This window comes from Gymnogyps californianus, chromosome 1, assembly GCF_018139145.2.
Source record: "Gymnogyps californianus isolate 813 chromosome 1, ASM1813914v2, whole genome shotgun sequence".
NCBI lineage: Eukaryota > Metazoa > Chordata > Aves > Accipitriformes > Cathartidae > Gymnogyps > Gymnogyps californianus.
This window is the reverse complement of record NC_059471.1, coordinates 674,259-803,039: the sequence shown is the minus strand read 5'-3', so window position 1 is coordinate 803,039 and position 128,781 is coordinate 674,259. Positions and strand designations below refer to the sequence as shown.

Genomic DNA, 128,781 nt, shown 5'->3' with positions numbered 1-128,781 from the left:
GGTCCGAGCACCGGCCGGAGCAGGGGTTGTACTCCCCTCCTTGGGTAGATGAGGCTGATGCCAGCCAGCCACGTGGGCAGGTGCCGTGGTTTAACCCCAGCCGGCAGCTAAGCACCACGCAGCCGCTCGCTCACTCCCTGCTGATGGGATCAGGGAGAGAACCGGAAGGGTAAAAGTGAGAAAACTCGTGGGTTGAGATAAAGACAGTTTAATAGGTAAAGCAAAAGCCGCGTGCCCAAGCAAAGTAAACCAAGGAATTCATTCACCACTTCCCATCGGCAGGCAGGTGTTCAGCCATCGCCAGGAAAGCAGGGCTCCATCACGTGTAACGGTGACTTGGGAAGACAAACGCCATCACTCCGAACGTCCCCTTCTTCTTCTTCTTCCCCCAGCTTTATATGCTGAGCATGACGTCATATGGTATGGGATATCCCTTTGGTCAGTTGGGGTCAGCTGTCCCAGCTGTGTCCCCTCCCAACTTCTCGTTCACCCCCAGCCTCCTCGCTGGTGGGGTGGGGTGAGAAGCAGAAAAGGCCTTGACTCTGTGTAAGCTCAGCAGTAATGGAAACATCCCTGAATTATCAACCCTGTTTTCAGCACAAATCCAAAACATAGCCCCATACTAGCTACTGTGAAGAAAATTAACTCTACCCCAGCCAAAACCAGCAGAGCAGGTCACCCTTGGGCTGGAACGGCATCACTGCCAGCCTCTGGGCAAGCAGGTCTCTGTGCAGCTCCCTGGCTTTGCAAGCTGCTGCGTTCCTCGAGAGTCCGGGGTTTAACCATGTCACGGCTCCAGCTGCTCTCCAAACAGAGCAGGACGGGGGGTTCCAGCTGCAGAGACCCCAATGGACACTGCAGCAGCTAAGCCTTGGAGCGGCTCCCTCCTGCAGAGCCACTTGGTCTCCGAAAGCAGGGTAGGCCGTGCACCTCAACTCCAGCCCACAGCTCAGGGGCTTCTCAACATCCCAGACACGGGCTCCGGCCCCACCATCCACGGGCTGTGCTGGGCTCCCGCCAGACGGACACTGTCTGTCTGCACAGGGGGACCCAACTGCGCCCAGTGCCCAGAGGGGGTGTCACCGGTGCTGAGCGGGCAGAGGAACCGCAGCCCCAGCCCCGCCGGCTGCCACTGCTGCAGAGGCTTGCTGCCGGCTCCCGGGGCCTCATCCCTGCCGTATGGATCCGCCTAGAGCTGTTGGGTGCCCAGTGCTGCCCGGGGCCAGCTGCTGTCACCTTTGGCACTGGGCGGCCCCGAAGACTTAAAAAAGTTCATACTGGAAAGGCAGAGGGTTATGTTCATGACTGCAAGCTGGAAATAAAATTGCCAGCTGAGCATAAGGAAGAGTACAATAAAACCCAGCCTGTAGCTCAGCAGGCGTCCCTGGCTGTCTGTGGAGCTGGGCTCCGCCGCGGGAGATGGGCTGGCTGAGCTGTCGCAGCTGGGGCTCTGGCTGTCGCCCGGTGTGGGGCAGCGCGGTGGGATGGATGGGGCTGCCTGGCTGGTGGACCTGCAGTACAGTCCCAGCGTGGCACTCCTGGCTGGCGCACGTGGCGAGACCCAGAGGGGCCGCGGGCCCAGCCACATGCAGCACCTCTGCTGGGGATGGTCCCGGTGCCCCCACCAGCCAGTTCCTCCAGGCTGGCTTTGCCCCTCAGCGCTGGGCATGGTGGAGGCATGGCAGGCGCTCAGCCTTCGGCCATGGCCTTGCCCAGGCTGGACCCACGGACCCTCTGCACCTGACGTGCCCCGCGCCTCTTCCCGACCCTGCCCCTGCACCACCCCCAGGGTCCCCACTGTGCCCCGGGCTGACGGCAGTGAGGGATTTCACCCCTGCAGCACAGGGGCAGCAGGATGTGGCCCCCGGCGCAGGATGTCACGGAGCCGGTGCTGTCACTGGGAGTTGGGTTGTGTTTGGGTTAAAGCTACCAGCAGTTGTGGCCAGTGCCACCCCCAAGCACTGGGCCAGGGTCGCCATGGTGGGCCCCGTGTGCACCAGGACACAGGGTTTTTCCTTGAACGTCTTCGTTACAAATTACTGGTGGTAAAGCAAGTGCACACTTATGGTTATTCACTCATGGGCACGCAGATGGGTTGTTTTGAGGTGCTGCCAGGCCAGCTCTCACCAAACCACCCCAGAAGCAGGGGCAGCCAACGGGGAGTCTCTGGTCACGGGCGATCTGGGACTGGGATCGGCACCTCCCTGGCCGCCCCGGTGTTGTCCCAAAAATCAGGATTCTTTCACCCAGTGTGCAAAAAAAGCTGATTAACACACAGAGTTGAGATATTTGTTTATTTCCTGTCTGCGCAGAGATGGGTGCTAGGTGGTAACTCCACAAAGCTAGCACGCCTGGTTAACACATGGTAAAGCATTTTATACCTTTCGAGCAACAGTTATCAGTATTTTTACAGTTTCGCTTAGTTACTCTCGTTCCTATTGGTTCTCGCAAGTCTCATCCCCACTTAAAGTCGCAGTGTCCTCTTTTTTTACTGCGCGTGTTCTGTGAGGAAGGGGCTTCTGTTGGTAGGGGCTCTCCCTACCCGAGGGCGGGTTTTCTATTATGTTAATTAGGATAGTTCACTCACAGTTCAAGTAGTTCTTTGGTTGCCCCTGTGCTTATCTTGGCATTTCTTTACCCGGCTGACTTCTGGTGTCATCTTGTTTCTCTTCTCAAGGTCACGCCTCGTTAACTAAGTAGCATCCTTTGTTTTTGTTTCTCACGTATCTCCAACACCGGCACCGGCTGAGACATCTTCACCCTCCTCTCCCCGGGGCTGCGGCCTCGCCTGGGGCTGGCAGCCCAGCCCAGGGAGGCTGGTGACCCTGCTCACCGCACACCGGGACCCCCTGCCATGGCTGGGGGCTGGGGGGCTCGAGGGCTGCCACAGTGGAGCTGCTGCCGAGGGGCTCGGCGCCAGCATGGACCAGGGGCCGCAGCCCCGCATGTGGCCCAGACGTGGCCTCGCCAGCGCTTCCCCCCAGGCGCAGGAGTGGGGCCAGCGCAGAGCAGCCGTCGCTGCCGGGGTGCGGTGCTGCTGCGGAGCCCCTGCTGCGGTGCCGCCTGTTTGGGAACCGTTGGGCAGCGCAGGGCATGGCACGTCCCACCTTTGGCCAGCCCAGAGCTGTCATGGGCAAGAGACAGGCTCACATGAAAGCAGCACGCTTGCTTGTGGTGCAGCTAGTGTTTGGGTTTTGTGTTGCAGAGACTGGAAACATTTATACAACATAGAAATAAAAGAGCGTAAACTGGACATATGTTTGATGTGAGGCTCTAGTTCTGGCCACGATTAAGTAAACTTTGGTGCATTTGCTGAATTCTCAGTGACCCAGTATTGGTTTAACTTATCTCTTAGCACAGCGATGCAAAACCCGTGCTGGTGTCTGTCTCCTGCTGATCCTGCGTGCCGACGGCTGCTCCTGCCAGCTGCTGCACCCTGTGCTGGCACAGCCCATGGCTGCTTCGTGCCATAGCGCTGCTCCAAGTCAATCGGGGTCGGGAGAAGCTGCTGGGATGACTTTGTGTGACAATAGATGGATTTGACAAATAAAGAGGGAACTTGGGCCATTCGTTTTGCTTTGTTTATCGTCCCTTTCAAATACTCATAAGCTCTTGGCACGTACATCCTCTGCCCTTGTGTTTACCCACATGCGGCAGCCAGGGGAAGGGAAGGGAAGGGAAGGGAAGGGAAGGGAAGGGAAGGGAAGGGAAGGGAAGGGAAGGGAAGGGAAGGGAAGGGAAGGGAAGGGAAGGGAAGGGAAGGGAAGGGAAGGGAAGGGAAGGGACCTCTTCCTCTTTGGCATGTAGTTACCATGGATCTCCCATCTGCCACGTTTAACGGACTAAGCTGTTGCAGATGCTGAAAACTGAAGCCCATTGAAGGCTTGTCACGTAACAGCAGCCCGTCTGATATTTTTCCAGGGCCTTTCTTGCCGTACGTCCTGCTGCCGGCTTACGGCCCAAACTGACATTTGGTGCTTTCTTCCCTCTCCTGCAGCTGGACTCATGCCCTGTTCCTCAGACCCTTCCTCCGGGCATTGCCTCTGCTCCCTGGTAGGACCCTGCCCCATCTGCGCCATGCCCCAGCCCGGCTGCTGCCCCCGGTGCCGGCCAAGCCTTCCTTAGCTCATCTCCCAGACTGCACCTCTGACTACAGCTCTCTGTCCAAGGCCAGGCCGTGCTGTGAGCTGCTCCACAGACTTTTCCTCTTCTGCCATACCAGATGTAAAGCCCTGGGCATGTCTTTGTAGTTTTCCCTTGATTTCACTGTCCCCTGGTAGCCAGGGTGATGCTTTGCTCGGGACGGCAGCTCTGTTTGCCTCCTGGTCCACATCCCCTCAACACCCCCGTCAGCCCCCTGCACCCCCTCCCTCGCCCGCTGCTGCCCAGCTCCCTGCGCTCTGCGTCCGGCAGCCCCCAGTCCCACGCCTGCAGGTGGGAGGCTCGGGGCGCTCGGCAGCAGCTGGAGTGAGGAGCTGGGGAGGGATGGGGAGGACGAGGAGATGTGGCCTGGAGACCTCCGTAGCAGAGCACGGGGCCAGCCGTGCAGGGGCTGCTGAAGTGAGGCTCACTTCAGGGGCTGCCCCACCGCCTCGGCAGACCCCGCAGGTGGCTCCCTGGGAAGACGTTGTTTTCCCATCTGTGTGTCCTGTTCCCCCTCCCTTCTCTCTCTCTGGTCTTTCTCCTTGGCTGGCTGCGAGGTCTCCCACGTCGGGTGGGGAGGATGGTCTCCTCGTGGCGGCCGCCATGGGCATGGGAAGGGGCAGCTACCTCCTGACTTGCTCTCATCTCTTAAGAGCTCCTGGAACAGAGATTTAGTACAGCCCAGGGAGATGCTCTCCTTCGTGCAGCTGCGCTCTCCTGCCCAGGAGCCTTCCCTCCCATGTGGCATCAAGAGCTGCTGGAGAGATGGCAGGACCCGTGTGCTGGCTGCCGCTGTCCCCTAGAGCCCGATGACACGCAACGGCTGCTCAGAACAGCACCGTCTTGCCCTGGTCGAGCTCCTGCAATCCAGTTTTGCTGCCTACATGACACGGCTCTGATCTTCTGCCCGTGCCTGGGAGCTGGCAAGAGCCACAGGGCACCGGCAGGCACTGAACAGCCCCTGCTCCATGCACACATGCGGCGTCGCTCTCAGGTGTGGCCTTGGCTCCTCGACCCAGAGCAGCAGCCCCTTGCCCGGCTCCCCAGAGGGCAGACAGTGGGCAGGGGGACGTGACGGGGGAAGCAGGTAGGGATGGGACTGCACAAGGAGCTCAGCACCCTGAAGGGAGGGCAAGGAGAGCGCAGCCTGCTACGGAGCCGCAGGGATGATGTCCCCAAACACAGAGTCCTGGTGGGCTCCCATGATCACATTTTCTTCCAAACACCGCAGTTTGGACTGTGGTGTTCCCTTGAAAAGCTCCTCTACTGCACAGGGCTCTGGGAAAGGTAAAAATTGGGAGAGCAGATGACATTATCCTTTCTGCTTCTCTCTAAAGCTTTCAGAAGCCCTGAGGAAGAGGGCTCTGAGTAGAGATGGTCTCCTTTCTCCCTCCAGTTAAGTCCTCCATCAGCCCGGACCTTCTCCTCAGTGACAAGGAGCCAAGGAGCAGTACAGAGTCACCTGAGAACAATTTTCAAGTGCCGTCAGGTACAGACCCCAGCCTGGAGCAGAAGCCCCTGGCTGCTGCTGGCAGTGGGCAGGGCAGGAATACGAACCCTGTCCAAAATCCAGCTGAGACTTGCTCCCTCCCCATGCTCAGGGACCGACTCCCCCGGTGTGCAGCTGGAGCAGGCAGGCGATGCTGTTTGCAGGCTGTGCCATGCATACACTGATGCTCAGAGCTTAAAAAGCTGCCGCAGAGTGCGGCATCTGTGCAGGGGTGACTGCAACGGCTGCTCTCTGCTGCAGAAATGCCTGGGTCAGACTGCCTGTGTGGCCGGTCCTGGCAGGCAGGAGGTCTGGCAACCAAGGGCACAACTAGCCGTCACGTGCCCAGGGGGACTTGTACAGGCTGCCCAGGGCGGCCTGTTCTGGTACATGGGACGCCTGGCAAGGCCACCCTTAGATGGCAAATCCAGCTGTGCTGTGGCAGTGGCCAGCTGTGAGCAGTGCTGTCAGCCAGGTTCAGTCTTGCTGCCAGCAGGGAGCCGGGAATGGTCGCCGAAGCAGCCGCGCAACATATGCACGGGGTGCCTGGCAGAACATCTTCCTTGCCTTGGCAAGGGCCCTCGGCAAAGGCTGCCGAGGAGCCACAGGTACCGTGGAGAAAGGGGGCAGGCCCTTTGTTGGGAAGTGACCAAATAAAGAGCAGGAGCAGGGGAGAAGGGTCATTTTTCCCTGTGGAAGGAGATCACCAGGGGAGTCCCACAGAGACCCCCGTGGGGGCTGCTGCTGCTCAGCCTGTACATGAATGATCTGCATGCATGGTGGCAGAGAGCGAGGCGAGAAAGTCTGTTCACAGGACTGAGTCAACTAATGCAGCTAATCAAGCTCTGAGGAGCTGCAGCAGGACATCACAGTAGTGTGTGATACAGGGGCAGGACCAACTCAGTGTAAATAAATGGAAAGGGGCACCCATTTCACATTTTGCGTGTGAAATAATGAGTTCTGAGCTGACCACTGCTACTCAGGAGTTAGATCTCCAGGGGATGATAGCTATTTCTATGCAAATGGCAGTTCCGTGCTCAGGGGTGGTCAAAAAGCAAATCAAGTGCTAGGAAAAGGAACAAAGGCAGTAGTGGAGGACAAAACAGAACATCCTTATGGTCCCCTTCTCAAACTGGAAAAGGTCCAGAGAGTGGCAGCAAGGGTGGTCAAAGGGCTGGAGCAAGCGAGCAGGCTGTGCATCCTTGGTGGGAAAAGATGCTCGCTCCATTCCTGTACTGGATCCTGGTCTGACCAAGAGCGGTTGCTGAGTGGGGCAGCAGTTGCTCTTTCAGTCTGTCTCAGAATATGGCTTTAACAAAAACTGCTTTGCGCAACGCAAGTTATTTAGGTCTGTTGATTTCAAAGTGTTATGTTCTAACAAATGCTTAACATCCTTCTAAATTTCTTATCCTTCCTTGCTTGCCAAGAACCGACAGCTTCACAGTCGAAGAAACTGAAAAAAATCTCACAAGCTGCTTCTGTCTGAAAATTTCCTCCTGATTAAGTTTAATGCAGGCTCTCCTCAGCTGTGGGAAATGAACCTTTTTGCAATATCAGCTACGCCTGTTGCTGGCTATGGCTGTCCTCTGCTCGCTGGCGTGGAACGCAGTGGAGCACAGATGCTGGCCCCACAGCCACCTGGCAGTCAGGTAGTCTTGCTCAGAGATTTGTCTGCAGCACCTTTTGTGCTAAAATTCATGGATTAAAATGTTCCAGGCACTCCCATGATGATTTACTCTGGGCTACCTAGTGGCTCCAGCATCCGTCTCCCAAACTGAGTCCTCCCATTATGAGAGCTTTTCTCCTACATGTTGCAAGCTGATGTTCACAGCAAATACCCGGTTCTTGTCCTTGGAGAGCGCGGTCCCAAGACACCTCTGACAGAAGTGTGGTGCCGAGCTGTCGGCTGTAAAAGAAACGCTGGTGTCTTTAATAGCAATTACGTCATTGTCCTCACACACATGCACTTATTTTAATCCACGTTATTGCTCCTAATCAGATTATAGACAGAAAGTCTTGGCAGGCTTGTCTCTGTGCGTAAGCAGGTGAGTGTGAAGCCATGCACTGGGAGACTGATGCGAGAATCCTTGCTGTAACCTGACAGCTCAATGTCTGGCAGTGACAGAGGAAAAGACCCTCGGGGTATCTGTCATCTGTACAGGTTCCAGGCTTGCATGGAGCATCTCCAGGTGCCAGAAATTCCTCTTCCAGAGGGCTGCTCGTTTGCCTCCCCAGGCTAGCCAGTCCTGCTGTTCAGCGTTATTTTTCTTCTGGTTGCTTTTCTCCTCTGCTGCCCCAGCTCCCGCAGTCTGAGCCTCCCCAGACCGGAGTGGTTCCCACTGAAGCCAAGCTACATCTCCTGTGCTGTCCCCACCTGCGGCACAGCCAGTGTCACAGACACTGCCCGTGGCCTGACATCGTGCTGGGCAGCTTAGAGCCCCGCTGCCAAGACATGGCTACGAGGATCTCAGCGGTGTTGGATCTGATTCCTAGTGTGCCCCCAGTGCAGAATCAGCTCTGACACGTTATGTTGCAGTCAGGCACCTGCAAAGCTGTCAGCACAGGTCGTCTTTTCCCTGCTCATTGCGCTGCCCAGTGCTACACATCTCATGCCACTTTTGCCTGAGAGTAAAACCTTTTAGAGCCTCATTTATTGGTTGTTGTGTTACTGGAGATGTTTCTCTATCAGGATAGAAGTGCATAGACTGGGACTCTTACACAGAATGTAGCTTACCAGTTTTATGGATTGTTCATCATATGGATAACCAGGTGTTCTTCCACGAGGTGCTGAAGAGGGTTCCTAATTGCTTCCATATATAACAAAATATCTTCATAAGTGATCTGGATGATGGGATCAAGTATACTCTGATGAAGTTTGCTGATGATACCAAACTGAGTGGGGAAGCGGACACTTCGGAAGAGAGAACCACCCTTGCAGGAAGGCCTGGATAGGCTGGACGAGTGGGCTAACAAGAACCTTATGAAGTTCAACAAAGACAAGTGTAAGGTCTTGCATCTGGGAAAACATAATCCAGGAGTGCAGCACAGGCTGGGATCTAGCCGGCTGGGGAGCAGCTCTGTGGAAAGGGACCTGGGGGTCCTGGTGGCCAACAAGCTCAATATGAGTGAATAGTGTGCTGCTGCGGCAAAGAAAGCCAACAGGATGCTGGGTTGCATCAACAAGGGCATCACCAGCAGAGATAAAGAAGTCATTATCCCACTCTACTCAGCGCTTGTCAGGCCACATCTGGAATATTGTGTTCAGTTTTGGTCCCCACTGTACAAAAAAAGATGTGGGCAGGCTGGAGAGGGTCCAGAGAAGGGCCACAAAGATGACCAAAGGACTGGGAAGCCTGCCATATGAGGAAAGGCTGAGATAACTGGATTGTTCAGCCTTGAGAAAAGAAGGCTTAGGGGAGACCTTATCACCATGTTCCAGTATTTAAAGGGTGGCTACAAAGAAGATGGAGACTCCCTTTTTACCAGGAGTCACATGGAAAAGACAAGGGGTAATGGGTACAAGTTAGTCCTGGGGAGATTCCAACTGGACACAAGAGGAAAATTTTTCACAATGAGAACAATCAGCCATTGGAATAATTTCCCCAGGGAACTGGTGGATTCCCCAACATTGGACACTTTTAAGATTCAGCTGGACAGGGTGCTGGGCCATCTTGTCTAGACTGTGCTTTTGCCGAGAAAGGTTGGACCAGATGATCCTTGAGGTCCCTTCCAACCTGGTATTCTATGATTCCATGTTTCTATGAAAAAGAGGAGTCGGAGCCATTGCAGAGGTCTCTGACAAACTCCTCCACTGGGAGGAGCATTCTCCACTGGGAAAGATGTGTTTTGCCCATAAACAATGTCGCAGAAAATTCAAACAAGAACAATGGCATCTGCCTAGGCTTTCAAGAAGATAGCATATGTGTGGGACGAGAACTAAGATTCTTTTCTTGAACTCTATTCCTTCGTCACTGATGTTTTGCAGCTGTCTTTGAAAAGGCGAAATGATCCAGAACAGTTTAAAATAGGGGCCCTGGTGATTTATTTTATTTTGGGGAAATAATTTATCCTAAAGGCACGTGGGCAGATTTGTTTGGCCAACTGCTGCCAAATTGCTTACTGTAATGAGCAGGCTGAGGGCAGTGTACAGCAGCTGATGACACATCTTTGTGCACTGCAGCTTGCACAACTGCTTGAGGTTTTGTGCAGCTGATTAGTGCAACAGGAACTCACAAGCATAAGCAGACCCTCACGGCACAGCTGGTGATGGCTTATTATGGCAATTCTAAATTTGTGACCTACCCAGAGATGCCAGATCTCATCCTGCTGCGTGGACCGGTGGTTTTCTTGGCAAGGCTTTCTGCTCTGTTTCTTTCCTGTCCTCCAGATCGCAGCATGTCTCATTTCCCCAGGTTTTTGGCTCAGCATATCTTACGATAGCTGGTCACCCCTTTTGCACTGGATTTCACCTGGAAGCTACTTCCCCCCCCCCCCCCCCACCAGACTGCAAAATCCCCTGTCATACAGTGTGCACAGCTTATCCAGCTCCCAAACCTGGGAAAGAGAGAGAGCGTACCTCACTTGGTGAGATGCTAACCACCACCTGAGCAGCGCAGTTTGCTTGTCTGAGAGCAAACCACTATATTGCATACATGTGTAAACCTGTGAAAGGTAAAGCTGAGTCAAAGCCTACCTGCTGAAGCACCTGGCTCACTCCAGTCTTCCCTTCCCACAGCCCTACCTGCTTTTGCTGCCTGCAGCACTGCCCATGTCCAAGACTGCATGCCTGTAGTGCCGGACTGCCGTCATCCCCTTTGTATCGGCTGAAGGGTCTGGACCTTCCTCGTGTGGAGTTTTAACTGTCTGTACGTGCACCTTCACTGCATGTCTGGAGACAAGCACCACTGACTGCAGAATTTTACTGCACCAATGGCTATCATGTCATGCTCTAAACTCTCTTCTCCCTTTGCATTTATATTGTCTTAAAAGAAGTGGGGCACGCCCATTCCACTAAAGCACTTGTTCCTGTACTAGATGCTTTTTATATCCACTTTCTTCTCTCACCCCCCCATGCCTCATGAAGGGCCTCTTTTTATATTGTTGAAGGCCTGTATATAATGCGCACACACAGACATGGACACATACATTTACAGGCTTCTCTGTGTTTTTATAGACAGCTCTGCATTTTCTGAGAGTCAGCCATCATCTTTATTGTCCAGTCTGCCCTCCAACCTGACAGCTCATTGCTGAAGCACGAGCACAGAATCCCAGAATGGCTGTGGTTGGCGGGGGCCTCTGGAGATCATCCAGTCCAACCCCCTGCTCCAGCAGGCTCAGCCGGAGCTGGTTGCCCAGGACCATGACCAGTCGGGTTTTGAAAATCTTCATGGAGGAAGACTCCACAACCTCTCTGGGTAACCTGTGCCAGTGCTTGACAACCCTCGCAGTAAAAATGTTTTTTAAATGAAACTTCTTATATTTCTTTTTCTTCTTTTTTTTTTTTTCTGCCCATTGCCTCTTGTGCTTTCACTGGTTGCTACTAAGAAGAGTCTGTCTCTGTCTACTTTACACCCTCCCTTCAGGTATTTATACAAATAGATGCGAACACCTTGAGCGTTCTCTTCTCCAGGCTGAACATTCCCAGCTCTCTCAGCCTTTCCTCATAGGAGAGATGCTCCAGTCCCTTCATCATCTTCATCGCCCTTCACTGGACTCTCTCCAGTATGTCCATCTCTCTCCTGTACTGGGGAGCCCAGCACTGGACCCAGCACTCCAGCTGTGGCCTCACCAGTGCTGAGTAGAGGGGAAGGATCGCCTCCCTTGACCTGCCGGCAACACTCCTCCTGCTGCAGCCCAGGATACCATTCACCTTCTTTGCAGCAAGGGCACATTGCTGGCTCATCTTCAACTTGGTGTCCACCAGAACCCCCAGGTCCTTTTCTGCCAAGCTGCTTTCCAACTGGGTGGCCCCCAGCATATATTCTTGCATGAGGTTGTTCCTCCCCAGGTGCAGGACTTTGCACTTCCCCTTGTTGAACTTTTTGAGGTTCCTGTCGGCCCAATTCTCCAGCCTGTCGAGGTCCCTCTGGGTGGCAACATGACCCTCTGGCGTATCAGCCACTCCTCCCAGTTTTGTATCTACAAAAAATCACAGAGATTCTGGCAGTGGAGTTTCTTCAGTCTCTGCCACAATGCCAGCATCCTTCACTGGACAAACTGTCTGCTCCCAGGAAAATGTGACCTGGCCTTTTTGCAGCTCTGGTCTTGGTCATTCCTGCAGAGAGCTCAAAGCTGGAACCTCGAAGGTGTCACTGTAGAGAGGCACAAGTTAACCCCTGCAGTGTCCCCAGAGGCTCTGTGAGCCTGTACAGGTGTGCGCACACGGGTTTACGTGTGTCTGTGTATGTGCATGTGCACACACACGCTCCCTTTTACTGCCAGCAGAGCGATACAGGTAAAGCCCTGGCCATACCTACATCACTGCATTTCCAGATCTGTCAACAAGCTGTTTTACTCGCCCCTCACCCCAACCTACCGGCCCAAGTGCCCCTCACCCCCTCACAGCCCATGGTGTTCCATTCCACTCACGCTTTCTTTGAGTCGGTTTGCTGGTTTGTGCTAGCCGAGAGACCCGGGTGCTTTCTGCATTCCACAGGCACTAGGACGGTGTTTGTGTGAAATACTGAAAGGCTTTTGGGGGTGTGCTGGCGAGGTAGAACTTCTCTCCTGTCCCGGTTTTTCATTGGCCCTACAGAATCATGGATTGTTGGCTGGAAGGAACTGAGCAGAAAGGGCAAACTCTGGCTTTTTAAGGGTGGTGCACAGTGTGTACATGAAATGGTCTGATGGGTAGATTTTCTGGACAGTAGTGCTTTGCATAAAGGTACAGATGACTGCTGCACAGACACATCTGAAACAACAGCAGGTCCAGGTAGGCTTGCTCCGCACACCAGGCAGCCATATGTGGCTCGGTTCATACCCCACCAGCAGCTGCTATTGCAGAGGCATTGAGAAATGATGGGTGAAGCAAGCCTACCATCATCGTTTGCACGGAGGTTGGCCCAGCACATGCACCAGCAGGCTACCACTCAAATCGCTCAGGGGATGGTCTCACGGGATGGTCTAGGTGACACCAGGGCTGCTGGGGCCTGAGGGGTTCACCTTTCTCAATAGGGGAAAAGCATTTTCACTCAAGACTTGGAAGAACTTGAAACGAGGTTCAAAGGCAGGGAAGGGATAAAATCAGGCTTACTGGTGATAAGCTATGGGGGTGGCATGGCAGTGTTTGAGGGATGGTGTGCTCGTGAGGGCGTTCACTCTGCTCCATGATGCGCCGAGTACATTACTGCGTTGCTGCAGGTGGGTGGGGGATCATCGTGGGCCTCTGGTGGTACAGTCACCCGGGGCCATGGCACAACCCACCCCCGCACACCTTCCCTGCCTGGGCGAGAGGCAGGACCAACAGCCTGCACCCTGCAGTGCCCATGCACTGTCACCATCTTCTGCAAGACACCCTGGACCTGACGGTGCTCCTGCAGCACAGCCACAGCCAGGCGCTGAGCCAGCACACACGGCAGGGCACGGCAGGGCGTTCCTGGTGCCACGCACCGCACCATCACACACTGCCAACGGTGAGCCCCGAGCACTGACAGTGGCACTGCTCTCCTGGCCTGAGCCCACGCCTGCTGCAGGCTACCCCATGTAGTCTCACAGCTGCTTTCCCAGCTCCACCATCATGCAGCCGCACACAGCACGAACTGTGCCTTCAGGGGCTGGGAAGAACGGGCACAGGATGCTACAAACCAGCTGGACTGATGACAGTCCCTTCTTCTTTCAGGGTCAATTCTTCATGGACGCCATATTCTGGATGGAGACGCAGCAGCTGCGCAGAGCCTGGCTCAGCAGTGCCTGGACACTGCAGCCCAGCTCCTCTCTGAACCCCGGAGCCTCCTTATCCCTCTCTGGGGCTGCCTCAACACGGGTAAGAACAAGCACTTACCTAGGGAAGCTGGGCAGCACGTGTGTTTGGGGAAAGGGAAGGCTGGAAAAATGTATGTTCTAGCACCAACGGCCCTTCACGGCAGAGTGACAGTGAGCCATCCTCTGCAGGCTGGAGGGAAAACGCAGGCCACAGGCCTGCACCCGCCTGCCTCCAGCTCTGCCCGAGGACGAGGTGACTTCAGAGATCCAGACGTGCATCCAGCAGCTCCGCAGCCCAGCAGAGCCACCCTCCTCGAGTGGTCCAGGGCCTGCAGGAAGAGCTGCTGGCAGCCCAGAGCCACACCATGCTCTCCCATCTCCTCCGTTCCCAGCACGCCTGGCAGTCCCGCCAGGTCAGCCTGGTCAGCCAGCAAGCAGCCCCGAGGATTCTAGCAGAACAGGGCCTCACGCTGAGATCAGGGCTGCAGCAGGACCTACAGACACAAGGACAGGAGGCAGAAGCCATCTCCCACATGGACAACCTTGGCCCAAGCCCTGACCCTTGCATCAGCTCCTGCTGGAGGAGCGTTGAAGTTTCCTGGCTCCGCTGCACCAAGTGGAAAAGGTCCTCAGCTGCCTGCAGGATGGCCTGGAGGCGGGGAGGGCTGCCAGTCACCCTGCTGCTCTGCTGTCCCGTGAGCACTGCAGCAGGGACGCCTGCCACGGCTGTGGCTGTGCTGTACCCCGTAGGGCCACAGGTCCCAGGGAAGCGGCTGGAAGCGCTGCAGCCGCTGCCAGCCGGTATGCACCTGCCTAGGTGCAATGGCAGGGCAGCCTGTGCTGCCTTCCCACCTCTCCACCTTCCAGCACCCACACCACCTCCTGCTGGCACTGCTCCAGGGGGCAGCCCTGGCAGGTCACAAGAGCTGGGCCAGCAGACAGTGCTACGCTCCCCACAGACATACCTCTGGCTGCAGCAGAGCTCAGGCCCTGCCTCATCTCCCTGCAGTCCACTTCCAGGTACTGCCCAGCCAGCTGCTGCCTGCTGCACCATCTCTCGCTCTGCCCAGCCCTGCCTGCTTCCCTGTGGCTGGATCAGAGCAGTGCAGAAGAATGTCTGCTCACAGCAACTGCTCCCTCTCAGGCACAATATTGGGGCTACATCTTCCTAGGACAGCTTCGTGAGCCTACACGCCTGGCTAGCCATCAGGCTGTGCTACCTGTGGTACTGCCCTGCAAGATCTCCTCAGCACTGTGTGCTCAGTATCTCATGCACATGGCCAGCCTGCTACTGTGCCCAAAATAAAGAGGCTGGAGTCCACAGACTATGGGACTCCAGGCAGAGGGCATTCCACCAGACAAGGGCATGCGTGTGCAGGAAGAGAGAGCTGGTCTCCGAGGTCAGCGACTCCAAGGAAAGCCCATACCCTCCCTACTTCTGCCTGGCATCAAACGGTACGGGCTGCAGCCACCAACTGCTCCCCCAGAAGAGACAAGCTCCAGGAAGGGCAGGCTCAGGGAACAGCAGGGGTGGAGAATAAGGCCCCAGGTACAGAAATAAATCGATATATTAGTGTGTACAAAACATGCTGCTTCCTCTGTACAGTGCCCCAGCCGGGCGCAGGCCCCCCACAGGGAGTTCACACATATATAAATAAGGCCCAGACAGCTGCAAACAGTATTTACAGCCCGCGGGGGGCTAGCGCCTGCTCCGGGGCCAGCCCCACCAAGACCAGCTGCTACGCCCAGCCCGCGGGATCCTCCACCCCAGCCTGGACTGGCCAGGTTCATTTCAGGTCCACATCAAAGTCCAGCACCAGCAGCTTGGTCTCCTCCGTGCCATTGCGGCTGCCCACCGCACACACGAGCTTGGTGTTGGAGGCGCGGATGCGCCACACGACACCCCCACTGCCCCCACTCTCCAGTGCAACCAGGTTGCGCACAAACTCGCCCGTCTTGAGGTCCCAGAGCTTGACGGTACCATCATCTGAGCTGGTCACCACAAATTTGGAGCTGAACTGTAGGCAGGTCACGGCACTCTGGTGCTTGCTGGGCCCTGGAAGCAGAGGGTATCTGTTAGTCCTCCTGTGCTTCCACCTCCAAGCCCAGGCTCTTCCGAAGCACCCACTGCTGGGCAACATCTGCCCTGCCCTGCCACGACTGGCAGCTAGGAGCAACACGACCCCTCTCCAACACCCCTACTGAGTGGAGATGTTCCATCCTCCTGCACTCACCCTGCAGTGTTTGCAGGCACTGGCCCGTCTTGATGTCCCAGATCTTGACTGTGGAGTCAGCATTGCCAGATACAAGGATGTTGTCACGTAACTCCATGCCGCTCGTGAGCGACTGGTGCCCCATGAGGGTGTGTAGGCAGTTTCCACTCTCTACGTCCCACACTCGAATCGATGTGTCCAGAGAGCCACTCACGATATGTGTCCCATCAAACTGCCCAGAGAGACACAGATCAGCATGGCCTGCCCAGAAAGGGGAGGAGTGTCCTTGGCAGCCTAGTGTCAGAGACTTGGGGCATGGCAGATTAAGTGATGTGCTCACGTACCCTCTGACTAATCAGGGTGCACGTGTGTTTGGCAGCGTCTTCCCTCCAGGAAACAGACACGGTGTGTGTGTTCCCACAGTGCATGCGTGTGTGGGGGTCAGGGTGGAGAGGCAGAGTGTCTCACCTGCAGGGAACAGACATGGCCTGTGTGCCCCTGCAGCACGTGCATGGGGTGGGGAGACAGCCTCTTACTTGCAGGAACAGGCACGCTCGTGTCCCTGCAGCACATAAGCGAGAGGGAAGGGGGAGCCAGGGTATTACCTGCAAGGAGTAGACGCGGTTCGTGTGTCCCTGCAGTGTGTGAGTGCAGCTCTCACTCTCGGGGTCCCACACTTTCACTGTGTAGTCATATGCACCGCTCACCACCTTGTGCCCGTCGTACTGCACGCAGCGCACGGCAGCCACGTGCCCCATCAGCACATGCAGACATTGCCCAGTCTCGATGTCCCAGAGGCGCAGAGTGGCATCCCGTGAGCCACTCACAACCCTGCAGGCAAGGGTGCGCTTGGAGCCTGATTGTGTCGACTCTGGACCTCGCCCAAGTGAGATAACCCCGGACACACGAGCTTCCCCGAGGAGTAGCCCCAGCTTATCCTCCCCAGGGATACCTCTTCCCACACAGCATATTTCAGCTATAGATCAGCCCAAGCCCTGACCACCTCTGCACTTTCACCTGCCCTATATCCCACGCCACAGGCTGGCCCAGGCCCCTAATGCTTCTACACCTTCACCTGCCTCACTCCAGAGACCAGACCAAGCCCCGAATACCGTCACGCCCATACCTGTTCCCATGCAAGTGCATGCAGCGCACTGTGGACGTGTGTCCATACAGCGTGTGCACGCATTCGCCTGTGTCTGCATTCCACACTTTGAGTGTCCGGTCCGTGGAGCCGCTGATGACAATGCTGTCCCTCATCTGGGAAGACCACACACCCCCTGTGTGGCCAACCAGTGTCTGCACACACTGCAAAGAACAAGATGTGAGACACTGGTTTGGGAAAGGCCGAACAACACGGCAAAAGGGAAAAGCAAAGCGTAGGACTTCCTCTGGGCACGGGATCAGTAAGGCTCTTCAGTCAGCAATCCACCTCCCTGCAGACAGACTCAGGCCCCCACCACAGAGTCCTCTCTGTGATAATGATCACTTGCTATTCTAAACCCAGTCGAGTTTCTTGCCCTTCCTGGATCTCTAGGAGGGTAGTCCACACTTGCTGACTGCCAGTGAAAACACGTGGCCAACTCTTGCTCATTTGTTACTGCACCAACAGACTTGTAGCTTAAGACTGCTCTTCCCACTGCTCCTACAGCCACAGGATCCATCTCTCCAGCTCTCCCCAGCTACACTTTGCCAGAGACAAGATAAACCCACCTAAAAGGCCACTATGCCTCTCACACCTCCACCCATTCCTGCAGCAATGCAGAGGATCAGCATGACTCTGAGCATGCCAGCGGAGCAGCCCTACGAGGTGACTACAGACAATAGCTCACCTCCCCAGTGACAGCTGACCACACTTTGAGCGTGTTGTCATCTGAGCCACTGACTATCCGGTTGCCACAGAACTGCAGGCAGGTAATGACATGGTCATCGTGTCCCTTCAGCACCTGCATGGAGAACAACACGAGTAAGGAGGGAGATGAGGGCGGGTCAGAGCCCCGGAGCCTGCGGAACCTCGGGCCTCAAAAGCAGCCTTGAGAATGGAGGGGAAGCACTAAGTGCTGAGGGGAGAAAGAACCGATGAGTCCCTGTAATGCCTGCCACCTCCCTGCTGCTTCTCTGCGGGGCAGCAGCTACAGCAGGAGCCAGGGGGGCATTTGGTGGCTGCTGCTGGGGGACAGTGGGCTACCTGGGGACTCCAAAACATGGATGGGCCCTTGTGGCTATTAAAGCCGCACAAGCTATTGAGCTCAGAACTGTTGTTCTGTCCTAGATCAAAAACTGGTGGCCATCAGCCAGAGCACATTAGGACCACCAGCTCCGTTTTCCACATGGTGGAAGGCAGGCAGCGCACAAACAGCTGTGCACCAGCTGCCACCTCCCCAACACGGTGATGTGCGAAGAGGGCAGCAAAGGTGGGCAATGACCGAGCAACATCTGCAGGCGGACAGAGATCAGGCAGGTGAGGCAGGATCCCAGGGAATGAGGAGGCACATCAGGCAGACCTGGCCAAGCCACGGGGAGGGGGAGCATGAGGGCAAGCAGCAGCTCGGTGTGAAAACAAGCCCAGAGCTGCCCTTTGCAGGAAACATATTAAACTTCTCCTCAGCCAGGGGAATGTACAGGGCGGACGTCCCTGCGGGCAGCACCCTGGAGAGCTCTGCTCACGGGGGGCGCAGGGACCGGGCTGTCGGGGGTCTCAGGAAAGAGCCGCCTGGTGCCAGTTTGCTGCTGGGGGGTGCAGCCCCGGCAGTGACGGCACCGTGCAGAGCACTGCTGCTCGCCTCGGGTACCACCGAGGCAGGGGCTTGGAGAAGGGGCTGGGAACACCGGGGGCCTGGAAAAAGTCTCCGGAGGCGGAGAGCAGCAGGACTGAGACTGTGACCTGAGAGACTGAGGGAAGGGGTGGCTGGGGCTCAGCCCTCCCTGCCTCCTGGACAGGGATGAGGGGCAGACAGGGACCTTGGCAGGGAGAGAACACCCGAGTGTTCTGGAACCTTGTACCAGGGACAAGGCTTGGCTGAGCCCCAGAAGGGCTGTACCACTCCCTGGATGCCAAGGTTGGCTCCAGCCCTGCCACAGGTGCTCCGAGAAGGGGTGAAGGGATGGAACCCCCCTTCTCTGGGGTCCAGGGTGACCCTTTTTCTGCTGGCAGAACAGAGAGCACCCGGGGAGACCCGAGGCCGACCCCTAGGGTTTTGGAGTCGGGGATGTCAAGGATTCGAGGCTCGCTATACTCCAACTGAAAAGGAGATAGCAGCACATAAAGGGGTAGAACCCATTTGTATTGCTGGGGTGACAGGGGGATCCCAACAGCTAACTGTATTGGAGGCTGAAGTGAGCCTAACTGGGAATGAGTGGCAAAAACACCCCGTTGTGACTGGCCCAGAGGCTCCACGCATCCTTGGGATGCTGAAACTAACATGGCACCCCAGAAAGAATCGAGCCAGTTTGCAGAGGTGAAAGCCATCCAGCTGGCTCTGGACACTGCTGATCGAGGGCTGCACCTGACCACGGACACTATCGCACAGGTTATCCATGAATGCGGAACGTGCGCTGCAATCAAGCAAGCCAAGCGGTTAAAGCCTCTGTGGTACGGAGGAACTGCAGCCCTGTGCCACCCACTGTGGCAATCCCCGAGATCAGCTGTGCTGCCAGCCGGAGCACACGGGAAAGCTCCAAGCAAGCTGTGCTGTGGATCTGCTCTCTGCAGGCAGGGACAGGAGTTGCAGGAAGCTGGCAGGACGTACAGCTTCAAGGACCTTTAAATTCAAATGTTTCCAGGTGAATGCCTCTGGCCTGTGCCTCCTGAAGACAGGCCAGACTTGTGACTCTTTTCCCAAGGCACTTCTAAAATTCTTAGTGTTGTTCTCATCCTATTGGTCATGGATACTTCTCTGCTACTTCCTTCCTGTACCAGCTTCCTACACGTCAAAGCTCTGGAGTCTGGTTCTCAGCAAGGACTCCTGAAAACACCCACCTTGGGGGCTTTAAGCTCCCCGCTGCGCCAATTCATGTCGATTTTGTGCTGCCGCATGAAGGCAAATTTCCAGGGGCTGTACATGAATCCAGGGCTCAGCAGGCGCCGCTTCCGCAGGTTCAAGGGCTCCTCAATGCCTGCAGGAGGAAAACACAGCGGGATGCCTCATAGTACACAAGTGGTCCATGCCCTCACCCTCCTGGGGAGCTAGTGATGCACATCTGTGGGAGCTGTGGGCTACCCTGCTGCAGACCCCAGCCACAACATGCCACATGCCATATGGAGGAGGGGTCTTTACCTTCTTCGCGGCATTTCTCTCTCCAAAGCAGGTTATCTTCAGCCAAGACCCTCCAGTAGCGACAGGTCTGGGCAGCACGGAGCAGGTCCCGAGGCTCCAGGAATGAGAGGACATAGAGTGCCAGCTGCAGGAGTGGAAGCCGAGTCACAAGGGCACAGTGGGCTCCCATGGCTGGTAACTGGTGCACAGCACCAGGGCCAGCCTGTCCCTTGCCTCAACTCACCTCCTTGGGCAGCAGGGAAATGAAGTCTCTCTGGAACTGGGGTTCAATGACCTGCATCATGTACTTGATTTGGGAGGGCTCGCAGCGATCAATGAGCTCATCCAGAGCAAGCAGCTTCTCTGGGCCACTCCACCGCTGAGGAGAGGGACATCAGTCACGATGCCTGCACACATGGCAGGCCCTCACAGGCTCCCCTGTGGCTCTGTGCAGTGCCTATGCCCCGACCCCAACCCTAGCAGAGACCCCAGCCAGCATGGGCAAGACAGGCTAGCCGGGCCTCTGGAGCAGGCCAGGGCTTTGCTACCTAGATCCCAAGATAGAGAGGAGCCACAGAGATAGGGCTGGGAGCTCCATGAGTCACATAAGATGGAGCACAGGTGTTGTGCGATGGCGGACAAAGCAACACCACTCCAGGACGAAGGGGAGCAAGAGGGGGGCTAACACCACTTCTGTGCTCCTTTGCCCAAGGCAAAAACTCACTAAAAATCCACCGTGGGACCCAAATCCCTGCCTGTGGTGGGTTTCACGCAGACAGACTCCCTAGGGCTTGGCTCCCCTCCTGCCTGCCCGTCAAACCCAAAGCTTCTTGGTGCCCTCCGAGGTGAGCCCTTCGGCAAGGCTCCCGGGCCTACCTGGAAGGTGCGGAGCCAGTCCTGCAGCTCGGGAGGAGGGGCAACCGAGGGGATGCGGCGGCGCCGTGCCTGGCCTGCTTTGGCGTTGCGCAGGTCCCCAAAGGTGGTGGTGGGACTGGGCATGCAGGGACCCAGTGTCCTGGACCACAGCCAGGGAGAGACCAAAGCAAAGGTGAGACATGCCAGTGCTGCTCTGGGCCACGCTGTGCAAACAGTTCTCAGAACACAGGTCCCCATAAACCACCAGCTATGAGCCTCCCGCCAACCCAACCCCCTTCCCCGTCACTTCCACTGGGACCACAGCTACACGTGCAGTCCCCTTAGCCCAGCCTGCTCTACAGAATGGCAGAACCACAGACTGGTTGAGGCTGGAGGCACCTCCGGAGGTCGTCTGGTCCAACCCCCTGCTCAAGCAGGACCACCCCGATGGCTTTTGTGTCTCTCCAGGGATGGAGACTCCACAACCTCAGCAGGACACCTAGACGACTGAGGGATGGGACTGGTAGAAGGAGATCTTCCCACCCTCCAGGTCAACTCATTGCTCAGCATGCAGAGCACTCATCTTACCTGCTGTACTCAGAGCCCTTGCACAGCTTTTTACCGGGGGAAAGGGCCCTGCCATCCAGGCCGTTCTCCGACTTCCGCTTCATCTGCAAGGAGAAGGCAAGTTAAAGCAGGCTGGAGCAGAGCCCTCCGCGCACATTCTGGGTCACTGATTTTCTGCCTAAAGTGGCAGAGTAGGAGACCCAGCCTAGCACATCTTCCGAGCCCACGCTCACGTTGGGGACCTGCAGAGGGAAGCTGAAGGCCACCTGAGCTCTAGAGCTGGCAGAAGAGTTAACTTCTGGGGGAGAAATGGAACTTGGTCCTTCCAAGGGGACCATCAGACCTGATGGGGAAAAGTCAGCAAAACAGCTGCGCAGGGACAAAAACAGTGGCTGAGAAAACCTATTGGTACATCTGCTTGGCCCTCCTCTAGGCACAGTTCAACACGGAGCAGGCAGACCTGCAGCGTGAGCAGGACACTTGGCATGCTGAAGCCTCCTGGCAAACCAGCCCTACAGCCGGGCGCCAAAGCTGCCAAGCATACCCCGCTACACTTGACAGCTACAGGGAGAGCTGTGCTGGGATGTGTGGCAGACTGTACCCTGATGTGGTTGCATCAAAGGGAATTTACATCCTTCTAGCTCCGTACAAGAGGCGCAGGGTTAACAGGAAACGTGGGGAGAGCAGGGTGGCTACCAGACAGTGCTGGCAGCCACCAGGAGGTGAGCATGGGGCTCCCCCAACTCAGGTAGGAAGCTGGGGGCTCTTTCCCTCCAGCAACTGACCCAGGCACCAGCTGCAGCCCTGCGCTCAGGGCTGGCCAGGGCTTCTCACCACAATGCCCACACCCCACAGAAACCTCCCTGAGGCCTCTGCCTAACCCCCCCAGCAGACTTCTGCTGCCCCAATTCAGGCTCTGCACTGCGACGCAGGGACCCCAGCGCGGAGCGGTGGAGAGGGTGGCTCCACTGGGGATCGGCACGGCTGGGGACTGCCAGCAGCACTCAGACAGACTGGGACAGTGCCTCCTTCCCCCAGCCCTAACAGCCAGGCAGGCCGCTGACGACTTCCAAGCGCGATGTGCACTGCGGAGCTCCCAGCCCCGCCAGCACCCAGCTGACAGCCCCAAGCTCCCTGGCTGGCCTGCAGCACCCCAGCGTGTCCTGGGGGTCTGCAGCAGCAGTGACAGCCAGATACACACCCCACGCAGCAGGAGCTTGAAGTGCTATGGCAGCCCGTGGCCCACTCTGGCACCACCGCCATGGCAAGCAGTGGGTGCCTGTAGGCTCTGAGGCCACCAGCTACCGGAACGGGACCACAGGCAACGTGCCAGCATCAGCTCCTGCTGGGGAGCCACCAACCACATGGGCAGCCCCGCTCTTTGGGGTAAAGCCCTTGCCTGGGGCTGCGCTCCCAGCCAGGTTACCTTGGGCCGCACGTGACGGAGGAGGCCACCATCCTCTGTCCGCTGCAGGTAGTCTATCCAGCGCTCTCCAATGGTGTAATAGAAGTAGATGTTGCTGCCATCCTCCCCTTCCTCGCTGTAGCAGCTCCCCTCTTCCTCTTCCTCCTCCTCCTCCTCCTCCTGCTGCTCCCCGCAGACTGTGGAGCTGACTGGCTCCTGCGCCCCTTGCCCACTGGAGCCATCACCCTCTGGTCCTGACCCTGGACTCCCTTTTCCAGAGCGCTCCGGCTCCCAGGGGCCCGAGGCATCCTCCTCCTGAGCCACCACCTGCAATACAGGGAGAGGCAGGGTCAGGTCTGTCTGCTGCAGCTCCACACTCCAGCTCTCAGGGTGCCCTGAGGCCCAGGCTGGGAGACATGCTGGGGAGCCGAGAGGGCTGCCAGTCAGAGCAACAGCCCAAGGAATACATGGGCTTCCCTCTGCAGTATGAAACAGGGGGTGATGAGCTAAGCAGAGCCAAAGATGGGAAGAGGGGAGCAGACTACTGAGCTAAGGTGCTCTCTGGGGTCACGGGGGAGCTACAGCCAAGCACGATCTGAGACAGGTCACCTCCCAGCCCCACAGGGAAGCACAGCTGCAACGCGACCAAATTACGTGGCAGCCGGCAACTCTGCGACTGAGCAGAAAACACAAACACTGCAGGAGCATCAGTGGTGCTGAACAATACCAAACTTTGCAGCACCAGCTCCACCTCTGCACAGCGAGCCACCTCCCTGCCTGCAGCTGGGAACGGCCCTCTGCCCTTCGTTTGTCAAAGCAGGGAGCAGAGCTGCTGCACGCGTGAGCTGGCATGCCCAGGCAGGACCCCAGCCTCAGAAAGGAGGCACATGCTGCGTTTCAGCCTTCAGCACGGTGCGGAGGCCCCTTCGCCCTCCAGCCAATCTGACCAGGAGCAACGATTACTCGAGAGGTCGTGAGTAGTGTGTGCCCATCTAATGCCACCTGCACCCTTCCTCCCCAAAGAAAGCAGCACTGTGAATGACACCACAAAAAAAAAAAAAAAAAGGCAAAAAGCAGAAGCGTTCAGTAATTACTTGGAGGAAGCAGAACAACGCCCCTGTATCACATGGGAATGAGGAACTGTTTTCCAATACACCAATAAAACACCTCAATCAGCAGCCCAAGATAATTTCCACCTAAGGGTCCTAGAGAGTAGTACTGGAGATCACTGGCCCACAGCAATTATTTTTGGTAGATCTTGGAATACAGGAGAAACTGCAGAGACCAGGAGAGTGTGAAAGTTGTGCCAAAACTGAGGAAGGCAGGAGAAAAATGAGTCTTTACATAGCCTGACATCTCGCAATAGAGAGGCCGGTACAGGATTCAAAGAGTAAAAGATAAATGACAGCGACATGCTTTGTACCAGCTGATGAGACTTAATGAAAATAGCTCTTTTCAAATAAAATTGAGTTTATTCCTTTAAGTGTTACATTTGGTTAAAAAAGCAATTACGTAAATCACATCGATGAGACGTACTCATACGCTTCTAAGCGTTTGACCAGGGCACAAGGCTTCTGATGAAAACACTGGCACGCCACACCCTCTAAAGGGTTGTTGGATGAGATGGCTTAGATCAAGAAAGAGCCAGTGAACAGATCTCAAAAAGTAGCTGTTAATGGGAAACTGCAGATTTTCTGCTGACGGGCCTAGTGCAGGCCCATAAGGGGGTGTGTGTGTGGAAAACCACAGCAGTCAATATTTGTTTTATTCATAATATGGAAGTAGATAAAATCTTTTCTGATTACATTTTAAGACTGACGCTTGGGTAGGCAGCAAGGACAGGACAGTCACACAGCGTGATCTGCATCGCTTGGTAGGCTGGGCTCACCCAAGTTAAATGCATTTCAATACACCCAGAGGCAATGTTCTCCATCTAAAGACAGGGAGAGCAGTGCCAGCTAGGCACTAGGGACTGCGCATCCTGTAAAGCAATAACTGAAAAGGTTATTGACTGGTCACACTCAGCACAAGCTTCAGGCTCAAAAATCTGAACAGGGAAGAAGTGCAAGCAGGAAAGCAGTACTACCCCCTATGCAGGACTACACTTGAGTCCTGCAATACCCAATCCACATTTTTAAACAGAATGCTTAAAACGTAAAGATATTGCTCAGTCTCCTTCCCCAAATGATTCAAAGTCTGGAGAAAGTACTTTGTAAGAGAAGAAAAAAAATGGAGAAGTGATTTGGTCACAACACAAAAATACACCTGGGGAAGGAAAAATCCAGCTGCTTTACAGGGCTCCTACCAAGCATTGCAACGTTTATTGCAGTTAGGGCTGGGTTTATTTACATTTAGAAATTAGACCTCAGTGCACATGTGGTTAACTGCCTAGCCCTGGACAGATTCCCCAGATCAGAGGCAGACTGGGTCATCTCTTCACACCACCCAGTTAGACTGGACCCTGTTTGGCAGGTGGGCTTGGAACAGGGCCGGACTCTCGGGCAGAGGGGCAGCAGCCAGATGAAAAGGCATGACACAAGAGCCCATCTGGACGCACCTTTTCAGGAGGGAGCACTGAACACAGGTTTCTCAAACACTTCCTCTGGCGTCTAGAATTGTGGGTCACATCTAGGTCTTGGTCAGTAACAAACCCCGGACAGGGTTTTGTTATCAAAGCAGGACGATGCTCCTGGGGCAGTACGGGGGCAGAACAGTCGCCAACATCTCCCAGGCAGTAAAGCACCTTCCAAAACCATCCTCCCCTGCCCGCACAGCACGCTTGAGAGCTTGGCAGGGCAGAGCTGCTCTTAGGCGAGTGAGTTTCCTCAGCCCCGCAGATGGCACCGCAGGAAGATGCGCTGCTGAAGAAGTCCCCAGAGCCGAGCTGGGCGTATGCTGGCCCAAGCAGGCAGCGCGCGGGCCGCCGCTCTGCACAGACCAGGCGGACGACAGGGCAGAGAGCTTGGCAAGAGACACGGACTCTGGCCTCCTCGGCCGTCGGTCCAGGGGAAGAATCTCTCTCCACACCCAGTTCTGGCCTCCAGCAATGAACAATTAGTGGAACTTAACAAGTGTCTGCAGGAGACCTACGGATGGCTAGCTGCTCTGGGGCAGGGGAGGCAGCAGGAAGCCACAAGTGTCCTCTGGGGTCAGAGCATTGTTTCTGTCAGAGACGCTGGGGCAGACGCACCACAGCGGCCAGAGCAGCTCCCAGCAAGGCTCTGTGCTCAGGGGCCACTGCAGCCTCCGGCAGGACACCACAAAGTCAGCTGGGCCCGGCGTATCTCAGCCTCCCCGTCAGGATGCTCCCCAAAGCAAGCTGCCACCTTACAGGGAGATTGCGGACAGACTGCTTGGCTGTTTGAAAAGGTGCCGCATTCCTTGGGCCTCCCTGTTCCAGTGCCCAGAGTAGATGTGTCTCCTCCCCCATAAACCTCCTCTGTCCCTCTACCAGCTACCACCTCTCCCAGCGCGAGATCCCCCTCCCTAATTCCTGCACTGCAGGAGGGAGGATCACCTCCATACCAGGTAGGAAGGGGAACCCTACCTTTCTTTTCCTACCTGAGGCACAGGAGCTTTACTGTCCCCCTGCAGACCAGGGCTCACCCTCGCAGCTTCCTCACTGCTTGGCCTCCTCCTGCAAGTCATCCGCTGACTGTTCAGCTCCAAGATGCGGGTGGTGATGCCTTTGACATGGAGAAGATCATCGAGTGAGTTGAAGCCCTTCAGTTCCTGTGAGGAGAGAAGTAAGATTTGATATGGAGCTGAGAAACCCAAGGACCAGCCCCAAAGCAGGACCAAGCTTACTCACACCCTCCCCAGACAGGCTCTCTTTCCTGGCTGGTCCAGACCTACCAGCTTCATCTCACTTACAACCACCAGCTCCCTTTAGGCCTTCAGGGGAGAGAGGGTCAGGGTGCCACAGCAGGGCAATACCTTTGTACTGCAAGTCCTCACTACTGCTCCCATCCAAGGTAAGGGATGCCTTCTGCCCAAAACAGCCGTTCCCATGTAATCCCTCCCGTTTCCACAAATTTTCCCTGCCCTGAGCGACAACTGCAATGCCTGCAAGGAACAGGCAACAGCACCAGAGCTGCTACTAACAAGGGGAGTAGCGGCCCAAAAGCAGAGGCTAAAAGCTCAGAAAAGGGAATTGTGCCTTCCAGCTGACCAGTACCAAGACTGGTAGCAGTCCCTGGCCCACACAGTCAATCTCCCTTGCCTGCAGCTCCAGGGAATGGAAACAGACCCTGCCTCCTGCCAGGCACACGCAGTCACACACACGTGTGTGTGTCGGCAAGGCACCCACCATCCTGCAAAACACCAGGTCAAGTACTGCCCAGCTCTGCACTCAGAACCACGCATTACCACTGATCGTACCCACAGCCCGCACCGACTCCAAGCAGCTTCTGCCACAAGCCTGAAGGGCCTAAACCCAACAGGGACGGTCTGGCTGTTACCAGGGGGGCAGGATCCCAGGGTGGAAAGCATCCACCGTTTCCAGCTAACACAGACATCAGGGCCAAGGCAAGGTTCTGATCATCCTTTCAAATCGGTCATGCATCATTTTGAGGCACTTCTGGCGCTTCTCCCCAATAAACAGTTTTACCCAAAAGCACAGCTCTAGTGATAAACCCTATTTCTGTAAATCCATCCTCACCTGTTCTCATACCAGCAGTCCTTTTGTTTAAATGGCTCCTGCTCTTCCGCCTCCACGGTGTTTACATTCCTACTGTATTTATAGCTGGTGACCCTGCCCCTCTCAGCCTCCTCCTTTCCAGGCCAAAAAAAGTCAAGCTGTTCTAGTCTTGCCTTGTCAAGCCAGCCTCCCCTTTCCCCGATTTCTCCTGCCTCGCTCCTCAGCCTGCTTCAACACGGATGCTGTATTCCAGCTGTGATCTCGCCAGTTCTTCGCGGCATTAATGGTAAAAAGGTGGCGTTGATCTTTCTGTTTCTGCTAAAAGCGCCACGGCAGATACAGCCTAAGATCACACTTACCTTTTTCATGGCTGTGTCACACTGGTAGCTCAGTCATCCCGTGAGTGACTACGACACACAAGCTGTTCCCCTACTCTGTCATTTCCAAATGATAGAGCTAAACAGTCAATCAAGGAGGAGCGGCAGCATTTCCAGCCCATCGTGACCACACCAGACGAGCTTCTACCCCTTCCTGCTCCTGCCTGTTCCACCCAGGAACGCGTCCTTTTCTGCTCTTAGCATGCAACGTCATCTGCCACCAGCCCCTGAGGCTCTGCCCCAAATCCCAGAAACAAGGAAACTGCAGAACTGGGCTGGTCTGCCTGCAGAAGGGAAGAGCTCTCCCCAAGGAGAACGTTGACCCAGCCTGCGCCGGGAGGCACCCGTGCCAGGGAGGCAACTGCCCTCGCTCCGTGACAGCCCGCGGACCTCGACACCAGCAGCTCTTTACATGGCGTGTGAACAAAGGGCTCCCTCAGCCCCCTTCCCAGCGGCAGCCCGAGCAAGGCCCCCGCCGGCCCCAGACGCTGCGCCCAGAGGCAGCCAGCCCTGCGTCCTGGGGGACGGCGGCAAGGCCCGGGTACGGCCGCGGAAACCGAGGAAAACCAGCGCTGCTCTCCCGCGTTCGCGCAGCTGCCACCCGCCCCGACCCCGCCCCGGGGCTCCCGGGGACGGCAGGTCAGCGGAGGCGGCCGGTTGCCCCAGGGCCGGGCCGCGCAGTCCAGCCCGGCCTCGGGCAGGGCGGCTCCGCCCGGCGCCGGCACCTCCTGCCCGGCTCCGCTTCCCCGCTGCGCCCCGCGCCCCCCCCCCCCCCCCCCCCCCCCCCCCCCCCGCCCCGCACAGCCTCCCCCGCGACAGCTCCCCGCAGACCACCGGGCGACGCGCCCCGCGGGCCCCGCCGCCCCCGCCCGCCCGCAGCGCCGGGCCGCCCCGCCCGCACCTCTCTCTTCCGCACGATGCCGCGGGCGCGGCGGCGGCCGATGCCGCTGAGCGCGCCCTCGAGCTCGGCCACGCCGGCGCGGTTGATGTCCAGCTTCCCCCCGCCGGGGCCCGGGCCGCCCGGCCCCGACATCCCCCGGCAGGAAACGCCGCCGCCGCCGCCGCGCAGGCCCCGCGCGCACTGCGCAGGCGCCGCGGCGCCCCGCCCGCCGCCCCGCCCACTCCCCTCCCCCGGAACGCCGAGGCCGTACGGAAACAGCGGCTTTATTGGGCACTGCGCCTGCGCGGGGCGGGGCCGCCCGGCCCGGCCCCGCCCTCAGCGGCGCTTGTAGAGGCAGGGCCGCAGGCGCAGGCCGGGCGCGGGGCGGCGGCGAGGGGCCCGGTCTTGGCGAACTCGAGCAGGTGGAAGAAGGCGCTGGAGAGGTCCTGCGGCAGCGCCGCCTCAGCGCCCGCACCCCCCGCGGGGCCCCGGGCCCATCACCCCCTCCCCGACCCCGTGCCGCATCCCCAGCACCCCAAAGCCCGCACCACGTCCCAACCAGCTCCCGGACTCCAACGCCACCTCCCGCAGGCCCCGCGCCAGGTCCCCAGCGCGCCCTGGGTCCCCCCTACCCCATCCCAGACCCCAGCACCTCATCCCCTGCAGGCCCCAGGTCCCCCACGCCTCCTCCCAGACCCCAGCACCACAAGCCCTGCGTGCCCCGAGTCCCCCATCCCAGACCCCAGCACCACAAGCCCTGCGTGCCCCGAGTCCCCCATCCCAGACCCCAGCACCACGACCCCTGCGTGCCCCGAGTCCCCCATCCCAGACCCCAGCACCATGACCCCTGCTGTGCCCCAGGCCCCCCTAACCCCCATACCAGACCCCCACGGGCCCCAGGTCCCCCAGACCCCGTTCCAGACCCCAGCACTACAGCCCCCACGTCCCCTCAAACCTCCTCCCAGACCTCAGCACCACAGCCCCCACAGGCCCCCCCAGACCCTCATATGCTGGCACCACCCCCAGGCCTGCTCCCCACCGGCACCAGGCTGAGCCGTGCTGCCCTGCCCTGCTGCCAGAGCAGGAAGCACGGTCTCTGGCTGCCACGGACCGCAGGCTTCTTCTCAGGGCTCCCTGGTTGCACCCAGTAGACCCTGTGCACAGCACAGGGCACACCTGAGGACACACCTTGGAGATGCTTTTGAAGCCCAGCTGAGCCATAGCGTTCACGAAGGCTCGGATGTCCTCGAAGCGGCTGGCCACCTCAGCCACCATCAGGGTCCCCCTGCGGAACACCCCAGCCCTGAGCAGCGGTGGCGCAGGCACCTCCCAGGGCACAGCCCAGCGCCTCCGCTCCTCACTGCCCGCCCGAAGGCCAGCCCGCGCCTCCCAGCTCACCCTGATGCCTCCTGCCCCCTGGCACGCGCCTCTCTGCCTACCCCTGCTTCAGCACGCGGTTGGCCTCTTCCAGGATCTCCTGCAGGTTGGTGCCCATCAGCGCCAGGCAGAACACCGCAACGTCCACCGACTCGGCCGCCAAAGGCACCTGCCAGACACCAACCAGGACACCCTCCCCAGGAGGAGGAAGAGAAGGAGGAGGAGGATAGTGATGGGGCTAGGGCAGCCCTTCTGCGCTTTGCCGCTCCCCAGGCTCTTGGATTCAGCCGAGCATCTTCTCTAGGCAGCCCGCAGACGGAGGTGCCCCAGTTTTCCAAACAGACACATGCTCCCGCTTGCAAACAGCACCCTCAGGATCCCTGACCACCCTCTCCTGTCCCCCACAATCGCCACCCCAACCCGTGCCCCTGCAACCTGCCGGGCAGCGCACAGCCCACCCCACCAGCCCCCACCAACACACTGGTGGGCACGGTGCACATGTTGCCAACGCACCGCCATCCCCCCCTGCAGAGCTGCTGTCCCTCACCCCGTCCCCTCCGTGTGCCGCCCAGCCCCCCTACCTTGGCCATGTCGCAGACGGTGACCCGTGGGCTGAGAGGGACCAGGTCAAAGGAGTGAACCTTGTTCCTGATGCTGCTCGCAATCTTGCAGTCACCGCACCCAAAATCCGCCACCACCAGCGAGGCTGGCCTGGGGGGGGAGTGGGGGCTCAGAACGCCCCTTCCCCCTCGCCCCACCACCTCAGCAGGTCCCTGCAGCTCGGAGGCGGCCCTGGGCCCGGCTCTCCAGCGCTGCCCGGTTCTGCCTGCTCACCGCCGCCGCAGGTAGCGGATGATGCGATGCACGGGGTTCTCCGGCCAGCGCCCCACTTGCTGAGCGAAGCCGCGGTGGTAGATCTCGAACGCTTCAGGGTCGCTCTGGAAGAGCTCTGCCGCTTCCCAGCTGGTGGACGTGTAGAGCTGCTGGTTGATGTACCGGAACCGGGCGGCCAGGAGCCGCTCCTCCATCCGCGCGCGCAGGGCCGCCGACCGGTCCGAGGGAGCCGCTTCCAGGCTGGGCAGCTCCGGGGCGCCCGGTCCCACGCCCGCCTGCCCGCCCGCGTCCTGCTCCCCTCCAGGCCCCGCCTGGAGCTCCTTCTTCTGGCGCCGCTTATTCTTCTGCTCGTTTCTGCGCTGCCTCCTGCTCACCCTCCGCGCCGGCTCCCCGGCCGCAGCCCCCGTCCCCAGCGCCCCGGGCTCCGCGCTCGGCCGGGGCCGCTCCCCCGGCAGCTCAGCCGACACGTCTGGGGGCACCGAGAGGGAAGTCAGGGCGGCGGCGGGCGGCTCCCGGCCCCGCTCCCGGCTCCCTGCCAGGGCCCCCCAGCAGGCCCGGCCTGCCCCCGGCGCCTCGGGAGCTGCCCGCCCCGCCGAGCGGGGCGGGCGGCGATACCTCTGTCCAGGCGCTGCCCGCTCTGCTGCGGCTCCCGCTCCGCCTGGAGCTCCCCGGAGCCGGCCGGGTGCCCCTCCGCCGCAGCCCGACGCCTGGCGGCCTGCCTCCGCTCCCCGGGCCGCTTCCGCGCGGGCTCGCCGTCCCGGCCGGGCTCGGCCGCGCAGTCCCCCGGCAGCCGCCGGCGCCGCTTCCCCGCCGCTGCCGCAGGGGCCTGCGGAGGGCGGGGGGCCGGTCACCTCCCCCGCGCCCAGGGACCGGCCCGGCCCGCCGCGGCCCCGGGCGCGCACCCCTTACCGGCCGGCCCGGGCCCTCGGGGGCGCCGCGGGGCCCCGGCCGAGCCCGGGCCCGGGCGGGGCCCTCCGCCTCGTCGTTCCACTCCTCCTCCGCGAACATGGCCCGGCGGCCGCGAAACCTAACGGGAACGGCGGCCCCGGCGCGGCCGGCTCCGCTGGGAACCCCAGCCCGGCCCTGCCCTGCCGCCGTCACCCACGTGCGCCCCGCCGCGCTATCCCCGCGGAAGGCCCAGAGCGGCCCCGGCAGCACCCGCGGGAACACCGCCCCCCTGCGGGCGGGAGGCCAAGCAGCCTGGCTGTGCGGGGCAGTGCCGTGGGCGCCCCGCCCCCAGCGCCCCGCGCCCCGCCCCTGCCCAGCTCGCCCCGCCCCTGCCCTGCTCGCGCCGCCCCAGCTCGCTGCGCCCCCGGCCGGTGCCCCCCACCCCCGCCCAGGCTGCGTGCCCGGCCTCGCCGCGCCCGGTGCCGCCCACGCGGCGGTCTGACGCTGCCCGGTGCCCGGTGCCCGCGCGCCGCGCCGCCCCGTGCCCGCGGCGCGGAGCCCGGAGACGGTGCAGTGCGGCGGCCGGCCGGCAGGGGGCGCTGGCGGCGGTCAGCCCGGGGCGGAGCCCACGCGCTGCCCCGCGCCCGCCGAGCCGCCGCCCTGCGCCGCCGCCGGAGCCGGTAAGGGCGGCCGGGCCGGGCCGGGCCGGGCCGCGCGGGGCTGCGCCGACTGCGGCCGGAGGCCGGGCCGGGTCGTGCCCGGCCCGGGAGGGAGCAGGGCCGGGGCTGCGGCTTGGCTCGGGCAGGGCCGGGCCGGGGTCGGGCTGAGTCAGGCCGAGCCGGGACCGGGTCGGGGTCGGGGTCGGGCCGGGCTGGGACAGGCGGGGGTCGGGACAGAAGGCGATGGGGGCAGGACAGGTCCGGGTCGGGGTCAGTGCGGGCTGGGGCTGGGGCGGGTCCAGGCTGGGGCGGGTCGGGGTCAGTGTGGGTCTGAGTGGGCGGCGACTGGGGCTGGGGTCGGCCGGGGTTAGGTCAGGCTGGGAACAGGGTGAGGTCTGGGGGAGGCAGGGCTGGGGCTGGGGTTCGTGCAGGCCGGGCTGGGCCCAGGTGTGGCTGGGCTGGGCTGGGGTTGGAGTTGGGCAGGGGCTGGGACTGCCCTTGGGCTGGGTGATGGGCTGGGGCCGGGGCCAGGGCTGGGCCGGACCGGGCCAGGAAACGGAAAAAAAGGGGGGGGGCGGGGCTGTGCTGTGCTGGCATGGGCAGAGGCTGGCTGGTGGCAGCCGTGTTTGGGGTGCACTGGGGTGGGTGGGCAGGGGCGAGGGGCAGGGGCCGACTGAGGACAGGCAGGGACCCGCAGGGCTGCCCCGGGGCTCCTGTGCCGGTGGCTGGTGTGGGGTCAGTGCCGCTGGGATGGGACAGGGCAGGCTGGGGCCCACTGCTGTGTCGAGCCCTGGGGTCCGCGGGGCAGGATGGGGCTGGGGCTGCGCTGGAAGGGGTTGGGGGGGCTGCAGGGAAGAGTGGGGCCCTCACAGCCAGTCTTGAGGAAGGGTCTTGGGTCAGGGCTGATGAGGAACAGAGGGGGCGGCACGGGGCAGCCTGGGTCCCCACATCGTGGGGCCACGGCCTGAGTGGTGGGGAAGGGGGCCACAGGGGGCTCAGCAGGGCTGACATGGCCACTTGGCAATGGGGGAGTAGAGGGCCCCTCATTTCAGGCAGGGCAGGGGCTGGGGGAGGCCTGGCAGCCCAGCCAGGACCAAGGCAGGGGCTGGTGTGGTGACAGACAGGAACGTAGCAGCCCTGGGCTGAGCAGGGGATGCGGCTGGTGGAGGAGAGGCGGCGGTGGCGGCGAGATGCAAGTCCCACAGGGCTGAGGCGGGGATGGGGTGTCACTGGGGTGCCCCTTCCCTGGTCCCGTCCCAGATGGGTGGATGAAAAATCCAGTCTGGGGGCAGTGCCATCAGCCCTGGGGCTCTGGGACTGGCAGGACCCACAGGATGTTGGGTCGGGGCGCGGCGCTGGCTCCTTGCAGCTCACGGGCAGGGCTGCTCTGTCCTCCGCAGCCGGTGGAGCTGGGAGCAGGGTCGGTGCTGCCCTGGAAGTGCCAGAGCCGATTCTGGTGCCTGTGAGGCCCCTTTGAGGGTCCAGGCTGTGAGGCCAGTCTCCTACATCCCCTGCCCCACATAGCTGCCTGGAGCGTGCGACACAGGCAGAGCGGCTGTCCTTGGGGGCCAGCTGCCAGGCGCAGGGAGCGTGCCAGGGCCCGTCCTGCCCGTGCAGAGCGGGTGGGGGTCCCGCTGCAGCTGGGCGAGTGCCAGGCCCGCAGGGGCCCTGAGAGGTGCCAGGTTTAAGCCCTCATGGGTGTACACCAGGGGCATCATGCTCGGTCTGTCCCTGCATCTGCACTGTGGGACTTGCCGAGGGCAGGCCCATGTCCCTGCTTGATGCCGCAGACCCCTAGGTGGAAAAGTACCTGCCAGGCATGGCCCTGCGCTGCTGGGGAGCTCGGGGCAGCGCAGCCCTGGGTCTTAGAGAGGCTGCTGTTGTCAAGGGGTTAAAAATGGAACCAGGATGCGTGCTTTGCCTGGCTCTGGGCTGGGGTGTCTGTTGATTAGAGTGGAGAGAGGGGGAGCTTGTGGACCTTTGGGGTCCCAGTTTGTTGAGTGTGATGCTGTGCCAAGTTCAGCCAAGCCTGTGTCAGAGTTGGGGATCGGGAGGGTCTGTGGAGCTATGGGATCCCATGCAGGGTGGTGCTGGACCTCCTCCAGCTCTGCTCCCCGACCCGCTCCCCTCCCAGGAGATGCGGGCACCCGGGTCTGGCTGGGCCTGCAGATAAGCCTGTGGACGCCAGATCTGCTTCCTGCGAGCTGCTGCAGGCACCCATGACGCTGGAGTCAGTCGTGAACTTCCCCTTCAGCTATGGGTCCAGCTCTGTCCCCAGCCTTCGGCAGTCCCCGTGGTTTTCCGCAGGGCTGCCGAGGAGGGGGACCTGAGGCTCATGTCCTTGCTCCCCCAGGGAGATGCCCCACAGCTGAGGGGCTGCCAGGAGCAGAGGGGCTGTGGGAGGCAATGTCCAGGTCCCAGGGCTGTGTGTGGGAAAGGGAGGCAGGGAGCCCCACTCCACAGCCGGGCCCTGTGTCCTTACACACCCCTCCTCACAGCAAGAGCCACAATGGACGACATCTTCACGCAGTGCCGAGAGGGCAACGCGGTGGCCGTGCGCCTCTGGCTGGACAACACCGAGAACGACCTCAACCAGGGGTGAGCAGGAGGGGACCTGGCCCGGGCTGGACCCGCCGGGGTGCTGTCCCCGGCTCAGCTGCGCCACGGGCCGAGGGTGCTGGACCAGGGCTGGGGCTCGTTTCCGCTCTGCTCCGTGTCCTGGGGAGGGGGTGGGATTCGGCTCCTCCCCGCCGGGAGGAAGTTACCGCATCGCTGAGGCATGAGGGCTGCACATCCTCCAGCCGCTTCCTCGGCCGCCGCTGCTCCCGGCCACGGGATGGGACGCGTCTCAGCCAGGGGTTGGGCTGGGGGTGCCGGGGAGAATCTCCCTGTCCCCGGGGTGGCTGATGTGTCTGGGTGACCGCTTCCCCTGTCCCCTCTCCTGGGAGCACTGCAGCTGACGTGTGGAAGCACGGCCGGGGTCTGACAGGACGGCTGGGAAGCACCCCAGGGCCAGGAGCTGCGCAGGGCACTCATGCCCAGCCGACCCATGCCCTGCCCCTGTGTGCCCTGCCACAGATCTCTCCTCCCCACAGCACGTTCCCAGCTCCAGGAGCTCCCGCAGGACCGTGCGGTCCGACCTGCTGCCTGCCTGCCTTTCAGGAGCAGTCTTCAGGCCAGGCACAAGGTTTAGAGCAGACGTCTCCATTGCCTGTGGGCAGGCACAGCCTTCTGCCCACACACCAAAGACCCCTTGTCAGGCCACGGCAGCATCTTTCCTGAACTCATTCTGGACAAGGCGCCTTCCCTTGGCCGTGTCTTTCAGTCCCTCTTGAGGCTCCCAGTCATACAGAGCCGTCCCAGTCCCACAGGTCGTGCCTGAGGGACAGGGGCCCGGCTGGCACTCGCTGGGGCATTTTGGTCCTGGGTGCCTGTGCCAAGGTACCCCCTGCCTGCAGGGCCGGCTGTCCTGCCTGCCTGCCTGCAGGGGCGGGGCGGGGGGCAGATGGGGTCTGCTGTGCTGTGCCGCGGAGCTGGAGGGGAGCTGGGGATGCAGCGGCCCCCGCCTGCCAGGCCCTAGTCTCCTTTTAAGGCCTGGCTGGTCTCCTCCTCCCTTACTTGGCCAGGCACCGCGGGAGCGAGGGGGGACGGGGGAGGGGATCCGGCTCTTGCCAGTGTCTCTGTGATTCAGCCCGGGAGAAGATGGGATTTGGCCAGGGCCGCCGGGGCCCTCGTGGGGATGGGAGAGAGCGGGAGAGCCGCTCAGCCTGTCCCCTTCGCCTCTGTGGCCCGCGTGCGGGCACACAGGGCGATACCTGCCTGGCTGCGGTGCTGTCAGCAGCGCCCCGGGCCGCGCTCGGCCCTTCTCTCCCTGCCCAGGCCAGGGGAGGACGCAGCGGGCAGGCTGCAGCTGCTCAGCAGAGCTGTTCTTGCCATCTCCGCAGGGATGACCACGGCTTCAGCCCCTTGCACTGGGCCTGCCGCGAGGGCCGCTCCAATGTGGTCGACATGCTCATCATGCGGGGAGCACGGATCAACGTGATGAACCGTGGTGACGACACCCCACTGCACCTGGCTGCCAGCCATGGCCACCGTGATATTGTGCAGAAGGTACCTGCCTCCCGCAGCCAGCACCCTGCCCCTTCCCCACCGCCTTCCAGGCACCCGCTTTGTGCCTTGCGCAGCCCCATGGCAAACCAGGCAGGACTCTGTGCAGCCCTCCACCCTGTCCACCCAGGACTCGCTCCCCACTGTCACCTGCCGGCTTCCTTGCCGTGAGCTTATGGCATCCCCACCTTGGCGCCTCTGAGCACCTCCACCCTCCCCACAAAAGCCCTGCATCCGGCCTCAGCCCCCTCCCAACGGCGGCCTCAGCCCCCTCCCAAAGGCAACCTGCTCTAGATTTACGGGGATTGTCCTCCTGCCCCCAGCTGATCCAGTTCAAAGCAGACATCAATGCAGTGAATGAGCATGGGAACACGCCTCTGCACTATGCCTGCTTCTGGGGACATGACCAGGTGGCGGAGGTGAGTGGGAGCACTTGGACACAGGCAGGAGTCCAGGGCGAGGGAGGTGGCTGAGGGTGGCACGGGGAGGGAGAGGAGGGACGAGGCAGGAGGCTGGGTGTGTATGAAGGGGCTGACAAGAGGATAGCAAACTCTGCAGATGCTCGCTTTCTCCTCCCTCAGGACCTGGTGGGCAATGGGGCCTTGGTCAGCATTGCTAACAAATATGGTGAGACGCCCATTGACAAAGCCAAGACACCACTGCGAGAAGTCTTGAAAGGTAGTAGGTTCTCATCCTGACCCCACAACCTGCCTCTGGCTCCTGCTGCAGCCGCTGTGCTCAGCATCAGCGAGCTCTCTGCTTGTGCTGCCAAACTCCTTGTCCCTCTCCAGAGCGTGCTGAGAAGCTGGGCCAGAGCCTCACCAAGATCCCCTACAAGGATACCTTCTGGAAGGGCACGACCCGCACACGTCCCAGTAAGGACAGAGCCTTCCCTAATGGGGCACGCCGTTGCAGAGGAGAGCACAGCTCTCCTGCGCGGTAGGGCAGGCACCCCACTGGTACTGCCTCCCTCTGCGGTCCCAGGTGGACGTCAGGAGGAAGGTCCACGCAGCCACAGGCTGCATCTCCTCCTTTTCTTACAGGAAATGGGACTCTCAACAAACTTGCTGGAATAGACTTCAAACAGCTGAGCTTGAGCCAAAAACTCAATGAGAACCAGTCAGGAGAGGTACGTAGGCCTGTTGCCCCCCAGGACAGGGTAGCTGCACCCGTGCAGACCGCTGCTGTCTCCCCAGCCCTTGGCTGGCTGCGGAGCGCAGAACTGGCTGTGGAGTGCACAACTGCTTGGTGAGTTTCCACATCCAGGCGTGGGGCCAGACCACGCAGAGAGAAGGCACCTGCCTGGGACTGAAAGGCCAGGGTTCGCTCTCATGCTTTGTCGTTGTCGGTCCTGTGGGCTCTGTGGGGCCCACAGCCCTGCGCAGGGGGCTGGGAGGTGATTGGGGGCCGTGTGGCCCTCTCACAGTGACTGTCTCCACCTGTCTCCCTGCAGTTGTGGAAAGGGCGCTGGCAAGGCAACGACATTGTCATCAAAATGCTGAAAATCCGGGACTGGACAACTCGGAAGAGCCGAGACTTCAATGAGGAATACCCGAAGCTGCGGTGAGTGCCGATATCCTTCCCCAAGGCAGCCGTGGCTCTTGAGGGCAGGTGTTATCTCCAGAGGAGTATGGGATAGGCAAGAGCCAACCAGGTCTGCAGGGTCGGCTGGGAGCGCTCCAGAGCGGTGCCCAGAGGACGTGAGGAGGCCCTGGGAGGACGGCACACCGGCAGCGGTGCAAAGGGCAGGGAGGCGATGAGGGGGTGCGGGCAGCACCCACTGTTCTCAGGGCTGTCACTTCTCTTGCAGGATCTTTTCTCACCCCAACGTGCTACCAGTGCTGGGCGCCTGCCAGTCCCCCCTGCACCCCACCCCATTGTCATCAGCCACTGGATGCCCTACGGCTCCCTCTACAACGTGTTACATGAGGGGACAAGTGAGTGCTGATGGGGGTGATGGAGCCGGGGGGCAGAGGCTAGTCTCCCCAGCCTCGAGAAGTTGCTTCTCTGTGCATTCGGTGGGTGGCAGGGGGCCCCTCCAGCTGCAGCACCAGGGTGGGCCCAGGGTGAGCTCGGTCTCCAGTCCGCACACCTTCCCCACACCCCGTGTGCGGTGTGTCTGCCACCACCACCCCCTTCCCACACACGCTGCAAGTGGCATGGCACCCCCCTCTCTCACTTACCCTCATGCCACCTCCTTCCCTGCAGACTTTGTGGTGGACCAGATGCAGGCAGTGAAATTCGCCTTTGACATTGCACGGGGCATGGCCTTCCTGCACACATTGGAGCCCCTCATTCCACGCCACCACCTCAACAGCCGCAGCATCATGGTGAGTGTCAGCGTTGCATGGCCCAGACCTTCCTCCTGCAGACTGGGGCAGGGCAGGGCAGGCTCCCCTCTGACCACCCCTCTCTCCCCAGATCGACGAGGACATGACAGCGCGCATCAGCATGGCTGACGTGAAGTTCTCCTTCCAGTGCCCGGGGAGGATGTACGCGCCAGCCTGGGTGGCACCAGAAGGTGAGCACCTGGTAGCCAGGCCCCTCCTGCTGCTTAGCCCCTTCCTCGCCCTCAGCCCCATTCAGCCCCCCGTGCTCGATTCCCTACAGCCTTGCAGAAGAAGCCAGAGGAAATTAACAGGCGCTCAGCTGACATGTGGAGCTTCGCGGTGCTGCTGTGGGAGCTGGTGACCCGTGAGGTGCCATTTGCAGACTTGTCCAACATGGAGATAGGCATGAAGGTGAGGAGAGGGCTGGGCAAAATGCACCGGTCCAGACCTGATCAGCCAGGGCATAATGGGGCCTAAGTAGCCAACAGGGAGGGGAGGCAAGGCCCACTGAAGGAGAGCCCACCGACACTCCTCCCAGAGGCATGGGCTCTGCCTGTCACATGCAGGGCTGGGTCGATTTCTGATCCTGCCCTGCTCTCCCGTGCTCCCAGGTAGCACTGGAGGGGCTACGTCCAACCATCCCACCCGGCATATCCCCACACATCTGCAAGCTGATGAAGATCTGCATGAACGAGGACCCAGCCAAGCGCCCCAAGTTTGACATGATCGTGCCCATCCTGGAGAAGATGCAGGAGAAGTAGAGAGGGAGGTGCCTCCCAGCCACCCGACGCTGCCATGCTTCCCTCCCCATCACCCCCAAGTGCCTTCTTTAGCCCCAGAGCCAAGGGGGAGCAGGGAATGCCCCCTCACCCTGAGCCAGCCATGGACACACGGTACAGACAACGCTGCCTTCTCTGGAGCTGCTCTGCAGGCTTCAGACACTGTAGCACCAAATCTATGGCAGCACCTCCATCCTCCCTGGCAGCTATGGGCAGAGACTGAGCAGGCGGCCTGGCCCACGACACTGAGCATGGCTGGGCTCTGCTACCTGTGAGGCTGCGACAGGGCTGTGGAGCCACCCTGTCCTCCTCGTCCCCAGGCCCAGAGCAGCTCACCCACTTAACAGTCTCACATTAGGCAATGCCCAGTCCTGGTGCTCTTCCCTACCAAGGACAGTGGGGTGAAGCTTGCCTGTTGCGCCCAGCACCACCCCAGCTTTGCGCTTCACTCTTTATCATTTCCATCCAGGCCATGTGGAAAAGCCGCCAGCATCCAAAATAAACATTTGTTATGAAAACTGGCTGCTGGTGGAGGGGTGCGTACATGCACAGGGTGTTGTCCACAGAAAGGGGGCAAGACTGATGTGGAGGGCTGTGCAACAGTCTGCAGAGTCCTAGGCTCCGGATCTGTGCCTGTACCAAACCTCCTCTGGTGACTGGAGCAAGGAAAGCAGGTGGGCTGACAGCACCCTCTTGAGAGAAGGGCCCAGGCTCTGTCTGCAGCGCTGTCAGCGCAGGCCCCTGAGCGTTCCTCTTGAGAGACAACAGGTATGCTTGGGAGGATGAAATGAAGGAGTGTTGGGCAGTCCTATTCCCACTACACCCGCTTCCCTTCAGCTTCTTGGGGCAGGGCGAAGCCCTTCTCGGAATGGCAGAAGGTGCAACTAGAATCCACCAGTTGTGAGCCCTACAGCCAACCCCTCTCTGCACTGCCCTTTCAAAGGCACAGGACCAACTTTTGGTGGTGTAGTGAGAACAGAGGCCCTAGCAGGCCAGCTTGTGCGCTGTTTTACTTGTAGGCAGGGCAGTAGCATGTGGGCAGGAGACAAGATGCCTTTCCACAAAAAAAAACTACCCAGCTGTTTAATGGCACAGAAGCAACCCTAAAAAAGTTCCCAGTGACAATCCCTCAGTCTCTATGTGAAGTAATGTGGCTTTTTCACATTGATGCCGTATTCTGCAAGTGCTGGTGTCAGGTCTTCCATGGTCAGCGTGTACTTCTTATCCTGAAGGGACAAGGAGTAGCGTCAGTCACAGCAAGGACAATCTAAGCTGCCAGGCATTCCTCAAAACCTTGTGGGCTTAGGATTTTTCCCCTACAAGCTGTGGTGACCTGTGTGTGCGCAATTCCTAGAAGCAGCTGCAGACCAGTGTTTGGGGCATTAACCAGCTCTTAAGTACTGCACTTTTCATTTGCTCTGTGCCCTCAGCTGCTCAACAGACAGAAAGACACAGCATTACGCAACGCTATAAATTACATCGCCCTCATGATGCCCCCGAACCACAAACAGATGATGACTGGGAGAATTCTCAGAAACTACCACTACACGCTTGCGCCCCATTTATGTTCCTCCCCAAGCATCAGAGTTTTGGTCACTGTCAGAGGGAGGATGCAGGGCTAGATGGCCCTGGGTCTCATGAGGTTCAGCTACTCACACATTCCTGTGAAGCCACCAAAGCATATTCCACGAATTCCACTGCCCACCTCATTTTCTTACCAGCATCCCTTTTCCACCAGCAGAGTCCTAGCTTAGTAAGTGTTGACCCTTCAGGAGCACAACAGGTTTAAGTCTTTCTACAACCCACATCCCCGCATTCAATGGCAGCAAGTTCAGCTTGCTACAGCCCCAGGAGAGCACGTTTCCCGTCATCCGAGCAGCCATTCTGTCCTTCTCTCACCTTGCTCTTATTGCGGGAGCTGCCTGAGGCTGTTCCCTTCATCTTGCAGTGCTGCAGCGCATCATTGGCAATGTCAGAAATAAACTTCTGTGCGGCCAGAGAGATCAAACGAATGCTACCCAGCAGAGAAAGAGAAGGGATAATTTCAGACAGAGAGCACAGAGCACTGCTGGGATTAAGGAATTTCTGCTGGGGCCTGCAGCTATCAGACCCCGTACAGGGTCCTTGAGGCCGCACTCTACCACATCTGCTGCCACTTACATGCGTGGATCAGAGGCCTCGAATCCTGCTCTGTTGAGGTAATAGCCCGTGACAGCATCTGGGATCTGTACAGAAGAAAAGTTGGAGGAGCTCTGCTTCCCTGTGGCAGCCTGTCACCTGCGTGCAGCCTGCCCCCAGCGCGTCCCGTGTACCGTAGGCGTGTAATCCTCCAGCTGCATGAGGAAGTCCACCAGCGGCGTCGTGGAGACCACCGGCTTCACGTCCCCGTTGGCCGCACTGGGCGGCACGTAGACCCCATTGGACATAGCCCCTTCGGGAGGAGCTGCAGCCACTGCTGCAGAGACGGGCACTGCAGGCACAGGGCGCTCAGTGGGCAGCTGTCCCCCGGTGCTGCCGCGGCCCCGCACCTGCCGGCACCCCGGGACCGCCGCGGTCACGGGGCCCCGCAGGCACCCACGGACTACGCGGACGGACAGGCTCGGTGCCGGAGCTCGGGGCACGCTCCTGGGCCGCGCACCCCGCAGGAACCCCCTGTGTGCGGCTCCTGTCCTCCGGGGCCCCCGCTCGCGGCCCCCGCACCCCGCCGCCCCGCGCTCCCGGGCCCCCGCCGCCGGGCACCCCAGGCGCCCGCGGCCCCGCTCCGCCGCCCCCGGCCGGGCCGCGCCCGCCCCCCCGGCGCTCCCCCGGCTCCGAGCGCCCCGCACCCCGGCCCTTCCGGCCCGCCCCCCCGCCCCGCGCTCACCGGGCCCCCTGCCGCCAGCCGCGCCGCCCTCGGCTCCCCGCGCCGCGCCGCCCACCGCGCCCGGGGGCGCCCCGGGAACGCCGCTGCCGACGGCGGCCGGGCTGGGCTTGCTGTCGGCGGCGGGGGCGGGCGCGGGCGGCGCCGGGGCGGCCGGGGCCGCGGGGTCGGCCTCGGCGCTGCCGCTCATCGCCCGCCGCCGCGCGACACCAGGCGCCGCCTCCCCCGCGCCTGCGCACGGCGCGCCGCCCCATTGGCCGCGCCGCGCCCCGCCCCGCCCGCGGCCCAGCGCGCCCCTGGCGGCGCCGCGCGGCACAGACGGAGACGGGAGGGGTGGGGCGCCGCGGCTTTATTGGCGCCGGCGCCTCCCGGTGTCCCGGGCCGGGCGGGTCAGGGCGCCAGCAGCGCCCGCAGGAGGCGGGGGAAGTTGGGGGTGCCCCAGCCGGTGACGGGGTCCCAGGCGGGGCCGGCGCAGAAGCCCTGTCCCTGCACGGTGCCGTCCAGGCAAGAGAGGTGGCAGCCCTGCGTGACCTGCGGGCGACAGGCCTCAGCACGGCCGGGCGGGCCCCACCGCGGGGGCCGGCGCCCGGCCCGCGGGGAACAGGCTCCCCCTGCCCACACCCGCTGGGAGGACACAGGGACACCCCCACCCGCCAACGCCCAGCGGGGAACAGCCCCCCCCCCCCCGCGGCCCACGGTGGGACAGGAACCCCCGGAGACACGCCCCGTGGGAGGGCGTGGGAACCCCTGGGACACCCCCCGGGGCAAGCGCCGCCCCCTCCCCACGCAGCAACGGATCCACCTTAGGACACCCGCCCCTTCGCAGCACAGGTACACCCCCCAAGCACCCCCAGCAGCGCAAGGGGACCCCCCGCCCCCCCCAGGCAGCCCGTGGAGACACCCCCCCCCCCCCCCCCGGGACACACCTCCCCCAGGAGGGCAGCATCGCCCCCAAGCAGGACGCTGCTGGCCCTGCCCTGCCCCAGGCACGGCCTCGGGAGCAGGAGACCCAGGCTTCCCCACCAGCACTCATCGGCGCCTGCCCAGCCGCTCCGGGGCACCCAGGACGGGCACCCCGGCCCCACGGCAGCCCCGGCCCCCTGCCCAGCTCACGTCGTAGAGCGCAGCGTCGTGGCCCCGCTCCTGCAGCCGGTAGAGCGCGGGGTTGAGGAAGCCCAGGGGCGCGAGCCCCCGCTGCAGGCGCCGGTCGTTGATGAGTGCCACCATGCCCCCCACCACGGGCGTGGACGCCTGCCGGAGACACGAGCGCCTCAGCACCCGGCAGCTGAGCCACCGCGGACCGGCACAGGGCTGTCCTCCTTACCGACGTCCCCGACACCCAGGGCAGCGGGATGCGGTTTGTCACCACCCAGTAGTTGTCAGAGAGGGCGGACAGGTCAGGGTAGGCACGGCCACTGCTGTTGTAGTAGGAACTGGGAGGCAGCTTCGAGGTCGAGCGCAAGAAATGCCTGACTGCAGCAGCCTGGGGGGAGCAGAAGGTAAGGAGCAGGATGCCTGGCAGCGGGACTCTGGCCCTGCTCACCTCCACCCCCCCTTCCCCTGGCCTGTGGCCCAGCCCCGGGGTGGCTTGTGCCAACCACGGCCCATCATCACCCCCGCCAAGCACCACACAGCCCCCTGGGGCCGGCAGAGCAGGCGCCTCCTCACCTGGTAATCGGGCATGGGGAAGACGTTGCTGAAGCCCCCCCGCTAATGTAGTCCGTCACCTCTGCCGTCACCAGGAAGGGGTTCTTGAAGGACGTTCCGCCCACGGTGGTGACGTAGGGACTGGGGGGACAGGTGGGCGCTGCAGGTGAGCACACGACCGCCTGCGGCCTCAGCGGCACCCCACACACCAGCCCCCTCCTGAGGAGCTGCACAGGTCCCCCCAGCTCTGAGGCCTGCGAGCATCCCCAGGCACACTGGTGGGGCTGACCCTCGGGAGTCCCCCAAAGGGGCTTCAAAACCAGCTCAAGGCAGCAGCCAGGGACTCAAAGTGCCAGCAGCAGCTTTTCCGGCTGCGGGCGAGCTGCAGCAGCCAGCTCTGTGCAGAGCCTCACGTCTCCGCAGGACCCAGGTTCACCTCCCCACATCTACCTTGAGGCTGGAAAGCTGGGCCGGAAAGTGTGGTTCCCACCGGGCACCCTTCTGCACCCAGCACCATCGTCACCTGCCGACAGAGACGGACGGGGTAATCCGGCAGCATCTGAGCTGCCCCTCGTCCACAGAATGCTCCCAGGAACGACCTGGGGGAAGGGCGCTCTCCACCTCCCAGTCTGGGATTCCCAGGCAGGGGATCCTGGCTGCCCAGAGGCAGAGCGTCCCTGTTCAGTGTTCAGCACAGAGGTTCCCCACAGTGCGGGGACCCTCAGATGCACCCGCACCATGCCAGCAACAGCACACACCTGAGGCAAACAGGATGGTCAAGCCCCGGGCAGCTGCCTTCATGAACTCCACATTTACACGCTCCATGTAGGCTAGTGACAGGCTGTCCTCGTCATCCCCGTAGCTCACGGAGTGCACCCAAGGCAGCGATGACATGTTGCTGAGCAGCAGCAGCCAGGCCAGGAAGGGCTCCTGGCTCTCATGCCTCCCTGCAGAGACAGAGTGGGGCAGGCTCAGCTCCTCCCAGGACACCAGGCTTGAGGGAAAGTGAGGGATAGCACGGGGGGGACACCATGCCTCAACAGCACCACTAGCACCGGGAGCTGAAGGTCCTCCAGCTCCTGCCCTGCCTACAGAGAGCAGATCCACAGCACAGCTGGTTTGGAGCTCTCCTGTGAGCTCTGACTGGCAGCATGCCTGATGTCGGGGATTGTCACGGTGGATGGCACCAGGCTCCAGCTCTGCCAGCGGGTCTGGTGAAAGGGTCGCCCTGAACCCCAGAGCAGGGGGTCTACACTCATCCACTCCTTCTCTGAGCATCTGTTGTAGGGCTGTAGCCACCCTTGGCATCCAGGCAGCATGCAGCCCTTCTGCTGCATGTATGTTCCACCTCCATCTGCCAAGGTCCCTTCCTGCCCCTCATCCCTCTCCATGAGGTGGGGAGAGCAGAGCCCCAGTCACCCCTTCTCACTCTCAGTTGTTCACATAACTGCCTGTCTCTGCACCCTTTCCACATCTCTAACTGCACGGAGGAGGTGGAAGTTAATGCAGAGCTATGCCTGCCTTCACTATCAGGAAGACAGAGCTGGTAGTCCTAAAGGCACTCCGCCTCCAGTTCAGCCAGTTTCTGATCTGGGACAGATGACACTTTGTCCTACGGCACCATAGCCATGTTTGTGCAGGCTGTTTTGCAACCTTGTTTTCTCAAATTGCCTTACTCTCCTTTATCCACTCTACTGGTAGATTCATGGGCGAGAGATCAGCTTCAACCCCAAAGAAGCAGGAAAAAAATAATAAGACACAGCTGCTGTGCTCTCCCTCCATGGAAAGGCAGCAGAGTGGGGTGACAGCTTTACATTGTGTAGTTGAGGTGTGGAAGTCCCTGTTACAGGATATTCTGGATGCTGAAAGTTCACACGGATTCAAAAACAACTACACAAATCAATGGAAGATGATTTCCCTATGAGCTACTAGAAACCAGCATCACCTCCAACTTTGGAAGCCCACAAGGTATTTGCCCATGGCAGCTGGGAAAGCATGCTGGGGATGTACCACAGCCAGCGTGCCATTCGTGTATGCCCCTCCAGGCATTCCCCTTTGACAGATACCAGATAGACTCAGTACAGCCATTTTTATGCAGAGAGCAAGTGTTTCCCTAAACAGCAGGCAGGTGTGTTGGTGCTACAGCAAGTGGGATGCACAGAAGCAGTCACAGGGCAACTCTGGAGGGGGATCAGTACCTGCATTGCTGAAGACCCACGTGGAGATGTTGGCACCCGTGCTCATGATGTATTCCACGTCCAGACTGGCCTCCAGCCCAGCCTTGCCCTTGCCCTGGTGCCCAACCACTTGGTCAACCTGAGAGCGGTGGCCAAAGCTGCTGCCAAAGAGCTGCATAAACTCAGCCAGGTCAGCCTGGTGGAAATACTGTTCCAAGAACTGGAGGGACAAGGAGTGGACAAGTTTTTTCTCATTTTCTCTTGAAAAAACAAGGTAGGCTTTTTTTCCTGACTTAGAAAGTTGGCCCAGCACGGGTCTGTGAAATGCTAGCCCACCAGGTGCTCCCACCAGCCACCGCTACCACAGCTGTCCTGGGACCACCAGAGCAGCAAAGTGGTGGAGAAGCACCAATGTGTGGAATTCCCACGGCCTAAGGGGCTCTGACCTGGACTGGCACTACCAGTTACCTGGGCACAGGCCTGGCTGTTGTTTGGCAGTAGGCCGATGTCTCCTCCTGTCATGTTGTATCTCTTACGGATGATGGAAGGCGTCACGCCCAGGTGGAAAGCCGCTCTCCCTCCATAGTGCTGCCTTGCCTCCGTTTCCTTCTTGGCCCAGGCTCTGCTGACCACCTTTCTCTCCGCGGGGAACCGGTGCAGGCCACCCACTGGTGTGCAAGCAAGCAGGAAAAGAAGCAGCTGTTAGGGCCCAGAGCTCTGGGAGGACAGTATTATGTCCCCTTGGCTCCCCCTTCACCATCCTCACTCAAGCTTCATGTCCGAGAGGGCTGGCCTGCAGCAGCGCTTGGGGGAGCCTATCCCCTGCAGCACCTGCCCCGAGCACTGCACAGGAGGTGGGGAAGTGCTCCCTCGGCTTCCTCGCCAGTCCTCACAGGTATTTCCAGGCTGCACAGCTCAGTCTCCCCGCTGCCAGGCCACTACCGCAGCTTGGCACCCCTCTGCTCTCCTCATGGAACGGCCGTGGGAGCGCACACAGAAGGGAGTCTTTCCACCTCAGAAGCAGCTGCACATCCACAGAGACAGGCTGCACCTGAACTCTCTGCACCGAGCATCCAGGCCCAAGAGCACCAGTAAGAAACATTTACTTTGGATGCTGCTCGTCCACATCGTAATCACAGAATGGTTTGGGTTGGAAGGGACCTTTAAAGGTCATCTAGTCCAAGCCCCCTGCAATGAGCAGGGACATCTTCAACCAGATCAGGTTGCTCAGAGCCCTGTCCAACCTGACCTTGAATGTTTCCAGGGATGGGGCATCTACATCCTATGCACAAAGCTCCTCAGGGGGACCTACGGGTGGCCAGGACCATGGCTGGAGGGCCTGCCACACTGTCCTCTGCAACACCGAGATGGCCAGTCCTGGCTGCTCAATGCTTAACCTCCCACCCGCACCCCAGGCAGTAACAGCTCTGGGCAGCCTCAGCTCCCCTGTGTAGGACATACCAAAGTCAACGTGCTCAGCCAGCTCCTCGGGGACAGCGTAGGGGAGTGGGGAGCGCACAACGCTGCGCTGGCCCTTCACGTAGCGGTGGAACTCAGCCCCTGGCAGGAGGCGCTCAGCCATGCTGCAACACAGGGACAGCCACCGTGCAAGGATTCGTGCCGCTGGGACAGGCATCAGTGCGTCTGTCCAGCAGCATGCCTGTTCTCTGCCCTGCCTCCCGCACCCTTTCCACCCCGCTTGCTGCTGGGACGAGTCAGGGATGAGCTCCACTTCCCACCAGCACAGCTGACCTCGTAAAGCAAAGAGCACTTTCCATACCTGACCAATTCCCAACACCAAACCCAACCAGAACCCTGACGCTGCAGGGTCCCCTGCAACTCTATCCCCAGTCCTCCAGTGGGGACTCCACGGCCCCACAGAAAGCAAGAGGAGGTGTGGGGCTGGCCCAAGCACCTAACGGGTATGCAGGCCTTGTTTCCAGTACTCCAGCTCACTGGCTGACTCCTCCCAGCACCGGGGCCAGGCACACAGGCAGCCAGGGCTGTGGAGCCCTCAAGCCCAGGCAGAAATGCGGCTCAGCCCTCCATCACCCAGACTGCACCGCAGCAGGCAGTTGCAGCAGGTAGGGGCAGGGTCTGGCTTCTTCTGTCTTTGCGGGAATGGCACCGCCACCGCAGCGGGGCCCAGCCCCACCCAGGGCTCACCTTGCTGACATGTGGCACTCCAGGAAATCGAGGGTGGTAACGCTCCTGCAGTTCTCAACACCATGGCCTTGCAGCCACTTCAGCACCACCATGAGTGTGGCTGGGGATGGCTGGACAAGGTCCCGCACCTGCTCCAGGGACAGGTACTTGCCTGTGAGGCAGAGAGGGTCAAAGAACCCTGCTTGCAGAGCCTGATGGGGCCTGACAGGCCTCAGGCGCACAGTTGTTACCATATCGTGGCGAGTGGGGGTCTGAGACGGCATCGACGAGCTGGGCAAGGCGCCCCATGCCTTGCTGCCGGAGGGCGAAGGTCAGCTGCACTTCGTGGCCGGGGTTGACACGGCCGGTATGGGTCCAGCCAGGGGGCACGCTGCGGGCAGGCTGTGAGCGGCAGGTAGGCACCAGCGCCCTGTCCTGCCCCACCGACCCCGGCACCTACCGGAACGGCTGGTCCCGCTCCAGGGCCAGGCCCACGGCGCAGCTCCAGGCGGCTGCACACAGCGCCAGCACGGCGGGGACCCCCCGACACCTGCAACAGGCGGTCGGGGAGAGCGGGCACCGGCGCGGCCCCGGGGCCACCTGCCGCACCAGGGGAAACCCGGGGACTGCCAGGTGCCTGCCTGCCTGCCTGCCTGCCTGCCCCCCCGAGCCCCCGTCGCCCCCGGGCCGGGGAGCCCCGCCTGACCCCCCCCGAACCCCCGGCCCCCCGTGGTTCCCGTTACCTCCGCGCCATCCCGCCGCCTCCCGCCGCAGCGCCCCGATCACGTGTGCAGGCGCATGATTCCCTGTCACGTGAGGAGGCCGAAGCCACGGTCACGTGGTGGGCAGAGCCCTATACCCGCCAGTCACGGCGGCCCGGACGCCTGGCTGGTCCGGGGCCGTAGGCGGTGGTTGAGAGCGCCGGTGCCGGTGCCGGTGCCGGTGCCGGTGCCGGTGCCGGTGCCGGTGCCAGATGATCCTCCCGGTGACTCGCTAGCGGGGCCGCGCCGCCAGGCCTGGGGCGGGCTCCGGTCACGGGCCCGGCGGGGAGGGCCACTTGCCGGAGGCCCGGAGAGGCTGCTCCGGCACGGCACCGGCCGCCTCCCGGCGCGGTCCGGTCTGCGCTGCCTCACCCCGGTCTTCCCCGTCCTTCTCCCGGCCGCCTCCCAGAGCGTTGCGGAGCCGTTACCGCGGCGGTCCGGGGCACAGCAGCCCGCTGGGACGGCCCGGATGGGAGATGCAGCCGTGGCTGCTGCCCTGGGCCGAGGGTCCACGTAGGGGACCCGGGCTGGGGTGGCAGGGGTCCCATGCAGGACTCGACTGAGGAGCCCAGGCTGGGTGCCAGCTGGGGAGGGGCAGGGGTCCTGCCCAGCACCCCCACCAGGGATGGGATGTTTGTTGGGGGAAGCAGGCCCTGGCAAGGGAGGGATGCTCAGGAACAGCAGGGCCTGCACAGAGAGGGTAGGGCTGGAGGTCCCCATTCCATGAGGCTGGTACCTCGCTGGAACCTTGCTCTGAGGGGTGGCTGCAGGGAAGCGACTAGAAGGTCTGAGCTCCCCTTGGGGCCTGCTCCTCTGTGCCTACCCCAGGGCTTGGGGCAGCGAGCTGTACAAGCAGGCTGCAGCCCGGGGCGTGAGTGCCCAGGCTGTCCTCTGTGCGCAGAGGCTGGGCATCACCAGCGAGTCCAGCAAGAGGCATGGAGTCAGTGGCAGAGCACGTCTGCATACCCTGCATGTCCAGGGCTGCCATTGCCTGGCCCTGCTGGCATTCACACTGCAGCCACCTGGGGAAGCCGTGGGCACGGAGTGTCTTGGTCAGTCAGGAGCATGGGGGGACAGGGGTGCAGGGGAGGGTTGTGGGACTATGAGCACGTGTTCTCGCTTGGTCGTGGGAGTGGGCTGCGAGGTGGTGATGGGCCATGTGGCAGGAGTCATGTCCACACCGCGCTGCCAAGCGACTAGTGCAGCTTGCTGTCCAGCTGGCACTGTCACAGGCAGCCACTTGGCTCCCACAGCTGCTGAGCTGCAGCTCTCAGCTTCCTGTGCTTGTTCTCTCAGATATTTGTTCCCACACTAGGAGCTCTCCTAATTAGGATCACAAAAGTGGTATTATGATACTTGCAGATCTCGGGGTGGTGGAAGGTTCAAGCAATTTTTGCAAGGGAGCTCTGGAAAAGATGCCTCAGATACCATGGAGCTTGTCCCCCTGCCCACGAGCGCAAGGGCAGTACTGGAGGGGTTGTTTCGGAGGTGGATGGTGAGGCAGAGGCTGCTATGACCCCATCTGCCCCAGGCCAGTTTGGCTCAGCTAGCCTAGTCCTAGTCCCAGCCCTGGTCACATGCGCAGACATGCTGCATACCGTGGCTCCAGCAGTTCCCATTTGCTTTCCTGCTTCTGCAGAGCAGAGTCCAAGGCAGGAAGAGACGGACAATGGGAAAACCACCTGCCTGGCCCAGGCTGCCATGTCTCCCATGCCTGAGCCACACCGTGGCCATCCAGAGCAGCAGCTGCCAGGGGGAGAGAGGCCCGGATGGTCTCTCTTGCCTCAGTAGCAGCACGAGGCATCGCTAAAGAAATGTGCTGATTCTTAGATCGTTGCAGGGTAGGTGAAGGTCCTTTCCTAGGAAAGGCCAGGGCTGCCGCAGTCCCGCTGTTCTTCCTGCTTTTACCCCTGCTATGCTGGCAGTGCTTTTCCAGCTGCACCGTGTGTGCAGCTGAGAGGTGGAGATGCCACGTGCCCAGGCAGGCAGTGCCTGCTGCAGACCTTTGGCCCTGCTCCCTTTGAGTGAAGGGAGGCAGCCAGGAGACCCAGTGGGGCTTAACCAGCATCTTTCCTGTTCACAGAACACCACTCAGCACCTATCTCATTGACGGTGGGACCTCAGCGTGCGTTCCTCAGGCTCACCCAAGGCCCTGTCTGGCCTCCAAGGTACTTCCCTACCACCTTGAGGCTAGTTCTTGTGTCTTCTAGGAAACCACTGCTCCATCCCCATTCCTTGCAGGACGCCAGCACTCCTCTGTGGGTGCTGCCCATAGCATGAGCGTCTGTGTGAAGCCCTAGGGTACTTCTGGTCCCTGCAATTGGAAGCACATGTAGAGTTTCCATGCATGCGGTGCTGTGTGGTTTGCAGCAGCTGGAGCTGGTTGCCTGCCCTGCGGGGCCGGGGGAGCGAGCAGGGGAGCTGTGTCGGGGGAGACGGTGGCCAGGGAACACAGGGGAAAGGGCTGGGCATGGTGGGTGCAGGGCAGCCATTAGGGGTTGGGGGCCAGGGGACACGGGGCCCAGTGCAGCAGAGAAGGTTTAGAGGGAACAGCTCAGCATCCCCTCACACCCAGCCAAGCCCTGTCCCCCCCAGTTGGTGGGAAGAGCTTTCCGCTGTGCCACAGGAAGGCTCCTGAACCACACAGAGGTAGCTGCCTGTCAGGGCTGGGAGTCACCTCTCCTATGTGCGAGGGTGGTGCCGAAGCATGGGTCTGCCCAGCTGGAGGTGGCCCTGGGTGCTGTCCGTTCCCAGGACCCTGTGAGGAAACAAAGACTCAGGATGTGCAGGGAGGCGTGTGGGGTCCTGACAGCACCAGAATGAGCAGCTGCAGGGCAGAGTACAGTCCCTGCACCCAGGCCACATCTGGTTGTTCCTAGTCTGCTGCACTGCGCTCCCAGCCATGCAGCCCTTGCTGCTTCCTCGTCCTGCACCCAGGCAGGCAGCCCTTCCCGTGTCCCAACCCTCACCCTGTCCCACTGCATATGGGGTGGCCCACCTTCCCATTCCTGGTTCCCTGCTGCCCCAGACCCAGCCAGCCGCCCCAGCCTGCGTGGCACCGACCCAGCAGCTACAGCTGCAGCCTGGAGGGACTCGCCGCTGCTCAGCCTTGACGCACGTTGGCTGGGGGCCTGGGGTGCTGGGCAGTGTGCGCTGCCAGAGAGCTGCAGCCCACCCAGCTGTCCAGCTGGTTACAGCTTTGGGCAGGACTTTAAGTGGGATGAGATTTGCAGGAGATTATTTCCTGGATCTGTCTGGCCAGCAAAGATTAGGTTGCCCTGCCAGAGCTAATTACTCTAACAAGCATCTGCTGCTAGTCTGACTAGCTGGTCTGCAGCAAGCAGGGGACAAGAGAGCCTGAGCATCCAGTGAAGCTGCCAGGGTGTCCTGGGTGGAGCTCTGCTTGCCCCGGGTATGCTTGTGTGCTGTTCCTGCAGATGGAGACAAGTGTGCCCCTTCCTCTGGACAGTCGGGATTACCTGAGGTCAGGCAATGCCGGGGAGAATAGTAACATCAAGGTCCTTCCTGCTGGCCAAAGACCCTCTTGGTCTCAGCCACAGAGCAGCGAGCATGCCTGGCATGCACTGGCATTGCTGTTGCTACCGATCAGGGAGCTGGAAAGTGTTAGGTTATGTGATAAAGTAGCACAGAGAAACAGTGACAGGCAGAGGAACTCCAATAACCCAGTCAGAGAAGGAGACACCCTTCCCCAGCTCTGCCCAGGCTGTCACTGGCTCATGATCAACCCCATGGTCTGAGGGTGGCACCCATCAGAATGAGTGAATGGGAGCTGCTCTCCCAGTCATGCCACAGACTGAAGGGGCACTGCCTAGGAGTATGGGACACATTATGAGAGGCAAAACGCAGAGCATTTTAGGATTGCGCAAGACTTATTATGGGATGTTTAGCAGAGGAACTAAAAGGTCAGGAAAGAGAGGGATCAAGGTGGTTTGGGGAGGAACAAAAAATGGGAAAACAGGGCAAAAGGGATAAAAGTGGCTGGTCACATGTAAATGGATTGATGGTCAGTACATTTGTCTGGCTATGTCCTGCGCCTGATGACTGCACAGCCTGTCCTGTCTTCTTCTCGAACTCAATTTCTAACTATTTTCCTGGGTCAGGGGGACTCTTCTGTGTGCATCTGTGTGTGTCAGATGTGTGTGGAGTCAGGTCACAGGGCCAGTGTGCCCATGGTGCCAGCAACTGGAGAGAGTGAGTATAGGTGTGTGAGTGAGTGTGCCGTTGCTAGCAAATAGCAATCCGGACTAGGCAGTGAGGAGGTGAAGTGACCTGGGAGGGAAGGGAATGAGAGAGAGAGCGAGAGAGCGCGTGTGCATGTGCGTGGCAGGACCATAGGGCACAATGCTGCCAGAGGGATCGGGGGAGTCCTAGCCAACTGCCAGAGAGACCGTAGGGTTTGGAGATCAACTGAGAACCACTTGTGTGTCTCTGTATGTCTGTGTCTGTGCATTATGCAACAGGGGGTGAGGAGATCCAAAGGCAAGCTACTGGGTAGACTGATTTTCTAAGCCCACTTACTGCAGGGATCCAGAGTGTGTGTGTCTGCGTGTGTTGGTGTCTGTAAGGGGGGGGTCTGTAGCAGTTGGAGTGGGGCCGTGGCCTCAGGGACTCGTAAGCTCAGGTGTCAGCAACTGGCGAGACTGGGAATCTGGGGGCACCTACTGGGCAGACTGTGTGTCTAAGCCCAGCTGCTGGAGAGCTCCACATTGTACATGTATATTCCTGCTAACAGACCTTCATCAGCCAGTGAGGGGAGCAGGATGAGGCTGTTGGTGCTGTTTGTGTCTGTCCGTGTTGTTCTGTGTGGCCAGCTGTGTGCACACACGTAGACGTGTCTTGTATACCTGTGTTTGTGTGTGTGCCTGTCAGGAAAACACGCTCAACCTTACTACTGGTTAGACCTGGGGCCATGACACTGTGGCAGCCTCACCTGCCGGATTCGGCAGCCTCTCATAGAAGGGACTGGCATGATGTAGTCATGCATGCAGGTACTGGTGGCCTGGCCAGGGCAACAGCCAAGCCAGGGCCGTGCATGCAGTGACACTGGGACATGCGCAGCCACACCATGCACCACTGGAGGAGTCAGGGGCACCCAGGCCAGGCCCACAGTGCTGTGCTCAGGCTCTTGATTTCCTCTGCTGTGCTAAAGGCTGAAATACCTGCATCTCATGTGCTGGCCTGACCTATTGCTAAGGCCAGGAGGCAGGCAGCTGTGGCCAGGCAGCAGGGCGCCCTGGAGCTGGCAGCATCTGCCCCAGGGGCCAGAAGTGGCCACAGCACAGCCTGCATGCCCCAGCTAGTCCCAGCTCTCCCACCCAACGAGCTGCCCAGAGCCAAGTGCAGGGTACAGGTCCTACCTGGGTGCCTGTGGCCTGTGGCACATTGCCGGCAGCCAAGCCACATGCTGAGCCCCACCGTGCCTCAGGTCTGCCTCCCGCCTGGCAGCCCTGCTGGTGCTTCTCTCCAGCACCCAGCGGGGCCGTGGTGCCAGCACAATGCGAGCCCAGAGCAGCAGTGATGATGTCCATCTCTGTACAAACAAGTGTGGTTTATTAAGGCATTTCTTTGAGAAGTTGGCACTTGGGTCCAGGCTGTGCTGGAACGGCCCAGTGTGCAGGCCGATGAGCAGCGCCCAATACATGCAGCTCAGCGAGACATGATACAAAAGGTACAAACAAAGTAGAAAACAGAATTGTAGTACAATGTGTAAAAATAAATAACTGGAGGCTCGGCTCCTGGCTGGGCTCAGCAGCCCATGGCTGTGTCCCCCCCAGACCAAAGTGGGGCTGCCGTGTGTCTGACCCTTCTATGTGGCGTGCAGGAGGGTGACCCATCTGTGTTCCCCTGTTGCAAACATGCAGGGGGGAGCAGGACTGCTTGGCCACCCTGGCCTGCACAGGGCTCAGGGAGTACACGGCACCCTTGGCATGCTCCCCACAGTGCCTGTGAGCAGGACAGCCCGGCCAGCAGAGAAGGGACGAGGGGTGCCCGCCCCAGGAGCCTCCATGGGCTGTCCCTGTGCTGAGGGAGGCAGAACCCATCCTCCCCTCCCAGAGCTGCCTTGGGCCCTCTGTGGTTCCCAGGCAGTGCAGGCATGGCCCTGCAGCCCCCTTGGTGCCACCACCACTGCTGCAGGTCCCTGTCCTGTGTTGCTGCCCTGTGCCCAGGACAGCTCCCAGGGCTGCCGGCACCAGGGACCCACTCACATGTTCATCGTGGGGACCAGGGTGCAGCACTGTGCCCAACGGTGTAGGGACACCCACAGTGCAGGCTGGGCTGGGACCTGCGGCACAGAGGGAGGTTTAGGGCTGAGACAGTGACACTTGGGGCTGCAGTCACAGATGGTTCTTAGTGGGAAATGGGGAAGGAGTGGGCAAAAGTGATGGGTTTTGGCTGCTGTGATAAAACATTTGGGGCTGGGGTTGCAGCCATGGTGCTGACATGCTTCGGGCTGAGGCTACAGAGTGGATCTAGGAAAAGTGTGATAGGAAGGAAATTCCCCCAGACCCCCCCCTTCTCAGATGGCTGGGTGCCCTCCCTGACACCATAAACATGCTCATGCCCAGGCTGACTGTGTATTTGGGGCTGCCACAGTGCTCCACATGCCCTGTTCCCAGCCCTCGCTCTGCACCCATGTCTGTGTGTGGGTCACAGTGACCGTGAGCATCCAGGGCCCACGGCCGCAGCGGCAGGCCCTAAGACTGCACTCCCAAGGCACAGGGCCACGCGGTGCGTGCTTGCTCCACCATGAGCAGCCATGGGCTGCGGGGTGAGCACTGGTTGGGAGCTGACCCCAGTGTAAGCATGACACCAGCTACGAGGCTGGCTGTGTGAGTGGTGCTGGAGTGAGGATGGGGACCAGCCCCATTGAAGTGTGGCTCTATCCCATGCTCACAACATGGCATGAAGGAGTGGTGCAGAGCAGCCCCTGGACAGAGGACTGGGGCCCAGGGGCTGGGGGTTCTGGCACCCACCCACATTTTGGAGGTGTCCCTGGTGGCCCAGACTGTACCGGTGAGCACGTCGCACTGCCGGGCCCTGGGGGAGGCCAGCTGCCCAGTGTCCCACCCTGTGGCTGCAAGGTAACATGCTGGCTGCCACCATGCCAGCTTCAGGCCTTGTGGCTTTTTGGGGTACCCCCTCCCACCTACTCCCCTGCAGCTGCAGGCTGGCCACCAGGCCTGGGGCAGATGGAGCGGGAGGAGGTCACTGGCTCGTGTTGCTGAGCGGCCACATCGCTGCCTTTCCTGGGGCCAGGCTGTCTTGGGGTCAGCTCTGCTGCAGCTCTCACGCTGCTGCTCCTGCCAGCCCTGCCACACGGCCTGCCTGGTGCCTGGCCAGTGTCCATGTCCGGTGCCCCAGCCAGCCCACAGCCAAGAGAGGTACCTGGCCCCGGGAGCAGCTTCTCCAGGAATGGGGCTTCCATGCTGAGCGGGGCACCTGCCTCCCAGCCCAGGCCCCGAGGAACAGGGCTCTCCAGCAGCTCGGGGAAGGAGATCCTTTAAAAGGGTCACATGCAGTGGTGGGAGGTGGAAGGGCTTGAGAGACCCCAAAGGATCCCCTTTCCCCCCACCAGCCATGGATAGGCAAGCAGAAAGCGGGCACTGCCTTCTCTCCCCACTCCAGCTTGGCCTGGGATGGGTCGCCCCTCACTATCAGGAAGCAGGTTCAGCCACCCCCGTCCCCGCAGGCAACATGGACAGACCGGCAGGCTGCTGTGGCTGTGCCTGCTGAGCAGTGCATCTCTGCCCTGGGAGCATTCCTCCCCAGCCCTGTGAGCTCCTGCGGGGAAGGGGCCAGCGGGGATGGCTCAGCGTCCTGCTGCACCCAGGCTGCTGCGTGGCTTGGGCAAGTGACCGGGGAAGGGCAGGGTCTGCAGTCTGCAGTACCCTGGCCCAGCAGGGCAGGGAGCACCTGTCTGCTCCCAGCCTCTCTCAGAGCACAGAGTACCATGAAGCACCACCCTGCCAGGCACCGATCTGAGACACCATGAGCAGTACAAGGAACCATTGCCTTGGGGTGCTGGCACTAGGATCAGCAGTCCATAGAGCATCAAAACTAGCACTGAATCTGCCAGACCACAAGGAGTGACAGGAGCCAACAGCCCCAAAGGACACAGGAACCCACAGCCCATGGGGGCCCCGGGCCAGGCAAGGTGCTGGGAGAGCAGGATTAGCACCCATGCAGAGCAGCCTTGGGCTTGGCCCCGCTCCTGACCCCATGGCTGCGGGGTGGGGCGGAGGAGTCCACGGGCCCAGGTCTAAATCCTGAGCTCGGCCTCCTCGGGGGGCTCCAGCGAGTGCTCGGCACTGATGGTGGAGGCAGAAGGCCCCTGTGAGATCCCAAAGGGCGAGACCACAGGGGAGCGGGCAGCCAGTGGGGACAGCGAGGGGGAGAAGCTGGGCGACATGGCAGAGGACGAGATGGAGCCCTCGTGGCTGATGGGCGAGCGGCGCAGGGAGGACGGGTGTGGGAAGGTCCTGCCCGGTGGTGGCTTGGGGGGCACAGACTTGGCACCCGGGTGGGCCACTGAAGTGATGAGGGGTGGGGGGTCGATGCGGGGCTTGGGCTCTGCCTTGGGCTTGGTCGGGAAGGGCTTGCGCAGGGAGCTCTCATCCTTGAGGCGGGCAATCTCTGTGAAGACGCTGGCCAGCGGCTGGAACTGGGGGCACCAGTTCAGCAGGTAATCCCAGTTGTAGCTGCCGCGGAGCTCCTCATCGCTGGCCACGATGGCAGTGAGCGAGCCCTCCACAGAGGGCTTGCCATCCTCTGGGAAGGCATAGTCCTGAGGCTGGGAGGAGACGCTGAGGCCACAGCGCACACCGAGGAAGGCGCTGCCTCCTCCATCCTCACGGTACAGCTGCGGGGGCGGCCCTGGCAGCAGCAGCCCGGAGCCCTTCTTGCTCTTGAACCACTGGGTGCTCTCCAGGGCGGCCGGCTCGCAGGAGATGTCGGAGAGCTGGTCGGCATCTTGCTGGATGCCGGAGTCAGGGCCGCGGGCGGAAATGTGCTCCTGCATGGAGGCCGTGATGCTGGCCACGCGCGGGTACTCGTTGATCATCCGTATCTCATCATCCTCAGCGGCTTCGGCAGAGCCTCGGCCGCTGGAGTGCGAGGGGTCCAGCGAGCCGCCCCGCGTGTAGGGCCCTGCCGGCTCGCCCCCATACCCCGGCAGGGCCTGGTGGTAAATGTGCTCCCCCCCGGGAAGTGCTGGCTCCTCGCGGCCGAGCTTCTGCAGGGAGCCGCTCTGCACACGGCCCAGCGGCCCGTCCCCCTCCGGCTTCTCACGGCCCCGGCGGTGACGAGAGCGGACCAGTGCCAGCACAATGGCCACGGCGGCCAGCACCACCACAACCCCCAGCGAGGCAGCCACAGCCACCAGCAGCAGGTTGAGGTCCGGAGCCAGGCCGAAGGAGGTGTGTGTGACATCGATGGTGACCTGTGCAGAGGCTGAGCGGGAGGCAGGCAGGGGGCTGCGCGCCTGCACCTCCAGGCTCATCTCGCGTGGCTCCCTCTTGGCGCGCCCGGCCCCGGCCTGGGGCTGGCTGTCCACACGCAGGTAGATGGTGCCTGTGGTTTGGTTGATGGCAAAGTATGGTGAGGGCTTTGCCAGGGAGTACAGTACAACACCATCAGCCCCCTCATCCTCATCTGTTGCCAGCACCCGCCCGATGCTCTGCCCTTTGCGGGCGCCCTCAGGGACCTCGAAGTTGAAGGAGGGGCTCAAGAAGATGGGATCATATTCGTCCTCCCCTGTCACCAGCACCCGCACGGTCACTGTGGCAGAGGCGTTGCCAGCATCAGTGGCCCTGACGAGGAGCTGGAAGGCTTTGGCTCGCTCATAGTCAAAGGTAAGTCGGGAGCGCAGCTCCCCAGAGCTGCTGTTGACAGCGAAGGCATCCCGGCCCTCCGCCATGCCGGGCTCCCCCACTGGCTGCTCCAGCACTGTGTACCGCAGTTCCCCAAAGACACCCGTGTCTGCGTCGACGGCACGCAGAGTGGTGACCAGTGTGCCAGGAGGCAGGTTCTCCCGCATGCTGGCACTCAGCACCTCCACCGGGAAGTACGGCTTGTTATCATTGACGTCCTTCACCTCGATGGCTACAGGTACCAGCGCAAAGTGCCCGCCCGGCACGTCCGTGGCCTGCACTACGAGTGCATGCAGTGCCTGAGCCTCCCGGTCCAGGGGCCGTGCCAGGCACAGGGCCCCCGTGCTCTCGTGAAGCTGGAAGAGCCCATGCTGGTCACCTGAACTGATGGTGTAGTGAACGTGGCCGCGGGGCCCCGAGTCAGCATCGTGGGCCACCACACGCAGCAGCTCCGTGCCGGGTGGTGCGCTCTCGCTCACTGCTGTGCGGTACTCGGCTCGGGTGAACACGGGTGGGTTGTCGTTGACATCCCACACGGTGATGAGCACAGGCACTGTGGCACTGCGCTGTGGCAGGCCGCGGTCTGAGGCTGCCACAGTGAGGTTGTAGACCGGGATGGCCTCAAAGTCCAAGGGCTCCACAAGCACCAAGGCACCCTGAGTGCGGAGATGCCCCCCTGCCCAGGCTACCCGGCTCTCCACCTGGAAGGCATTGCCACCGTTGCCACTGACAATGGTGTAGTCGAAGCCAGCATTCTCCCGGGAGAGGTCGGCGTCACCTGCCTCTAGTGTCAGCACAGTGGTTCCTGGGCGCAGGTCCTCGGGGACACTGGCATTGTAGCGTGGCACCTGGAAGCTGGGGCTGTGGTCATTCACATCCAGCACCTGGAGCTGCACTGTGGCCCAGGATGAGAGGCTGGGAGAGCCACGGTCGCGGGCCTCCACCACCAGGTCCAGGGTGGGCTGGCTGGCGTCGAATTCCACCTGCCGGATGGTGAAGAGGGTCCCTGTGAGGGCACAAAGCCAGAGTCAGCATGGGGGGCAACAGGGAGCTGGGAAGGGTGTTAGGGTTATTGGCTGGAGCAACAGGTGTCTGGGATGCTGCGGTGGGAGCGCTTGATGGCCACACCACCATGTCTGCCTCACTGGCCACCCCAGACAACGACCTGGTGAGGGGCTGAGCCTGGGCCAGCATGGGGGCACTTCCCTCTGCAGGCACTGTCAGAGCAACCCACAAGATGGGCCGCACACAGCAGCCAGCCCCACGCACCATTGCTGGGGTCGATGGCGATGTCAGGGCTGGGCACGGCCAGGTGGAAGGTGATATCCCCGTTGCTCCCTGAGTCTGGGTCTGTTGCGCTCACGGTGAGAATGATGCTGCCTGCAGGCGTGTGCTCTGGCAATGTCACCTGAAAGAGGAGGAAGCCCCAGTCAGCGCCGGGTCCCCCATGCAGGCACCTGTTCCCCCTTGCCTGGAGCCAGCCAGCAGGGCTGGGAGAAGGGCTGGGGCTGGCCAGGGCAGCGATAACCAAGGTGCCCCAGCTCATCGCTGGCCAGGGCCTTCCTCTGCACCAGGGTCATGGCTGGCACACTGAGGTGGCCTGTCCCAAGTGCATAGCACCTAGCCTCGTTAGTGTGACTCCCAACCAGCTTCAGCATCCAGTTCCTGATCCTTTTCTCTACTTTGCTCTGCTATTCTGAAGAACTCTTTAATAGTTGATATTTTCTCCACAGAAGGTATTTTATACAAATCAAAACAGCTCTTGTCTTTTTGGTGTGCCATACAGCATGTGTGAACAGACAGTTCCATTGGTCTGTGCTCTCACAACCTTCAAGCATTTCCGTGGCCTCCCAGTTTCCTGCATCTCTGCTCCAGAGATGAAGCACATTGCACGAGTCAGCTTTCATCCAGTGATCTGCCTATGGGGCCCCAGGCCAGGTCTCGCCAGAAACACTTGTTCAGGTTGTGACCCATCTCCCACCACTTCTGGCCTTCCCACTGTTCCCATCTATTCCAGTATGTACCGTGTGCATGCAGCTGTGCAGGCCTGCAGTTGCTGATCCCAGTGCTACATGCCTGGTTTCAGCCTCCTGTCCATGCCACAGTGACAGCATGAGGGGTGCCAGGATGTGGATGGGAGCCCAGGAAGAGAGGGGCCAGGATGGGCTCAGACCCATCCTTAAGGGGATCTCTGTGCCTTGTAAGGCCAGGTGAGCCAGGCAGGAGCAGCAGAGGCGCTCGTGCAGAATGGCCCACACTGCCTGGCACACCTGTGTGCACAGTACCTGATAGAAGCCCTGGCTGAAAGTCGGTGCGTTGTCATTCACATCCTCCACAACGACGGTGAGGTTGGCCTCGGTCTCATGGCGGGTGTCAGAGGCACGCAGGGTGAGGGTGTAGTGGCTGCGCTGTTCATAGTCCAGTGGCCCTGTCAGGGCAATGCGTCCCCCATACCGCAGCACACTGAACGTGCCCACGGCATCACCATCCAGCATGAGCGTGTAGGAGAGCGCGGGGCCTGAGTCCACATCGTTCCCAGTCAGCTGGGCTATCTGGGTGCCCAGCAGCGTGTCTGTGGAGAGGCGAGGCATGAGCAAGTAGCCCCATCTCCTTGGAGAAGACCTGGCTCACGTGGTGGGAAACCAACTCAGTCCAGAGCCTGAGCACCAGGGACAAGGGGGAGATGCTAGGGGTGAAGGGGAAGGTCTTGGGAGCTAGGCAGGGCAGGTCAAGGCTGGCACAGGCACAGAGCACACAGGCCGAGGACAGAGACCAGGCAGGGCAGATGTGTGCAGCCAGAGCCCCTACAGTGCAGGCAGGGCCCAGGGATGAGTTGGGAATTCAGCTGGTTTCCTCAGGACACAGCTGCACCATAGGGGCCGTACAAGCCCCAGCCCCAGGCCGTCACAGACGGGGCAGTGCCGAAGAGCTCAGGGGGAGCTCAGCCAGTGGGTCAGCACAAGCCAGCCCTTGGCAAGGGAATGGACACGCCTCTCTGGGGGCTTCTCCCCGACCCACAGGTGTCCATCGCGCCTCAGCTTTTGCCATCGGTGACGCATTACCTCATGGGGCTGAGCTGCACTTACTCTCTGGGACCCGCACCTCCCAGGGAAACGGGATGGTGGGGCTATTGTCATTGATGTCCATCACCACAACGGTCAGCGTGGCAGAGCCCACAAGAGGCGGAGTCCCTCTGTCCATTGCCGTTACCACCAAACTGTGGGCAAGCACAAGGGCATAGCACAAGGTTCACAGACATGCGGCCATATGTGTGAGGGAGCAAGGCATGCGTGCACAGCAGCTGGAACTTGTCGGGGGGTACTGCATGTGTGCACAGGGTTGGAGGGTGTACATGTAGTAGTGGAACTGTGCACAGCATCTGGAGCGTCTGGGGCAATGGATATGTGCAGAGCATCTGGAGTGCATGTGGGGGGCAGTGGATGTGTGTACATTGAGAGTATGGTGGGGCAGGGCAGCAGATGGATGCACATTTGAGGTGCGTGTTCGGAGGGCAGCGGGTTTGTGTCTAGCACCTGGAACATACGAGCAGACAGTGAATGTGGGCACAAGTGTTTGGAGCATCTGGTGGGCAGTGGATTCATGCACAGCCCTGGCATGGGCACATGGGACAAAAGATGCATGCATGGTTGGAGGCTTTTGCAAGGGGAGGTAGTGGATGCACCCATAGCATTTCCAGTCTGTGCAAGGGGCAGGAGTCTGGAATGTGTGTGGGAGATGATGCAGGCAGAGCATGTTGTGGGGTGCAGGGAGACAGGCATTTGGAGCGTATCTGGGTGTTGGGGGATGCATGGAGCCTCTTTGTGGAATGGTGATGGGTATGTGAATGGAATGAATGTCCTAGGCCTCCCCATGCCTGTGAAGAGGGGAGAGAGACATCTAGCCATTGGAGCATGCATACGGGGGAGAGAACATAGCCTGGGTTGGGGTGGCAGAAGTTGTTCCTTGCATCTGAACCATGCATGTGTAAAAGGATAGGGGAAGACTTAAATTCACTGTGTGTAGTGTTTGCCATTATCTTATATACGTGTGGCTAGACTGGCTGGCCGATGTCTAGAGTGTGTGCACATGGTGAGGGGCCCAGAGGACCTGGGCTGAATGCAGGAGGACTTGCAAGAGGGTTCAGGGCAGTGCATAGTGCCTGGAGCATGTGTGGCAGGGCAGAAGGGTGCAATGCATGGGAGTGGGAAGGGACTGAGCATATGTGGTCTGGATTAAGCAGGCAGGAAAGGGAATGGATGCAGCCACTGAGAAGAGTCCACTGCCCCCCTCACAATCTTCTCAGATTTGCAGAGACCAGGCTGAACGGAGCACTGGCTCATCTTATGGCCATCTGTCATGCCCTCGATACCATTTGCTCCCCATATTAACACTAAGCCTAAATTCCTGCTGTTTGGCAAAAACATTTTACAGACGGGGCTGAGACAGCTTTGGGTGGCACCAAGTAGCAGAGTATCCTCCACAGCCTTGGCGATGCTGCTCCACAGCTATGCCCCACCTCATATCTGTGGTACAAGTTAGTCTGGCTCCACTCACCGGGTCTGGGACCAGATCTCCCTGTCCAGGATGGCAGCAGTAGTGATAGAGCCAGTCTGAGGATCGATGTGGTACAAGCCTGTCATTGGCAGGGACTGGTTGATGGCATAAGTCACCTGCCCATTTGCTCCCTGATCCAGATCATCTGCCAGGACCTGCAAAGCCACATGGGAGATTTGGCAGTGCAGTTGTGGAGCCCTGCAAACCACAGCCCTCCAAGGCTAGACCTATCCATAGGTGCCAGCCCCAGGCCCATGGCACAGCCCCCCACCCCCTCACCCCAGCAGAGAGGCAGGCCAGGGGCCCGGATATCCCTGTTTGTGCCCCCACTGATACCTGGATGACTGGTGAGTCATAGCTCTGTGACTCCCAGATGAACGCCACGTAGTTCTGCAGCTGGAAGCGTGGCAAGTTGTCATTCACATCTTGCAGGTTAAGGTTTATGGCCATAAAGCCAAAGGAAGCTGCTGTCTCTGCCTGGACCACAAGGCGCAGCCGGGGGCTGGCCTCGAAATCCAGGCTGCTGGAGTCCTGAACTGAGATGGCACCTGGGAGCAGGGAAACAGCAGGATGGGGTGGGTGAAGAGGGGGTGAGTGATGCACCTGCACATCCATCCCTCGTCTTCTCTTTTGTTCCCTTGCACTCAGTCCATCCCTCTGCTCATCCATCCATTCTCAAATAGACAGAACAAACACACTGAGCTCTTCTGAGCCCTCTCCAAACTGGCAGCCTTCTCATCAGTCCCAGTGAGCTGCCCTGGGTGATAAATCCCGCACCTTGCTCAGGACAGACAGCTTCTGCTTACATTAAAGCATGCAATAGTCCTCCCACTGTGGAGACACCATCTGAGGTATGGCCTGTTTAGAAAAGAACTGCTCCATGTCAAGCCCCATACTGCTACACAAGCTCATCAAGCTCCAGGCCAAAGTTACCTAACTGCAGCTGTTAGTCTAGGTCAAATTCTTACAAAGACACTGTAGGAGCTACCAGCAGTTCTCCTGCTAGGAGTCTGAGAACAGACATCCATTCTTATCCTCCTGAGCCACTGTGCACCTGGGCTTTTGTAATGACAAGGTATTGGTGTCCCACCCAAGAAGGTGGAGGGCATCCAAAAAGATATACTAGCCATGACTGGCAGCATTCCTACAGGCATGCATTCAAATGTAATGAGGAGGAACTGTGCTCCTGTGGCTGAATTCCTGCCTTGGGGAGTCCTGCAGAGCCTCACTCTCTGCAGCCTGTTTCAGCATCTACATGCAACCACCAGGTGAACTGGTCAGGCGATAGGGATGCAGTATCAGGCATCTAGAACAGCTATGTGGCCTTGGACAAGCTTAGCTTCTGTGTAAAAGAGCTCTGCTGCCAGCTTTGCATGATAACGTGAGTTCCAATGCACACAGCTGAAACCAGGCCATACGTCCAGGAATGGAAAACACAGACTACAGCTACTAGCATGGTGGCCTGGTTTGGAGAATGGCTGTGTCCTCACCTCCTGCAATCCAAGGGCTGGGAGCCCGCTGTGCTCCCTTGCCCCTCTGGCACCATTTCGCTGCCAGAGCAAGCCCTGCCTCTAGGGCTGGCTTGGCCCAGAGAAAATGCAAGGAAAGCAGTCAGCAGCAGTCCGCCTTCTGAAGGGTTGTTCCTGCTTGGGACAGAAGCAGCAGAGCCTGAGGTGCCACAGTATAGGGCTGAGGAGGCTCCTGTGACATTCCCCTGCTCTGGCCTTGGCCACAGCATGCACTTCAGTATGCTCTCCAATGCAAAGCTCTCACACAGCTTCTGTGGATATCACCTCTGGTCCTCCCTGTAGAGGAGATAAGCCTGGGGATGGCTGAGGACAGTCATGGACTGGTGCCCATGCACTGGCCCATTGTCACAGCAGAGCTGAAGGACAGGGGCCCAGTGTAACACTGCTTGGCAGCTGGCACAGAGCAGGAGAGCAGCATTGTGCCAGCCCCCCTTGGCCTCCCTCACTGTGGTGCTCCAGCACCCTGTATCCGGTTGCAGCATGCAGCCCCTTGCCCTGGGAGAAAGCAGGGCAGTGTCCCACAGACAGACAAACAGGACTCAAGGAGGGACATGTTTTAAGGGAAAAATCCTGTATTCTGGGCACTTTGCCCGAGGGAAATGTTTCCTCAATGAGATGAACTGGTATTGCCACAGCAACCGAGGTGCAGCCAGGACATGTCCAGGGTGTTCTGACAACCACTGGCACACACAGCTCGAGCAGAGACAAGATGAGGGATGCAAAGGGACAGGGATCACAGAGGGAGATGTGATTCTGTGACCCCATCAGGCCTTACTGCAGCACAGCACGGCAGCTTGCCAGGCAGACCAGTGTCACAGCCACACATGGTGTAGCAGAGCCCTGCTTATACTACCAAGGACAGCAAGGAGAGGGGACCTCTCCGCACGACTGACCTCACAGGTCTCAGCCTTCCACACTGGGGAGCACAGTCCCTGTGTGCAGGGTCTGGCTGCAGACCTGGATGGAAAAGCAAGGGGGAGGAGAAGGGCTCTGTGAAGTCTGTTCTGCTGTGTTGTCAGCACAGGGTTTCAGTTGTGAGCTGCTGCAGTGGTGCAGTGGTGCACCAGGTCTGCTCAGGGGCAGACCACTAGGCAGATCTGAGCAGTTGCTGTTCTCACACAGCCTGGCTCTGAACTGGACAGATGGGACAAGGCACAGCTCTGGCAGCCCCATGGGCAGCCTGGGAGTCACTTGGGGTTGCTTTCACCCCCAGGCTATAACGGCAGCCACGTAGGCTTTGGCTGAGAGACCTGGGTACACATAGGAGCATGGTGACTCCTGGCTCAGAGACCTGGGTGCTGGCTCAGGGACCAGACAGAATTGGCTAGGGTGCCACCCTGTCAGCCCCACCTTCATGGACATAGCAGCTTTGGGCCAGCTCCATAGCTATTGAATGCTCACTTCTGAATGGCAGCTTCAGACAGTCACACTCCTATGGCAGCGTGTGAAGGCTGCTCCTTCACAGGCAGCAATCCCTGGGACTGAAAGCATGCAGGAGAGCCCTGGGCATAGCAGCTCTCCACAGTCAAAGACCTGTGTGAGCCTGACTGGGGTTTTAGTACACCTGCCTGTTGACTCTGGGTTTCAGGAACTGCAGAGTACCAACTCCTGAGCTCATTTTGGGGTTGGGGGTTACTCTGTTTGGCTGCTGGCATGCACCAGGTGACAGAGGAATTGCAGTCAGGCTGTGCACATGGCTTCGTTGCAAGGTGGCATCAGGCCCTCTGGGACACCCAGGGTGCAGGCAGTCCTGTGGCGGCAGCTCAGCATGGTGCTGGCTAGCTGCCATGATGCAAGGCTCCAGCAGGAAACCTGCAGCTGCAGCTCAGGCTCCTCAGGACTCAGTGGGGCCATGTCCCAATGGGGGTTGGGACCCCCTTCATGAGACACAGTGTGCTGGTCTGGCCTCTCCACAGTGCTCTCAGTGCCCATGCAGTGGCTTGCTTGCAGCACCAGCACAGCGCAGTGAGTGGCTTGCAGTGACACCAGGGTGCTGAGGAGCCTGTACGGTGGCTGAGGTGATGCGTGGTGACAGTGGGCTGCCATGGGCACTGTGATTTCAGATGGGTACCTCTGCATGGCTGAGCATTTCCTGCTATGCCCATGGGCGACTTGCAGTGGCCAGTACTTAATCATGGTGCCAACAGATGGCACGCTGTGCCATACCATAGATGGCTCACAAGGACCTGCACAGTGGCCATGGGCTGCAGAAGGCACAAGCACGGTGCCAGAAAGATCTCTGTCAGCCTGGGATCCTGTCCCAAACCCAACCACCTAGCAGGCACAAGAGAACGGGGTTTTAACAAGAAGCTCCAGCTTGATGCCTGGGCTCCGAGGACTGACTTTCTCGTATCATAGAATCATAGAATGGTTTGGGTTGGAAGGGACCTTTAAAGGTCATCTAGTCCAACCCCCCTGCAATGAGCAGGGACATCTTCAACCAGATCAGGTTGCTCAGAGCCCCGTCCAACCTGACCTTGAATGTGTCCAGGGATGGGGCATCTACAACCTCTCTGGGCAACCTGTTCCAGTGTTTCACCACCCTCTTCGTAAAAAATTTCTTCCTTGTATCTAGTCTGAATCTACTCTCTTTTAGTTTAAAACCATTACCCCTTGTCCTGTCACTACAGGCCCTGCTAAAAAGTTTGTCCCTATCTTTCTTATAAGCCCCCTTTAAGGCCACAATAAGGTCTCCCCAGAGCCTTCTCTTCTCCGCGCTAAAAAACCCCAACTCTCTCAGCCTTTCTTCATAGGAGAGGTGTTCCAAGCCTCTCATCATTTTTGTGGCCCTCCTCTGGACCCACTCCAACAGGTCCATGTCTTTGCTGTGCTGAGGACTCCAGAGCTGGACACAGTACTGCAGGTGGGGCCTCTCCAGAGCGGAGTAGAGGGGCAAAATCACCTCCCTCGACCTGCTGGCCACGCTTCTTTTGATGCAGCCCAGGATACGGTTGGCTTTCTGGGCTGCGAGCACACATTGCCAGGTCATGTCCAGCTTTTCATCCACCAGTACTCCCAAGTCCTTCTCCGCCGGGCTGCTCTCAATCCCTTCATCCACCAGCCTATATTGATACCAGGGGTTGTCATACCCCAGTTTCTTCCAAACTACAGGGCAAGGACCAATCTCACAGCAAGGCAGCCCTCACCCTACCCTCAGCCAGGCTTTCCCTGATGCCAAGGGATGTGCAGCCCTTCAAAGGCTGCCCTTTGAAGCATGTGGTGCAAACAATGCCAGCTTGCCCAGTGTCACTGGGCAGCACCTCGCAACCTGCCTCACTGCTCTGCCTGGGTTATCAGCCACCCACAAGCACCACTGATATGTTCAGCACCTGCTGACTGCTCAAGTAACAGTCTGGTGCAGAGGGAGGGCTCCCTTAGAACGCCCACTGGACAGTGAGTGGTTCCCCATTTATTGTCACCTTTGGGACTGCACAGAGACAGCCACGAATCCACAGCAGTGCTGCAGTCACAGCAGCTACATGCACAACAGAGAATAAAGCATGGCAGTCCAAGTGCCTGGCTCTGAGGCCCCAACATAGGATGCATCATGTGGCTGAACTTGCCATCTAAGGCAGGGGCTGCACCCAGATTGCACCTTAGCGATGGTCCTGGCCTCTGCTAACTCCTGAACTGGGTCTAGGAGTTTTTGGGGAAAGGTCCATTTAGGAGGGACCAAAATTGTGCTGGGAGCTGTGCTAACAACCTCTGGACAATAACAGGTTAGTGTCAATGTCCAAATACTAACACTATTTAATTCACTGGTATAGAGGTGTGGACTGTGTTCCTGTGCCTTTGGGGGGGCTCTGAGCCTTGTGATAGCTGAGCAGGCATTGGCAGAGCACAGGTGGCCTCCCACCTGCTGCTTCCCCAGGTGGTCTTGGTGCTGTACCTGAACTGGGCTGGATAAGGAAAGCATTCTTCTCGTTGCCGCTGACGATGCTGTACGTGATGCGACCAGAAGAGCCCCCTGTGTGTATAGCTTGGATGCTTGCCACAGCAGTGCCTGGAAGAGAGTGAAACAGCGTGAAGGGGCAGCAGAGTCTCGGGGCAGGTGACAGAGAGGGTCAGGGTGGTGTCTGGGCAGCACATGCTGTACAACAGGAACACAGTTCTGCCTCAGGACACTGCTGCCAGAGGAAGCAAGATCTAATGGTAACTTTGGGCTGGGAGCCAGGATTCGTGGGGCCTGTCCATGGCCCCTCTATGGTCTCACGGTGACCCCTGGAGACCTTCCAGGAGCGACTGGGCACCTGTGACTGCCTGCAGTGATCTGAACACCCTGAGGCAAACCCACAGGGATTATCACCCTGAACAGCCTGGGCACCAGTCAGACCCTGCAGTCCCTTGGGCCTACCCAAACCATAATGGGGCTTCCCAAGACCCTGCAGTGCTCCCTGGTTTGAGTTTCCCACAGCTTTGCCAGCCCAGCACCCACCTCCCCTCCTGTCCTGTCCCATTTCATCCCAGCACTTGCTGGTGACTCTGCCCAGCTGATACCTGGGGCAGCATTTTCTGGCAGGGCCACATCACTGGTGCTCCGGGGAAAGCGCAGCCCCCGGTAGGGCTCTTCCTGCAAATGGATCACCACCACACCAGTAGAGGAGAGTGCCGGTTGCCCCAGGTCTGTGGCCAGGATGAAGAGCGTCCGCTGGCGCTGGCTGAGCGAGCCCAGGGGCTGCAGCAGTTGGATATCCCCTGTGTAGGAGTTGATTGCGAAGGCAGAGTTGGGGGTTGCAAGGCGATACAGGATGGAGGCATTGGCACCTGCATCCCTGTCCTCTGCCCTCATGGTGGCCACGACCTGCTTGAGCGGTGTGTGGCGGGACAAGTTGACAGTGAGTGGGCTGTGCAGGAAGGCAGGGGCATGGTCATTGACATCTCGCACTGTGACCGTGACACGCACAGCTGCACTCTTGGGCTCCCATGGTGCTGAGTCCACAGCCTTGGCCAGGAAGCTGTAACTGGGGTGGCGTTCCCGGTCCAGCGCCTGGGCACTTTTGATGCGCCCACTCTGTGGCTCGACCTGGAACATGCCAAGTGACTCATTGCCCAGGTAGTAAGAGACCTGCCCATTGGTGCCCTCGTCAGGGTCCTCAGCCACCAGCTGCAGCACCAGGGCACCAACAGGCAAGTCTTCTGGCACCTCCACCACATAGGTGGCCTGAGCAAAACCAGGTGCATTGTCATTTAGGTCCAACACCCGCACGTTCACTGACATGGTGGCACTGCGTGGGGGGGTGCCGTGGTCTCGCACCACCACTGTGAGGCTGTAGGAAGCAACTTGCTCCCGGTCAAGGGCACGTGCAGTGGAGAGGACACCGGAGACTGGGTCTAGGCTGAAATCCTGCCCAGGGTCTCCATCTGGAAAAGAAGAGAAGGAATAGCAAGACAGCATGACTGTAACTGGTACAAGGAAGGACCTGCCCTACGCTGCCCAGAGATGACAGCATGAAGTCCATCCTGGCGTGGCCTGGCAGGGAAGGTAGAGTGAGCTGTTCTCTGTAAGGCCCCAGCAGAATTGAACCTCCTTGGTCCAGGGGGGTTGGGGGGATGGGGTGTGTGTGTGTGTGTGTGTGTGTGTGTGTGTGTAATAACTGGCTCCAACAGCTTACAGGCCAGTGGTGCTGCCACAGGGAGCCCTCACATAATGCATGGCATGGTAACAGCAAAGAGATCTCACTTAGCAACCTGTAAATCCAACAGGTCAGAGCAGCCAAGAGAGGTATGGAAGCCTAGCGAACCAGACAAGCGCCTGGGGAATGAGGAAGTGCAGCCTGTCCAGATCTTGGGGTGCTCTTTACTGGGGGCAGAGAAACTAGAGGGCTGAGAGGTGGCAGCAGCTACATGTGGTTTGGAGCAGGAAAGAACTGAAGTGGAACAGGAACTGCCACAGGTCATGCTTCCCAGAGCCACGGGCAACCCAGGGTGAACAGCCCTTACCTACTGCTGAGAAAGAAGCTACAGAGCTCCCTGTGCACCTCACCTGCCACATGGTATTCCAAGCGCCCATTCTCGCCTCCATCAGGATCGGTAGCCCGCAGGGTGTAGAGTGCCACGCGGCTTTGGTTCTCAGGGACCTCCACAGAGCAGGACTCACTCTCTAGGTGTGGTGCATGGTCATTCTCATCCCCTACTGTTATCCGCACAGTTGCCTTGGAGAGGTTGGGGGGCAGGCCACCATCCCGTGCATAGACTGCAGGAACACAGCAAGAGCATTGCAGGCTACCCTGCTGACTGGGAACTACTATCAAGGCTGTCGTATGCAAATAAATGCCCAGACAACCACAGGGGCAGCCAGGCATGGGATCACTGGCATTCCTGCATGCTCAAACCACCCAACAACCCTGCATGCCCCACAAACCCCCATCACTTCCCACGGCCTGCTCCCCCTGCAATACTGCCCTAGCCCAGCAGTGGGGAGCACCCATCTGCCTCCCCTGTGCTCCCTACCCCCACGCCTGCTGCACCCCTCTCAGGCACCAGCACAGCCCTACCCATCAGCACGTGTTGCTCCTGCTCCTCGCGGTCCAGGGCATGTGTGGTGACAATAAGCCCCGTCTGTGGGTGGATGGAGAACGGCCCCCCAGAGAGACCCCCATAGGACACCTGCCCATTGGCACCTGCAGGGAGGAACATGGTTTGAGGGCAGCCCAGCAGCAACCCCAGAAGCCTCTCATTTGGCTCACAGCCCTGCACCTCCCTCCTCCCAGGCTTCCCACCCAGGGGTCATGCAGGCTGTGGGAGAGGATGATCTCACTCCCTGGCAAGTAAAGCTGGGGCAGAGATGTGTGGTAGAGGGACGTCCCACCCCAGCCCAGCTTGTGGAAGGGAAGATGGGCCAAGGAACCTCCAAGGAACAAAGGCCATTGTCTTGGGGAGCAGAGGGAATCACAGTCCCTGTTCTCATTCTCAGCTTCTCCCAGGATTCAGCCCATCTCTCATCTCCAGGCCAGGTGATGATCCTTCCCTCCATGGTCAGCCAGGCTCTCCAAACCAGGTGGAAGGGAGCAGAGTGCACCTAGTCCTGGGTGCTGCATCTCCAGAAGGGCCCCCGACCAAACTGGGCAGCTCACCCTTGCCCTGCATCCTCACCCAGGTCCCGGTCCGTGGCCAACACCTGCAGCACAGGGCTGCCAGCTGGCAAGTTCTCCATGATGTGTGCTTCATACTCAGGTTTCTCAAAAGTGGGAGCCTCATCGTTGACATCCAGCACCAGCACGGACAGGAGCTGTGTGGCGGAGCGGCGTGGGAAACCGTGATCCATGGCCACCACGGTCAGGTTGTGCTGCACCACCTCCTCCCGGTTCAGGGCCCGCACAATGGAGAGCGCACCTGCAGACATAGGCAGAGGGGCGAGCTCGGACCGCACGGCACCAGGGCCGACCGTTCCCAGGACAGAGCTATCGCAAGGCTGTAGGCACTAGGGTAAGCCAGGGACAGTCAGGTCTCAAGAGAGACAGCAGTATCATGCCAACCAGGTGCTACGCTCAGGGCTCTCCGCACCCCACAGGTCTCCCTCCTCCAGGTTCCCCAGCCCACACCCTCCTCCTGTGCACCATGCTTACATCCCCATGTATCCCTGCACCCTCCTCAGCCCCTGTGTTCCCAGTGTTCCTGCCCCCCACCCTGCATCCTCCTGGGCCCTCACCAGTGCTGGGGTTAAGGTGGAAGCGGCCGTCACTGTTGCCTGCTCGCAATGAGTAGCTCACACGCCCGTTCTCTCCCAAGTCGTTGTCCTGGGCCACCACATGCAGCGCCACGAACCCTGTTGGCTGGTCCTCCATGACGCTGACGGCAGCAGGTGAGAGGAACATGGGCGTGTTGTCATTCTCATCAGTCACAAACACACGGGCTGTGACAGCTGCTGAGCGGCGCTGGCTGATGTTGCGGGCCTGGTCTGTGGCCTCCACCACCAAGAGGAAGGAGGCAGCAGCCTCTCGGTCAAGGCCCTGGCGAAGAGTCAGCAGCCCCGAGCGGCTGTCAAGCTGGAAGGGAGCGCTGGGGGCTCCTGGTGCAGCAGGGCGTAGCGCACCTGGCTATTGGGACCCACACCATCCCCATCCAGCGCCTGGAAGGTGAAGATGGACGAGCCAGCCTGGGCATTCTCAGGCACCACGATGGTGATGGGGTCTTCAGGGAAGGTGGGCGCCTGGTCATTGCAGTCCTGCACGTGGATCTGTACCAGCACCAGTCGGCTGGAGGGATAGCCATGCTGCGTGTCCTCAGCACTCACCTGAAGCACATGCCGTGCCCCAGCTTCATAGTCCAACTCCCGGGCAGCATAAATCTCCCCTGTCACACTGTCAACCACAAAGGTGCCATCCCCACCACCTCCTACCACTGTGTAGGTCAGCTGTCCTCGTGCAGGGGCATCTGGGGGTGCCACCGAGCCGATCACAGACCCCGGCTTGACCCCCTCAAGAGGGTGCAGGGTCAGCACAGTGGCATCAGGCCGTGGCAGCACCCGGGAGGATGGCAGTACCTGTGAGGAGAGGCAGCAGTGAGGGGCACGCACCAGGGTTCTGTGTGCCAGGAGGTCCTATCGGGGAGCCGGTGGGGAGGGGGACATGGGGCCTGTAGAGAGCAAGTGTCAGGAGGCAAGGTCTCAGCTCTTGAGGCCTAACAGATGAATAACAACCTGAAAAACATACTGAGAATAAGCACGGGTTTGACAGGGTGAAAGACGAGCTTCAGCTGGGGAGCTAGGGTAGGTAAGTACAGACAGAGCTGCTGACAGGACAGAGAAGGCTCAGGATCTTATCAAAGTATATCAATACCTGAAGGGAGGGTGCAAAGAGGACGGAGCCAGGCTCTTCCCAGTGGTGCCCAGTGCCAGGACCAGAGGCAGTGGGCACAAGCTGAAACACAGGAGGTTCCCTCTGAACATCAGGAAACAATTTTCACTGTGAGGGTGCCCGAGCACTGGCACAGATTGCCCAGAGAGGCGGTGGAGTCTCCATCCTTGGAGACAGTCAAAAGCCACCTGGACATGGTCCTGGGCAACTGACTCTGGGCGGCCCTGCTTGAGCAGGGTGGTTGGACAAGATGACCTCCAGAGGTGCCTTCCCACCTCAACAATTCTGTGAGTCTGTGATTCTGTGATGTGTTAGATACTGCAAAGGCAACAGACACCAGCAGAAACAATTCTGCAAAACACAAGCAAGAGTGGGCAAGAAGAGAGGTACCAGACCTCTCCAGATGAGAGGTACAGAGAAGAAAGATAACCCAGTATGACCCAAAGATAAATAAATACTATTACTACTCTTATTAAAGACACTGAAGTTAATTTGGGGATGAGGTGCACCTGTGGATAGGAGAGAGGATGCATGAAAAGTCGTAGTGTTATCTGAAGGGAAAACAGGTTGAAGAACTCAGTGCGCTCATGTCAAGGAGCTGGGGAAAAAGAGAATACAGCAAAACTGTCAGCCCAGAGGGGTACCAAAACTAGTGACTGTCAAGCAAATAGCTACATTATAGGGATGCAAGCAAGCACTTCAGGGACAACCAGCCTGCCAGCCTGGCCTCAACACCTGGAAGGCTGCAGAACAACTTTAATGACAAGAACAGTTACGGACATGGCATAAAAAGGAAATGGTATAAAATGCATTGTGGAATGGCTAAAGGCAGATGTGCCAGGCTAACACAGTGCTTCTCTCCTCAAGGACAAAGGAAATGCATCTAACTTCCCTGGGTTTTAGCTGGGCTCTGATGCAGTAGCACATGGGAGATCACTCGTTAAACTGGGGAAAGGCACAGTATGAGTATGGCTGTATGACAGAAAGGACTAAAAGGCTCAAGGAGAGTGATTAGCTGGCCTTTGCAGAGATGGCTTTTGGTGCTGACATTTACTTTTGATAGGTGCAAGGGCGAAAGAAAGCTGAGTGCGTTATGAACTTGCTGACAATGTTAGAGGGCACTGCCAGCACAGAGAAGCAGAAGAACATCAAACAAGGAGAGTCAAATGGCCTTGGGAACTGCAAGAACAGGGACAGGAAGATGTGAAATGGTGTACTGTGAAAGTGCCTTGGCTGGGGGGAAACCGGAGCCTCTGCTGTAAAAGGAAGCTCATTACTAACAACAGAGAAAGGACTTGGCTGTCTGGGCCAATAGACCAGACAGGGAGTGCCAAAGTTATACTGACATGAAGAACACCCTGCATGTCAGGAACACTGTTTTCAGTAGATGCTGGGAGGAATTAATGTCTCTGTGCAGGGGACCTCTAAGGTCTTCTCTGCAACAGCATATCTAGGACAGGGTTGGCTGTTCAAGTCTGGAAAAAGACAGAACTGCTTACTGTTAATCCTGTTGACCACTTTACAAATGAGAACATGCACAGTGGCAGATAGACCCATCCCTTCCCATCCCAGGTTCTCCACACAAATTTTAGGGCTGAATCAACAGCTGAGCAAGGGCAGAGGGTGCCCTGGGATGAAGGTGGTGGAGGGTGAGAAGGTGGGGAGGAAGGCTGCCAAGTAGCTGGATGGTGTCCTCCAAGAGGCTAGCGAGGGGTAGATGGTGCAGGGACAAGAGGAGCTGGGGTGCTGGATACCTGAATGCGAATGATGGCTGACGTACTGTGAGGCACCGTGCCCCGGTCACTGGCTGTCACAGTGAAGATGTACTCAGCACGATCAGACCGGCGTAGAACTGTGGCAGTCCGCAACTCTCCAGTAGCCATGTGCAGTGTGAAACGTTCTGCCCAGGCTCCTGCAGAAAGAAAGTGAAATGCTGCAGGGAGAGGCAGAGAGGAGGGAGGGCAGGGGGCAGGTTGGGATGGAGGAGGGAGCGTGGTGTGGCAGGGCTTAGGCAGTGGGCACCCGTCTGCCCACAAGGGTGATGGCTGCAAGGCAGAGAGCAGCATCAATTAGTCAGTTCTGCAGCTCATACCTATCAGTGAGTAGATGATGGTCCCATTCTCACCCTCGTCGGGGTCCTTGGCCTGCAGGGAGGCGACTAGAAGTCCCGATGGCTTCTCTTCCAGCACCTGCAGCACAGCCCAGGGAGCAGCTGAGTGGTACAGGGCACCCTTCAGTCTACTCCCACAAACCCCCAAGCACGGCACAGGATCTGCACCTTCCTACACCAGTCCTGCACCTCACCCAAGGCACAGACTTCCCGGCAAGACCCACAGGCTGTGGCTGAGGCTGGACAACATGGAGAAGTCCGCAGCAAAGCTGGCAAAGGGACTTTCTGCCTTGCCAGCCCTCCTCCCATTCTGCCCTGTTTAACAACCAGCTTAGCAGTGTTGGAACATGCTGCAGCAGTGAGCTGCAAGGTGATGGGAGGACACTATTTCACCCATGTTACATCCAAAGCCTCTACAGCTAGGAAAATCCAGGGCTCCATGACAGTCCTGGTTCTCTCTGCCCCCAACACATCCCTTCAGCAACAAATGCAAAGATGTGACTGCTGACAGGCTCAGAGGCCAGTCACCCTGGCAATGGAAGGTGATTTCCTCAGTTCCCACCAGCCAGCCCAGGGAGGTTTGCGATCTCTGGAAATGCAGCTGGCAGTTCTTCCTGGGCTCGGACACCTGGACTCTTAGGGCTTTTCCCTTCTCTCCTTTGTTCCTAGTTAGCACTGCTGACTGCCTGTCTGTAGGCACTTAAGACCACCATTTTATGCCAGTGCATCACAGTACCATCAAGTCATTAATTATGCACGTGCTCAGCTAACCCCACATTCTGAGGTGAGTTACCAGCTTCCTGACAGAGACCACACGTAACAGCATTGCATGCAAGCACCTTTCCTGGATAGTTATGGAAATGGACGCATCTCCATTACTGCCCCTCACCACCTGTCAGTTTGAGTACTCTCAGCAAACAACCCATGCCTGCTGGCAGACCTGTCTCTCCTCCAGCACAGACTCCTTGCACCTACCCACACCTCACTGGTAGAGCAGGTTCCCCACTTGGCACAGACTCTGCAGTCCCTTTCACACCAGAAGACATCAAATTCACATCCTGAGGTTACATACCTCAAATTCACATCCTATCAGCACATCCCACAGCACAAATCATCCTCACAGACCCAGCTGTGCTAGGTGATCTCTGTGTGGTACCACTTTAATGCATTTATGAAAAAGACAAGTGGAATCCGAGCAAGAATCCAAGGAAAGAGGCTGCAAGCTCCTGAGAGGATGCAAGCGTTAATGCTGTTGCACAAGCTGCTGGCACCACGCTGGTGGTGCTTGGGGAGGGGAGACCAGAGGAGCTGGACTTGTTTAGCCAGGCCAAGCAGTGATGTGACTGCACTCTGTAAACACTGGGGAGAGGGGAGGGAAATTCCAAGGAGAGAGAAGAGCTATTTAAGCAAAAACACAATATTGGCACAAGAACAAATGAGTAAAAAGTGGTCAGAAATTAGTTTAGGCTGGAAATTAAGAGATGGTTTCTAACTACCAGATCAAGGAATCTGCAACAGCATTTCACAGCAATGATGGAGGCAGAAGACCTTCTAAATATAGCTTGACTGTTTATGAAAAGGAGTGTCTGCGTGGACACCTCTGAGCGGGGCCATGCTTAGGAAGCCCTTTCCAACCCCTCCTCTGTAACAGGCTGGGGCAGGGCCTGCCCCCCATGCTGTCCCTAATCATCCTCAACCGGGATACAAGGGGCTCCTGCTTCTCGTGCATGGTCACACTCCTCTTCCACAAGGAATCAAACTCCATCTGAGGAAAGCAGTGACGCAGCAGAGGAGTTAAATGAGCAGCATCCACACAGGCTCCATGTACAAATGCCACTTCAGATGCACAAACAGAGGAATAAACAGCAACAGAAGTGGTCTTGCCTCTGCAAAAGCCTCAGCCTTAGTAAAATTGCTACCAGGCAGGCTTGTCCAGGTCAGATGTCCACCCTCCAAGAAGATTGTTGCAAATACCAGCTTGGTCCAAAGATCAGAGAGCCACCTCAACCACTGGCATAGCTCTGACAGTGGCTGGCAGTGCATATATAGAGAAGACGCAAGAAATAGGGTACGTATGGAATAATCCTCCTGTGAAACCTTCCCAGCTTCCAGCACTCTGTGGCTAAGTCACTTCCTGAGCCACAGATCATATTTTTGTTCAACAGCCTTTGATGGATTTTTTTCTTTCCATGAATTCATCTAATTTTGAACCCATGCAACTTTTGGCAATGATTTCACAATTTAATTATGTTCTGCATGAAAAAGTACTGCCTTTGTTTATTTTAAACCTGCTGCCTGGTCATTTCTTATGATGCTGCCTAGGTCTTGTATTGTGAAAAAAGCAACTTCTAATTTCCCCATGACTTTCTCTGTGCCATTCACTGCACACCTCTGTTATATTCCTGCAGTTTCTTCCATGCCAAAGAATGTTCAAGTATTTTCTTTCTGCATGGAAACCATTATCTACTGGAGATCACATTAACATCCTTTTCTGAACCTTTTCTAGAACTACTGCTTATTTAGTGGAATGGAGGCTGGGCAGAGAGCGTGTGCAGAATTTGAGATGTAGGGTAATGATGTTTTCTTTCATTCTGTGTTCTTTTTCTAATAAAACTCAGCATTTGATTTGCCTTTTTGACTGTGGCTGAGCCCTGAGCTGACATTTTCACAAAGCATTCACGATGATGCCCCAATCTTCTCCCTAAATTTAAGTAGCCAATTCAGAGCCTACCACTGTGTAAGTGAAATTCATATTGCTTTTTGCCACGTGTATCACTTTCCAGTTAGCAACAGTGAATTTCACCTCCTGTCTTCTTTCCTAATTGATCAGTAAACCAAGATCCTTCTACAGTTCTTCACAGGGAGCCCTCACCTTTATTATTATGAATAGACTAGTAACATCAACAATCACCTCTTCTGGAGGATATATGAAAATGCTAAATGGGAAGGATACCAGCACCAGTCCTAGGCACCCACCAGTGACATCCCCCCTCTGTGAAAACAGACCACTTCTTCCTTCCCGTTGCTCCCTCTCCCCTTTCCTAGCGATCATTTCCTGGGAGGATCCATTAGTACTCCTGTGTGAACACCATCTGGTCCTGCCAGTGTGTTACCAATGTGCTTGACAAGCTCATCTCACAACCCTCCAGTGGGAGATACCCCTCTAGCTGATGCTTAAAGCAAGGTGCTGATACAGAAACCTCCCTCTGCTTTGCCTAATGAACATCGATATGAATACTTCACTGAGCAAGTCTGCAATAAATCACTGAGCTCTGCATTTATCATTCAGTTTTTAATTTTCCCTCCAAGCCTGTCTTCTACACCTACATCATGATTAACAGCAGCTTCTTCTTGTGCTTCACCCTTCTCTACCAGTGTTCCTAGCAGGAGAGCTTCAAACCAAAGTGCCCAAGTATCTGTTTCGTTCAAAACTGTCATAGCATTTACCTGCCTTCAGGACTCTAAATCTGTCCCAGCCTTGTTCTGTCTCCTGAAGGATGCGTATGCTTTTCTGGTACCTTTGTATGAGAAGAGACCTCCCGAGCTCTAGCAGGACACTCCCAGCATTTCATGCCCCCAGACACTGGAATCAACTGCAGAGTCTGCTGTGAGAGTGTGTTGCAGGTGTCCCCACACAGGAGACAGGACACTCAGCAGACTCCAGACACAGAGTGTGAGCAATGCCATTTTGCAGAGCCTGTTCAGCCGCAGTCTCAGCAATGCCATGGCTGGCTGGTCCCTGGCCTGCAGGAGTGACTCAAAGGCCAGAGCCTTGCTCAGAGAGAGGACAAGACTAACTTTGCCTTCCTCTGCCTCCACCAGGCCCTGAGAGATGCCTTCATCCAGGCCAGGCCTTGCCAGTTTTGCAAGCAGAGAGTGCCAGCTGGACATGCAAGAAGGTGGCTGGGCAAGGGATGGCTGCGACCTGGAACAGGAAGGGAAAAAGTAATGAACAGGGAAGGCCTGACTAGAGTTGCAGAGTATCCCCAGGGTCCTGTGCTGATGGCCACCCAGGTGCGGCAGTGACCTGCCAATACAGTCCTGCCTGCTCTGACCTGCCTCTGGTGTGCGGCTCAGGCAGGAACTGCAACAGAGAAAGGTTGCCATCACTGTGATGTTTTAAATTCAGCACAGTGCAAGTGGCTTTGAGCACACTGCCTGAAGTGCAGCAACGTGCAGAGCAAGCACATCTTTTCAGTTGCAGGTTCTCCCCACTCTGTGCAGAGGAGATGAGGACAGGGCCTCAATTACCCATATTGCTCCATTGCTGCCAGCGCCACTCAGCCAGCTCCAGCGAGCCCTCACCACACATGCCACTCCACAGGGGCCACAGCAGAGCAGATGCAGCCAGCTGGGGGTGGGCAGGGAGGGCTGGTCCTCACCCACTTCTGTTGAGCAGCACAGACATAACTTGGTCTGCAGCACACTCGGTGCCCAGGTGACTGCTGCCACCACACAGTGCTGAGAGGGAAAGCTGGGCTGGGACCCCTAGCAGATTCTCAGAAAACCCTTGTGCGTGCAAAGTCCAGCTGGGCAGTGCTTTCTTGACCTCCCAGAAAGCCAAGTGGCTATACCAAAAGTCCTGAAACCTAGAAGGTAATGGCACCCTGTGCCTCCCTGCTTGCAAGTGTTTTATCCCTGGCTCTGCTGGGTCAGGTTTAGGGCTCCCTTTTGCCTTCCCTCCTTGCAGGCATGTGTGAGCCAAGAGCTTCTGCCTGCTGGTCAGTCCTATCGGTCTCAGAGCCCTCTGCAGTCCTCACCTGCTCTGTGCACAGGGATGTCTGTATTTCCCAAGGACATGCCCACCTTACCACACCTCAATCAGATTTACCAGACTGCCCTGGCTGCTGCATGGATGCAACTTGTGCCTGCTTATCTCCCACCCTGAAATTCTCCTGGGTGCCCCTGCCCACTCCCTTTCCCCCTGCAGAACCGCCTGCCCCCAAACCCAGAGGCTGTCACACCCCTGCCTCACGAGGGCTCCAGCCTGCTGCCCCTACCTGCACGGGCAGCTCCTGACCGCTGGCCACATGAAGGAAAGCAGGAGCGTTGTCATTCTCATCCAGCACAGTGACATAGATGGTTCCTGTGGCACTGCGGGGTGGTGCTCCCCCATCCTGCACGATTACCAAGAGCTGGTAGCTGGACTGCTGCTCCCGGTCCAGGCTATGCTTGGTGCTGAGCTCCCCTGTGAGGGAGAAGTGGGGACACAACTAAGCCCAAAAACCGCTTTAGAGAAGAGCCTGTGCTCAGGTATGTTGCTGGGGAGCCCAGCACCGCAGGGGTAGGAAGATTAATATTCTGTTGCGGCACTGGCCTGGCCTGCATCACTTTTGACATGCCCTGGGCTTTCTCCCCAGCCAGCCCCACCCTAGGAAGCCAGGAAGTCTCTCACCTGTCTGTGTGTGGATAAGGAAGCTGGGATCGTGCTGGAGTAGGCGGTAGGTGAGCCGGCTGTTCTGCCCAGCATCCCGATCACTTGCCATCACCCTCCCCACACTGCTACCAGGAGCCTGATTCTCAGGAACAGTGAAGAAGTAACGCTCCTCACTCAGCCGGGGGCTATTGTCATTCTCATCAGTGATGCTGATCCGGACAGTGCTGGTGCCTGTTTTCCGGGCTTCCCCCCCTGCACCACTGCCTCCTGCCGAGGCCAGCACTGTGAGCACATACAAGTCCCGCGTCTCCCGGTCCAGTGCGCTTTTGACGTACAGCCAACCACTCTCAGGCATGATGCCAAAGCTGGCAGCATCCCCATCTGCACGCAAGTGGTAGGTAAGGGTCACGGATTCTGCATCGCGTGCCAGGGCCCGCACCTGCAGGAAGCGGGTGGAGACAGGCACACCTTCCTGCACCTCCACGCGGTAGGTGAGTGTGTCAAAGATGGGCCCATTGTCGTGCTCGGCTTGCACATGCACCAGCAGTGTGAACGTGGAGCTGAGCTGGGGAACACCACTGTCTCGGGCCACAATGGCCAGCCTGTAGGCTGCGCTGGCTTCATATTGCAGGGCCCCGATCAGTCGCACCGCCCCTGATGAACGCTCCACACTGAAGGTGCCATCACCTCCTGACACCAGCTCAAAATTCACCTGACCATTGGCACCGCTGTCACGGTCCTCAGCCTGCAAAGTGTACACTGTAGTCCCAGGTTCTGTAGCCTCTGGCAGCAGAATGGAGTCGGAGGAGGCTGGGAACACTGGCACGTTGTCATTCACATCTGACACAGAGATTTTCACACGTGTGTTGCTATAGGCAGGAGGTGAACCACTTCGGGCCTGGACATCCAGAATAAGGACTGCCTGGGACTCATGATCAAGAGGCAGGCTGGTGCGGAGCTGCCCAGAGGCAGAGTCGATGGAAAAGTAGCCATGAGGATCCCCCGAGGAGATGGAATAAAAGATGTCATCAGCATGACCTGCGGACAAGGAAATGAAGACAGGAAAAATGATTTGTGTACCCGGCTCACCTCCTCAGCCCCCTACAGACAGCAGCAGGGTTGGGCAGTGCTGTCTATGGCAGACTCTGGTCGGGAGGCGTACAGTAGCACTGTGCACATGTGCATGCGTGCACAGATGCATGTGCACAAGTGTGTGTGCACACATGTGTGTAAGCACATGTGTGAGAGCATGCACTGAGTTGAGTGACAATCGCACGGGTGCACATTCAGACGTGTGTGCCTCTGTGTGCGTGGAGCTCCCAGAACAGGGTTGCTCTGTGAGGAAGTGTGGTACTGGACCTTAAGGTGATGCAGGGACAGGGAAAGTGACTGCATACAAAAGGGACAAGCCCGTACCTGGAGGGTTCTGGGCCCGGACAGCCCCCACACTGGCACCCTGCAGCATGTCCTCAGGCACTGTGAAGAAGTACTGAGCTTGCTCAAAGACAGGGGGTGAGACCGTGCCCTCCACGATGCTGATGTTCACTCGGGCATTTGGCTGTGCCTGTAGGCCCCCACCGTCTTGTGCAGAGATCACCAGCTGCACCAGGGTGTTGGCTTTACCACTCAGGGACCATGAGAGGGAGATGACACCTAGGGAAGAAAGCAGTTCAGAGGGCACTATGCCTGCACCCCTGCCTGTCATCTGGCACCAAAAGAACAGGCCAAACCATAAGCTTGAAAAGAAAGACCTAAGGGGGCAGCAAACAATGTGCATTGCGGGGGGGGGAGCTTGCCATGGAAGAACTGGAGTAAAGAAGAGGAACCCTCCTGGGAAAGCCTTCCCAAATCCTCCTTTCTCAACCTTAAGCCCAGCCCTGAGCTAAGCAGTGGTAAGGGCTGGGGGAAACGAGTGAGAGGGCAGGTCTTGGGAGAAGGAAAGGAGGGAATAGGGCTTCCAATGTGGGGTGCAGGGTGAGGGTCATGATACAGCAGGTGGGATCTGGGCTGTGGGGAGGCTCTTGGAGGAGATGTAGAACTGAAGGACCGTCTTCAACAGGCCCTACAAAGGAGGAGGCCCTGCATTAGGATGGCTGGTAGGCCTGTCTCAACCCAGTCACATTCTGGGAACTTGGGGACCAGTGTGGAGAGACCCCGATGCCGGTGCTAAGCACAGGACACCTTCCTGCACTGCTGAGAGCCCCTGGCACCACATGCCCATGCATGCACTCACCTCCCCAGCAGAAACTGCTCTGGCTTTGGTGGCCAAAGCAAGGCAGAGCAGATGCAGCTAATGAGAAAGGTGGGACTGAGTGCGACAGAGAGTTATAGGGAAGGAGAGTAAACTGAGCAGGGGAGAGGAGGGAACTGGGCAGGGACAAGAAACTAAGCAGGATACAGCCTGATGGGGCAAAGCAAGCAGCATGCAGGAGGAAAGGTGTAGTGAGTCAAGGATGGGGAATGAGGGAGAGAAAGGAAGACGGGACAAATGAGGAACAGAGCAGGGAGCAGAAACAAGAGGTCAGAGACTGAGTCTGGGAAGGGGCTGCCAGAGGCTTAAAAAGCCGAGCCAGGGAAGATGTCGCAGGGAGAGGAACAGACATATTCCGGTGGCAGACTGCACTGCTGAGATGGCCAAGCAGTGACCCTCAGGCTGGCTTTTACACCTGCCCACATCCCACTGCTCTGATTGCTGCCTACTCTGGCTGCCCTCTGAGCTCTCTCTCACCTGTGTCCTTGTTGAGGGAGAAGAGAGGGGGTGAGTTTCCCAGGACAATGCGGTAGGTCACTTTCCCATTCAGCCCTTCATCCTTGTCGTGGGCAGTAACACGCAGCACAGCTGTACCTGGCATGCTCTGTGTGCTGATGCTGGCAGCATACTCCAGCGGGTAAAACACTGGCCGGTTGTCATTTATGTCCTCCAGGAAAACCTTCACATACACCATGGAGTTCAGGCCACCCTGTGGAAGGACCAGATCAGAGATGGTGCAAAGAGCAGAGGCAAGGACAACAGTATCCCCTGCACAGTGGTGAGTCAGCAGCATCGCATCCCTGTGGCCTCTCCAGCACTCACCCCATCAACAGCAGTGATGGTGAAATCATAGGCAGACGTGCCCTCATCACGATCCAGAGGCTGCACAGTGCACAGCTGCCCCGTGTGCTTGTCGATGCTGAACTGCGTGGGGACAACACTGCCGATGCCAGAACCAATGGAGTAGGAAAGGGAGCCAAAAGTGCCGCTGTCTGCATCTGTGGCTGTCACCTGGATGAAGGAAGGCACTACATGAGCAGGGCCAGCATCACAGACCCAGCCCATCACCACCACCACAACCCAGTGCTGCCCTCTGCTCTGTGTCCCACAACCACCGCACAGTCCTCAAAGCTGGCCATAGTAAAGCAGACTGACAGTTACCGCCTCAACCCTGCGATTCTTGTCCCAGATGAGCCACCACTTCCTCTGCAGCCCTCCCAGTAAGAGGACAGGGCCTCCCAGGGGCTCACTGGCTGCAGACAGTGCCCTGAGCAGTGCTGCAGGCAGCTGTGGGGCACCCCAGGATCAGCCTATGCTGGCCCGGTCCCCGTGAGGGGACACAGAGGTGGGGGAGCACAGTGTTGCAGGTTTGCAAGAGCTGCACCATGCTTTCTATCTACAGTGCTGCCATGGATCCCTGCACCACCAGAGGTGCCTTGTTTCAGGTAATACCTCCCTTCTTGCATCTCTGGGGCAACATCCATGACCCAGGTCAACACACTTGCCTTAGCAAAGGAAAAGGCCATACGGAGAGGGGGTGCAGAAAGGCCAAGCCTCACACAGATGCCAAGGATCTAGCAGCCAAGCATCCCCACTGCACCCAGCTTGATTGGCCAGCCAGGGACAACTCACGCTTTTGCAGCAGCTGGCCCTGGCCCTCTGTGCCTTCTTTTCTGCAAAGACACTTAAGACAAGACAGGAAGAAAAACAGCCCCCTTTTCATCATGACCCTCGCTCTGTCCTGCTCTCAGAGCTCTGTGCCCAGCAGCCCTGGGCTCTGAGGATGATGACTGAGGGTGCCATTGCCCTGTGACAGCCAGGGCCCACCGGAACCGGGGGCACGTGAATTGCATTAGCAGTTACAGACTCAGCAGGAGGATTAAAACTGCTCCCTGCTTGCAAGGCCCCAGTTCCTCCTTGGGCTCCTTGCAGAGCTCAGGTCAGCAGAAAACAGCTCCTTCCCCCTGACCCCAGCATCACTGCCCACGGCTCATCCACCAGCTGGGAGCTCTGCACAGAGAACAAAGCTAGAGGATGGAGCCAGGAGGGAGGCAGCTGGGCCAGGCCCGGGTGAAGTGGAGTTCAGGCCTCGTCAGCCACAGCTCCTCCCAGCAGCAGCGCTGGGGCCTCGGCTCCCGTGAGCGAGAAGCACAGGAACGTTGCACACGCGCCAAGGAAAGGGCCCAGCTGGGGGCTGCAAACAGCTCTTTCCTTCGGGCAGGGCCCCTAACCTGAACCACTCACCCGATCATCAGAGATGGAGGAACAACAAGAGAGAGTACAGAGAACGGCTGGGACAGGGAAGCAAAAATAAACCAGGGAGAGGTGGGACCTCCCTCCCCCCAAACCATATGCTCTGCACCCCAGGGAGGGGAGGCAGCACCTGAGATAGCCCCTTGCCAGTTGTCCTGCCCAGTGATCCACAGCCTCCAGGGAGGGGAGGCAGCACCTGCAACACATCCTCATCAGCTCTCCTGCCCTGCTGCCTGTGGTCTAAGGGGATGCCTGAGGGGAGAAGCTGAGAGCACATCTACAATGAGCACCATGCTCCCTGTACAGAGTATATTTGCTCCCCAACCCTGCAGCAGCTGCCAGAGGAAGCACCATGAAACAGGATCCCCCTTCCTTGCTCCAGCTGCAGAGCACTCAGAGCCACAGGTGCCATGACAGCAGCCCGGCCAGAAAGCACTCTGGGAAACTGGACCCACCTGCCTCCCCCCGAGTTCAAAATCCTCCCTCCCTCCTGCCCCAGCTCCCTTTGCTGTGGAGCTGCTCATTTGAGAGTATAAATCTGACCTCACCGACATTGCTGAAACCTGTATTCAGGTTACCTGTATTCTGGCTCCATGTTGGATATTATTACTGGGGTAATAGCCCTGTACCAATACACTTGAGTTGTGTGCCATGGCTGGGTTTTAGCTGGTAGCATTCTCTACCACTGCAGATGGAAATGCACCTGAAACTGATAAGCTGCCACAGTGACTGGAATAGGCACTATGTGGCAAATTAATAACTTCTTTCCTTCAAAGTGAACTGCTTATCACTCTGAAAGTGCTCTAAAATGCATGTTAGCTGCTTTAATACACTGTACAGCAACAAGCGCTGCAGCAGAGAAAGATATTTTCCTTAGGCTCCTCAGGCCAAGGGCTCTGGTGCTTCCAGAACAGCCTCACTTCCCCACCTTAACCATCCTCTGATGGTCACCATCCTAAGAAAGATCCCCACAGGGGAAGCTATCTGGAAATCCAGCTTTCTGCCACAGGAGCTGGGTCAGATTTTGGGAACTGGAGAAACAGACAAGCTCTCACTATTATGTAGTACAGCACCATCTCCCTGGCTGCTCCCTGGTACCCAGAGCCATCTCCTTGCAAGAATGCCTCATGGAGCCAGCAGTCTGGCATCAGAGCCAAACCTAGCTGTAGAGCCAGGGCAAGGCATCCTCAGAAAAGTTCCCTGTTCACATGTGTCCAGTACTCCAACTCCCCATTCTGCTGTGGGACTGTCTGTCGACCAACAGTCTAACACAAACCCTGCCTGTACAAGCTCACACAGGGTCCAAGAGAGGTCATGTCACTGCTACACCAGCACTGCTGCAACCACTGCTGAAGACTTGTGTCTGGTCCTAGTCTCACTTGGAGAGGGGGTGCTCAACTAGTGCCCAGAGAAAAGCCACAGGAACAACAAAACACCTGAAGGAGCAGCTAACTGTGTTAGCTCAGTGTGTGGGACAGCTGGACAGTTTGCTTAGTGTCTCTGCCACTGTGTGGAGAGGGAGTGGGGCTGTGGCTGGTGCACCCCCCCAGCCTGAGCTCTCCTGCCCGCAGGCAGGTGCTGCCTGCAGACCACTGATGTCCTGTGTGTGCGTTCTGTAGGATGGGGCTGGCCACCTGCCTGCAGCCAGCCCACGCTCAGCAGGGCCTGACGCAAGCCCCAAAGGCAGTGCAGATCCCCACTGCGGCTGGGGTGATGCCTCCTGGGGACTTCTCTGAGAGGCAGCACAGGGTTTGATCAGCCACTAGGTACGGCAGACACCTCAGCCTAGCTGGCATGCATGGCTGGGACCCATGGGTGCAGACTGCAGAGCACACGCAGTCTGGGACATGGTGCACATTTTTAGCTGTGAGGATAATGAACCACCAAAAGGGCTCATCAAGGCCTGTGGTGAATTCACCACTCCTGGAAATTTTTAAACCAAGTCTGGATATTTTTCTAGGAACTTTGCTAGAAGCTAATGCAGGGCAGCCCCAGGCTCTGTATTTAGCACCTACCCCAAATCTTGGATCAACAGCTGTTTTTACTGTAGCTTACTTATGAGGCTCCTGATGTTTGCCTGAGAAATGAGGGAAATGGGGTCAAGCTCTCTATGGGACAGCCCAGGAAACACTCCATTCGGGGTTGTGAAAGGCCTGCTGCTCGAATATGTGGACGCAGGAGTCAGAGCTCTGAGCCTGAATGGAGCCCCTACAGCACCCTCACCTGACTTCTTTGAACATTCTGCAGGGCCAAGACTGGCTGTTCCCAGCAGGAGCTATGTGAGAGGAGAAAGGAGAGAAGGAGAAGGCTGCAGCTGGGAACAAGACATCTGCATGAGCTTGCAGGGTCAGCATGCAGATACGAGATGTGGACAAAGCTGTGGGGTCACCTCATCTGCACAGGACACCTGCACAAGCTTGCAGGATCACCACGGATACACCAGGCACAATGTGCAGAGGTGAAGTGCATGCTGTGTTTCTGCCCAAGACTACAGTATGTGCAGCTGCAACCCCATGTGCCAAGAACAGAAGTGTTCACAATGCACAAGTGCAGGAGACTCCCCACACTGGGTGAAAATATTCTGTGCCGTGTTGTCGGACAGCAGTGATGCCAGAGCCCAGCACTCTCTCCCCATGCTGGGGCTCCAAAGGGTGCTCCATGAGGCAGGGAGTGTGGTGACCCTGGAGCTCTGACATCAAGAGTCCAGATGTTCCCATTCACAGACCCAGCCAGATCAGCAGTGAGAAGGAAGCCATGGTGAATTGTTTCTACGGTTCACTACATTCTCTGTTGAAGACCTACTTCTAATCACTGCTACTACCACTGAGCCTGATTCCGCCCTTGTATGACTAAGGGGCGGTTGTTCTCAGAAACCCTCTCTGTACTGGTATTGATGGGTGGACCAGGCAACCCATCCCCTTCCTGGATAAACCAGCTGCACGGTCAGAGTGTTTTCTGGCCTGTCACTTTCCTGTTCTATCCTGTAGGACCCCACTCCCCAAAGGGAAATCCTTTGCCATCAGGAGATAATGGCTGCATGAATGCATCCTGCTATTGCATATGGGATGTGTTTCTGACAGCAATCAGCAACTTGGTCTTGAAGAGAAAGGGAGACTGAGACTCAGGGTCCTGCAGAGCATCCTGCTCAAGTCCAGAATGAGGCTAGGGTTTCTGAGCAGCACAGGGCCAGTGCTCCTGCCTGTCTTTCGGCCTTGTTAAGATGTGCTTGGCTGCAAGCACGGTATTTCTCTGGAACGTGCTGCAGCTGTGCACAGCACATGGAGCATTACTCTCCCTCCATGCCTTGTCCTCTCATTCTGACTACAGCATGTTCCTGGGATAGCCCAGCCTTCGCACAGCCTCACACAGAGCCCACTCAGCCCAGGGCAGCACTGGTGTCCCCCAGCACTGCACGCTGTGCTAGCCATGGCCAGGTCTGGCCTGCAACATGCTACTACACCTCTCCCATGTCCCCCAGCACACCCCATCCCTACCTGCCTCTTGTGCCCCACACAGCTCCATCATGTCCCAGGCCCCATACAGATGCTCCCATGGGCACTAGGACTGGCGCCTTTCTCTTGTCACCCCCAGTGACACCTCCATCACCTCCCTGTATTGCCAGCTTCCTCCACTGCCCCCTATCCAGGATATCCCCCTGGCCATACAGTGGTGCCCCACAGTTCTGCTGTGGCTGTGCAGAGCTGGCACCTGACCATGGGCTGGAGAGCATAGCCTGGGCTTGAGGCACTCGATCTCTCTTCATGGCTGCCTTCCCCCTTGCAGGGCAGCAAGCAAGGCAGCGCAGCACAGCCTCAACCTGTGAGGGTGTGCTGGCAGTGCTCTGGTTCAGGACCAGCCAGAGCTGGTTGCTCTCCAGCAGTGCAGGGTTCAACAAAAATGCAAAAATGTGGAATTCCTCGCTTCAGGGCACAGTGATATCAAATTGTACAGTTTCAGAAAGCAACTACCCACATTCACAGAGAAAAATCCACTACAGGCTTTAAACATAAGGACATCAATGCTGGGCCAGGAAGTCCCTGAGTTGAAGCTGCCAAGGAGGCAGCAGTACCTGAGGGCAGCCTCTGGATCATAGACCCTGGGTCTCACATAGAATTTCAATTTCGCAGGCCAACCAGGGGTGACACACAGCTGGATCTGCTGTTCACTAGCAAGGGAGAACTGACTGAGGATGTGGTAATCAGCGGTAGCCTTGGCTGTAGTGACCATGAAGTCATAGTGTTCAGGATCCTAAAAGGAGTGAGGAAAGAGAGCAGCAGAGTACAGACCCTGGACTTCAAGCAAGGCTTCAGCTTACACAGGGAACTGGTAGGTGGGAGGGATCCCATGGGAGGCAGCTCTGAAGGCCAAGGGAGCTCAGGAAAGCTGGCAAGCCTTCAGGACAGCATACTCCAGGCACAAGAACAGTCCATCCCAGTACTCAGGAAAACAAGGCGACACAGCAGCAGACGGCCTTGGCTAAGCAGGGACCTTAGGGCTAAGCTGCAATGGAAAAAGGCAGCATATGGGAGGTGGATGCAGAGGCAAGCTACAAAGGAGGAATTTATAAACATTGCCCAGGCATGTAGGGATGGTGCCACGAAAGTCAACCCAGGCATGTAGGGATGGTGCCACGAAAGTCAAAGTTCAAGTGGGGTTGAGACTTGCAAGGAAAATTGAGGGTGCTAAGAAGAGCCTCTACCACTACATTGGCAGTAAAAGGCTGAATAAGGACCCATTTCTGAATGCAGCGGGTGATTTAGTGACAGCAGGCACAGATAAGACTGAGACACTCAATGCCTCCTTTACCTCACTCTTCACCAACAAGGTCTCCCAGGCCTTCATGCTTTTTGAAAGGGTTCAGAGAGCTACCAGACAGGGATGAAGATTGAGTCAGGATTTCTTCACTGAACTTGATCCATACGAATCCATGGGACCCAACAGGCTGCATCAATGGATGCTGACAGAAACGGACTCGCAGGGCTGCTCTTTCAAATGTGGTGGAGATCAGGGGAGATCCCTGACAACTGGAGGAAAGCAAATATTGTACCCCACCTTCAAAAAAGGCCAAAAGTATGATCTGAGGATCTACACTCTTGTCAGCCACACTTTCGTCCCTGGGAGAATCATGGAGCGAGTCCTCTTGGAGCATGTTTTTGGCCACATGGAGGAGCCTGGGAGGGGAACAGCCAGCACGGACTGACCATCCTGTTTGCTTTCTGCAATGCAATGATGGGATCTGTGGTTGAAGGGATGACAGCTGTGGATGACAATTGCCTTGACTTTAAGAAGGATTTTGACACCTCCTTCCACAATCCTCATATCCAAGGCAGGATGTTACAGTTTGGAGGGCTGGACAACCAGGTGGGTAAAAAACAGGTTGGAGGGTTGGGCTCAGAGGGTGGTGGTTCATGAGCTGTGCTCTGCCTGGAGGCGGGTGACAAGTGGAGCACCACAGGGACCAGCTCGGGGACCTCTCCGGTTTAACATCTTCAGCAATGACCCAGTGCAGGCACAGAGTGCACGCTCGTCAGGGTTACAAATGACACCAACCTGGGGAGAGGGAAGCAGCTGACACGCTCGAGGGCAGGACTGCACCCCGAGGGCCTCGGGCAGGCGGGAGGAGTGGGCCGACAGGATCTGCATGAAACTCAGCAAGGACAAATGCCAAATCCCGTTCTGGGAAGCAGAGCACCCCTGCAACAGCACAGGCCGGGACTGCCAGGCTGGGGAAGCAGCTCCGGGGAAAACATCCTGAGGGTCTGGCTGGGCAGCAAGCAGGACATGAGCCACGGTGCACCCTGGCAGCAAGGAGAGCCCAGCAGCACCCTGGCCTGTGTGAACAGGGGCACAGCCAGGAGGTCGAGGGCAGGGATTATCCTCTCCTCTGCTCAGCCCTTGCTAAACCACATCTAGACACCGCATCTAGTTTTGGGCCTCCAGTACAGGAAAGACCTTGACAAACGGTGGCGAGTTCAGGGGTGGCCACCGAGCCGGGCAGGGGCTGGAGCACCTGCCCTGTGAGGAGCTGCTGAGGGACGGGGGCTTGCTCAGCCTTCAGGAGAGAAGGCTGCAGACCTAACAGTAAGCTGCCAACACCGACGGTGAGCTTATCAAGGAAACGGAGCCAGGCTCTTCGCAGTGGTGCACAACAGGAGAACAAGAGACCACAGGCATCGGTTGAAATGAGAACTTCAGGCTGGATACAGGGGAAAGTTTTTTCCCTGTGAGGACTGTCCAGTATTGGAGCAGGTCGCCGAGAGAGGTTGTGCAGCCTCCATCCTTGGAGGTTTTCAAGATGCTACTGGATGAGGCTGTGAGCAGCCTGGTCTGACCCCACAGCTGCCCCTGCTTCGAGCAGGAGGTTGGACCAGAGACCTCCCAAGGTCTCTCCAATCTGAATTACTCTGTGACTCAGTGATCCAGCTGTTGCACCCTTTCCCCAGCACGGGCTATTGGACACTAGTAAAGCAGCTTACTCTGCTATACAGAACTTTGCTCTGCTGTGCTATAGCTGCTCTTTGGCTCCTCGTCCAGCACTCAATGGAGCCCTGTGCTATACGGCCCTTTATCTTGAACATTGTAGGATCCCTATCTCAGGACTCACAACTGTTGCACACTCAGCAGCAGCCCTGGACTTGCTGCAGCAAATACAGCCAGTTCCAGCAATAGATGCTCCTCCTCCTCTTCTCCCAGTCACACACAGGCTAGTTCACAATTCTCCCTCTGACCCCATGCACTCCTTTCCTGTGCCCATGGGGCTGGGCAAATGCAAGGCATTTGGGAGGGCTCCAGCAACACAATCCTCAAATCCCTGTTAATCTTATAGGCAGAGGGCTGCAGGACTAGTTGGGTTTTCCTCAGATATCTGTGTCCCTACAAGAGGGCAGGAGCCTTGCACCAAGCCAAAGGCATACAGCACCCTAGCATCCCTCCACATGCATATACCACCATGTGGCTCTGCAGCTGCCCCCACCTCTCTTTCATAACCCACAGCAGGGGTCACAGTGTGCTGAGGTCCAGTGGGGAACAACAGCAGGTACAGATTCCCAGGAGGTCTTTCCAACAGAATCAACATCTCCCAGACACATAAACATGCAGTCACACTCCCAGACACTGCCAACAGCAGTGATTCAATACATCCTACAAAGCCTCCACTCACCAGTGTCACATACCAGAATGTACGTACGTTCATGTGCTCATTCTCTGTTCCCTCAACCTCGCCTGCAGGCTGCTTCTCTCCTGCAGCACTGCCTTGGCTTCACTGACCTCCTGTACTAAGCCTGGGCCCATCGCTAGCACCTCCTGAACTTCTGCCTTGGGTGTTTTCACAATTCCAGCATGTCCAGGGTCCATCTTTCATACAACTCTTCCCACTCCTGGGTCCTAGCAAGGGTAAAGCCTCCTTGTGCTGACACAGGCTGAGAGTTCCCAGGTGATATGTAACCAAAGAGAGAAAATACTCACTGGGAAAGGGAGAAGGAAGCATGAACCAATCCCTTTCCCAAGGGCCATGAGACACCCACTGTATTTGGCTTGGAACAAGTTTATACTAAGGCAAAAGACAGCAGTGGTCATCAGGATCCTGTGCCCTTCACTAGTTAATGTTTCAGTCCTAGTTCATACTTAAGTCCTAACCAGATAGGCTGGCAATTTTAAGGTTATTTGGAAATAGGTTGTATGCTTGTTTTTTGTTGTTTCCTCCTTACACCAGACAAGGGAAATAAGAGAATACAAGAGAGAACAAGTGACATGCTGTGCAGCAGCACAAAGCAAGAGCTGGGCTGCAAAGGAAAACCTGATGGAGGAGAATTATGATTTTGCTTACTAAACAAATGAAGCAAGATGAGGGAGAGGCAGGGGGAAGCCAGGGAGAATATACCACTTCAATATGAGGGGACAGCCCGAATCAGAGGCCAGGATCCTGGTGCTGCTGAAGGAAGCAGACAACCTGGAGATCCAGCGGGACATCAGGGGCTGGAGACCGATTACAGGGCCAGAAACCAACAGCATCCTTAGGGGAAAAGCTGCATTTCACTGCAGACTTTGGAGACAAGATGTTTAGTATAGGCAGTTGTTAATCAGTGCTGCAGCCATGCCCCAGAACAGGATGGGGGAGAGGGGACAAAGGCACTCATATGCTGACAGCTGCTGAGTGGGCAGTGAGCCCTTACAGACAACCCTAGCAGGATGTTTTGTACATTGGGCAGCCTCTCCATGTCTACAGAAGCTGTTTGCGACCACTATAAAAAGGCTGAGGATGTTCTCAAGTCTATATGCATGACAAACAGTGAATATTTAGAGACGTGATTAGCCAGATACTGTAAACTCAGACTTAGGAATATCATGACAGTCATGTGAATGCTAGTATGTAAAAGGTAGGCCAGCAGGAGAAATGTGCTAACTGAAAAACACACAAAAATGCAAAATGTTAAAATAAAATAGCTAGAGTTTGGCACAATCACCATCTGTGTGCCAGGGAGGAGAACTGGAAAAGGCCTAAAGGATGAAAGGCAGGGGGAAAAGGGATAGGACAGTAAATGCAAAAGGAACTGCACAGTGTAGTGGTAGCATAAGGTTGGGATATGCTACTGTTGTTTTTGCATTAAAAATCATAGAATCATAGAATAGTTTGGGTTGGAGGGGACCTTTAAAGGTCATCTAGTCCAACCCCTCTGCAATGAGCAGGGACATCTTCAACTGATGTTGACCCCTTCAGCAGGGACATCAAGGTTGCTGATGTCAAGTCAGGAAAACAAACTGGATGAAAGTGACAGACAAAATATATTATTCCTTTCATATAATGGATGCAAACGAAATGGCATGTGCCCCTTGGGACCCAAGAATGTGTTAAGGAACCCAGGAGATGAACCTGATGCTGTGTTTTGAAGACTTTTCTTTGATAGGTATAGAAGAGGCCGCTACCACGGAGGTGCTCAGGGAATACATCTGGGGCATTTTCTGCTGAAATCACTAACTGATCATTGTAATTACATGAAAATGTAGCTGTTTGCATTCAGTTCCCAGCTGGATTTGAATCTGGCAAGGGATGTCAAAGTCAAGAAGAAGGGCTTCTATAAGTGCATAGGTGACAAAAGGCAGGCTAGGGAAAATGTAGGTCCACAGCTGAAGGAGATGGGGGACCCAGTGACACAGGACATGTAAAAGACTGGGGTACGTAATGCCTTCTTTCCTTCAGTCTTTACTAGTAAGACCGGTCCTCAGGAATCCCAGGTCCCAGAGACTGGAGCAAAGGCTGGAGCAAGGATGTACCCTTGGTTGAAGAGGATCAGGTCAGTGGATTCTTAAGCAAACGGGACATACATAAATCCATGGGCTCTGATGGGATGCACCCACGAGTGCTAAGGGAGCTGGCAGATGTCATCGCCAGGCCACTCTCAATAACCTTTGCTCGGTCATAGTGTTTGGGAGAAGTGCCTGAAGACTGCAGGAAAGTAAATGTCCCTCCTATCTTCAAGAAGGGTAAGCAGGAGGACCCAGGTAACTACAGACCAGTCAGCCTCACCTTGATCCTTGGGAAGGTGACGGAGCAGCTAATCCTGGAAACCATTTCCATGCACATGAAGGACAAGAAAATCATCAGGAGCAGTCAGCATGGCTTCACCCAAGGGGAAGTCATGCTTGACCAACTTGATAAATGACTGGCCTAGTAGATGAAGGAAAAGCAGTGGATATCATCTACCTGGACTTCTGTAAGGCCTTTGACCCTGTCTCCCATAAGATGCTCATAGACAAGCTGTTGATGAATGGGCTGGATGAGCAGACAATGAGGTGGATTGAAAACTGGCTGAATGGCTTGGCCCAGAGAGTGGTGATCAGTGGCACAAAGTCTACTTGGAGGCCAGTAGCTAGTGGTGTACCCCAGGGGTCAATACTGGGTCCAGTCCCGTTTGACATCTTCATGAATGATCTGGATGATGGGGCAGAGTGTACCCTCAGCACATTTGCTGATGACACCAAATTGGAAGGAGTGGCTGATACGCCAGAGGGTTGTGCTGCCATCCAGAGGGACCTTGACAGGCTGGCGAAATGGACTGACAGGAACTTCATGAAGTTCAACAAGGGGAAGTGCAAAGTCTTGCTCCTGGGGAGGAACAACCTCATGCAAGAATATATGCTGGGGGCCACCCAGTTGGAAAGCAGCTTGGCAGAAAAGGACCTGGGGGTTCTGGTGGACACCAAGTTGAAGATGAGCCAGCAATGTGCCCTTGCTGCAAAGAAGGTGAATGGTATCCTGGGCTGCAGCAGGAGGAGTGTTGCCGGCAGGTCAAGGGAGGCGATCCTTCCCTTCTACTCAGCACTGGTGAGGCCACAGCTGGAGTGCTGGGTCCAGTGCTGGGCTCCCCAGTACAGGAGAGAGATGGACATACTGGAGAGAGTCCAGTGAAGGGCGATGAAGATGATGAAGGGACTGGAGCATCTCTCCTATGAGGAAAGGCTGAGAGAGCTGGGACTGTTCAGCCTGGAGAAGAGAATGCTCAGGGGGGATATCATCCATACATGAAAGAGCACACCAAGAGGACGGAGCCAGGCTCTTCCCAGTGGTGCCCAGGGCCAGGACGAGAGGCAACAGGCACAAACTGAAACACGGGTTTCCTCTGAACATCAGGAAGCACTTTTTCACTGTGAGGGTGACCAAGCTCTGGCACAGGTTGCCCAGGGAGGTGGTGGAGTCTCCATGCTTGGAGGTATTGAAAAGCCATCTGGACATGGTCCTGGGCAACCAGCTCTGGATGGCCCTGCTTGAGCAGGGGGGGGTTGTACTAGATTATCTCAAGAGGTCCCTTCCAAACTCAGCTGTCTGTGATCTCCAGCCAAAGGCCCTGCTGAACCTCCTAGTTCCTCATTCAGTTCCAGTCCTTCTGAGAGAGCTGATCTGCTCCACCAGCCCTGCACCACAGCCCTGACAGCATTGTGCAGCAGCATCTGCTACCTGCCCCTTCTTCCCTGCAGGTTTGGTGAGAAGACTTCATTTGTGTACCCTGCAGCTACTGCAGCTGGGCAGAACACCTCATGGGAGTGCTGTGGCCAAAGCAGGGCAGAAGTGGATGACAAAGAGCAGCAAGATGGCTCAGGGTTAGGCAGAAAGAAACCAGAGCATCAGTTTTAGGGAGCTATGACTGCTGTAAGGGAAGGAGGGCAGGTGCTGGGCAAGTGTGCCTCTCCCCACTGCATGAAGAATTGGGAGGACAAAGATGGGCATTGAGGCCTTGTTATTTCATGCCCTTCTCCTAGTCCCCCAGCAAGACAGGAGAGACAAGTGGAGCGAAGGCACCACAAAGCTGTTACGTTCCCCAGAGTTGGGGATGGACAGAGAAGCACAGCCCCACACGTGGGTCCTCAGCTGCATCAAGGCTTCTCCTTCCCACAGACCCATCTAGAGGGCAACACCAGAGCCCTCAAACACAGCCATCCCCTGCCCTCCCAGCCTTGCTGCTGACCCATGTACCCCCCTACAGAGTCCACAGTGCTGGAAAGGGATGGAGTGCTTCTCAGCAGCTCGGGCTTCCATTCTCTGGCCATCCTCCCCACCTCCAGCAAGCGCAGTCAGCAGGCAGGGAGCTCATCTGGAGCCCTGCCCTGGCTGGATCTCTGCTACGCACATGTTACGCTGTGGCTTTGGCAAACATCTGGCTCTGGGCTCCCGCCCCTCAGAGTGACGGCTCTTGGTGGGAGAGGAGGGGAGGCTGGCGCCAGTGTGGTCAACAATCCCACGCACAGCTCCCTTTGCCTGAGTGTGTGCCAGGCATCCTGCCCTCCCCAGCCCTGGCACAGCTGCTGACCAGCTAAAAGCAGCCAGGGAGCGGCCACGGCTGCTATTTCAGGAGCCGTCTCTGGCTCCCGGGCTGCATCTCAGCCTCCAGCATGCTCAGGCCTCAGGGGAGTAAGCGGGGGTCAGGGTTCGGCCCCAGCGATTGTCCAGCACACGTGGCCAAGGCGAGGGTCAGACCCTGAGGCTGCAGGGAGCGCCACATCCGGGGGAGCCCTCTGCACAGCTGCAGGCACTGCCTGCTTGCACCGCTGGCTCCCTGCAGCCCAGCAGCTACAGGGCATGGGCAGGGGCTCTGGCTGGTGGCCCCACAGCCACAGCCTAGGCATGGACAGGCACAGAGCTGCCGCAGTCATACACAGCAAGGTATGGAGAACAGGGGCAGCCTACGGCCTCCAGCACTGCTCTGGGATGGGGTAAAGCCCTCAGTTTTGAGGAGGAGGGGAAGCAGTTTAATCACAGACATTGGCAGGGAGGTAGGACCGTGGAGGGTGAGGCTGGGCAACAGGCTGCAGGAACCTGGGGGTGAACACTGCCTTTCTGGGAGTCCTGGAGCCTCCAAGCACAGGGGCAGAGTAAGGCACAGAAAGACGAGGCGCAAGGCTCACACATGGGCACCCAGGTGTCCTCTCTGGTGGAGCAGCAGGGAGGTGAAACGGGAGCTGCAGCAGGGACCTACAGGGCCCTGGGAGCCCCAGCAGAGTGTGCAGGAGTTCGGGAGCTGAGCAGGGCAGGGAAGCTGGCCTCTGCAGAGGAAGAGTGCTCAAGGTGAGGGGCTCGAGTTGGGCAGCAACAGTGTAGGGTGGGAAGTGACAGGGTCTGGCCATGGCCTCCTGGGGTGCACTGATGCCAAGAAGGACTCCAGGGTGTTGGGCTAGTTTTTGGCTGTGCAGTGCTCAGGCAGGGAGTGCTCACAGAGCAGGTCTACACAGCGAGATGGGACACAGCTGGGCAAGACATGCAGGTGAGACTGGGGCTCAGGGCAGCACAAGATCGAGCACGGATGGAGAGCAGGATGAGGCTGGAGTGTCCCAAGGACCGTGCAGGTGAGGGAAAGCACTGTGTGAGAGCTGCCCTGGGGGCAAAACGGCGAGGGCCCCTGGGGGGAGCAGGCAAATGCAGCTGGCAGGATCCACGGGGTGTGGAGAGAACAAGAGGGAGCAGAGACTGGGGGGGGATGCTGGCAGGCTAGGGCTCCGGGAGGGAAGGCGCAGGGACTGGCGCTTTGGAGGGCAGTGTGCACAGGTGTGGGGCTGTGGGCGGACGTGGAGGAGGGAGTGTGTGAGCAAGGGCTGGGGGGGAGGAAGACGAGTTATAAGGGGCCTGGGGCTGAAGCAGAGGTGAGGGAAAAGGGGCAGCTGTGAGGGGGCTGGGGATCGGCGTAGAGGAAGGAGGGAGCTGTGTGAGGGGGCTGGGGGGAGGAGCAGAGCATGGGGGGAGAGGAGCGTGAGGGGCTGGGGCCTCTCGGCTGCAGTGGAAAAGCTGCTGCAGCTCCAGGGGAAATGCTACTTGAATTAATCATGGCGCTGGCTGCTGTGCCAAGCCCAGGAGGAGGCTGCTGGCAGCGCAAGGAAATAACTTTCACAGGAATTTGGAACAAATGCAGCTCTTCTGGCGGTAACAACAGCACTCACCTCCCCCACAACCTCCTCGTGTACCAGCATCTCCCCCATGTCCCCACTCCTTGTGTACCCCCAGACTCTTCCCACATTACAGCCTGCTCTCCCAGAAGCATGATGTACTCCCTCCCCTCACACTGCTCCCCAGCAAGCTCACAGGCGTCTCCCCATCTTGCCTCAGGAAGCTTGCCTTCTTGTTCTGAGGAGGGGGAGGCCTGTTTTATGTCATGCAAAGGTCTGAAAATAGGTTAATGCTAAATCCCTTGTCCCAAGAAAATGAATGCATGTAGTAATGTCCTCCCCACCTCCCGCCACTCTCTTTGGCAGCTACGTCGGTGAGCATTAGTCTTCTTGGTGTTCCAGTCCCCATGCACTGCTGCTCCCCGTGTCCTCTCACAGCTGCCCCCTTCAGTAGCATAAGCAATGCATCAGGATTACCTGCCAAGACTCTTCTTCAGTAATACAGTATATGTAGCCTGGTCTAGCCTACAGCACTTCATGCAGGTCTTCCTATCTGGGGCACAGCCCAAGAGGCTGTCCCGGTGCTGTGCATGCAGCATAGCCAGTCCCACAGCATCACAAATCAGTACTCGAACTTCAAAACTCATCAGACTTGTCCTCAAAACTGCACGATAAGACTATATGTTAGGTGTGTTGCTGGTCAGCTTTTGATTTCTGATGTTCTTGTTCCCCAATAATTCTGTGTATGGATGCAAAGGAAATATGTAAACCCTGGTTCCAAAATCATTAATATTGGATCTATGCAAGAATCAATAATCTCATCTCATTCATATTTCTGTCAAATCAGCCTGTGCTCACAACATGGGGTTTACACAGCTCTCTGTGCTTTATGCTGGCTGCCAAAGGACAGACAATACTTGATTTAGCATGAAAAGTTAGAAAGGCCCAGAAAGACAATATCTGACCATGCATGCAGCTTGCTGGTACAAAGTCAAATGTTTAAAACAAATTTAAGCCAGCAGGGTGAATTCATACCAGAACAGTGCTTCACATCATGTAACCATAGAATTTGAATGTAGTCTGATGAGCCCTAAAGCTTCTATATTATCAACTCATGGCCACAGCGAGAAACAGAGACAACCAGTCAGTGACTATCCCTTGCTCTGTTTTCTGCTGGTGTCATGTTCGCTGATTCCCTGGGCTCCTTCTCCACTGGTGTTTCTCATCTCAGACTTGAACTGTGAGTTTGCTATTTTCTTCGCTTAGTGCTTGTGCAGAGTCTGCTACTGTGGGACCTGGCCCATGATAAACACGAGTAATAAATAAAGAAGATGTTATGAGATCCTTTTTCTTTCTTGGGAGCTCAGGCCAGCAACCTGCTCTGCTCATCTCTGTTCATACACCAAACACAAAGACCGACCTGGCAGAGACGATGGGGTGTGCAAGGGAGCAGGAGACCTGCAGCCATTCTTCAAGTCTCTTTTGGTCACTCACATGGACTCCCACTTCCCCATTGTTTTGTCCCACCCACGGAGAGCAGATGTCACCGTCTGAAAATAGACCTGGTCCTCCCAGGGTTTTTTGCTTAGAAACATGGCAGTCTGATGGAGAATTGAACCCCTTCAGTTCTGTGCTGGCCTTGGAGGCTGTCCTGTGTCCTACACATCATGCTGGCGGGGCTTGCCCATGGCCTAAGCTCTCATGACCATTATGCGGGTCTGGACCAAATCCAGACCTTGACAGAGACCCTTTAATCTCCCAAGGCAGGATGAGCCCTGATGCCTAGAAGCCACAGACAGATGGAGTCAAGTGGGAGCAATTGCACACAGGGGCTGTGGGGCAGCACACCTGACATGGGCAATCCTGTGGGACACGGTGCCGGCTCCTGGCCGCCGTGGACCCTGACAGCACCTCTGAAGCCCTCTTGTTTGTGGCAACAGGGGTGCCATAGCTGAGGGGTGGCCACACCGGGCAGCTGTGCTCTGAGACCTGGGCTCCCTGCCCTGGCTCTACCCGGCTCCCTGACCTGGCTCGCTCCTGCTGCGGCCCAGTGCCGAGCCGGCAGCCTGGCCAGCCTCCTTTCCCATCCTCTCACGTTTCCCGGCTCAGAGGAAGCAGCAGCAGATGTGTGAGCTGTTTGCTTTGTGCCGAGGCCACGCGGGAGTTACCTGCGCTCAGCCCAGACGCGCCGTTTCCAAACGAAACATGAGGGCTGAGCCAAGACCATCGAAATCTGGCCAAACCCGCAGTCGCTGCCGGCCGCCGGGCCAGCACCTTCCCCTGCGCAGTGCGGAGCTGGGCTGGCCCCTGTGCTACACCGGCCTCGCCACGGCCAGGCAGGCACACGCTGGACCAGCTTCTCTGTGCCATCCCCATGGCCCCGCACCGCCCCAGCTCCTCCACAGGTCCCACTCTCCCTCCTGCCTGTCCCCGCACTCGCAGTCAGGAGCCCAGCCGCCATCTCCGATTGCATTTCCAGAACGCCTTCCCACACGGCAAGCGGCACTGAGCAGGAAGGCACGGAGAAGGAGAGAGAGGGGGGCCTCCCTTTGGGGACTGCTGCAGCCGAGACATCCCTGCACACGCCTGGGGCCTCCGTGCTCACCCAGGGACACATGGCTCCTCCACTCTGACCCTGTCCCTGAGCCCACCCCCACCCTTGACCCCTTCCCCATCTCTGTCCCCAGCCCTGGTCCTGTCCCTGTCCCCATCCCCACCCACCTGGGACAGTGTGGAGTGTTGCCCTGCATAGACCAAACCCAAATCTTCCCCCACCCAAATCTTCCTCCTCATCTCCCACCCACTTCTTCTGCCCAGACTTGCCCCCCAATCCCACCCTGACCCATCCCCTACCCCCCCAGATCTGCCCCATCCTAAGCTTGCCCCTGCCCCATGTCCCTTCTCTATTCTACACCTGGCCCTTGTTCCCACCCAATTCCTCCTTCCTCCCACACTCTCCCCCACACTCCTACCCCCCGTGCCCTGCACTCACCCACCCCACAAGTCCCTTTCCAGCACTCCCATCCCATACTGACAGTCCCCTGCATTCACACACCCTACATGGCCCACGCTCACCAGCCCACACACTCATACCCGCCATGCCCCAGCAGTGCACCCACAGCACACCCATATTCCAGTTTTAATCTCCAGCTCCACTTCCTCCTCCAGGCCCATCTGGAGACCCTGGCCAGGTCGCAGGACCTCCTCCTGCCTTGTCTCAGGGGCCCCAGAATTCCTGCTCCCCCTTGCCCCCTCCTCCTGGCCCCATGGGCACTGCTCACCACCTGGCCCCAGAGCTCCTCACGGCCCCAGCCAGACATCCCAGCGCCCCATGACTCCAGCAAAGAAGTGCCCCAAACTTCACAAGTGCTTGTCCCAACGGACAGTCTGGATGCTGCCTTGGTTGGCAGTACCTTGCTGCACTACCGCACCAGTTCCCCACTGTCAGCCCCAAGCCCCACGTCTCCCCATCCTGGCTCAGGTGGGCTGCATCGCCTGTCTCCAGCAACCAGGGCTCCAGGGCCTGAGCTGTGATTGAAACAGAAAATGCAGGGAACACAAAATATACAAAATACAAATGGCATCACTGGCTTATCTTGGGGTCCCTGTCAGAAGGGTGGCACCTCTCCAGGCCTCACCTGTGACCTCTCACTACATGAAGGCTGATGCAGCACGTGTCTCTCAGCTCAAATCCCACAGGTGCTGTTTCTAAGGTAATTTAACAATACCAATTGTGCATAATTAATGCTAATGTTCCCAACCAGCCTTACAAACACTAATGAACTTAGGCTAATGACCTCACAGGGGGAGAGAGAAGTTAGCAGCTTGGCTACAAGCAGCTTCCTAGAGGTCTTACCCATGTTCCTGAGCACCATTTTGAGTGTCCTGGCCTTCAAGGCCTGCAAGGCAGCTCCACACTTGTGCAAGCAAGGCCTGGCACAGCGGGCCCCAGTCTTAGCTGAGGTCAACGCTGTGCTTTGCACAAAGGACATCCTCGAGGGGTGCCCATAGTATCAGTGATAACACGCAGTACTTGCATGCAAAAAGGGTGTAACAGTGCTCTGCCCCATTTCCAACTCACACTGAGCACGGGGATCTCTGTTCTAGCATTCCTGCTGCAACTGTTGCCCATCTAAGCCATGACAACTGCACCAAACAGCCTTCAGTGGCAGGTCTCCCATCCCAAGCCTCTCACAGCCCTGGCTGTGCCCTCCTCAAGCTCAGCTCCTGACAGTTGTACCTACCTGTAAGAAGCAGGTCCCAACAGGGGTGTTCTCCTTCAGGGACACATTGTAGAAATTACTCCTGAATACTGGCTCATTGTCATTGACATCCTGCAGGGCCACATGCACCACAGCTGAAGAAGAGAGGGCAGGGGTTCCCCTGTCTGTGGCCAGCACAGTCAGCTGAGGCTGAGGATCCTTCTCATAATCCAGTGGGGCAGCGGTGGTGATGATACCTGTGGCAGGGTCAATGGCAAACCAGCTGGAGTGGGTGTCACGGCCATGCACGATACTGTACCGCACCTCCCCATTGGGACCCTGGTCCTTGTCACGAGCTGTCACCTGCAGGACAAAGCTGCCTGGGTACACAACCTCGGGGATGCTTTGTTTGTACTCCTGCTGGTCGAAGAGTGGAGGGTTGTCATTGATATCCATCACTTGCAGCACAAAGGCTGATTCTGCCCGGAGTGGGGGTGTTCCTGAGTCAGTAGCTGTCACCCGCAAATCATAGGAGTCTCTTTCTTCCCGATCCAGAAGCTGGTCCACGCAGATCAGGTAGATGATGTTGTCCTTGGTAGTGAGGGCAAACTTGCCATCCCCTCCCTCCAGTGTGACATTGACATTGGAGTACTCGCCATAGTCTGGGTCGGAAACAGAGATGCGTGCCACATACTGGCCGGGCTGGGCTCCCTCAGAGATCTGAGGGGAGCCATCTTCACTCAGGAAGATGATAGTCATGGTGGGCTGGTTGTCATTGTAGTCACGCACATGAATAGTAACAAAGGCTGTGGTGACCTCAGGATGGACAGCCTTATCCCTTGCCTGCACCACCAGCTCATGCACCTTCCTTACTTCATAGTCCAGACCCTTGTTGAGCTTGATGACTCCAGTCCGGGAGTCAATGGTGAAGTACTGGTCAGGATCGCTCTGCCGCCGGTTGATCTCATAAATCACATCCCCATTGTCACCTTCATCTGCGTCAGAGGCAAAGACCTGCAGGATGCTGCTGCCAGGTTTCAAATTCTCTGAGATGAGAGTATGATAGCGGCTCTGGTTGAAGCTAGGAGCATTGTCATTGATGTCCTGGATGGACACATCCAGCGTCATCTGAGTACTCCGGGGAGGAGAACCACCATCATAGGCTTCCAACAGCAGCGAGTATGATGAACGGTTCTCCCGATCCAAGATGTTGCTGACCACCAGGTCCAAATACAGGACCCCATTTGGTCCTCGACGTGTTTCCAGGCGGAAGGCCTGCCCCACATTCTCTCCCTTAATCACATAGCCTTGAGTATTGAGTAGGCCACTGTCAGCATCAAAGGCTGGGTCCAAGGGAAATCTGCTGCCAACGGGTGTGTGCTCTGGGATCTGGAAGGTGCTGTGTTGTTTGGGAAACGCTGGAGCATGGTCATTGATGTCATTCACTTGGATGTTCACTTCTACTGTGATGCCCTCTGGGGTAACAGCAATGAAGCTGTAGTGGTCCCGAGTCTCTCGGTCCAGGACACGAGCTGTTTTGATGATACCGGTGTTCTCGTCTATCCCCAAGTCAGTGGTAACACCGCTGCCCTCCTGTGCCGAGATGAAATACATATAGGCACTAGTTCCAGGGGGCAGGCCAGCACTGATGTCCCCAATGATGGTGCCAGCTGGCTGCTCCTCATCTATTTGTAGATCCAGGGTGCCCAGGACGGCAGAGCCCTTCCCTGCTCTCAGGCCCCCAAGAATTAGCAGCTCCAGCAGAAGCATGGCTGACCCCTTCATCTGCTCCATTGCTACTGACTTGCAGAGCAGAGGGTGGCTCGATCTCCTTTGCAGTGTACGCTTTAATCCTGCATGGAATGCAGACCAGAGGATGCTGGTTAAGAGGGAGCAGCAAAGGAAGGACAGAAAAAAAAACCTGGAGAGGGAAGGCCTGCCACTTACCTGCTGCCTGATTGTTCTGTATCACCTATCCCTCACAAGGCGCAAAAGTGAAAATGTCTCAGAGCAGAGGGTGCCCAGAATGAAGGTCTGAGACAGGACCTAAAGTCAGCCAAGCAGGTCACACCTGACAGCGCGCTGAGGTTAGCAGCTAGTACCCTATCACATAAGCTATTTCCTATATAGTCAAGCATTCTTCCCAACCACCCGCCCTCCTGGCAACACTGGAGCCAGCTGCCCTAGAGCAGAGTGTTCCTGTACCTTTAACAGCTAAATGCTTCCTGTGAGGCTGAGAGACACTGTCTGCAAGACCACAGAGATTTTTGGACAAACAGCAGCCTAGCACCTCTCCACCCTGAAAAAAGCTGGTCTCAAACCGGGTGAGAGCTCAACAAGTGACCGTGTTGAGACCCCCCCACCCCCCACCCCCAGTAGCATGCCTTTCAGGACCACAGGGATATAGGTGCCAAAAACCCATGAAGTACAGATCTGGTGTCCCTGGGAGGGAGCAGCAGAACTGGAGCGGGCTTACATCCAGTGAACAATAAATCAGAATGGCTGTATTGCAAAGGATGTACCCACAGCTGGGAATGCCCAGGATAAAATCAGACAGGGCCCATTGTTTGGCCTGGCACAGAGATCTGTGGATGCCCCAAGCTGGTACCATGGAGGGTGGTGGCAGTACAGTAGGAACGCAGCAACTCCCTCTGAACTGCCAGCTGCTCTGGCTCCTTCCCGGTCCCACACCCTCCACTGCTCACTCTCCTCCTTTGTCTCCTTCTCACTGCTCCTTGCTCGTTCTGGCTCCTTCACTCCATTTCCCCCTGCCGTAGCTTCATTTCACTGCAGCAGTGGGGGAGGGACGAGCAGGGAGGAGCAGCTCCCTGCAGCAACACCACTACTGGACACGCTGGACACGCTCCCAGTGCCCAAAGGCTGTCAGTCCCCCAGGGCTCTGCCCACCCTCCCTGTGAATAGCCAGAGAAACTCAGCAGTCAAGGAGCTTATGAAGAACACCAGCCTCAGTGCTGCTTTCAGCCCCCGGTAAACGAGGCTTAGTGGTCTGCAGGGATGGCGGCAGCATGAGCTCACACTTGGACTCTCTTGAAAGCATTTGCTGCTGGTCCCATAACCACACTCAGGAGCCGTTCATGTCAGACGCAGGATGGCAGGAACCTCCCTGTCTTGGGGGATGGAGGTGGCTGACATTGCCTAGTTTGGGGACTAAGAATGTCAGCCCTTGATCTAAAGAACCCCACAGCAGTGTTAACCCTTTCCAGGGGACGTAGGATGATTGTTCCTGGGTCCTCTTTCCCACCTCGGGTCAGCTGTTTAGATTGGTTTTCCTTGTGGAAATCCTGGGTTAGTGACAGAAAGAAAAATATTAAAAAGTGTTTTCTACATATAAAGAAATGTTTGTTTACTTCAGTGGGCATCCAGTGTCTGAGGTCTATGGCAAGTAAATCCAACACTCTTCTTGCACCTAGGAAGTATGAATCCTCATTATCTCTCAGAAGCAGAAGTCAAAAGAAGATACTTTTATCCCTGTGGGCTGCTAGCTGGGGATCTGCACTAACTCAGTGGTCTGAGACAGGTTTATCTCTCTCTCTGTTGGAGCTAGTTAAATTTCCCCAGCTGGAGGGGTAACTGCATACATCCAGAACATGCAGTGTTGGGGGAATGGGGTCCAAGTTTGCTTCTGTGATGAAACTGCACCATCCTAACTGTGACCCAGCTGCCCAGGTCATGGGAAGGTACAGGGCAGAGGGTTTAAAGCCTTGGCAGGAGGTTAGACAAAATCTAAATAAAAAGGACAGTACAAAAACAGGTAGAGGACAAGGCTCCCTGGGGCAATCTCAGTGGCTGAGGACAGGATGAAGCTGAAAGGTCTTGGGTAGTGCCTGGAACAGATCAGGGCACAGCTATGGGGAAAAAACCCACCTGGTTTGATTAGTGATGTGGCGCTTGAGAAGCAGAAGGGAGTGTAGCAAGGCTTTGTGGGCTGCTGGCAGGGAGGAGAGAAACTTGAAAAGCAAATCTGGGGAGTGTGAAGAGCAGCTAAGAGCACTAGGACAACCACGGAACAGAAATTAGGGTCCTTGGGGTGGGGAACTGGTGATGAAAGTCTGTGTAAACTTTTCCTTTTCCATCCACCCTGGATACAAGTGGGTAGTTTCAGAGCCTAGCTACCTCTTCGGTAAAAGATGCAACTGCCAGGTTGCCAGATTGCACCAGTCCAGGATGGGCAGAAGGCCATCCATGGTACTAGCAGCCCTCTGTTCCTATGAAGTTTGCAGGCTTGGGTCATAGAGGAAGACAGCAGTGACCTCAGTGGATGCAGAGTCACCAAATCTGAACAGCTGCTTCCAATTAGCAGATAGCTCAGCGCTAGGGGCTGGCTTGACTGGTCCAGGCCCAGCCCGTGTAATGTGAGCCAGACTGCCCTGCTCCCTCTCTGTCCCTCCCACCATCGGGCACTGAGTTCCCTAGTAAAAAATGGCAGCAGAAGCCTCTGAAGAAAACTGCTAGCATGAGAGTCTGTCCAGAGAGGCATTTGGGGTCCAGATCCATAGTAAGGAGGTTGACAGGAAGGGCAGCTAAAATGGAGTGAGCTGCAATACACATAAGCACCTCCAAGCCTAGGGCTGATAGGCCAGGGCACCAGGAGAGCCCAGCCTACATTTAGCAGATAAGTCACACTTAGAAAAAAAAGATACAGAATTACAGAGGGACCACTGCGTGCGTCCCTGCCTGCCTGCCAGTGGCACCTCGCATCTCATGTCAACCATGAGGAAGGGGAAGCAGGCCCACAGCGGCCCCAGCAGAGAAGCTGGAAAGACGGCACCCACTGTGCATGCCACAAACAGATGTCAGAGTGCTTGCTGTGCAAAACCTCCATCAAAGCTGCAGATGCTGCTGATGCCATACCCAAAGTCTCACATGAGAGGCCATGACTCATGTAATGATGTTTTTGAGACTCCAGTCCAGATGAGGAAGGATTCAGAAGCCCGTTTAATCTTTACTGAGCACCCATCACTGACCGAGAATAGGCTTTTCTCTTCTACATTTGCACAGATCTCTCTCTCAAGAGTTTCAGATTATCTGCCCTCAGAACCAGACACAGCCGAGGCTTGCCTGCAGTGCAGCCTTAGACTAACAACTCACTTTCAACCTCTACTTAGTCTGCCACTACCTACAATCATCTCCACGCCTCCTGGCCCTCCTACCACCTCCCACCTGGGCCTTCAGGACCAGCACCCTATTCCTTCACTCCCAGCCCAGTCACACAGCTCATTTCCCTCTGATATCAGCTCTGAGCAGTGACCAGCGGTGGTGACCATCCTCTCATGAAGATGCAGTCAAGCTCCACTGCATCCGTGTGCATCCCATTTCTGTGCCACACCAGGGCTTGCTGCAGGCTATCCTGTCTCTGAAAACACTTCCCCCACAAAGGAAGCTCTAATAAAATTTCCTCACGCATTAGCCAGTTCGCACAATCCCAGCCCACATGCATGGCAGCACTGACCTGGCCCCTGCCATGCTGTATGCCCATCGCAGAGGTGCGCAGGGCCTTGTCTGCTCCCTGTCTGCTGGTGCCCCTAGGCTGTCAGGGTTCTCTCTCCCTCAGAGCTCCTGGGCAGCCTGGGCCCCCTGGCTCTTGCAGCTCCCCACCCCGCTTCGGGCTTCCCAGCCGTCGGGCCCACCGCCTGCTGGTGCTCCCTGTCCCCGTGCACAGCCTCGTCCCCGGGCTCCCCCGGGCGTCCTGCACAGTGCAGTCTCCGTGCCGGAGCTCTGCCAGCCCCGGTCCCCGCTCCACTCGGGCCCGCAGCCCCCGCCCGGCGCCTCCGCGGTTCCTCTGCCGCGACCGCTGAGCGCCCGCCCCGCGGCGGGTCTGCCCCTGCGGCGGCACCCGCGGCGGCGGTCCCGCGCCCGCACCGTCCCGCTCGTCCACTGCCAGCGCCGGTCCCACTGCCGTCGCGCCGCGGGCGAGGCCGGTCCGGCCGCGGATCCGTGGTGCTGCGCCGCCGCGGGCGCGCCCCCCCTCCTCCCCCCGCCCCATTGTCTGCGCAGCGGAGGCAGAACAAAGCGCCCGGTCCCGGTCCCGGTCCCGGTCCCGGTCTCGCCCGGCCCGGCTCGGCTCGGCTCGGCCCGGCCCGCCCCGCCGTGCGGCGATGCCGACGTGTGGAGCACCAGGCGAGGGCGGCGGGGCAGCAGGAGCGGGTCGGTTCCCGGCGCTGGCACTTACACCGTGCGTCCCGCGCTGGCGGCGCTCACATCCCGCAGGATCCGGCCCCGCCAAGACGTCCCGCAGCCGCTCCGGTACCGCGGTGCTCCGGTGCCGCGGTCGCTTCGGTACCGCTGGCCGCTCCGGTACCCCCAGCGCTCCGGTGCCCCCTGTGCCGCGGCCGCCCCGGTGCTTCGGTGTCCCGGCCTCCCGGTGCCGCGGCCGCCCCGGTGCCGCGGTCGCCCCGCGGAGTGCTCGGCGGCAGGCGGCGGGTCGGCGCTGGCTCGGCGCGGAGGCTCCTGCTGAAACCCGACCCAGCACCGCCCTCAGCCCCCCGCTCCCCCCACCGCCCCCATCCCCGCCCCGCCACCGGAGCGCGCCGGCAGAGCGCGGCCCCGGAGCGGCCCCGGGCAGGGGTCCGGGGCGATGGGACGGCGTGGGGGGGGACGGGGCACGAAGGGGCCAGGGAGCCGCGTCAGGGAGAAGGCCGGCACGGAAGGGGGAGGAAGGGCTGGAGCCGGGGGAAAGAGGAATGGGGAGGAAGCAATAGGCGCCGGGAGCCCGGGGAAATGGGAAGGGGTAGGCAGGAGCAAGAGGCAGGGCAGTGGTGAGACGGGACAGGGCAAGGAGAGGGCTGGGCAAGGGATGGAGGGAGGCTGTGGGTGACATTGGGGGCATGTGGGGACACGATCGCAGAGGCACAGCCCATTCCCTGCTCTCTACCAGTTCCTTCCTAAGCACAGAGCCCAGAGTCCAAGTACCTGTAATCTGCCAACACCTTGACTCACATCAGGGCTTCTAATGTCCAGGCTGGAAGGTACTCATCTGCAGTGCCTGCACTGCAAGTGATTGGGGCCCCACCAGTCTATACTAAGAGACAAACCAAGACTCCGGTGAGTGACTGTCTAGGCTTCTCCACCAGTGGCTGGCTCCCTGGCTCAGCTTGGCCACTCAGTTTTTCTCTGCTCTAGACAGGCCAGGTCACAGCAGTATTGGTGTGTCTGTTGGGGGCCACTCAGCCTCCAGGCCAATAATCACTCTTGGGTCTTCTTTTATTTCTTAGTAGAGAAACTACCATTGACTACTGGCTGTGATGGTCCATTGCTAAGATCAGGTGCTATAAAGGCCACAGCTCAGTCTGCTTCATCAGGAAAATGTCTAGCTTCCTCCATCAGTGACAATCAATTAAAAGAGAGAATATGGACCACCAGACTGATTTCATAGAGAAGGAACCCTTCAAGATTTGCGTGTCTGCATCCCTTCCCGAATACCACATAGGCTGAGCTGGATTTAGAAATAAAAAGTAACTCTGGATTACTTTTACTGATCTAAAGGTACCCTGGAGAAACCAAATCATTTTGACCCTGAACAGCACATCTTACAATTCTTATCATAAATTCACCAAGCTATAATATATTCAGTTTATTTCCTCCTACGTCTATCTTCAGGTCAGAGGAAGGCAGGAAAAAAGTTCAGAATGGGGGAGAGAGGATGATAAAGGTCCAAATCAGCTTCAATGCATGGAACAATTTAGTCTCCATTCTGGAACGGAGGCAAACGAGGGAAATGGGGAAGAGGACAATGAAATCATGAGTGGTCTGTGGAGGGTGATTTTGTTCAGCTCTATGGAGCTGATTTTGTTCACTGTGTCTTCCAATATAAAAGAGGCATGAAATGAGGCTAATAGAAACCAAGATCAAAACAAACAAAAGAAGGTGGTACTTCATGTGAGGGGCTGTGGACCTGGGGAACTTCTTGCCATAGAATGCTGCGGATGCTTGAAATTTACATCAGCCCAAGAGGTGCCTGGATTAGTTCACAGAAGAGAAATCCTTTGAGGGTTCCTGAATAGAGGAAACCACCTCCAGCTCATGAAGTCATGTGAGTCACAAAGAGTTGGGTCTGGAGGTGTACTTAGGTGAAATATTGTGTATGGTTCTCCTGTTCTTCCACACCTTCCTGTGCATCCACTCCTAGCCACTGTTAGAGCCTGGGCTAGAGGGCGTCTTGAGCTGACTCCCAATGAGATGGTCCTTATGATCTTGTGTCTGTTCCAGTTTTAACAACGACATTTCAGCCTTGATGTAGCTATCATATCTTTATTTCTCTTTATATTCATCTACAATTGTTTTTTCTTACATTACCTCATTCCCTCCCAGATATTTTCAGAAACAGCAGTAAGCTTATCATTCAGCATCTCTTCTTCTAAATGAAACAAACCATGTGCTCTTACTCCTATCTTACGATCAGCTATCCATTGCTGTTATCCTAGTTGCTCTTCCATATGTATGTCTTCTAGTTTAAATCAGTGTCTCTTTAATATAGCAGATCAGAATTCCCACTGTGTTCTGAAGAAATGTCATCTGCACCTTACAGAAAAGCATTTAAGGGAAGGCTTCCTTTCTCTACTGGAAATGTCTTGCTTGCTGTACTTCGGGATGACATTTGCTTTTTCATAGTTGCATCATCTTACTGTCTTACATGTGGCTCACACACAGGTATTCTTCCTCTTCTGTGGTTTCTAACTAGGCTCATTTCCAGCTTCTGGCCAAATATTTTCTAATACATTGCTAAGACTAAGATCCACAATGTGATTTAGGCATATACTCTCCATGGTTTCTAATACCTTGGTATTTGCGGCAATGCCTTTATTGATATGAGTTCAAATGCATTAACTTTTACTTTTTGATAGATAATCAAATACATGGGGCTAATGGTGCTGAAAGATGTTGTTGATGTGATCACAAGGCTGCTGTCCATTATATATAAAAAATTGTGCCTTTGGAGAGGTCCTTGATGACTGGAAATAAGCTAATAGAGCTGGCAGATCTTTAATGACACTTTCCGTAGAGTGCAAGAGCTCTTGATCCTCATGTGTAAGAAATCGGAAAAGGAAGGCAAGAGACTGGCATGGCTGAGTGAAGACCTGCTGGTCAAACTAAAGGGCAAGAAGGAAATGCACAGGCAGTGGAAGCAGGGACAGGTATCCTGGGAAGAGTATAGGCACCTTGCCCAGTTGTGTAGGGATGGGGTCAGGAAGGCCAAGGCGCAGCTGGAGCTGAACTTGGCAAGGGATGCAAAGAATAAGAAGGGCTTCTACAGGTATGTCAGCCAGAAAAGGAAGGTCAAAGAAAGTGTACTCCCCCTGATAAACACGACCGGCAAACTGGTAACAACAGACGAGGAGAAGGCTGAGGTACTCAGCCTGCTGCAGATGACACCAAGTTGGGCAGAAGTGTTGATCTGCCTGAGGGTAGAAAGGCTTTACAGAGGGATCTGGACAGGCTGGATCAATGGGCTGAGGCCAATTGTATGAGATTCAGCAAGGCAAAGTGCCGGGTCCTGCACTTGGGTCACAACAACCCCATGCAACGCTACAGGCTTGGGGAGGAGTGGCTGGAAAGCTGCCCGGCGGAAAAGGACCTGGGGGTATTGGTCGACAGCCAGCTGAACATGAGCCAGCAGTGTGCCCAGGTGGCCAAGGCGGCCACTAGCATCCTGGCTTGTATCAGAAAAAGTGTGGCCAGGAGGACTAGGGAAGTGGTCGTCCCCCTGTACTCGGCACTGGTGAGGCCGCACCTCCAATACTGTGTTCAGTTTTGGGCCCCTCACTACAAGAAAGACATTGAGGTGTGGGAGTGCATCCAAAGAAGAGCAACATAGCTGGTGAAGGCTCTAGAGAACAAGTCTTATGAGTAGCGGCTGAGGGAACTGGGGTTGTTTAGTCTGGAGAAAAGGAGGCTGAGGGGAGTCCTTATCGCTCTCTACAGCTACCTGAAAGGAGGTTGTAGCGAGGTCGGTGTTGGTCTCTTTTCCCAAGTAACAAGTGATAGGACAAGAGGAAACAGCCTCAAGTTGCACCAGGGGAGGTTTAGATTGGATATTAGAAAAAATTTTTTCACCAAAAGGGTTGTCAAGCATTGGACCAGGCTGCCCAGGGAAGTGGTTGAGTCACCATCCCTGGAGGTATTTAAAAGATGTGTAGATGTGGCACTTAGGGACATGGTTTAGTGGTGGACTTGGCAGTGTTGGGTTTACGGTTGGACTCGATGATCTTAAAGGTCTTTTCCAACCTAAACGATTCTATGATTCCTTGATTCTACTCAACAACTTTTTTGCCTCAGTCTTCACTGGCAATCTCTCTTCCCACACCTCTCGAGTGGATGGACCTCAAGGCAAGGACTGGGGGAGCAAAGTCCCTCCCACTGTAAGAGAAGATCAGGTTCGAGACCACCTGAGGAACCTGAACATACATAAGTCGATGGGACCTGATGAGATGCATCCCAGAATCCTGAGGGAACTGACTGACGTAGTTGCCAAGCCACTCTCCATGATATTTGAAAAGTCATGGCAGTCAAGTGAAGTCTCAGGTGACTGGAAAAAGGGAAACATTGCACCCATTTTTAAAAAGGGTAGAAAGGAGGACCCTGGGAACTACCAACCTGTCAATCTCACCTCTGTGCCTGGGAAGATCATGGAACAGATCCTCCTAGAAGCTATGCTAAGGCACATGGAGGACAGGGAGGTGATTCGAGACACCCAGCATGGCTTCACCAAGGCGAAGTCCTGCCTGACCAACCTAGTGGCCTTCTATGATGGAGTGACTACATCAGTGGACAAGGGAAGAGCTACTGATGTCACCTATCTGGACTTCTATAAGGCCTTTGACACAGTCCCCCACAACACCCGTCTCTCTAAAATGGAAAGATATGGATTTGATGGATGGACTATTCAGTCGATAAGGAATTGGCTGGATGGCTGCATCCAGAGAGTAGTGGTCAAGAGCTCAATGTCTGGATGGAGACATTGTGACAAATAGTGTCCCTCAGGGGTCCATATTAGGACCAGTACAGTTTAATATCTTCATCAATGACATAGCGGGATTGAGTACACCCTCAGCAAATTTGCAGATGACACCAAACTGAGTGGTACAGTTGACATGCCTGAGGGACAGGATGCCATTCAGAGGGACCTGGACAAGCTCGAGAAGTGGGCCCATGTGAACCTCATGAGGTTCAACAAGGCCAAGTGCAAGGTCTTGCACCTGGGTCAGGGCAAGCCCTGGTATCAATACAAGCTGGGGGATGAAGGGATTGAGAGCAGCCCTGCGGAGAAAGACTTGGGGGCACTGGTGGATGAAAAGCCAGACATGAGCCGGCAATGTGCACTTGCAGCCCAGAAAGCCAATCGTATCCTGGGCTGCATCAAAAGAAGTGTGGCCAGCAGGTTGAGGGAAGTAATTCTGCCCCTCTACTCCGCTCTGGAGAGACCCCACCTGCTGCACTGCATCCAGTTTTGGAGTCCTCAGCACAGGAAAGACAAGGACCTGTTGGAACGGGTCCAGAGGAGGGCCACAAAAATGATGAGAGGCTTGGAACACCTCTCCTGTGAGCATGGGCTGAGAGAGAGTTGGGGCTGTTCAGCCTGGAGAAGAGAAGGCTCCAGGGAGACCTTATTGCGGCCTTTCAGTACTTAAAGGGGGCTTATAAGAAAGATGGGGACAGACTTTTTAGTAGGGCCTGTAGCGATAGGACAAGGGGTAATGGTTTTAAACTAAAGGAGAGTAGATTCAGACTAGGTATAAGGAAGAAATTTTTTATGATGAGGGTGGTGAAACACTGGAACAGGTTGCCCAGAGAGGTTGTAGATGCCCCATCCCTGGACACATCCAAGGTGAGGTTGGATGGGGCTCTGAGCAACCTGATCTGGTTGAAGATGTCCCTGCTCATTGCAGGGGGGTTGGACTAGATGACCTTTAAAGGTCCCTTCCAACCCAAACCATTCTATGATTCTATGATTCTAACATTACACTCACCTTTAACAAAGGCAAGGAGGAACTCAGAGAACCATCAGTTTGTCAGGGTCATCTCCATACCCAGAAAACTCATGGACCACATTCTCTCAGAATCCATTTCTGAACATATGGAGAACAAGGAAGCAATCAGGAACAGTCAGCATAGATTTAGCAAGCACAAATCGTGCTTGACCAGCCTGATTAACTTCCCTGACAAAATGACTGGCTATATGGATGAAGGGAAAGCAGTCGATGCAAAGTGCCTTGACAGCCTTGACAGTGGCTCCCACAACATTTTCATTTATAACCTGAGGAAGTTAGGGGTGAATAAATGGAGCATTAGCTGGGCTGAAAACCCGCTGCACCTCTGGGCTTAAAGGGTAGTGATCAATGACTCAATATGGGGTTGGTGCCTGGCAGCCAACAAACTACACCAAGTATTGATTTGGGAGCCAATTTTGTTCAGTATCTTCATTAATGTTCTATGATGACTCAGAGTGCAAGTTTGCAGATGACACTAGGAGGGGTGGTTGATATGTTGCACGGCAGAACTTTGGTCCAGAGAGATGTCTAGAAACTCAAAGAATTGGATTAGCAGAAACCTCATGAAGTTCAATAAGGAGAAGTACAAAGTTCTGTACCTGAGGCAGGATAACCCCATAATTGGTACAGGTTGGGAACCAAATGGCTGAGTTGCAGTCCTGCTGAAAAGAACATGGAGGTAGGGGTGGACACTGAATAAAGATTCAATAGTATGCTCTCATTGCAAGTAAGGCAAACAGCTTACTGCACTACATTAGGAGAAGGGTGAGCAGCAGATCAAGGGAAATAATTATCCCCCTTGACTTGGGAGGTGGTGAAGCCACACCTGGAATCCTATGTACATTTTTGGCTCCCCCTTGTTCATGAGGGCTATGGAAAAACTGTAGGAGATAGGTAGGGGCCTGGCACACACGATCGATTTATAAAGAGAGACTGAAGAAGCTGGGCTTGCTCAGTCTGGTGATGAGTAGGCTAAGGGGCTTTTTAATAGCATCCTACTGCTACTTGAAGGACAGGTTAAAAAGATGATGGAACCAAATGCTTCTTCGTAGTAGCACACAACAGAACAATAACAATGGCCACAATTACAGCTTGGGAGATTCAGAGTGAACATTAGGGAAAGTTTTTTCACCTGGAGAGTAGTGTAGCACTGGAAAAAGCTACTCACAGAGGCTGTGAATCTCACCCCCTTGCAAGTTTTCAAGGCTGATCTGACCTAGTATTGTTGACAGTCTGTCTTCAAATGAGAGGTTGGACTATGCATCTCTGGACACCCCTTTTAACCATGAAGGGCTGTCTACTATGCATCTATGAATTTCATTCCATTTCTGTTATGCTACTCCTTAACAACAGCTTTTTGCTTTTATGATGTTCTGGTCACCCTCTACACTCACAATGCCTCTTTACTTTGTGTCACTGACCAACCTTATCAGTAACTTTTTTTTTTTCCCCCTGAGATCTTTACTGAAAAAAATTAAATAGATGAGCTCCAAAACTGATCCTTGAAAAGACTGCACCTCCTCAAGCATAAAACTTCTGATTTACTGGTAATCCTTTTTTTTGCCAGTCTTCCACATCTTACAGTTTTCCTATTAATTTCTGTCTTCTCCATTTGAATAAATAATTTCTCATGTGTTACTGTAGCCCTGCAGTTCAGATAGTCTGATCAATCTTTTTTCCTGGTCCCAAAAAAATAACTTATAAAGAAAGTTGTCTAATGTGCTAGTCTGGCATGATTTGGCAAACTTGCTGCATTTGATTGCATTTGCCATTTATTGTCATGTTTTAAAATTATCTTTTCCCTGTAAAATCTGCTTTGAATCCTTTATACTACTGCAAGCAATCTGCATTTTCCTAGGTCATTCACTTCAGTCCTCCTTTCTTCAGTATCTGTGATGTTTGTTATTCTTCAGCCCCATGGCATTATCCCAGATCATTAAACAACCCTCCTCTCAGACTGGCAATTTGTACACAAGTGCTGCCTCTACTTAGAGATGGAAATTAGTGGATTCCTTTTGGTCTCCTAGTAAATACTAATTTACTATATATTCTTGGAGCCCCTTGGCAAGAGAGGGGAGAACAGATCCATATCGTGTGCTTGGACATACAGAGAGATCTTGGATAGTCTTTCTGACATGCGAGTATCTTTGGAGCTGTACATGGACTGGTAGAAAAATCTAAGTCAAGCTATGCCTTGTAAGAGCAACTAAGACACAGAAACAAGAGCAGACATATGCTATTCAAGTATTCAGGGCAGAAGGTTACTGGTAGTAGTAAAGGTTGGGACAAGACTGCAAGGCTCCCAGCTGTATCATGCCTTTTGATAAAATTATTAATGATATGGAGACCAGAGTATGGAGAAGGGAGCAAAATTTGAAGATGACTGAGTTCTTTGGCTTAATCAGTGCTTTGGTGAACTTCAGAAATTGAAATAACTTAGGAGCTGGTGTAACATGACAAACTGGAGTCAGTAGTGACCAAAGCATAGCTGGAAGGCAGCACAGAAAACATGTTCTCTGCATGCTTTGGGTTTCCCTGGATCTACAGGCAAATACTGCAATGTAATGGGATGTCATGCTATCTCTCATGTTGCTGTTCTGCCACCACAATGACCCTGATCCTGGAGTCATGCACATCCCCACACAGACTGGACTTTGCATGTTCCCACCCTCATCTACAGCAGGTGGGAAGTGGTCTGGCAGTTTAGCACCTTCCTTCTAGATGGCATCTTGCTCCTGAACCGGATACGAGCAATCTGGCAGGTAGCCCAGCAGGACTAAGTTGCTCAGAGGCTTCCACTCTTGCAGGCTGGAGTCTGGCTCAAAAGTCCCAAACAGGAAATCCTTCTAGGATGTGCTTAGCCTCTGATTCCCGGATGTTCACAGCAAGCAAAGGTTTCCTGCATTCAGAATGGAGGTTAAAAATAAAAGAAGGCAAGCACCTGCTAGGAACATACATGGCTGGGGGGGTGCGGGGGGTGGGGGGTGGGAGGGAGGGGACAGATCTCCCTAAGACAGGAGCAAGTTTTTTCGGGTGAGATCCCACGTTTGCCTCTGCCATTTGGAATGCCCTTGAAATCCACGAAATATAGAGAAAGAGCTGCAAGAACATTTCACCTAGCAAACGGAGCTGGTACCTCAGCTTTGCAGCTCTATATTCACAGCCTGGTCAAAAGGAAATGCTGCTAGTGCACTGCTGCTGGATGTAACCTGACTAGATAGCTTTGAACCTTACAGTGGAAGAGGAGTTCTGCGTCTCCTGCTTGTCTAGATGGACACAAAGCTCCTGTCACATAAAGTTCTTGCAACAGGCATATTTCTGTGCCATAGGGTTTGTTCATGAGCAGCCTGAAGCCCTGAACGTAAGGTCCTCTCCCTGGGCTGCATGTGATGGATGGTTTTAGGGTAGAGCAGGTAGAGTTCATGGCTTCTGTTAATTTGTTTATGAGAATGTTTACAATCTTGGAAATTTGGTTAAGCTCTGGCAGTGTTGGAAGCAGCTGGACTGAGCAGTGGTCTTAACATCACACTTATGCTACATCATGCTTGAAGTAAGGATGCCCAGCCACCACCTTCCCTTGCTTCTCAACTTTCTCATGGTAGCCTGGTAAGTACTTCCACAGTTTATTTTCCAGGGCTCTAGCTAGCACAGTCCTAAATGCCCTGAACACTTGATTGTCAACCTTGCCTCCTTTTTTAGAGAAACTCTCTAGCACAGCAAAACCTGTGAAATAGTTGGGCTCAAAATGTTGCTCCTTGCTACCTTGTCTTGAACTTACATTATACCATGCATCTTGCAGGCTAGGAGTCCCACTGCTCATCATTTCATCTGTCCCAGCCCTGGACTTGTTCTTAATTTTGCCAGTTCCTTGTATTCCCAACTAGCAACTCTCTTGTAATTCAGCTTGGGACTTCTCAAACAGCTCATTTGGTATTATTTTAAGTTATAGCAGCATCTAAAGGTTAAGACTTCAAGTGCAGCAATAAGACAATTCACTCCCAGAAGACAAAATAATCAAAAGTGAAGACAAGTAAGTAGATGCAACAAAGAGCATGGAAGGATAAGGCTACAAGTGAGATAGCAGTTATATTCTTTGCGGGTACTTTCTAAACAGCATAGCATAGGCAGATTTTAAACAGAAGAAAAATCTAGGGCTGTCAGCTGCTTCATTCCCATACCTCAAAGAGGGTTCAGTTGAATCCAGAAGCCCCTGTCATGCCCAGAAGATGTGCACCTAACTAGTTCTTAAAGTCTATAATGAAGACTTCATAAACCTGCCAGTCAATCTCTTCAGTGCTAAATTTTCTTTGCTATTATTTAAACCTATTATTTCTTGTACTATCTGTCATGAACTCTGGAAATAGATTGTTCTTTTTGCAACTGTCTTTTTACAAATCAAGGTGGTTATCATATTTTCTCACTCTTCTTTAAGCTAAACTGTCCCAGAGCATTTAATCTTTCCATATTGTATTTTCTCAACCTCTAATTATCTCCTCTGGACTTTCTCAGATTTGTCTACATTCTCTGAAGTGCACTGACTAAGACAGGACACAGTACTGTGGCTAAGGGTCTTCTCACAGCAAAGCAGAGCCAGAAATGTTACTTCGTGCATCCTGCAAGTCATATTCCTGTTTATACCATCTCATATGATGTTATTTTGTTTCTGCAACAACATGCCCTCAGCTGATTCATATTCAACCCACAGGTCACTATAAACTAAACACAGAGAACTACTGTATCGACTGTTGTTTCTCAGTCTCTATCTGTACAGCTTATTACTCCTACCAAGCGGATAATCTTCCTACCAAGGAATAATAATAATTTTAATATTTCTTTCAATGTTGTTCAGTATCTTGACTAATAATCTGCGAGGAAGTATGGACTGACTAAACAGAAGCCCACAGAACAACAGCAAAATTATATTACTGCAGCTTTAGTGATGTAAATTTAATGTACAATATTTATAAAGACTGCAGAAAACTCAAAGCAGTCAGAGAAGAGTTGTAAGAATGAGTCAAGATCCGTAGAACAAGTTTCCACATGGAGAGCTTCAGAAAGATTAAAAAAATAAGTGATTTCTAACGATCTGTAAGAAAGAAAATTTTTAATTGTGTATAATGTTTCAATCTAGCAAATGAAGGCAGAATAGGAGCAATGGGGTGGAACTGCAGTTATACAAACTAAAAGTAAAGAGCAACAGTTCAATGGAAGGAGGAATTAATCACTAGAATAACTAAGAAAAAGGTATAACAGATTCCTAGCAGTCAAGGTTGTCCATCTTTGGCTGGACAGGGTGCTGAGCCATCTTATCTAGACTGTTCTTTTGCCAAGAAAGGTCGGAACGGATGATCCTTGAGGTCCCTTCCAACCTGGTATTCTATGATTCTACGATCTTTCTCAAGAGATGTGCTAGCTCAGCAAAAGTTACAGGGTTTGAAAGAGGAGTCTCTCCCTGAGGTTGTGAGCTTCGTGATTCCCAAAAGTCACAGACAGTGTCATCCAGTCCTGGTGTCTGAACTGCCCTCTGAATCTGTGTGCTGCTTGCCCCATTAAACTCTTCGCAAAGAGATGGCTGAACTGTGTCAAACCAAGGAATGATTTTTATGATGAGAAAAGGGAATGAGAGAATGATGAGAAGGAAACCATCTAATACATTTTAGTCTGTGAGCCAAGACAAAGCTGAAATCAACATTTCCAGAGAGGGGAGTTGACTGAGCTGAGCCCTGTGCTACTGACTGCTCTACTTCCTGTCCTGGCTTCTTCCATCCTCCTCTTCTGGAATCTCTTCATCCACGTTTCTGCAGCAGGGTGACCTCATTTGGCAGCGGCCTCTGCAAGCATACGCTGACTAAAGCACACCATTCTCATAGGTGCCTCTTAGAAAGCTGCTCACTAAGGCCTGGACTTCCTCCCTGGTAGCAAACAAGTCTCCTTCTGTTCCCCTGAAAATCAGCTGGGAGGAAGTGAGATGGGGAGGTGGTTTCCGAAATACTGTGGATTGTGATTACAGACATAGTCTCAGATCCATGGGGTGGGGGTGGGGAGCACAGGAGCTGCATGGGGAATCCAGATTATTTTCGTGTGAGGTAAACACGTGCCTTTGATCAACAGTGTTCACAGACAGATACAAGTCTGATGGCAAAGGGCCTGCTGGTGTTTTGTAAAAGGAAGAAAACAATTTGAGGAATATCCCTTCCCAAAGAACATGGCTTTTGCTTTGGAGGAGCTTTCTATATATAGTGAGGTGATTATTTCAGAATGGAAAATGTTTGTTCAGGAAGGAAAGGCTCTGAGATCAGCAGAGTCAAGTCTCACCCACATGCTGTCGACTCCATTGGACTCTTCTGCCTAGCAGCAGGGAACTGGGAGGAGTCTGCAGGGGTGATGTGATTGTCCAGGAATCACCCATCTATACCTGAGTTCTCCTCACTCAAGAGCTTGGGTTCAAGCTCTGGTCCGTCACAGAGGGGCAGGTGCTGAAGTAAGATCTGATGATTCCTCTGGGAAAAAGAAAAATGCAGATGATCTGACCTTCTTTTTGCCTTTGACAAATTAAGTTTATCATCCAAAACTGATGCATACTGGGATGCAACATGATATCCCACAAATACACTATACTCCTGTACATGCCAGCAGGCAAATTGGCAACAATGTGCACACTGACCAAACAGTCCATGCTAAATATGCTGCATGCATATATAAGATCTGAACTGCACTAAATATACCTGCCACAAATAGACACAGGAAGCTGTGGTTCTTAAACTAGAGAGGATGACACACAAACACACATATACCTCTACTTTCTCTCCGCCTCCCCCCCACCCGCGAAGGAAGGAAGGAAGGAAGGAACGGACGAGCGAACTGGCATGATACAGCTCCATCTAGTGGAAGTTTATGTATTACACAATCTTAGTCTCATTAATACTAGTTATTTGTGTTGTAGCATTGCTTATGAGTCCCAGATACAGACCAGTATGTGTGCTAAACTTACCGTGTTTAAACTATTTTAAAAAACGAAAAAATCATTAACTTGCACTTTAAGCTGCTATGATGCACATAACTTGACAAAGATGTTACCATTATGTAACATCTAACGCTCTAATCCAAGTCACAATCCAAAAACATCCCATAGGTTAAAAACGCACATATAAGCCTACCACACACTTTAAAAAGTTACTCAGACCTCCAGGTTAAATCACAGCTGCATAGCTCCTCCAACAGCAGAATCAGGCTATAAACAACCACTTATGTGATTCTGCTTTACATAACCCTTACGGGTCATAACTGACCTAGCAGAAGGAAGAGAGTAAGTTTGGTTTAGGAGTCAACTTAATGATTCTTAAATATCTAAAAATATCTCAGGCCACTGTGAGGCACTGTGAGATGGAAGAAGGGACAGGTAACCCAGGAGGAATATAGAGATGTTACCGAAGCAAGCAGATATGGGGTAGGGAAAACCAAAGCCCACCTGGAGTCAAATCCGGCAAGAGATGTGAAGTGCAACAAGAGAGGATTCTGCAGGTATATCAGCAGCAACAGGAAGACTAAGGAAAACGTGGGTCTATTGCTAAACGGGGCAAGCACCCTGGTGACAAAGGACACGGAAAAGCAGCCTTCAGGAATCCCAGGCCCCTAAGACCAAAGGGAAAATCTGGAGCAAAGAAGACTTACCCTCAGTGGAGGAGGGTAAGGTTAGGGACCACTTTCAGCAGACCGGGCTTACACAAGTCCCTGGGACCTGAAAGAATGCACCCACAAGTGGTGAGGGAGCTGGATGACATCACTGTGAGGCCACTCTCGATTATCTTTGAAAGGTCCTAGTGATTGGGGGAGTTTTCTGAGGACTGGAAGAAAGCAAATATCACTCCTGTCTTCAAGAAGGGCAAAAAGGAAGATCCAGGGAACTACAGGCCAGTCAGCCTCACCTCAATTTACTATAGACAGAGAATTATATAGACATGCCCCATTTTTTCCATCTTTCCTTACTGCATCCCCCACTTCATGGCCACTGTCAGTAGAGCACATCAGAGAGGCTATATAGTGTTGCCTAATGAACTTCTGGAAGGTGTTTAGATTTTGTAAGGAAGGCAGTTATAAACACTATAAACGGGAAATTGTACCACGTCTGCTTTGTGTGCCTGTGACCTGAAGGCAGTTTGGTGGCTGCCAAAGACTTCCATCATCAATCATAAATAGGATCCTTCCCTGTTCATGTTCATCAAAGAGAATATCATAGAGAAGAGGATCATAAACTTTGAAATGTTAAATTTAAAATCACACTAAAGCTCATGGGGAAAAAAAAAGATTTGAAGGGGAAACTAACACTCTGGCTTTAAAATCTGTGACTCCATGCAATAGCTGTGGGACTAATATTCTCTCCAGTTACAGAAAGTATCATGCAATTTAAATGGAAGGAGGAAAAAAAATCCCGTGTAGGTGTTCTTAAAGGTGACACGAGAAGTGTTTAACCCATCTGGTTACTGGAAGTGTTCAAGGCCAGGTTGGATGGGGCTTTGAGCAACCTGATCTAGTGAAAGATGTCCCTGCCCATGGCAAAGGGGGTTGGACTAGATGATTTTTAAACGTCCCATCCAACCCAAACCATTCTATGATTCTATGATTGTATGACTCTGTGATTATCCTCCCTGATGTTAGTGTACTGGATGACTGTCCCCTTAGTGTCGGGTGACAATGACAGAGTGTTTTGTGCTGACGGAAAGACAGTAAGCAATCATAGAATCCTAGAATAGGTCAGGTTGAAAGGGACATCTGAAGAACTTCTAGTCAAGTCCCTCTGCTCAAGGCAGTGTCAACTACAGCAGGTTGCTCAGGACTGTGTCCAGTTTTGTTCTGAATATCTCCAAGACAGGAGACTACACAAGGTCCCTGAGCAACCTGATCCAGTGTTTGACCGCTCTCACAGCAGAAAGTCTTTTTGTATGTTTAAACAGAATCCTGTGTTTCAATTTGAGTGTCAATGAGGTGGGATACCTTAAGGAACAGTGGAAAAAGTGGGTTATGTCCATATAATTATTCTCTGTAATAAATGAAGAAGTGAAGGAAAATCAGGAAATAGAAAAGTGAAGGAAATAATGCTGAAAAATGAGGAAGTTCATAATAGTCCTTGGTTTTACTAAGATTTGTTTCACAAACTGGGATTGGGTACCTCCAAACAAGAATATATATGGTCTTCATAAGAGGGACTGAATCACAGAAGAATTGAAGTTGGAAGGGACACCTAGAGATCTAGTCCACCTCCCCTGCTCAAAGCAGGAACAACTAGAGCCTTACTAACGTTGAGGCAAACAACATCCACTGCTCTCCCCTCCTACACCAAGTCATCTCATTGTAGAAGACTATCAGGTTAGTTAAGCATGCTTTTCTCTTCATAAATCTTTGCTGACTACTCCTGATCACCTTCTTGCCTTCTTGTGTTTGGAAATGGTTTTCAGGAAGATTTGCTCCATCACCTTCCCAGGGACTAAGGTGAGGCTGGCTGGCCTGTAGTTCCTTGGATCTTCCTTTTTGCCCTTCTTGAAGACAGGAGTGATATTTGCTTTCTTCCAGTCCTCAGAAAACTCCCCCAATCACGAGGACCTTTCAAAGATAATCGAGAGTGGCCTCACAGTGATGTCGTCCAGCTCCCTCACCACTTGTGGGTGCATTATTTCAGGTCGGATTCCAGTCATTTTTTCTCTCTTCATGCATCCAAGTAGCTTTAGTTCTTTTTGCTACAGTACTGAGTTTTAACTTGCTTGTCTTCTACCAGCGTAAACCATTTCAGCCCTTGTTTTTCTGGACAGTCCCATAATCATGGAAATGCTTTGCATTTGGCTCTGTTAAGAACAACCTTGTTTGAGAGGATCCAGTTTACTAGTTCATTGTTTCTTTCTTACCTGTTTATCTTTCAGCCAGTGTTAGTATCATCTGCAAACTTTATCAGTAATGACTTATTTACTTTTAAATCACCAAAAACATTGAAGCAACACTGAGCTTCAAATATTCCTTCTGACAACTTTTCCCTTTGAGACATCTTACTATATTTAACATATGTTTAGATAGATGCACTACTTTTTAACAAAAATGTCATGGAGTATTATGGAGTGTATCATAATTTGAACTAATCTCTTGTTCTCTGTTAGGGAATCAACAGCCTTCAAGCAGAGGCCTACCCTGATTGTAGCTGACTGCTTTTGGGCCCTCACCATAAGAAGTCAGCAACCACCATTTCACCTTACTTCATTCATCATTTGTCATCATGTTCCATTATACTCTGCTTTGAAATTCAATGTAGTTGAGTAGTCTGGTCCCCAAATTACAACTAATTTAAAAACAAGTGCCTTATCACTGGATCAATGTTTTCAGTGTTACAATTGTATCTAAACAGGCCACAGACAGCTGATGAAACACTGGTGTGCTGGGTTAACCTTGGCTGGCTGCCAGATGCCCACCAAGCCACTCTCTCATTCCCCCTCGACAGGACAGGGGGAGAAAATAAGATGAAAAAGCTTGTAGGCTGAGATAAAAACAGGGAGATTGCTTACCAGCTACTGTCATGGGCAAAACAGACTCGACTTGGGGAAGATTAATTTAATTTATTGCTGATTAAAAATAGAGTAGGATTTGTTTGTGAGAAACAAAGACAAAACTAAAACCACCTTCCCCCCAGCCCTCCTTCTTCCCAGGCTCAACTTCACTCCTTCACTTCTGACACTGCTACCTCCACCCCACCTCAGCTGCACAGGGGGATGGGCAATGGGGGTTGTAGTCAGCTCATAACACTTCATCTCTGCTGCTCCTTCCTCCTGACACTGTTCCCCTGCTCCAGCGTGGGGTCCCTCCCAGGGGCTGCAGTTCTTCAAGAACTGCTCCAGCATGGGGGCCTTTCCACAGGGTACAGTCTTTCAGCAAAAGACTGCTCCAGCGTGGGTCCCCTGCGTGCCACAGTTCCTGCCAGAAAATGTGCTCCTCCATGGGCTGCAGCTTCCTTCAGGGCATATCCCCTGCTGCAGCGTAAGATCCTCCACAGGCTGCAGGGTGGCTATCTGCTCCAACATGGTCCTCTGTGCGCTGAAGGGGGACAACTTGTGACACCATGGTCTTCTCCACAGCCTGTGGAGGAATCTCTGCTCTGGTGCCTGGAGCACCTCCTCTCTCTCCTTCTTCTCTCACCTTGGTGTCTGCAGGGCTGCTTCTCTCACATTCTTCTCACTCCTCTCTCCCAGAGCTACTGCCCAGCATTTTTTACCTTTCATAGAATCATAGAATCATAGAAACATAGAATGGTTTGGGTTGGAAGGGACCTTAAAGATGATGTAGTTCCACCCCCCCCTGCCATGGGCAGGCACACCTTCCACTAGACCAGGTTGCTCAAAGCCCCATCCAACCTGGCCTTGAACACTTCCAGGGATAGGGCATCCACCACCTCTCAGGACAACCTGTTCCAGTGCCTCACCACTCTCATACTGAAAAATTTCTTCCTTATATCTAATCTAAATCTACCCTCTTTCAGTTTAAAGCCATTGCCCCTTGTCCTATCACTACAGGCCCTTGTAAAAAGTCCCTCTCAGCTTTCTTGTAGGCCCCCTTTAAGTACTGGAAGGCTGCTAGAAGGTCTCCCCAGAGCCTTCTCTTCTCCAGGCTGAACAACCCCAACTCTCTCAGTCTGTCTTCATAGGAGAGGTGCTCCAGCTCTCTGATCATCTTCGTGGCCCTCCTCCAGACTTGCTCCAATAGGTCCATGTCCTTCTTATGTTGGGGGCCCCAGAGCTGGACACAGTACTCCAGGTGGGGTCTCTCCAGAGCAGAGAGGATTCTCCTGAAGTCTCCAGAGCGGAGAGGAGACTTCTCCTGAAGTCCAGGGTAGTGAGCTTGCTGTGCACCCTCCTCGCTGCCCTAAGGATCCTGAACTCTACCATTTCATGGTCACTGCAGCTAAGGCTGCCCTTGAGCTTCACATTCCCCACTAGTCCCTCCTCGTTGGTGAGAACAAGGTCCAGCATAGCACCTCTCCTCATTGGCTTCTCTATCACTTGGAGAAGGAAGTTATCATCAATGCATTCCAAGAACCTCCTGGATTGCTTATGCCCTGCTGTGTTGTCCCTCCAACAGATATCAGGGTGCTGAAGTCCCCCATGAGGACCATGGCTTGTGAATGTGAGGCTGCTCCTGTCTGTCTATAGAGGGCCTCATCCACTCAGTCTTCCTGGTCGGGTGGCCTGTAGCAGACCCCCACTATAATGTCACCTGTCCCTGCCCTCCCTTTAATCCTGACCCATAAGCACTCGGTCAGCTCCTCATCCATCCCCAGGTGGAGCTCCATGCACTCCAGCTGGCCATTGACATAGAGTCCGTGTCTCCCCTGCCTGTCCTTCCTAAAGAGCCTGTATCCTTCCATTCCAAGACTCCAGTCATAGAAGCCATCCCACCACGTCTCTGTGATGCCAATAAGATCATAGCCCTGCAGGCGTGCACACATCTCTAACTCCTCTTGTTTATTCCCCATGCTACATGCGTTTGCATAGAGGCATTTAAGTTGGGCCCCCGATGAAGCTGACTTACTGGCTGGAGCGTCTGGAATTCCTTTGTGCTGCTTTTCAGGTGCTCTCCTGCTGACCTGTGATCCTTCTCCAGGCTCTGGGCATCTATTGCTGGCACCGGCACTATTTCTTAAATATGTTATCAGAGAGGTGCCACTAGCGTTGCTGATGGGCTCAGTTTTGGACAGTGGCAGGTTCATTTTGGAGCTGGCTGGAACCAGCTGTGTCCGGCACAGGGCAACCCCAGCCTCCTCTCACAGAGGCCACCCCTGCAGCTCCACTGCTGCCAACACCTGGCCACATAAACCCAGTGCACAGTGGCGGTCATAGTCTTTGACACACATGTATATATTTTAACACTTGTTACACTGAATAATGTAAATCTAAAAAGAATATCTAAAGATGTGTTATGCTGCCTGAACAGAAGTTGGTAATGCCAAGATAGAAATAATTCCTCCAAGAAAACTGTGAGTGGAAAAAAAAAAGGAACTACTGAAACTCATTATGGACTTTAAATATTAGAGGTAACACCCACTCCCACCATCCTTTAAAAATGCTGTTGATACTTTTTGCAGTGAGTGGAAGAGGGAGATTGAGGAT

The 128,781-nt window shown here is 56.4% G+C and overlaps 6 protein-coding genes across 6 annotated transcripts; 1 reads left to right on the top strand and 5 right to left on the bottom strand.

The window, feature by feature from the left end:
• Positions 1-15,110: 15,110 nt before the first annotated feature.
• LOC127016938 (F-box/WD repeat-containing protein 7-like) lies at positions 15,111-28,897 on the bottom strand. Its single transcript, XM_050897777.1, has 13 exons — positions 28,766-28,897; positions 26,410-26,580; positions 22,870-23,175; positions 21,465-21,547; positions 20,898-21,036; positions 20,266-20,400; positions 20,043-20,166; positions 19,745-19,881; positions 17,598-17,711; positions 16,892-17,073; positions 16,371-16,596; positions 15,787-15,997; positions 15,111-15,608 (listed from the first exon to the last, which is right to left on the bottom strand). Exons 1-13 carry the CDS (start codon positions 28,895-28,897, stop codon positions 15,340-15,342), a joined length of 2,229 nt encoding a protein of 742 aa, XP_050753734.1. The 3' UTR covers positions 15,111-15,339.
• A 183-nt stretch (positions 28,898-29,080) lies between these two features.
• RRP8 (ribosomal RNA processing 8) lies at positions 29,081-31,963 on the bottom strand. Its single transcript, XM_050911426.1, is given in 8 exon segments — positions 29,081-29,121; positions 29,124-29,190; positions 29,933-30,029; positions 30,184-30,290; positions 30,703-30,832; positions 30,956-31,424; positions 31,571-31,781; positions 31,865-31,963. Coding segments are annotated over 8 exon segments (1,221 nt in total).
• A 2,324-nt stretch (positions 31,964-34,287) lies between these two features.
• On the top strand, positions 34,288-40,239 carry ILK (integrin linked kinase). The gene is given in 13 exon segments (XM_050902098.1): positions 34,288-35,100; positions 36,447-36,612; positions 36,933-37,028; positions 37,191-37,287; positions 37,401-37,484; positions 37,653-37,738; positions 38,063-38,172; positions 38,420-38,463; positions 38,466-38,546; positions 38,818-38,939; positions 39,031-39,130; positions 39,220-39,350; positions 39,551-40,239. Coding segments are annotated over 13 exon segments (1,530 nt in total). The 5' UTR covers positions 34,288-34,837; the 3' UTR covers positions 39,701-40,239.
• A 530-nt stretch (positions 40,240-40,769) lies between these two features.
• On the bottom strand, positions 40,770-42,783 carry TAF10 (TATA-box binding protein associated factor 10). The gene is made up of 5 exons (XM_050902100.1): positions 42,582-42,783; positions 42,031-42,188; positions 41,879-41,943; positions 41,618-41,732; positions 40,770-40,944 (listed from the first exon to the last, which is right to left on the bottom strand). Exons 1-5 carry the CDS (start codon positions 42,766-42,768, stop codon positions 40,855-40,857), a joined length of 615 nt encoding a protein of 204 aa, XP_050758057.1. The 5' UTR covers positions 42,769-42,783; the 3' UTR covers positions 40,770-40,854.
• Positions 42,784-42,908: 125 nt separating this feature from the next.
• TPP1 (tripeptidyl peptidase 1) lies at positions 42,909-49,301 on the bottom strand. The gene is given in 14 exon segments (XM_050911378.1): positions 42,909-43,109; positions 43,692-43,829; positions 43,903-44,061; positions 44,247-44,287; positions 44,290-44,366; positions 44,676-44,748; positions 44,984-45,172; positions 46,424-46,622; positions 46,871-47,070; positions 47,864-47,985; positions 48,569-48,719; positions 48,799-48,938; positions 49,008-49,097; positions 49,291-49,301. Coding segments are annotated over 14 exon segments (1,731 nt in total). The 3' UTR covers positions 42,909-42,968.
• A 6,542-nt stretch (positions 49,302-55,843) lies between these two features.
• Positions 55,844-105,447, bottom strand: DCHS1 (dachsous cadherin-related 1). Its single transcript, XM_050915037.1, is given in 21 exon segments — positions 55,844-60,204; positions 60,468-60,606; positions 61,484-61,770; positions 62,285-62,415; positions 63,753-63,907; positions 64,089-64,300; positions 69,171-69,284; positions 69,779-70,642; positions 71,265-71,474; positions 71,776-71,901; positions 72,374-72,613; positions 72,930-73,277; positions 73,280-73,763; positions 75,831-75,988; positions 76,169-76,265; positions 81,187-81,374; positions 81,582-82,601; positions 82,980-83,216; positions 84,292-84,523; positions 84,637-84,825; positions 103,680-105,447. Coding segments are annotated over 21 exon segments (9,798 nt in total). The 5' UTR covers positions 105,432-105,447; the 3' UTR covers positions 55,844-57,589.
• Between the last annotated feature and the right edge of the window lie 23,334 nt (positions 105,448-128,781).

Bases quoted from the DNA above. Each gene is read 5' to 3' on its own strand.
- LOC127016938 (XM_050897777.1), bottom strand. From the start codon at position 28,897: ATGTCGGGGCCGGGCGGCCCGGGCCCCGGCGGGGGGAAGCTGGACATC. The intron at 23,176-26,409 runs GTAGGAAAAGAA...CCTGTATTGCAG, and splicing joins GTAAAGCTCCTGTGCCTCAG to GTGGTGGCTCAGGAGGAGGA. The intron at 20,401-20,897 runs GTAGGCCCGGGA...CCCTCTCCTCAG, and splicing joins ACTGGCTCCGCACCTTCCAG to CGGTGGAGTGGCCCAGAGAA.
- TAF10 (XM_050902100.1), bottom strand. From the start codon at position 42,768: ATGAGCGGCAGCGCCGAGGCCGACCCCGCGGCCCCGGCCGCCCCGGCG. The intron at 41,944-42,030 runs GTACACGGGACG...TCTTCTGTACAG, and splicing joins TGGAGGATTACACGCCTACG to ATCCCAGATGCTGTCACGGG. The intron at 40,945-41,617 runs GTGAGAGAAGGA...TTGTCCCTTCAG, and splicing joins GCTCCCGCAATAAGAGCAAG to GATAAGAAGTACACGCTGAC.